The sequence below is a fragment of the Jaculus jaculus genome, chromosome 19 (assembly GCF_020740685.1).
Source record: "Jaculus jaculus isolate mJacJac1 chromosome 19, mJacJac1.mat.Y.cur, whole genome shotgun sequence".
In the NCBI taxonomy this organism is placed as follows: Eukaryota; Metazoa; Chordata; class Mammalia; order Rodentia; family Dipodidae; genus Jaculus; species Jaculus jaculus.
This window is the reverse complement of record NC_059120.1, coordinates 41484611-41626116: the sequence shown is the minus strand read 5'-3', so window position 1 is coordinate 41626116 and position 141506 is coordinate 41484611. Positions and strand designations below refer to the sequence as shown.

Below are 141506 nucleotides of genomic sequence, written 5' to 3'. Positions count from 1 at the left end.
AGCCCTGGTACATCCATTCTCTCTCTCTCTCTCTTTCCCTCTCCCTCTCCCTCTTTCCCTCTCTCAAATAAATACATAAAAATAAAATAAAATAAGTAAACAAAATAAAATCCACACACACCTATTCTTATTCTTAGGCCTCATAACAGAGCAAGTAGTTCAATAGGGTAATAATTGTTATGTTAATCTCACAGTCAGTCAAGTAAGAGAAGCAATGAGCAGTCTTATAAAGCTGTAGCAGTCTCTATAATCATTTGTATCTTCTTGATGATGTAACCAAATTTATAAGTATTTTTAATGAGAACTGCTGAACTCTTAAAGTTCTTATCAAAAGTACTCACAACAAATTGCCTACAAATTCCTCAGTACAAAGTAGTCATATGCATAGGTTCCTTTCTGAATGAGCATAATTAAAATATTGACTCCTTGGCATCCTTAGCATTACCTAAAATTCTGCATTAGCTCCCTAATTTTGCCATTGTACAGATATTATATGTAGCCTGTCTTTGATTGTATGGTATACAGGTTGGCTTTAATGAGCAGTTGATAAGTTGCAGGTCAGTCTCAATGTACACGGGCCCTGTGTGTATTATACTGGTAATAGAAGGTTGATAGGGAATTTCTCTATCCTTGAGTACAATGAATCTTTACTGGGTTTTGCTTTAGGATCTGATTTTTTCTCTTAGCCTCGTAACTTCAGAAGTCATGCTTTGGAGTCAGGTGTAGGGGTATACAACTATCATCCCAGTTCTATGGTAGCTGGGACAGGAAGGTTGTGAGTGAGTTCTATGCCAGCCTAGGAGACACAATGAGACCCTTTCTCAAAAATGAAAAAGAAAGGACAGGGAGAAAGAAAATGAAGGTCACATAATTCCTTGCTTATTTTTTGTGCTCCTTTTTGTTCACTTTGAAGTCCTGTTGCTTTCTCTAAAGTCTCAAGCCACGTACATTTACTGTATGGTAGGTGCTTGATGTACTGAATTTCCTTGGGCTCTGTTTCCACCCTTTTCTTCTTACATTAGTAGTTATTTTATATCAAAGTAAAAAAAAAAAAAGGAGTTGGACTGGAATCTTGTCTTCACAGATGACTGCATACAAAGAGGAGAAGAAACCAATGACCTCAGTGCAACTGGGGGTTGAGATGGTCAAAGCTGCCTTTAGAGCTTGAGTGCTAATCTGTTCCTTTGTATATGTGTACGTGTGGGCTCATGTATATGATCGTGGGGAGGGGGACATGTACGTGCCCTGGCACGTGTGTGAAGTTCAGAGGACAACTTAGGTCTGTTCTTACCTTTCCACATCATTTTGAGGCAGGGTTTCTCTCTCTGGATTCTCACTGTTTTAGTTCTTTGTTGATCCCACCAAGAGCTTCTGGGAAATTGTTCTAACTCTGACTCCCCACCATCTCAATATGTGTGTGTGTACATGAGTGTAGGGACCAGAGGAAAACCTTGGGTGTCACTTTCCAAGCACTTCTGCCTTTTTAAATAATATTTTTAAATGCTTTATTTACTTATTTGAGAGAGGAAGAAAGAGAGAGAGAGAGAACGGGTGCACCAGGACCTCCAGCCTCTGTAAACAAACTCCAGATGCATGCACCACCTTGTGCACCTGGCTTACATGGACACTGGGGATTTGAACCTGAGTCCTTAGGTGTCACCGGCAAATGCCTTAGCTGCTAAACCATCTCTCCAGCCCATTTACACCTTTTTTTAAGATGGAGTTTCTCATTGGCCTGGAGCTGCTCAAGTAGGTTACACTGGCTATACAGTGGGCCCTGGGAAGCCACCTGTCTCTGCCTCCTCAGCACTGGGATGACAAATGTGGGCTAACACATCCAAGGCTATCTGGGTTTGATTATTGTTGTTGGATTTTTTATTGTTCTGGTTTGGTTTGGTTTGGTTGTTGTTTTTCAAGGTAGGGTCTCACTCTAGCCCAGGCTGACCTGGAATTCATTATGTATTCTCAGGGTGGCCTTGAACTCACAGTGATCCTCCTACCTCTGCCTCCCGAGTGCTGAGTTTCTGGAAATTTGGATTCGGGTCTCATGCCTCTAAAGCAAGCCGGTGACCAAGCTGTCTCTCCCCAACAAAAGTAATTTCCAACAGGGAAAAGGCATCATGAAGTAGAATGTAGTCCCCCCCCCCCCCCCGCAACACACGTACACACCTGAACAACTCCTAAGGCTAACCTAAAATCTAGTGGGAACAGGTAACCGTCCAGGTCAAAGTGAAGACGTCAACAACAGACTCCCTGATGTTTGTCCCGGAGAGGATGGCATGCCTGGGGCTGTGTGCCTTGTCATTTTCGGTGTTGTTAACAGGCAAGTTAGCAGGCACTGTGTGGCCTTGTAACCTTAATCCTTTCAGCGACCCTACAAACAGGAATTAGAGGGAAACTGGAATTAGAAATTAACGGTCTTCTCGAGGCTTTTAAAAATATTAAGCATTTCCTTGCACTCACTACGCTCGTGCTGTTTCACTGAGAGCCTCAAAAAGCTCCACATTCCCGCCCTCGCGCCATTAGCCCTGCCAAGGAAGAGGGGGCGACGAGATTGCAAGGGCTGCAGAAAGGAGAAAAGAAAGAAAAGTAGGTTTAGAAGGGACCTCAGCCAGAGCCAGTCACCTCAGACCCCTCCCTCTCGGCCCCCGGGCAAGCCAAACCTGCACCCCGCCGCCGCATTCCGCACACCGCCCAACGCCAAACCCTAAACTCACGTAGAACACTGGCCTGTTTGTGACTGGACCGTGCCGTCCTCAAGCAGGAGCTTTGAAGATGGCAGTGGCGAGTCGCCCGCCGTATCAAAAAGTTGGACACCCTTGGCGCCATCAAAATGCTGCTCCTCTCTCCCCTTTTTTTCCTACTTCCCTGATTCCTGCAGTTCTGAACCCCCCGTGGCACTACCTCCGGCAGCAGAGCATCCCTCGGGGGCGTTTACCGCAGGGCTCTCGGCTCCCAGCTGTTGCTGGTTCCCTAGGCAACAGCGCTGCGCAGGCGCACTCGGGGCTCTCCGAGCTCCACCTCCCTAGCGGCCTCTGTTCCCTTGGCAACGCAGCACACAAATTGCAAACCCTAGCAGTCCGCAAGATGCTCGTGGATCTACTAGGTGAGGAGAGTTGCAGAGTTCAAAACAGACAGCAGGAGAAGGGCGGGGAGGCCAGGAAAGATGAAGGAGGGAGATGTGCAGCTCTCTCACCCTCTCCGTGGAGTTACGCCTGTTTTGTTTGTGTGTTTGTTGGTTTGTTTTTAAGAGCTCTGCAAAGCCCAGTCCGGTGATCCTTCTGCCCCTGAGCCCTTCCTTCTGCCGATCGCTGACCCGGAGTTTCTCCTGTCTTGCTCTTTAGGGGCGGTGGATAATTACTCCTTTGGGACATGTCAATCAAGGAAGCTCTTTCCTCTCTATCATCCTCCAACCCTGTTGGGAAACAAGTTTCTCCCTCTGAGGGGATCGCCCAACACAGGGCCTGGGCATTATGCAGCAACAGATGTGAGTATTAGCTCCCCTTAGGAGGGCCTTAACTTCCGAACTATGAACTATTGCCTGGAAGAAAAATTCTACTGTATTTGTATTTTTTTTCCCCTGGGTCCCAACAAACACACACACACACACACACACACACACACACACACACACACACACGAGTCCAGGTCAAGCAACCAGCTATCACAGCGAATGTGGAGGTTAAGGGACCATGGCTTCAGCTTCCAGCCTCCTCAAAACTCTTGTCTCCATATAGTCACCACCTCCAAAGACCTGTCTGTAAGCTGAGGCCAGTTTTCCTCCCCTTAGCGCAATCCTAAAGCTGAGTCTTCCATTAAAGCAACTTTAGCTATAGTGAGGCTGGGAAGACTGACGTCATAGGAATGCTTAAAATCATTTATTTTACTTGTCCTGGCCTGTCCCTTTGCAAAGCTACCTGGGTTGTTTATGTAATTGTGTGGTGTTGACCTTGAAGGGGTCAAGACAAAACATAATGAGTAATCTCTTGCAGAGAAGGTTCACATTGGGAGCACTCTATGTTCATTTCATGTTGAAGACTGTTTTCTGACTGTTATTTCTTTTCTTCCCCACCCTACTCGAAGTGGAATGGCTTGGCATACAACCTATCTAAAATTCCAACCAGTACAAAGGGCTATACTCTTGGAGCCAGAACAGCCTTGAGGTTTAAGCCAGTCAGTAAGGTAATGTATTGGGATTGTAGGGTAATCCATGCTGCTGCACGAATAATTTAGGTGTTAGCTTTCCAAATGTGTGAGAATGGAAAACAGGTCTCTAAAGAAATGGTCCCAAGGCATGCTGAGATGCCCAAAATTAAAATAATAGAAGCTATGTTTGTATGCAACATATTATCATTATTAAAAGACAAATTCTAACTTTCCCATGATATATGTGTGTGATTGGGTTTCAAGTCTAATGTTCAGTAAATATCTTTCTCTCTCTCCATATCTCCCCCTCCTTTCTCTCTTGCCTCTCCCCTCCCTCACCCCCAGGTCTTACTCTCTAGCCCTGCCTGGCTTCATAACAATCTTCCTACCTCGGCCTCCTGAGTGCTGGGATTACAAGTGTGAGCCACCTCATGTCACTTACTTCTCCCCTTCTCTGTCTCTCTTTTCTAATGCCATACTGGAAATTGAGCCACAAACTACACTGTACTAAGCAGATGTTTTATCATGAAGCTACATACTCTAAGGATCCTAATATTTTGTTGAGCTTCCTGACCATGGATAATCTGACTCTAAAAATGCTCAGGGTGGTTTTGACTGCAACAAATTGCCTTGGTTCTTTACCTAGCCTGTTTATTTCTGTGCATTATGTCTCACTGGATAACTGAACCATATCTATCATGGATTTCCTCCTACACTGGTCACTTTTCTACTTTTCTTGAAGTGGCCATAATTTATTATTTATTATTGGACTTGTGTGTTTCACATGCTAATCCACTGTTCTTTTTCATGATAACAGGATTTGACACCTTATCCAGGCATGTACCAAAATGTAAATACTTGGGAGGAAAAAACCGAACAAAGCTTTGCTCCATTTAATATCTTGATGCCTCGGTTTAGGAGCGATTCAAAAGACAATTCCTATCCTGGGTATGTTTTCACTTAACTTGTGCATTTCAGCAAAAAGCAATAGGAAAAGAAATTCATAAAACAGAGATTAAATCCAAACCTTCCCAGCTAAATCAGGAATTGCCCATCTTTAAAGGTTACCTTCTTGCTTCCCAGATCTCTGGTATGGTGTAATTGTACAATCAGTTATTCCAATAAATGTATAACTTAAAATTCCAGGAAGCTTTGTAGGTTCCAGAGATCTTTTGGTATGCTCGTTACACAAGGCTCCTGATCTTCTGAAGCTTGCATGTTGGAGTCCGTGCATCTAAAGAGAAAGCAGCAATGGTAATAAGGAGAGTAGCCATATAATTTATTAGTCAAACTGTCATTTATAAAAATGAAGGGGGGGGCTAGTCATAATTATGCCAGGACTGTATCCATAGCTTAGATTGTCATGGTCAAACTGGAAGCATAGTGAGCTGGTAACATTCCATGAAGAAAATACAAAAGGATGATGAAATGTCAGAGTGATGGGCTAGAGGTTCCTTTATCTAGGGAAGAACACTCGGCGAGTGCCCCTTGATCTTGAGGTCTGAATGACAAGATGAAGCCACTTCTGTGTAGATTTGGAGATAGGTCTTCAGTAAGAAAGCGCAGCAGCAAGCTGGGAAGGAGAAGGGGAAAGGAAAACGCTAGGATGGCTAGGTGTTGTGAGCAGAGAGGAGTTAAAGACACAGAAAGAGAGGCAGGCCTTGTATATAGGCTTATAGGTCAAGGGGCTCATTCTAGCAGCTTTAGAAACCCACTAAGAATGTATACAATTGTGGGGTAATCATCAGATATTTCTTTCACTGGTGAGAAATCCAAGGATCAGAGAGTGAGAGTAACTTTTTCAAGCTTACATTAAGAAAGTCTTGAGTCTTAGCCCCATAGCTCTTGTTATTTCTCCCATACTAAGAATCTATGCCAAAAGACACAGCATCGCAAACACAGGAAATTCTCAAGTAATTCATTGTGAGAAAATTTAACTGGTTCTGCTTTGCTGTCCTTACATTGCAGATTTTCTCTACACATTAATCATAGAGTTAAAAAACTGGGGGGTGGGTCAGTACTAATTCATCAGTGTAGTTGATTTATTTCATAACCCACCCTACCCCCGGGATTTTCTATCTTTTGGCTAAGGATACTGAATTCCAGAAATATTTTTTTTTAACTAGAGTTGATCTTTGACATTGAGATTGACTGTCATTAACACTAGCATCTAATTAGAAATATACCAACAGGGAAAGGAACCCAATATATGGCTAACATGATTCAGTCTATTGTCTTTTTCCCAGGGAGCTGGGGCTTTGCTCAGCGATAGATGTGTTATTAGTAGAAATCATGCACAGATCTTAGCTCACTAGTCATGATATATGTGTTTTTATTTCTAGTCCTGGCACATACAATCCAGAGAGGAAACCAGTCCCAAAAGTTACTTGGCCAATGAAATTTGGATCTCCAGACTGGGACCAAGTTCCATATCTAGAGAAAAGAACGCTAAAAGCTGAGGTAATAAGACAGGCCTTCTCCAGACCACCCTGTCTAATACTCCCGTGCATCACTAGTTCTTAAATAGGAGTCTGCAAATGAACCTCAGAAAACCTATAGGTCCCCCAAATTATATGCACAACTGTGTGTGTGTGGACATGAGGATATTTTGGAGAGATATAAAATTTATTAGCTTTTTCTAGGTATGACAACCTATTAGGGTGGTTAAAGGGAAATATGACAGAAGAGGAGTATAATGGGAAGGGTGGAATGACTGGCTTTGCAGCTGTAATCTGTACCTGTGACCTCAAACATGGTACTCTTTCTGACACACCACTTGTGTGTTGGATCACTGGTGAGCCAGAGAGCATTCTGAATAAGAGTATGGATTCTAGAGACAGTACTGCTTGGGTTCAAATAATAGCTTCAGTATGAACTTGCTGTGTGGTCTTAGGCAAGTTCTTTAATTTTTTTCTTAAACCTCAATTTTCTTATCTTTTTTGTTTTCTAATATTTTATTTATTTATTTATTTATTTAACAAGGAAAGAGGAAGGGAGAGAGAGAGAATGGGCACACCAGGGTTTCCAGCCACTACAAATGAACTCCAGATGCATGCGCCCCCTTGTGCATCTGGCTAACGGGGGTCCTGGGGAATCAAACCTATGTCCTTTGGCTTTGCAGGCAAATGCCTTAACCACTAAGCAATCCAGCCCAGGGTTTTTGTTTTGTTTTGTTTTGTTTTGAGGTTGGACCTCACTCTAGCTCAGGCTGACCTGGAATTCACTGTGTGGTCTCAGGGTGGCCTTGAACTCATGGCAGTCCTTCTACCTCTGCCTCCCAAGTGCTGGGATTAAAGTCATGTGCCACCACACCCAATTTAAATTTCTTATCTTTAAAATAAATATTATGGGCTGGAGAAATGGCTTAGCTGTTAAGCACTTGCCTGAGAAGCCTAAGGACCCTGGTTTGAGGCTCGATTCCCCAGGACCCACGTTAGCCAGATGCACAAGGGGGCGCATGCCTCTGGGTTTGTTTACAGTGGCTGGAGGCCCTGGCACTCCCACTCTTTCTGTCTCTCTCTCTCTATCTGCCTCTTTCTCTGTCTATTGCTCTCAAATAAATAAAAATAAACAATTTTTAAAAAAGACTTAAAAAAATAAAATAAATATTATTATATAATTGATCTGGTATAGCTATAAAGATCAATAATTGAAATAAGCAGCTGTGGAGGCGGCTCATCAGTTAAAGACACTTACTTACAACGCCTACCATCCTAGATTTAATTCCTAGCCACCCACATAAAGCCACTATTGGGCCAGACTAGTTTGAACTGTTAAGAGAGAGTGTCTCAAAGAAGGTAGAGCATAGACAACTCCTGTGGCCTCCAAACATGTGCACACACATACATAAATTTTATAATATTCTTAAGATAATATGAAAAAACATTTAACGTAGCATACAAAAGCATTACTCAGACTGTTATCAGGCTATCATAATTCTAATGGCACATTTTTCTTAGTGAAATTTCAGATAAAGTCCACAACTATTTGTTAAATGCCTAATATATTAATACTTTGCTTGGGCCTATGGGTATATAAGAATTAAACACATCCTCCTTGTCTTCAAGATGCTTACATCTACTTGAACATTTACCAAGTAGCAAATCATTCTAGCATTATCAACACCATGGAAAGGTGATGAAGTGTAGTTGGTACAAAGGTTGAGTCTGAAGGCTGTACCTCTGTTGGGCTGCCTTTCACTTGGGCCACAGGGATACTGCTGTGAAGTTCTATTTTGCATAGCCAGGAAGACAAGATTTTCATTAGGATGCTGAGCTAGACTATTCTTTTTTTTTCTTTTTTACAGCTGTCAACAGACAAAGACTTCAGAAAACGTCGGAACCGTGTGGCCTACTTTAGCCTGTTCTATGACTAAGAGGAAGTCATTAACGGTCAGGTGTAGCCCTCCTGGCCCCCAAATCTCCAGGACTGAGGGAAAAACTGATCTTGTACTTCTGTATTACTGTGGCCCTCTTGCCTGCCAGCCCAGCACACAGGGAGGGGAAAGGAGCTTATAACTACTACCATATGAAAGCATAAAGTCTGGTTCAGAATGCTCTAACTCTGCTGTTTGTGGTCTGGTAGTTCATGTTGGTGTTCAATGAGGTGATTTCATTTCTGTGAAATATTCAGGAGTATATATTCTACCACTAACCCTGTTACTAGGTATATGTTTGTCCATGTATATGTCTATGGATGAGAATATATAATGGGAATACATATACATGTATAGTTGTTGCTTATATGGTATCTGGATTTATTAGATACAGAAAATACTTTCACTTTTTTGTTGGCCTGAAATTCTCACAGTTGGCTAGACTGGCTGGCCAGAGAGCCCCAGAGATTCGCCCGTCTTCACATCCCCAGTGCGGGATTTACAAGTATGCACCACCATGCCTGACTTTTTTCTGTGAATACTTAGCCTAAATATTAAGGCAAAGAAATACAAATCAGAAATTAAGAAGTCAAATATCACTATTTGTTCGTGATACGATCCTATACTTAAAATGATTGTAAAGATACCATCAAAAACTCTTAGGGGCTGGAGAGATGGCTCAGTTCAGTTAAAAAGCATTTGCTTGCATAGCCTGACAGTCTGGGTTTGATTCCCCGGTGCCTACATAAAGCCAGCTATACAAAGTGATGCATGCATCTGGAGTTCATTGCAGTGTCAAGAGGCCCTGATGTGCCCATTCTTTCAATTAATCAATCTTTCTCTCTCCCTTCCTACTTACAAATGAGTAAATAAAATATTTTTAAAACTCTTAGATCTGCTAAACACTTTCAACAAATTAATAAGATAACAAGCCATAAAATGAATATAAACATATAAAACTCAATAACTTTTCTATTCCAATAATTAACATACTGAGAAAGAAATTGAAAAAAAATACCACTTGCAATGGCCTAACAAAATACGTAGGAATAAGCCAAACCAAGGAAGTTAAAGATTACAATAAAATTAGAGGACACTAAAGAAAGGCAGTGAGGTCATTAGTAAATAAAACAGTAAATAAAAGGATCTTCCATGTTCATGTTCATGAATCTGTTAACACAATTAATATTATTAAAATGATTCTATCGCCAATAGTAATCTCCAGATTCAATACAATATCCATTAAATTCAAATGATATTATTCACAAAAATAAAAGAGCAATCATCTTAAAATTCATATGGCAGCAACACAAAAACCCAGAATGACTAAAGCAATCCTCAGCAAAAACAGCAATGAGGATGACGGATGTTACACCAGGTTTCCAATTTACTATAGGATCACAGTAACATAAACAGTATAGGCTGTCACAATAGCAGAAACATAGAAGAACAAAATAGAATAGAAGACTCAGAAATAAACCAATGCAGCTATAGCACTTTATTCTTTTGATTTATTTATTTATTTTTGTTTGTTTTTTTGAGGTAGGGTTTCACTCTAGCTCAGGCTGACCTGGAATTCACTCTGTATTCTCAGGGTGGCCTCAAACTCATGGCGATCCTCCTACCTCTGCCTCCCTGAGTGCTGTCTTTTTATTTTTTTAATTAGTGTGGTGTGTGTGTGTGTGGCCAGACATACCAGTTGCTTGCGCCATTTTTCATATCTGTCTTATTATGGGCAAGTTGGAACTCAAACCTGGGCCATCAGGCTCTGCATGAAAGTTCCTCCAACTGCTGTGGCATCTTCCAGTCCCTTATTCTTTCTTTATTTTATTTATTTATTTATTATTTTCATAGAGAGAGAGAGAGAGAGAATAAGTATCGGGGCCTCCTGCCACTGTAAATAAACTCCAGATGCATGCACCACTTTGTACATCTGGCTTTACATGGGTACTGGGGAATCAAACCCAGATTGTTAGGCTTTGTAGGCAAGTACCTTAATGGCTGAACCTTCTCTTCAGTCCCCAGTCCCTTATTATTGCCGAGATAACAAAAAATATATATTGGAGACAAGACAGACCTTAACAATGATTCAATGGTGCTGGGAACACTTAATACATCCACATGTAGAAGACTAAAATTAGATCTGTATGTCTCACCCTGTTAGAACAGCAACTTAAATGGACCAGAGACTCAAAGAATTTGAAACTACTAAAGGCAACCAGGGAAGACATTTCAAATCATTGCATAGGCAATGACTTTCTGAATAGGACTTCAATAGCTCAGGAATTAATAGCGAGAACTGACAAAAACTGTGTAGAGGTAAAAGACTCTACCACATCAAAGGAATCAATGACGACAGTTAAAAAAAAATGGAATTAAGCTCCAAAGAGGCAGAGGTAGGAGGGTCACTGTGAATTTGAGGCCACCCTGAGACTAAATAGTGAATTCCAGGTCAGCCTGGGCCAGAGTGAAACCCTACCTCAACCTCCCCCCACAAAGAAATGCAAATTAAAACTATAATGAGATTCCAACTCCTACTCAGCTATTATAAAAAATATACTAATTATGATAAAGGAATATACTCTTGGTGGGAATGCAACTTAATGTAGCCACCATAGAAAACAATGTGGAGATTCCTTCAGAAACTAAAGTTAGAACTCCCATATGATCCAGTCATAATCTACTCTTAAGCATAACACTGTAAGTAAAATTGGCATACAAGAGAGAGGCCTACATAACCATGTTTGCTGTGGCATTATAACAGGCAAGTGTGTCAGTTAATTTCTCATTTCTAATACAAAATACTCAACCAGAAGCAGCTTATGGAAGGAAACTGTGTGTTTCAGCTGACAGTTTTCAAGTTAGTGGATATTTCAATATTCAAGGGAAGTGTTTATCATGGCAAGAAAAGCATAGCAGGAGCAGACACCAGTCACATTTCACATCAGCAGGGAGTAAACAAAGAGCCAGCAGATCTGGTTGTAACACGTCAGTCCACTCCCCATTGACACACTTCCTTCCAGCAAGGCTCCACCTCCTAAAAGCGCCACAACCTTCTAAAACAGTGCCAGCAACTGGGGATTAAGCATTCGTCTTTAAACACATGAGTATATGGGGAACATTTTACATTCAAACTACCACAGCTGGGCTGGAGGGATAGTGTTTGCCTGCAAAGCCAAGGGACCCAGGTTCAATTCCTCAGGACCCACATTAGCCAGATGCACAAGGGGGCGCACACATCTGGAGTTCGTTTGCAGAGGCTGGAAGCCCTGGAGCGCCCATTCTCTCTCTCTCCCTCTATCTGTCTTTCTCTCTGTGTCTGTCGCTCTCAAATAAATAAAAATTAAAAAAATTTTAAAAAATGTATTGTTAATAGCTAGGTGTGGTGATGCATGCCTTTAATCTTAGCACTCAGAAGGCAGAGGTAGGAGGATTGTTGTGAGTTCGAGTCCAGCCTGGGACTACAGAGTGAGTTCCAGGTCAGCCTGGGCTAGAAACCCTAGCTCAGAAAACCAACAAAAAAAAAAAAAAAAAAAAAAAATTTGGAGTCCAAAAAAAAGTAGTGGTAGTGCATGCCTTTGATCCCAGAACTTGAGAGGCAGAGGTAAGAAGATCACTGCGAATTCAAGGCCACCCTGAGACTATATAGTGAATTCCTAGTTAGCCCAGGCTAGAGTGAGACCCTACCTCAAAAAACCAAAACAAACAAACAAAAAAAGAAAAGAAAAGAAAAGAAAAGAAAAGAAAAGAAAAGAAAAGAAAAGAGAAGAAAGATAGAAAGCAAAAAGAACCAGGAGTGGTAGTGCATACACCTTTAATCCCAGAGGTAAGAGTCAAATCTGTTATCTTAAGATGTTACCCTTAAGATATATAACATCAGATTTACACATCTAAGAATACTACTGCAGATAATTAGAAAACCCAAGCATCAAATTAACCCAAAATGCAAAAATATCCACACTATAATATAAGAAATACAAAAATATTAAAACAATATAATTCCACCTAAAATTATAATCAGAAATGGCCTCCAAGGAGACTGATTTAGAGGAAATTCTTGAGAAATATTTCAAAAGAATGACTATAACTATGTTCAAAGAAATCAAAGAAGAAAACAAATTTCTAAAGAACACAGGAAAGCAACTTAATAAAATAAGGAGGTCAATACAAGACATGAGTAAGGAAGTAGAAATGCTGAAGAAAAATAAATCAGAAATACTACAAATAAAAACACAGTAAGTCAAAGAAAAACCTTTGCAGAAAACCTCACCAGTAGAAGAGAAAGACAAAGACAAGCTAATAGCAAGGTATGAATGGGAATTTCAAGATATTTGGGACACTATGAAAAGACCAAACATAAAAACTCATGATATAGTAGAAGGAGAATTTCACTACAAAGGCATAATAAATATTTTCAACAAAATCATAGAAGAAAATATTCCCCAAATTGGAAAAGAGATACCAATACAGATACAGTAAGCTTTTAGAACACCAAACAGATGTAACCTGGAAAGAAACTCTCCTTGCCACATTATAATTAAACTACCAAACATGTAACCCAAAGAAAATATATTGAAAGCAATTAGAGCAAAAAGCAAGTCATTTATAAAGGCAAGCCCATCAAGATATCAGCAGATTACTCAACAGAAACTTTAAAAGCAAGAAGGCTTAGAATGATGTATTCCAAGTTCTGAAAGATAATTGTCAACCAAGATTATTTATCCACTGAAGCTATTCATCCAAATTGATGGAGAAGTAAGGACATTCCCCAACAAAAGCAGGCTAAAGGAATATGTGCTAACTAAGCCAGTTCTACAGAAAATACTTGAAGGGATCCTCTCCTCTGAAGAGAAAGCACACACATGAGGAAACGGAAAAAACATACTAAAATATAGTTAATAGAAGGGAGTAAAGGCGGCCGGGCATGGTGGTGCACATCTTTAATCCCAGCACTCGGGAGGCAGAAGGAGGAGGATCACTGTGAGTTCGAGGCCACCCTGAGACACCATAGTGAATTCCAGGTCAGCCTGGGCTAGAGTGAGACCCTACCTTGAAAAACCAAAAAAAAAAAAAGGAGTAAAAGGAACACAGGAAGCACTACAAGATAAGAAGAATGGTGAGAATAAACACATACCTTTCAATAATAACTTAGTATCAATGGCCCCAGTGCTGCAAACAAAAGACACAGGCTTGCAGATTGGATTAAAAGGCAGAATCCTTGTGTTTGTTGCCTCCAAGAAACTCATCTCTCCATAAAAGTTAGATACTGCCTTAGGGTAAAAGGATGGAAAAGATTATTTTAAGCAAATGGGCCTAGTAAACAAGCAGGGACTGCTATCCTAATATTTGACAGGATAGACTTCAAACCAACACTAGTAAGGAAAGATAAAAAAAAGGTCACTTTATATTGCTTAAAGGAAAATTCAACAGGAAGACATTACAATTCTAAACGTATATGTACCTAGCATTGGTGCCCCCAATTTCATGAAATAAATTCTACTAGACTTAAGGTCACACATTACACAAAGCACAATTGTAGTAGGTGACTTCAATAACCCATTCTCATAATTCACAGGTCATCCCAGCAAAAAGAGAGAGAGAGATCTGGATTAAATGGTATCATAGAACAATTAGGCCTGACAGATACCTTTCAAACATTCCATCCATCTGAAAAATACATATTCTTTTCAGAAGAACATGGAACATGCTCTAATAGACCATATATTAGGACACAAAGCAAATCTTAACAAATATAGGAAAACTGAAATAATTTGTTGCACTCTATCTGATCACAATGGAATTAAGCTACAAATCAGCAACTAGAAAAACTACAGAGGAAACACAAAATCATGGAAACTAAACTGTATATGACTGAATTATGAATGGCTCATTGAGGAAATCAAAAAGGAAATAAAAAAATTATAGAATCAAATGGTAATGAGAACACAACATACCAAAACCTTTGGAACACAATGAGGGCAGTACGAAGAGGGAAATTTATAGCTTTAATTTCCTATATTAAGAAATTAGAAAGGTTGCAAGTAAACAACTTAACAATTCACCTTAAGGCCTTGGAAAAAGAAGAACAAGACCAACCAAAATTCAGTAGACAGGAAGGAATAATAAAGATTAGGACAGAAATTAATAAAATGACCCCCCCCCCAAAAAAAATCCAAAGAATCAATGAAACAAAGAAATGGTTCTTTGAAAGGATAAACAAGATTGATAAATCCTTAGCAAATCTGACCAGAAGAAAGAGAGAAGATACAAAAATTAACAAAATTAGAGATGAAAGAGACACAATTACAACAGATACCAAAGAAATTCAGAAAATCATAAGGACATACTTTGAGAACATCTACTCCACTAAATTTGAAAATGGGAAAGAAATGGATGATTTCTTTTATATGACCTATCAAAATTAAATCAAGATGAGATAAACCATTTAAATAGACCTATAACAAGTACAGAGATTCAAGCAGTTATATATTAAAAAAAAAAAAATCTCCCAACTAAAAAACAACCAGGCCCAGATGGATTCACTGGTGAATTTTACCAGACCTTTATATGTGTGTGTGTGTGTGTGTGTGTGTATGTATGTGTGTGTATGTGTGTATATATATATATATATATATATATATATATATATATATATATGTGTGTGTGTGTGTGTGTGTGTGTGTGTGTATGTATGTGTGTATGTGTGTATATATATGTGTGTGTGTGTGTGTGTGTATGTGTGTATATATATATATATTTGTATGTATGTATGTATTATGTATGTATATGTATAGCCTAGTTTTTAAAAAGCAAGACAGATCCACAAGCCAGCTCAGGGCATCCTAGGAAGCCATAGACCTGTTGAACTGCTGATAACAGTGACATCAGCTCCTACTGTTTCCACTTCACACATTGTGCCTAAGCCACCTCTGAAGAGGAGCTGGCCTGGAGCAGAGTCCTCTATCTCCCAGTAAGTGGTCAGCTTTGGAGATGATATGCCTGAAGCCTTCATCTTCCACTCCCAGCCCTTCTTACTTTATGCCTTGTTCTACCTCCTCTATCCTCAATTTGCCTACATGTAGACAAAAGTAGGGAGAAGAAAGCCTATTCCAAAAAGTTGTTGTGAGGACTAGAAGAAACAACTGAAGTGTCCATTCCTAACAGAGAGTCAGAACAGAATACATTAGTGTCAATGGTTTAACGATATTAGTGATTACTGGCCCATCTACTTGGAGTATGTCCACGACTTCAATAGACTGGATTATCACCTTCCAACTATTCCTTTCGGCCAAGATCTGACTTGCCTCATGGGATACTGAGTCAGGGCTGCCAGCTGCCTGGCTCTGTGCACTTGTCAAGGTCTAACAGGCTCAGGAGCCTATCACAGCAGCTGCTCACACCTGGCAGTGTTCAGAATCCTTTTGACTACTCTGAATCACAGCTCTCCAAGGCTCTTCAGAATTGCAGGGGAACCAGGTCTGGTTCTTCCTCCACAGACATTGGCACTGGGTGAAATATGAGTAGTGAAAGAGGTGATAGAAAAGGGAGAGGTTGTAAACAATGGGTCGTGTAGAAAGAGCATTGCAGAGAGGAGAGGCTGGTCTGCCAAGGCTGTGAGACTTAGCCAGGAATCTGCAGAGGCAGTGTCCCACTTATGTGCTCTCTCTGTGAGAGGCTGTTGTCTAGGCTCTACCTTTAGATAAGTACTCAGTACATTGATTTTTCCCACCTGGGCTCAGGCATCTGCTTCCTCATAAGAGATGGAATAATGGGGCTGTAGAGCTGGCTTAGCAGTTAAGGAGCTTGCCTGCGAAGCCCAAGGACCCAGGTTTGATTCTCCAGGTCCCACATCAGCCAGATGCACATGGTGGCACATGCATCTGGAGTTTGTTTGCAGTGGCTAAAGGCCCTGGTGTGCCCATTCTCTCTCCCCCCCCCCCATAAATAAATAAAAATAAATCTGTAACAAAAAGAGAGAGAGATGGAATAACAGTGTGATCTTGGTTCTTTGGAAGATGGGGGAAGGGTTATGCCATAAAATTGTGCAAGGAACCAAAAACCACAGGGGACAGACCAAGAATCTTATGCTATCTAGATTTGTTGGTGGAAAAAATAAAAACCACTTTGGTGCCTGTTCCATGGCACATTTTAAATAGTTTTATTCATTATTTACTTGCAAGAAGACAGAGAGAGAGAGAAACGGTCATGCCAGGACCTCCTGCCACTGCAGCTAAACTTGAGTTGAATGCACCACTCTGTGCACTTGGCTTTATACTGGGGAGTTGAACCCAGGCCACAGGCCTTGCAAGAAGGGACTCTTAACTGCTAGCTATCTCTCTAGCTCCTATAGCACTGTTTTTTGTTTGTTTGTTTGTTTGTTTGTTTGTTTGTTTGTTTGTTTTTTCAAGGTAGGGCCTTGCCCTAGCCCAGGCTGACCAGGAATTTACTATGTAAGACTCAGGATGGCCTTCAACTCATGATGATCCTCCAACCTCTGCCTCCCATCCCATAGCACTTTTTAATTTACTTATTTGAGAGAAAGAGGCAGATAGAAAGAGAATAGGCACACCAGTGCCTCCAGCCACTGCAAATTCCAGACACATGTGCCACCTTGTGCATCTGCTTCACGTGGGTCCTGAGAAATTGAACCTGGGTCCTTTGGCCTTGCAGGCAAGTACTTTAACCACTAAGCCATCTCTCCAGCCCCCATAGCTCTTTTTAATCAGTGCTCAATTGATTTGATAAATCATGTGTTGAGGATAGTGTTATAACTTTCCCTTGATCACATTTTCAAATCTTTTTTAGTTGTTTCTCTCTCTTTGTCCTCTCTCTCTCTCTCTCTCTTTCTCTCTTCTCTCTGAAGCCAATGATGACCTAGAACTTCTGATCCTCCTGCCTGCCTCCATTTCCTGAGTTCTAGGATTACAGGTGAGTAGCACCATTCTCAACATTCAGTGCTGGGAATTGAACTTGGGGCTCTGGGCATTCTAGAAAAGAGATCTACCTTAACTATGGCATTCCCAGACCCAGAGTTGTAGTCTCTCTTGATATTTGCAGCCTTGGTCAAAATATTCCATCACACTGCAGGGGAAAGTTTTGACGTTTGCTTGTAACTTGAAGGTGGTATGGAAAAATATCACTGTGGAACTCAGGAAAGAAGCAGAGATCTGATTGTATTGGGTTGGCTCTAGAGTGTAGGTTTAAAAGATAGATGGAAAGAGGCTTTTAGTTCTGCTTAGGTTTCCCAGGCCATGGTCATGAACTTGGGAAAATGACTGTAGTTGTGGAGTAAGGTCTACCAGGAATGAAGAGCGTGCCTCTGTCTGGAGTGAGTGAGTGTGTGTGTGTGTGTGTGTGTGTGTGTGTGTGTGTGTGTCTAGAGGACTTGAGGATATTGGGCAGCGGAGCAGCCCTGCCAGCAGAACTCTGATCCCAACAAAGATCCAGTCATGTCTCTCCCTTCTGTATTTTGGACCCCCTATGATAAAGTCCAGATGTCTACAGCCACCCAGACCACAGCATTGCCCATCTTCTCATCCAGGTGCAATGCACTCCAACTACATCAAATTTCCAACACTTTTTTAATCCCACAAATTATTTGAGCCTGTACCCATGCCATTATTCATAGCATTTCCCCGTCTTCATTTGATCGTAGCAACACCCTTATGGGGCTAACTTACCTTCCTCAAGGTCAGTAAAGTAAGTAGGGAAATTTCAAATCTTATTTGTCTAAACTCCAAAACTCCATCTAACCACAGCCTAATGTTCTCAAACTCTTTGTTTCAGCATACATGAAATAGTCACTTAAATAGTAATAGAAAGATTTATATATATATTTATTTTTATAGAAAATATTCGAATTGCTTTTCTTATGTTCTACTTTCCTGCTTACCTTTTAAAAAAATGTAATCCTGTATATTGCTGCCATCTGGTGGCAGTTTTCCTAACCTTCAAAAACATAATTTATGGAGCTGGAGAGATGGCTTAGTAGCTGAGGTACTTTCCTATGAAGCCTAAGGTTCCATGTTCCACTCCCAAGATCTCATGTAAGCCAGCACACAAGGTAACACATGCACAAGGTCATGCATTCACACAAGGTGGCACACACATCTGGAGTTCAATTTCAGTGGCTGGAAGACCTGATGCACCAATTCTCTCTCACTCACTCACTCTCTCATAAAAAAAAAAAAACACGTGTTTGTTTTGTTTTTGTTTTGTGTTTTGTGTATGGGTGTGTGTGTGTGTGTAGGTATGCCATGGCCTCTTTCCACCACTGCAAACGAAATCCAGATGCATGCACCATTTTGTGCATCTGGCTTTACTTGGGGACTGGGAAATTATGGAACTTGTACGACAAGATTTGTAGGCAAACTGCCTTTAACCACTGAGCCATATCCCCAGTCCCCCCAAAACATGTTCTTGAGAATGAAAATCCAAGCCAGAAAGTGACAGTAGTTCATAGCATCTTCCCCATGGCTCTTTCCTAGGCAGAGACAGCCCATGCACCCTGTGTCTACTCCTTGCTCACTCCTTTTGAGCCTGTGCCCTGTCTGCCCACTTTTCCTACCCACTCCAAACAGCCAAACCATTATTTTCCCAGAGGCTCTAGAGACTTTTCCCAGCTGTCAGCTGTGCCTTGGCCCTCTGTCCGTTGTAGGATGACAGGCTCTCTTCACACTCCTAGGGAGTCTTCTCTTCAGCATGATATTAATGCATAGCTTTCTAAGTCAGGTTCCTTGGCATAAGATGAAATGATGTTTGTAAATTACAGAACTGGGTTCTCTCAGGTCACCATTTGAGTACTTGTCTTATGGCTGACTACTTTTAAAAACATCTTCAATGAGCCCAGTTCCTGATGTCACCCATTGTACTTAGTAATGGATTCCATGTAATAGGTACACCCAAGTATATTAATATATGTAGTGAACCATAAAATTTGTATTTCTATGTCCATCTTTTTCATGTGGTAACTTTTCATAAGGTCTAGCCAACCATATAGGTAAGAGAGAGTAAACTCAAAATTGTTAAAAATAGCTGTGTGTGTGTGTGTGTGTGTGTGTGTGTGTGTGTGTTGAAATGGCTCAGAAGGTAAAGGTGCTTGCTTGCTGTGGAGTGTGGAGCTTGGAGAAAGGTGTTGGCCACATGAGAAAATTAATCTGGGTTCAATTCTCCAATATCCATGTAAAGCGAGATGCACAAAGTATTACATGTGTCTGGAGTTCATTTGCAGCAGCAAAAAGTCCTGGTGGGGCTGGAGAGATGGCTTAGCGGTTAAGCGCTTGCCTGTGAAACCTAAGGACCCCAGTTCGAGGCTTGATTCCCCAGGACCCACGTTAGCCAGATGCATTAGGGGGCGCACACATCTGGAGTTCCTTTGCAGTGGCTGGAAGCCCTGGTGCGCCCATTCTCTCCCTCTCTCTCTCTCTCTCTCTCTCTCTCTGCCTCCTTCTCTCTGTCTGTCATTCTCAAATAAATAAATTTTTAAAAATGTAAAAAAGAAAAAGAAGTCCATAGGAGATATTAAATTCTGGGCCTCCCTAATCTTTCATAGATCAGTGAGGGGAAAAAAACAAGTAAGTCTTACATATCGCTTATCTGTGCATTTGCTGAACATCAGTTCTTTGTTTGATTTGCTTATGTCAATTTTAAGCTGTGAAGATGATGTAGGGAAAGGCTTTCATTCTACCAACAATGGACTGTTTGATTATGACATTTAGTACCCTTTGAGTGGGTGTATTAGGCTATTTCTAGGAGTTTGTATACAAGGGAACTTTGCAGTTGTTAACTCATAGCTATCCATAATTAGTGTGATGCACTAACAGACACTTGGGTGAATGAAGTGCTTAGCAGCCACTGTTACTGGGCAGTAGAGGGTGAGGTCCAAAGGAGCTGTGACTTTATTCTCATGGCTAATCAGATTTTTAAAGTCTTTTCTCCGAAATCACAATCTTCCCTCCAGGGGCTATGGCTCCCCTTCTACAGTTATTTGAGAAAACCTGAAGGTAGGTAGAGCCACATTGCAGTAAAGGATTGTGGGTAAGCCACATAGGAAGTCAGCAGAAAATAGTCTTTCATCTCCCATAAAGAGTGTGTGATTAATGGCACTTAAACCTAGAGACTTAACTAAGTCACCTAGGGTCATTTTGAATAAACTCCCAGCTAAATTTTTCCCACTTGAGGTCTGCTTTAAATTTTGAACTGCTGCTGGCATGGTAAGGAAAGGGCTTCAGGAGGGTTTGTAGGCATTGGACCATACCCAAGGGAGACGCTCGGGAGGATGGCCTGCGGCATTAGCAACATGTGGAGAATCTGGGTTTGAGCTCAGATCTAACATGCTAAGCCTCTTCTAAATTGTTTTGTTTGTTTGTTTGTTTGTTTCTGTCAGTGTATATGTAAATGGTATGCATGTTTGTATGTAGGTAGCTGTGTGGAGGTCACAGGTTGACAATGGGTATCTTCTTTGATTACTCTGCCTTACTTATTTTGACACCTTTTTTGTTTGTTTGTTTGTTTTAGTTTTTCAAGGTAGGGTCTCGCTGTAGCCCAGGCTGACCTGAAATTCACTATGCAATCTCAGGCTGGCCTTGAACTCAAGGAAATCCTCCTACCTCTGCCCTGACAGCTTATCTATTAACCTTATTTATTCATTGAACCCAGAGTTCCAAATTTGGCTAGATAACCAGCCAATTTGCCTGGGGACTCCCTTCTTTTGCTTCCCAAGTGTTGGGATTACAGGTGGGCTGTCACACCCACCTGGCATTTTTATGGGTGCTGGAAATCTGAACTCAAGTCCTCACACTTACCCAGCAAGTGTTTTTGCTGACTACACCAGCTCCCTCTTCCAATCTTTAAGAAAGCCTCTCTATCCTTGTGAGCAGAGGGATATGGCACAGAATGAAATTTTTGGGCCGAAGCTTCTGCCCATTCAGCTGCAATTATATGTGATTACAACCTTTGAGACTGGGGCAACAGGAAGAATGTAGACTCTTTTGAAGGGGCCTGAGTGCTCAAGTAGAGTCCTGTTCTTCAAAGTCTGCTTTATTCCTTCCTGGATTAACAAATTGGCACCCTACCTGGTATTGTGAGGCAAAAGAAATGCAGGAAAGAGAGGGTCATTGAGTTTGCAACACGGTCTTGTGTTTTGGAAATGGCCATGGGCAGTGTGAAGCAGGTTTGCTGGATGCCTGCATGAAGACCCCATGGGGACATGAGGATGAACCGTGGATTGCAATAGAGACCCAATTGAGGTGCCAGGACCATGAGACAGCTGCTAAGGAGAGCTGCTGGCCCCGGATGAAGTTTTCCAGGACTGAGTAGCCTAACTGGAGGGGCGGAATAGGAATGCCAGAGACTTGTTGCTGATCAGAAGTATCAGACTTGGAGGTTTGTCACTGGCTTAAGTTATTGGACTTGGAGATAGAGTTTGCTGTTTGGCCTGGTTGTTTTAAATTGTGTATTGCTTGAATATTTCTTTTCTATGCCCAATGCCATCTTTTTCAGTGTGAATGTTTATTCTGTGCCATTACGGCTTTGGGGGGATATTTTTTGGTATTTTGGCTCAGTTAAAGGATCTTGGACTATGGGGATGTATGAATATCAGTGGAATTGATAAAAACTATGGGGACTTTTAAGGTTCAATGAATACATTGCATTTTACATCATGTATGTTTATCAGTTTATGGGGGCCAGGGGCAGAATGTGGTGGTTTGACTCAGGTGTCCCCCATAAACTTAAGTGTTCAGAATGCTAGGTTCCCAGCTGATGGAGATTTGGGAATTAATGCCTCCTGGAGGCAGTGTATTGTTAGGGGGCGGACTTATGGGTGTTATAGCAACTTTCCCCTTGCCAATGTTTGGCACACTCTCCTGTTGCTATGGCTCACCTTATGTTGCCCAGGGGGTGATGTCCACCCTCTGCTCATGTCGTCATTTTCCTGCCATCATGGAGCTTCCCCTCAAGCCTATAAGCCAAAATAACCCCCTTTCTTTCCCCACAAGCTGCAATGTGAACCTGACTGCAACACCCAGATAAGAGTATGGAAAGACACAATTGATGTCAACAATTGTACATGCACAAACCTGATTTGGTTTATTTTTAAACTTCTGTATATAAAAAAAATCATGCTAGCATAACTTTCAGGAGTCATAAGGGTTTCCTTAGTAATGTTCAAATTATATGGAGAGAAAATACCTATTATAAAGACATTTCAAGAAAACCAGAAAAAAATGGTGTTAAGCAGAAATTTTAGCTTGTTTTTTTCTTTATTCCTTCATATCAAATTAAGGAAAAACTACCATTTAGTGAAATTTTGATCAATATTTGAAATGAGAAGGTACAGATATACCTTTAGGTCATTCAAATTTATCAAACTATTTTTATATCTTTAAAAAGGTCTTAAACAATTTTAAAGTCACATAACCTGCAAATGGCAGAATTATGAAATCTTATTTCCTAAATTAGGACTCATTCAAAATTTTAAAGTTTTAACAAACTGCTTCCAGGAAACCAACTTTTCAAAGGTAACCCATTAACCCTGAAAATTTTACCAGAATTTGCTGCAGAGAAAATGTTAGCTGTCTTTTCATGTCCTTCAAATTTTCCATGTAAGACTGCTTCTTGGAAAAATCCAGAAGAACCTAGACTTCCTTTTTTGCTACTGTCTAGCCTTTGCCTTTTGGTATGTCTCCTGTTTTTTTCCCATCAAAATCATTTTCATTTCTTGCAGCCACAAGGGCAAGTTTGGGGTCAGCAGTCAGGTTATCTGTTTCATAACCATTAGTGTCCATATCTGCATGAAGTGGTTTCTCATTTCCACCTGCTGGTCCATTGACATGTAACCCTTCAGCTGTTACTTCCTCTCTGTCCACCATCTTGTGCATCTGGCTTATGTGGGTCCTGGGGAATCAAACCTGGGTCCTTTGGCTTTGCTTGCAAGAGCCTTAACCACTAAGTCATCTCTCCAGCACTGAGCTAAAATTTGAATCTAAATGGGCCTGACTCTACGGCTCATACTTTTCCTTACACCACATGCTTCCTCCACACCAGAAGCTAAGAAAACTGCCTTAATGAAAGGGGCCCAACCTGTTCCAGTTCCCCCTAGCTCTCAGATTACTAGTACTTATTGGTGTTTGCCAGACAGCTCCTTAGGAGGACATGAGGAAGGGAGAGCATGCTTATACATAGAACAATGTGTGCATTCTCCCACCTGGTGCTATCTTGCAGAATGCAAGAGCCATGGGGCCACGATGCTTCACCAGAGGCTAGGTAGAAGTTTACCACAGGGTCACAGTCCCTACAGAAATTCTCCACTAGCAGAGGCCCTACGTCTTAAGAGTAGAGCTGTGAGAGTGGAGTCCCCACAGGAACCCCAGAAAGGAAGTATCACACTGGTCTTTCATAAATACCAGCTGCAAAGCAGCTACATGGCCCATGATGGGGTAGGGCTACGGGGGGAGATGACTCAGTCCCCATCCCATTGCACAGGATGACAGACATGGGTCTTTAAGATTTGCTGCCTGCACTGTTGGGGCCTAGGCTGTTACTAATTGCTCCCTTTGGGGTGGAAATGCATACACTGGGCCCATTGCACCATTGTATACTGCAAGTAGAAGATTCATTTTGATTTTACAGGCTCATCACACCTGTAAAGTGGAATTTGCCTTGCTTCCCAGATGATACTTTTGGCTTACTGCTGGAATGAGTTAAGACTTTGGGACTATTTGGATGGAATGATCAATTATATGCTGTCTATGAGGACATGGGTAACTAGGGGGCAGGGATGGAATGCTGTTGTTTCAATATGTAATATGATCTGTCTCCTCTAAAATTCACGTTGGAATGTAAGCTATTAAAAAGAGTACAAACGTGGGGCTGGAGAGATTGCTCAGTGCTTAAGGTACTTGCATGAAAAGCCTAAGGACTTGGGTTCAATTCCTCAGTACCCACATAAAGCCAGATGCATAAGGTGGCACATGCATCTGGACTGGAGTTCATTTACAATGGCTTAAATGCCCTGGTGTGCCCATTCTCTCTTTCCCTCTTTTTGAAAATAAATAGATAAAATATTTTAACTGCTGCTCTCAAAACTCATACCCTACAACCCCATGGGGAGTAACAGCAATCTCACTGAGAAGGGCCCTCAGTGGAATGGGGACAGGGAGGAGGGAAGTGATGTTACTAACACATGATGTGTCCATAAAAAATATATACTCAATAAAAAAGAGTGGAAACTTAATTTGACTATGGTGTTTAGAAATAGGACCTTCAGAGGTAATGAGTGCATGATGCAGAGCAGAGACCTAATACTGCTGTCTCTCACTGAATGTGGCCCTGTGCCACCTTGCAACTCTCCCAGAAAGACTAGACGTGGCCTCTCAGCCAAAACTGTGATCCAAAATAACTGTCTTTTCTTGATACCTTACCCACTCTGAAGTACTGTGTTTTAGCAACACAAAATTGACTTACATACAGCATTAGTGATAGATATGTCACCTGCTCTGTACTGTTGGTTCTTAGCTATGGAAAGCTGGAGACTGGTCCTCTGTAGTCACTAATGAGAGTGAGTTATTCACAAGGAATCTAGTTCATAGGAACTGGTGTTTTAGGAGGAGGAGATCTCAAAGCATGTCAGCAATGCTATGAAAATTGTTTTAAATACAGTTTTGCTTTCTCAGCCTCTTCTTGAGAATAGGTAAGGGTTTTGTTTTGTTTTGTTTTGTTTTTTTCAGGGGCAGCTAAGATTTTGACCAAGATAAGAAGGTCATTGGAAGGCTCAACTTCTCCCTCCTCCTTGCAGGTCCCCTTGAGGACTATGGGAAAGTACTCTAGAATAGAGATGCTGGCTCTGACTCACAGTGGAGAGAGCAGATGCTAGTGTTAGAGCAGGGAGCCCATAATCCACACAACCCTGCAGGCTAGACACAACCTCTTTAAATAAACACACCAGTGGGGCAATGACCTTGAATGAAAGATGCTGGCAACTGGGTTGTTGCTTAACTCATTTTAAGAACAGAGTCTCGGGCTGGAGAGATGGCTTAGCGGTTAAGCGCTTGCCTGTGAAGCCTAAGGACCCCGGTTTGAGGCTCGGTTCCCCAGGTCCCATGTTAGCCAGATGCACAAGGGGGCGCACGCGTCTGGAGTTCGTTTGCAGAGGCTGGAAGCCCTGGTGCGCCCATTCTCTCTCTCTCCCTCTATCTGTCTTTCTCCCTGTGTCTGTCGCTCTCAAATAAATAAATAAAATGTTTAAAAAAAAAAAAAAAGAACAGAGTCTCGGAGGCCTCTGGAGGATTTCTGTGCTTCCAGTTTATTCAACAGAAAAGAGAGTGACCCAGAGTGGCTTTGGTGCCTGCCCCGCGAATGGCTTGTAAATGGTGGGATCAAGCAGCTGCTGTCATATTACACAGAAGGAAAAAAAGCGCTTTCCCCAGGGTCTGCCAGCAGCCGAACTCATGCTCCTTGATCCACAGTCCAACTTTCTGGCATTTTTGTTGTTGTTTTTGTTTTTGTCGTGTGTGTGTGTAAGTGATAGAGGATTCATTGGGATGGTCATTGAGCTGACAGAGAAATCATTTCCATCAGTAGGAATGGAGCAGTTTGTAAAAGCAAGAGGAGTCCTGGAAGTGGGGTGATGGAGCTGGAAGGCAGGACAGGACTGTCTTCTTCCATCTAAGGACCAGTTTCAACCATCATGGGGTCAGTTTCCCTCTCAGAAAGCAAATTCTCCCCTGTAAGCATCACATGCTGTCCCGTAGGGGTGACTGCATTCGTTCTGAAGAGGACCTTGACCTTCTTTGGGGCCACACCCTTATTTCCAGGAGCTTCCTTCTCACTGAGGGTCTTGGTCAGAAGGTGCGTAGGGGTCATGCCTATCTCCCCAGAGGTGACAGACTGACGACTCACTGTGGACATGGACTGTCCTTCAGTGATTTCTGTCATCCCAGTAGTGGCCACAGATGGAGAGTCTGCTGAGGTCATAATTTGGGTCTCAGTCTCCTCTTCTGCAATAAGAAATAGTGTTTCTCTTAAAGGGGTCACCAATCCACCTCTTGGAATTGTAGTCATATTTTCATATTTTCTGTGGACCTCAGTGACCACAGCCTCTCCTCCTGGGGGAAAATTCTTAATAATTCCAGTGGTCATTGCCTTTGTCACAGCCACCCTTTCGGAGTCAGACCTTGAAGCATTTGTAGCAGATGATAGCCAAAGTTGTGGTGGTGGAGTTGAGTTGAACTCTAGAGAAAAATCATTGGGAAAAAAGATGAGATTCCTAACGCTCCCTTCCTTTCTGACACTACTGGCAGGACTAGAACTGAAGTACCTGTCCAAAACATCTACCTTGGAGGGTTTCATGATGTCCCCACCAGAGGGCACAAGAGCCCACCACGCCCGCGCCCTGCTCTCCTACTCCCCGGCTTTGCCCCCTGCCCTATCATGTTACCATCATCCCAAGCTGTGGGCCCTCCGTGGATTTGATAGGTATCTGATGAAAAATTACAGGGGAGAGCTTATTTGTTCCCTGTGCCTAAGCCTCATTTTGACCTCTTATTACATCACCATCCACACCTCTGTTCACCCAGGCCTAATTCTTTAGTTGATGAATCCTCAGGAGAAGTGTTTTGCAGATCCACATTGTAGGAAGCCTTACAAACAAAGCTGAGGGCAGGACCTGTGGGACAGCATGTTGCAAGCAGCTAGACTGGAGTCCGCTAAAACCTGACCCAGCTAAGCTCCTGTCTTCTACATAAATAAGTCCCTAAGGAATTGCATCTCCTGGTGCAGCCTCTAATATCAAAAAGAAATTAATAATAGCAATTATTATTGTTGTTACTACATTCCTTTCTCTAGCCCTTGCCCATGAAAACAAAAGAACAGAAATAAATTCACATACATTGAGTGTTAATTATGAGTCAGTGAATTTCCATTCTATATCACATTTAGTTCCTATAATAATGTCCTGATCCTAAGGGTTATTTCCAGTAACACAGACAGTCAGGGAAGTTCAAGGAAGTCATATAGGGGCTTGGTATCTCAGCCAAAATTAGGAAACATTTTGAATGACTTTAAAGTTTATTATCCCTCTTAACTGTCATTCTGCCTTGTCAAAGAATTTAGACCAGAATGGACTCATCCAGTGCCTACTTATGCAAATTCAACCCTGCCAGGGCCCAGCTACTTACCAGGCTGTACCAGGAGTTCATTCAATACACAAACAAGGGGGAAAGGCCCAGTACCACAGAACGTGCCTCTGACATCATCCATGTCCAATGTCCATACCATGGCCCCTCCAAAATGCTCTCTCTTCACGAACATTGCCTATAAAAGTAATAGTCACCATACTGTATTAACCATTTCCAGTCTGGCTGTGGTGACAAAAGCAGAATATGAAGGAACCCTTGAGAGTCAATGCAGCAGGGTAGTCATGGACATCACCTGCATTGACTCTGGCTTTGCTGCTCATTAATGACAGGATCTTGCCATTTTGGTATAAATCTGGACTGTCTTGGTCATCTCGTTTATAAACAAAAAGGAATAACATTCCCAACATTTTAGGACCAAAGGAATTTCTGCACACTACAATATAAATGAAGTGTGAAAATATTATGCTAAGTGACAATAGACGATAGAAAAAATGGTGACTCCTGTTGACCCCATTTATATAAAATATTTTTTAAAAGTCATATCCATCGAGACAGAAAGTAGGGGCTGGAGAGATAGCTTAGTGGTTAAGTGCTTGCCTGCAAAGCCTAAGGACCTTGGTTCAAGGCTCGATTCCCCAAGACCCACGTTAGCCAGATCCACAAGGGAGCACATGCGTCTGCAGTTTGTTTGCAGTGTCTGGAGGCCCTGGCGTTCCTCTCTCTCTCTTTGCCTCCTTCTCTCTGTCTATTGCTCTCAAATAAATAAAAATAAACAAAAATATATATTAAGAAAAAGACAGAAAGTAGAATGGAAATTGCCAAGGGGCTAAGGGAGGAGGAAATAGGAAATTAGTGTTAAATGGGTACAAATTTCAATTTGAAAAGATGAGTAAGTTCTAAAGATGGGTAGTGGTGATAGCAAAGTAAACTGTCGTGGAATTATACACTTATAAATGGTTAAAATAAGGACTGGGTAGATTTCTCAGTGATTAAGGCGCTTGTCTGTAAAGCCTAAGGACCGAGGTTCAATTCCCCAGTATCCATGTAGGCCAGATGCACAAGGTGGTACATTTGTTTGGAGTTCATTTGCAGTAGCTAGAGGCCCTGTTGTACCCACTCTCTCCCTCTCTCCTTCTTCTTCCCTCCCCCTCTCTCAAATAAATAAATAAAAACAAATTTTGGGGGGGTTTCAAAGTAGGGTCTCACTCTGGTCCAGGCTGACCTGGGATTATGTAGTCTCAGGGTGGCCTCGAACTCTTGGTGATCCTTCCACCCCTGCCTCCCAAGTGCTGGATTAAAGGTGTGCGCCACCACGCCCAACATAAAAACAAAATTTTTTAAATGGTTAAAATGTCAAGTATGGTGGCACATGGTTATAATCTCAGCATGCAGGAGATAGTGGAGTTCAGGGATGATCAGGAGTTCAGGGATGTTCAGAAGTTCAGGGCCAGCACTGGCCGCATAGCATGTTGAGGTGAGCCTGGGCCACTCTCCGGGTTCACCAGGCTGCTAACTGCCGTTATCATCATACATAACTCTTGAGCTGGCTTCACTATTTTTGAATCACTTCCATATGCCTTGTATTACAGTGGGGCTAAAAAGCAAAATAAGTGATGGAGAAATGGCTTAGTGGTTAAGGTGCTGGCCTGAGAAGCCTAAGGACCCACCTTTGACTCTGCAGATCCACAGACTCACAAGGGTGAGGCAAGTGCAAGGTCGCACATGCACACTAGGTGGTGCAAGCATCTGGAGTTTGATTGCAGTGGCTGAGGCCCTGGCACAACAATGCTCTATCTCTCCTCTCTCAACCTCTCTCTCTCTCTCTCTCAACATAAAATAAAATAAAATGGAGTAAAAACAGAGCAGACAATTATGCAGTGTTTACTCCAAATTACTAAAGATGAGAAGATAAAGGCTTTACTCTAGATTTTTTGTTCGTTTGTTTTTTGAGGTAGGGCCTCACTCTAGCCTAGGCTGACCTGGAATTCACTCTGTAGTCTCAGGGTGGCCTTGAACTCATGGTGATCCTCCTACCTGTGCCCCCTGAGTGCTGGGAGTGAAGTCGTGCACCACCACAGCCAGCATTACTCCAGACTTTTAAACCTTACCTACAAGTAAATGGCAGAGTGTGCACTCAAATCCAGACCCTACGGTTACTCTGCTGCTACTCTCCGACAAAAGGTAAAACAAACAACAAAGACACACTACCATTTTCAAGTAGCTGTGTGACTTGGTGCCAAGTAATGTTGCTCCTTTATGAACTTTAATTTCTTCAAATATAAAAAAAAAAGGCCTTGTGGGTAAAACGCTTGCTATACAAGATTGACAACTGGAGTTGTGATCCCTAGAACCCACATAAAAGCATGTAATCTCAGTCCTCACTCCTTTGGCAAGATGGGAAGCAGAGACAGGAGAATTCTGGAAGCTCAAAGGCTGGCCAGACTGCCGTTTGCAGTGGTAAAGAGATCCTGCCTCAAAACAACGTGGAAGACAAGGACTTTTCCCTTGCGGTTGTCCTCTGACCTCCACACATACACGCTGTAACATGCTGTGAAACTCCCCCCCACACACACACACCACACACAGAGAATTTTTTAAAAGGGAGAGAAAGAAGAAAGCCAATTTATTTATTTATTTGAGAGCGACAGACACAGAGAGAAAGACAGATAGAGGGAGAGAGAATGGGCATGCCAGGGCTTCCAGCCTCTGCAGACGAACTCCAGACGCGTGCGCCCCCTTGTGCATCTGGCTAACATGGGACCTGGGGAACCGAACCTCCAACCGGGGTCCTTAGGCTTCACAGGCAAGCTCTTAACTGCTAAGCCATCTCTCCAGCCCGAAAGCCAAGTTTTATTGTCTGAAACTGCAAGGATCCTAAGAGTTTATCTGACTTGCAAGCTAACAAATCTAACTACCAGGTATACACACATACACACACACACACACACACACACACACACATCAGACTTTTGAATCAGAGAACAGACTATTATTCACAGCAAAATGAGCTACCGGAAGAGCACCTTGAGTTGGTTCCCATGCACCAGTTCGTTAAAGGGCAGTCTGAAGGACTGCTGCTCACCTGCATGTGCAGTGGGGTTTGCACCACAGAGCAGCCTTGGAACCATAAGACTTGGAGCTGCTACAGGCTGTCTGACTATCTGCCTTCCCCCCCATAGAGATAGCCACTCTTCACTGGAATGTATGTTTACATGCAAACATGACGTGTGGACAGGTAGCCCTAAGGGAAAGCAAGAAAGGTGGCTCTCGCTGCCTTTAGCATAATTTGTCTGCTCCCTTGGCTCAGAGGACCCATTCCATGTGGAAAAGCTGATATCCAGAGATAAGGTCCTAAGAGTGACCTCTATGATTTCTTTTAGCTCTGATGTATTCTAACAAAATCCCTTTATCATCCCCACATGAGGCTCATGTCCTCCATCTAGTTCTGTAAGGTCTACTAATGCCTCACCATGCAAATCCACCCTCTGCTGCTGGCCCTAGGGCTTCCTCACAACACATCCAGATCAATCCCCTCTGACTCTCTGTGGATCTCATTTGCTGTTTCCATCCAGTCATTGGCATTTTCTGTGTCTTTCATTCCCAAACTACACAATAAAGTCCTGCAGACTGGAAGCTCTAGTCCCTAGCAGGTCTCATCAAAGTTGTGCATTGGGGGAGGAGGGTGGTTGCACAGTGAGGCATCATGGATGCCCATATCTCCAGTGACTTCCATTTCAAACTGTCCCCAGTAGCCAGCACCTGCCACTTCTATATCACCTGTGGTAGAACTGTGGATTCTCTCTACTTGTAAGCCCCAATATTCAGGCACCCACAATCTGTCTCTCCTCTCAACCACCTGGCCCAAACCCTATCACCTAATGCTTGGACCCTTTCACATTCCTTAGGGTTTCCAAAATAACAAATTAGGCCTGGGGAAATGGCTCAGCTGTTAAAGGCACTTGATTGCAAAGCCTGAGGGCCCAGGTTCAATACCCCAGTACCCACATAAAGCCAGATGCACAAAGTGGTGCATGTGTCTGCAGTTTGTTTGCAATGGTTGGAGACCCTGGAATACCCATCCCCTCCCTCTCCCTCCCTCTCTCCCTTTTCTTCTCTCTCAAAAGAAGAAATGGTCATCAATAAGCTATATGAAGTGAGAAGAGTATTTATTCCCTCAGAACTGAGATTCTGTTTCTTCAAAGTTCAAAGTCTTTGGATTACCTGCTTGGGGACCCCTCTTGTTTTATAGGTGTTCTGTCTTCTTTCCTTCTCTTAAGCTCTATAATACTCTATGATAAAATATTTCTAAACTTTACCCTCAAAAAAAAAAAAAAACTTGCAAAAGTCAAGGATTTACCTGAACATGGTGGCACACACCTTTAGTCCCAATACATGGGAAGCAGAGGTAGGAGGATTTTGAGTTTGAGGATAGTCTAGGGCTCTAGAGTGAGTTCCAGGTCAGCCTGGGCTATAGTGGAACCCTATCTCAACAAAAACAGAATAAAAATAAAAAAATAGTCAAGGATTTGCTTGGATGGGATGACAAAGTTCATATACATGGGAACATGTGCACACATGTGCATGCACACGCACACATGCACACAGTATAGCCAAATGCTCCAAAGAAGCCAGTGAGAATCTAATTCTGGGATGAGAAAGAGGCAGTCTCACCTTGTAACTGAAGCTGGTGGCATCATCATAGCCAACCCACTCCTTCCCCTTGTAGGCATACGGGACGTACTGATAGTCGATCCAGTGCTTCCTCGCTCTTTGGACAAAGGAGCAAACCTGCCAAGAGGACCACATGTGAGTGCCATGAAGCACAGTCGGGAGAAGCACCAGGAGACACGGAGAATCTGGAAAACCCTCTGAGCAGGGCATGAAAAGAAGGCAAGCCAAAGAGGGAGTGAAGCTGTTCACTAGGGACTTCCTCTCTCTCCTGAATGTGTCCCTTTTGTTATAAGAGCTTTCTTCTAGTGTGCATGGTAGGAAAAGTGAGTGACATATGTCAGAACCAAGCCAGGATTTGGCAAATAATGCCAGCACCAAAGTACTAAGGGAAATAAACCTGACCCTGACCTACACCTGTTTCAGAATTTTCATAAACAAGTCTTTCCTCTGTTCATTCAGCTCAAAGCAAATTGATCCCACAAACGTAGCTGTCAAACTAGCACTTGAACTTCTAGTAGATTTAACAGTAATGGAAGCAGGGAGAACTAGGATGCTACAACCAGTCAATTATCTGTGTCCACTGGGCTCCCAGCATTGTACAGACACAATAAGCTACAAAGAAATAGAGGTGGCTGGGTGTGGTGGTGCACGCCTTTAATCCCAGCACTTGGGAGGCAGAGGTAGGAGGATCGCCATGAGTTCAAGGCCACCCTGAGACTACGTAGTGAATTCTAGGTCAGCCTGGGCTAGAGTAAGACCCTACCTCAAAAAACAAAAAACCAAAAAAAAAAAGAAAGAAAGAAAGAAAGAAAGAAAGAAAGAAAGAAAGAAAGAAAGAGCAGAAAAAAAGAAAGAAATAGAGGTGTTCAAAGCTGTGCTACAAAAAGTTAATGTCTCAGTCACTAATTTTTCATACTTTAAAGATTCTGGGTCTGGGGAAATAGCACAGTGGTTAAAGGTGCTTGCTTGCAAAGACTGATGGCCTGGGTTCAATTCCCCAGAACTCACATAAAGCCAGATACAAAAAGTGATGCAAGGGCTGGAGGGATTGCTTAGTGGTTAAGGTTCTTGTCTACATAGCCAAAGGACCCAGGTTTGATTCCCCAGGTCCCACAGAAGCCAGATGCACAAGGTGGCACATGCATCTGGAGTTCATCTGCAGCAGCTGAAGGTCCTTGCGCGCCCATTCTCTCTCTCTCTCTTTCTCGCTCCTCTCTCTCTCCCTCTCTAATAGATAATAAAATAAAATATAAAAAGATGATGCAAGCATCTGGCATTCACTTGCATTGGAAAAAGTCCCTGCCATGCGCACGCGCGCGCGCGCGCGCGCGCACACACACACACACACACACACACACACACACACACACGTAAAATAGTTTTTAAAAGCTTCTGTCAAAGTTCATTTAACTGGGTGTGGTAGTGCATGCCTTGAATCTCAGCACTTGGGAGGCTGAGATAGGAGGATTGCTGTGAGTTCAAAGCCACCCTGAGACTGCATAGTGAATTCCTGGGCTAGAGTGAGACCCTACCTTGAAAAAACAACAACAAAAGAACAGTATTTCAACTGTTCCATCACCCATAGTGTGCCTCATTAGATTAGCCAAAAAATACCTCCACCCAGCCAGCACAGAGCAGCGTTTGCAGAGACAGTTATCACCTCCACTCCTGCCCAGGGAAGGCTGCAATGCTCCATCCGACCTCCATACCCATCTAGTATGCTTGTGCCTGCTCTGCCGAATCTGCTCAGCGGATTCTCGCTTCCAAGCCTGCTCAGAGCCCTCCTGCTCCATAATGCTTTGCCAGGTCCCTCCAGCCCCATACTTGTACACCTTTTACTAGCTCCTCTTACCTTCCATTCCCTCGGGTACCTGTCTATTTCTTCTCCCCCATTCCACAGCTATAATCATGGCGGAGAAAAACTAACCTGTATGAAAGGATGTCTTCAGATTGCTTCTTAACAATGTAGTGCTAAAGAGGCAGGGAGTCAGTGTGCAGGGACGAAACAAGTACGACCATGGGCTCATGATGACACGAGGTGGTGGGGTGTTACTGCAGCATGTTTGAGATTAGGCAAATTGCAAAGGAGGAAGCCTGATTTTTATTTAAGTCATATGGCAAGTCATTATTACTTCTGTAACATTAAGATCCTCTGTCCCCTTTCCAATCATATTCTTCCTGCCCTCTCATCTCTTACAAAGGACTCTACTTTCCTCAAAGGAAAAAAAAAAATCCCAGATAGTGAATTCTCCTTGTCCCAACAGATTACCTCCTTTCCCTGTCTCCAGCTCTCACCCACCATTGCCCCACCTGCCTTGAGAGACCCCAACTGCTAGACAGAGGTCCCTAATAGCATCACCTCATAGTAAGCCAAGAAGCCAGCTTGCTTGGTGTACTTCCCCGGAGATGCTGGTCCCATCGCTGCAGCCTGCACTCCATTCTCAGAGGCCTTGAGGAGGCGAAAGGTGCGACCATAGGTGGGGAACCCCATGATGAGCTTCTGTGAGGGCGCCCCAAGCTTCCTCCAGTACTTCATAGCATAGGCCTGGGAGGAGAAAGAAGGCAACCTTGCCTTGTCACTAAGAACCGAAAGCCTGGGTTCAGGAGTGGGCTGCCTGGGGCTTTTCCTTTTCTTACCGAAGATTTGGAGTCTTCAGGAAGAGAGAATAAGGGACTATTGTGCCCTGTGAACTTTTCCCAGCTTCCATGTAAGTCGTAAGACAAGACATTAATGAAATCCAAGAGTCTATAAGGAAGGAACAGAAAAAATAAAAAATAAAAAAAAGACAAGGTCAGGCTAACCAGGTGCTCAAGTCAGGTCATCACAGCACCATGTAGGAAGCAGCTGTGACATGGTTCTTGAAGCATCTGGGCCCTTTCTGCCTGTAGGACCTACGCAGGCTGTGCTGCCCCTTTGAGCCAGAACAAGCTGCTGGCTAGGAATAACTGTACATCAAGCTCTGTGCATCCTGCTGCACAGAGCACGTTCAGTATGCTCAGGAAGAGGCCAGGTCCGTGACATTCTGTACTTGGGAGATCCAGTAATGGTCCATGCAGAAGATTCTGTTTGTGATAATAGCGCTGTGGATCTGCACAACAGCGTCGGGGTGTATCATGGAACTGGCTTGCTCCCACCCACCCTCCTCAGCTCGTCCAGAGCAGGCATAGGCAAGCACAGAGAAGGGGCTTGAGCCGCTCAGAGACTCTGAGCTCAAGATGCTTCCTTCCTGTGGATGCCCTGGGCTACCAGGACAGCATCCAACTCACCTTCCTAGACGACGTACATCATAAGATGTTTGGACAATGTATGGGATGCCAGAGACAGCGGCAGAGACCAGCAGCTTCGGGCGTTTGGTGAGCAGGGCCTCCTTCTGGAAAGCAAACTGGAGCTCCTGGGAGGAAAGAGAGCCAAGCACACAGTCAAGGAGAAAAGGTGTCATCTGGGAAACATTTCCTGAGCTCCTTTGAGCCAGGCCTGGGGGCAGAAAGCAGAGTCAGACACAGGTCCTGACCACAGGGTGCGAGAAAGGCAGACACAGGCCAACATGGTAAGTCACTTAGCAGAGGGGAAGCAAGGAGGCTGGGGCACATCCTGACCAGACCTAAGCAAGGCCCGGTCAAGATCTAGATGCAGACAAAGAACCAGCCCAGGACAGCAGCTCGAAGCACGCTGGTCTATCACTGCTGTCAAGTGTCAGTAAAGGAGAGTTCTGTTTCCTCTCTCCTGCCTCTTCCCCTAGCTTGTGCACCCCCTCTTTCATAAGCCCAATAATGATAAAATTAGAGCCATTTGCAGACTGGCCTTACTTTAATTAAGAAGAGGAAAGTCCAGCGGTCATGCAGGGGGCTGCCTCGTAGTCCAGGATACAAGAAAAATAGATCCAGACCATCAAAGCCATGAGTCCTCAGGAAGGACACAACGGAATCAATAAACTTTTCACGGTTGGCAAAGGTGGACAGCATAGTGGTGAACCTGCAGGGAGACCAGGGTGATGCAAGGGGCACTATCTTCACAACCTGACAAGGTTCCCCCACCTTGCCGCTTCAGCTGGCACAAGAGGCCCCTTCTCTGATAAGGAGTTCCTGCCTCTTGGTTCTTTTGTTCATTTGCTTGTTTTATATTTTGATATTTTAGTTTGTTTTCTTTTCCATAGTCAAGACCCTCTGGGGATGATTTTTACCTGTTGGAGCTGAGCTTGCAATTCTGGGCTAACCCCACAGATGCTGACTGGAAAATAATCACTCAGCATCAGATGGGCATGGGCTCCATAGTCTATCAACCACCTCCCAGCTGGGCGCTTTCAAATGAGGAGCACCATGGAGAAAGCCTTCATACATGTGGGGTTTTTCTTTCTTTCTTTTCCTGCTAGTTGGGAATACAGTCACTTGGTTAGCTTCTCGGGTTGTCATTAGGTGATATACGTACACAGCATTTTATTGGCCTTTGACCCACAGCAAGTATTTAGAGGAGTAAAACTGAGGCCTAGGGTTGTACAAAGCAGTTGGCACTGCATACATAGAAGTTTTCCTCCATCGTACCTCACAAAGCACTTCCTCACACTGAGGGCCACCAGATCTTTCTCTTAGGCAGGAAGACAGGCCTCTGCCCCAGACCTCAGCTATGAAGTAGAGGAAGTTTCTTCTGGGCATGTGACAGTATGGCATCTCCACACTGCATCAGGGAGGGAAAGCGCTAACGAGCAGCCACTATATGTGGCTGCATATTGGCACACTGGGTCTAGCCCTTTAAATTTGGTACTTCCTTTCCTTCAGCATCACTCTTGGAAATCACTGGCTCCATTTATCATAAAAAGGAGGAACCCAGACCTTGTAGACCCTCTTCAGAAACAAAATACCTGCCTCTTAGAGGTGGTAGAAAAAGTGTAAGAGACAAAGGAAGGATGAAACTCCTTACAATGCACTCTTCCAGATACAAAACGGCTTGGATATGCATGACCTCACAGTGGCTGGCACTCCCTACATAAGACCAGTATAATAGAAGGAAAGGATGATATCAAAATAAAATAAAAGAGAAACCAATTAGGAAGGGGGGTGGGATATGATGGTGAATAGGGTTGTGAAGGGGAAAGTGAGGGGGGAGAAATTTATCATTGTTTATTGTCTAAAATTATGGAAGTTGTCAATAATATAAAAAAAATAAAAGCTGGGCATGGTAGCACACACCTTTAATCCCAGCACTCAGGAGGCAAAGGTAGGAGGATCACTGTGAGTTCGAGGTGACCCTGAGACTATATAGTGAATTCCAGGTCAGCCTGGACCAGAGTGAAACACTACCTCAAAATAACCAAAGTAAATAAATAAATAAATTTTTAAAATGCCTGCCTCTTACAAAGGATTGTAGGTTCATTTTTGGGTGTCCCATTTTGTCTCTATTACTCATTTCTTATTCTTCTCATTCCACTATATTTTATAATGTAATATCAGAGTGCCTATTTTCCATGGTATTTTTTTTCTATAGGCTTGTATCTTTAAGTTGTTTTGTTGTTGTGTCTTTGTGTTGGGTTTTTTTTTTTTTTTGAGGGGGTGGTATTAAGGGTCAAATTCAGAGTGTTGGTCATGCTAAGGAAGTGATCCACCACTGAGCCATATCTTGTGGCCCATTTTGTCTCCCATTTCCCCTACCCCACTCACTCATCACCCTCTGGAGCCTCCCTGTCTTCTGTGACCCTCTGTGGTAGGACTCCTTTGAATGCAGGCCTATATCAGGACGTAGAGAAGTTCCTACATAAGTGTGTTATTCTCATGGCCAAGCTGGCTTCCCCCACCACTGTCCTCACTTCTAGCCCACCTGCTCCGCCTCCCAGAGAGCAAACACTGACAGCAAAGCTCACCTTGATGTGCCAAAGTTCCACCCTCCAATGGACAGCAGTGTTTTCAGTTCCCTATTCCTATAAAGAAGGAGAGAGGGGGCAGTAAGCAGCTGTTTTACTCCAGGGGCAGCTGCCGCCCCCATGCTTTTTGCTTTGCTCATTGGAAGAACAATGGCAAATAGGAAGGGGAGTAGAGAAGGTTGGAAGAGGGTAGATGGAGGGAAGGACAGAGGAGAACACAGGAGGAAAGAGGAAAAGAAATAAGGAAGAACAATTAGCCCACAGATCATCCCAGCCCCACACACCAAGACTGTATGAGTGCTCTACAATTATCTTCATGTAATGTTTCCAGAGAGTTTAAGATACTTCTCTTCACTCATTTTTCTTCCCCAACAATTATTTTTTTTTAAAAAATAACTATTGCCATTGGCTTTTGAAATGCAACAGAGAACCCCATGGACAAGCTCCCTACTCCAAGGGAACCTATGATCCAGAGAGGTGGAATTTATATCCTGTCCATCTATACCCATCGAAGTAGTGACAAACATTCCCTTGAGCAGGGAAAGAACCCAGGGGTTCTGGACAGGAGATACGTAAGCAATTCCTGAGCGCCGGCACTATGCAGGAACTGACCTAGCCACTGGGTGTGCAGAAAGCTCCCCTTAGAAGCTTGCAGCTTGAGGGTGGCACGTGATAAATGACACAGACGTTAGTTGGATGTTTGTGATGCTCAGGTTCTTTAAACACCTTAACAGCATTAGTACCCAAGATCCTCAAACCTGTCCTCAAAGGGTGAGTTTGGGTTTGCCAGAAAAGAGAATAAAGACATTCAGGAGCAAGGGCAACTACCAGGGCAAGGAAGAAGGGGGAGCTCAAGGGGCTGGCCAGCACCGAGTTCTCAAGTGCTCACAACACCCATGCAAAAGAAGGCTCAGTGTGGAAGGATCAATGCAGAGTTTAAGACTATCAAGAGAAATGGGCATGATTCTCCTATATATCTAAAACTAGAACACAGAACCTCATATTCAGTTTAAACATACCTCTCCTTGAGTTTGTTGAATTCTGGGTAGAGAACTTTCTCATCCTGGGCATCCTGGGCAATGATCTGATTGTTGCTCATGGAGGCAAAGGCAAATATCAGGTGGGTACAGAGGAAGGGGTCCAGGTCACGAGGCAAGACGGAGGCAGGGCCAGGTCGACTATATGCCCAGCTGGTGAAATAACACACCAGTTTGTAGGCAGCCCCTGGAAAGGACACCACGCAAGAGTTAGTAGACATCGAGGATAAGAGGCTCAGATGCTAGAGCACAGTGTGAACACAGCCCAAGAGACCAGTGTAACAGACCCCACAACACCCACAAAGCCCCACTGAGGTCCAGGCCCACGCTGCTTCTGAGGGAACAGAAAACAAGAAAGGATGCCTAATGAAACCTTGGTCAGTATGGATCCTGAAATCTAGATATCTTGGCACTCAGCTCTCCACCTAGCAGATGACCAAACATCCCCTGCTGAGCAGCATTGGATCAGTAACTCATGACTGAGGAGCCACAGCAACACAGGAATCCAGGGGACCCTCAGTGGGGAGCACTCCTTAGCCAGAGACTCTTCCTGGATCTGGAGGGGAGATGATAATTTCCTTACCATCCTGGTGTTGCAGCAGAAACAGCAGCCCTGTAAAAGAAGAAGAAAAGAATGAACCGTGTATGGACACACTCAGAGTGGCGGGCACACACACACGTTCCAGTCAGCAAGTGCCCTCCACCAGCTTGGCACCATTTCCAGATGCTGATGCACAAGTGGAGGCGCACCCTGTTCTCTGGTTTCCCACCCTCCAAAGCTGAGCCTGAACTCCTTTTCTCTCTACTAAATACCATGTGTGCATGCACATGCTTTTCACAGAGACGGTGACGCTAAGAAGTTTCAGCCAAAGTTCTCAGCCAGTGGGTCTCAAGGCTGGCTGCAAATTTAAAAATACTACCATCCTGGCTCTTTCCTTAGAGAATTTTTTTTCTTTTTAATTTTAGAGAGAGAGAGAAGGCCAGGGCCTCAGCTACTGTCATTGCATGCCAAACACTTGTGCCACCTAGTGGGCACATGTGAACTCACGCTTGCCTCACCTTTGTGCCTGTGGCTAACTGGAGAGTCAAACATGAATCCTTGGGCTTTACAGGCAAGTGCCTTGACTGCTAAGCCATCGCTCCAGCCCTCCTTAGAGATTTTGTTTAACTTGTCCCTGCTGGGTCTCTAATGTGCAACCAGGTTGGAAAACCATTGCTCTGAGCCTTCCTCCTCTACCTCTAACCATGAACTATGCCCTTGTCCCATCCGTACCCAGCCCAGGGCCCCTGAGTCCAAGGCTGCTCGACAAGCAGAGGGAACAAACTCAGGAAGCCTAGTGTCGCCTGGACTGACACCACAGGGATCTGCAACACTCACCAACCCATAGCAGCAGCCTCCCCATCTCGGTGGTCTGGCAGCTGTGGGGCTGGAGCTCAAGCCTGTTTAATAGGAGCGGGCCTGTGATAGCTCAGCTACACACACAAAGAAAAATGGGGGGGGGGGGGAAGCACTGGGGCCAGTGATTCAGGAGTCACAGTGACCTCAGAAATACCTGTCCTCCCTCTCCAGGATAGCTGTAGTTCTCAGGGCCAACACAGCCACATCATTAGGTTGATGCTGGCAGAGAGCAAGGGCTTGCCATGGGCCCTGGGGAGGTCAGGGCAGTGTTCCTGAGCCTTGCCTGGCACTCAGCCTCACTTCCTGGTATCCAGCCCTGTGTTTGAGTGGGGAGGGGGGTTGTGGGGAAAATACTGTATGATACAGAAAATCAGATTCAGGCTTTGAGTCCAAGATTGGAATCTCAGCCTCACCACGTAGAAGTTTCATAATCTTGGATAAGTTATTTTATGTCTGTGGGCTTCAATTTTCACACAAAGTAGAGGTAGTAAGTCATACTCTCCTCAAAAGGTTTAACTCACATGCTGACACTCACCTGGAAGATCATGTAAACAGGTGAAGTAAACACAAAAAAATAGTGCACTTTCTACACGGTTAGAGGAATTACAGTCCAAACCCAAGTTTAGTATGCAGCAGAGTTGGAAAGGCATTGCTCTGGCCTTCACTCCCTAGCTGCCTCTGAGCCTTCACTGTCAATGTGATGAAGCTTCTTGGTCAAAGAGCAATTGTTAAAATGAGGAACATCACAGCAGCTAGTGGTTGTCCTGCATGGGAAGTAGATCTGATTCTGGTATATCCCTGGGTTTCTCAAGACAAGACAAAAGCCTGAATCTTTTTTTCTTTTTTCTAATTTTTTTTTTTTTTTATTTGCAAGCAGAAAGGAGAGAGAGAAAAAGTGGGCATGCCAAGGCCTCCAGTCACTACAAACTCCAGATACAATATGTGGGTACTGGGGAATTGAACCTGGGCTGTGAGGATTTGCCGGCAAGTCCCTAAACCATTAAGCCATCTCTCCAGCCCCAAACCAGAATCTTTATAGGAAGCAATAATGTTTGAGCAAGTATTGTTCTGAGCCTTGGGAACATGAATATGATTCTGAACACCTGAGAGCCATTTAAAAAATTTAACGGCAATACAAAGCGTAAACAAAATGGGACTGTAAGTCAGGTGTTTTCATGATCCATGTTTTTTTTCTCTCTGACGCACTGCTTGAACCGTAAGCTCAACCTCTCGGAACAGAAACTGCTCACGTAACCCCCCTGTGCTAACGTGAGGGGCGAAGCAGACGTCAGAGTAATACAGGATTCTGGGAAGTAACAAGGACTGGTGGTCAAACCCAAGGATGCCTCTCCTTCATTTGTAGCATGAAATTGGTTGGAAAGTTATCGTTTTGAAATCAGTACTTTGTTTGGGTGTCAACGAATAAGCACAATAAATGGAATTGAATCCTTGGGACAGATTTTTTTTTTTCTGCAACTAAAAATCCAGATGAATACTCAAGAGGTGGAGTCTCATTTATTATTCCAACCTCACCTTCCTTTATACAGTCAACAAATCTCAGGAAATATTCATTGGGCATTGCAAGGTCCACTGAGCATTCCAGAGTTTCTGCTTTCAAGGGTCCTGTGGTGTAGTGAAGATTGGTCATCTCCCCAGAGCCAGTATGTGCACGTACGTGTCTGTCTTTCTTTGAGAACTAGTTTGATGGGTGTGGTGAGGAAAACATAGGCTTTATTAAATACACCTAAGAGCTAGCTGCTGTACTGTACCATCACTGGGGACCCTTGAGTCCCACTTGCATGCGGCACCCTCCATTCCTATTAACCTCAATCAGATCAGTAAGCCGCCTGAACCCACCAGAAATCAGGCTTGGCAACAAACTTGTACCACTGACTTAATGACTACTGGTGTACTTTATAATTCTAATACTTTTACTTGTTTCTCAGTTCCTATCCATATGCCCTAATTGTTAGTATTGGGTCTGACTTTCAACCTGTTCTGAAAACCACTGGCACTACAGTTGGCTCCTGGAGCCAGTCTTGCCAGGTTCCTTCTTCCTTATGCCCTTAGGCCCTTCTGTCTTTTAACACCTCCTTGGGCTAATGAGATGGCTAAGCAGCTAAATATGCCTTTTTTTTCAAGGTAGGGTCTCACTCTAGTTCAGTCTGACCTGGAACTCCCTCTGTAGTCCCAGGCTAGCCTCAACCTCACAGCAATACCTTTTTCTCTACCTCCCAAGTGCAGGGATTAAAGGCATTTTAGGGCCACAATACCTGGCCCTAAAAAATAATTTTTAAAAAACCTCGTTAGCATAGAACATGTCTCTACTGTTGAGCCTCCCTCCACTGCATCCCCTTCCTCCAAAGATTCTGCATGACAGAGCTGCCTCACAGGGTTTGAGCTGTCTGCTCTCACTGCTCCAGGGGCACTAGTCATCAGGACTATTTGAGACCTGACCTTCCCACATTGGCAGCAGTAGCTACCATGCTGAGAAAGCAAAGCCAGAACAGTGGATGCCAAGAATGACCTCTGCTTAATTCAGCGGCGACCATGCCAAAGAGCAGGCAGCTCTAATTCTGTACGCACAGGGATAATGAATAGCAAAAGGCTGAATGAGGAATATGTTGAAAATCAATGTGCCGTGTCAACCTGTTGGCTCACAATCCTTCCCCTTAAGTTCTTGCTTTCATAAAGAAAATGTGGGGGATATGACAAAGAGTGGAAGAGGGGAGGGGATTATCATGGTTTAAGTATAGAAGTTGTCAATAAAAAAATTTTAAGAAAAAGAAAATGTGGGGGGCTGGCGAGAAGGTTTAGCAGTTAAGGTATTTACCTATAAAGCCAAAGGATCCCGATTCAATTACCCAAGACCCATGTAAGCCAGATGTACAAGGAGGCACATGCATCTGGAGTTCCGTTTGCAGTGGTTGCAGGCCCTGGTCTGGCCATTCTCCCTCCTCCCCACCCCCTAGCCTGTTTCTCTCTCAAATAAACAAATAAAATAAAACTAAAAAAAAAAAAATATGTGGGGCTGGAGAGATGGCTTAGTGACTTGCCTGCAAAGCCAAAGTTCCATGGTTCAATTCCCCAGGACCCATGTAAGACAGATGCACAAGGGGTGCACACATCTGGAGTTTGTTTGCAGTGGCTTGAGGCCCTGGTGCACCCATTCCCTCTCTCCCTCTTTCTGACAAATAAATAAATATTTTTTATTTAAAAAAAGAATATGTGAAAATGGAGCCAATGCTTTGTATTTGACATACTCACCAGACATTTTAAAAAGATCCCTCCAGTGTTCAGCCTGTTCTGAAGTCAATGCATTTCACTACTGAGAAATTCCCCAGAGCACTGTGACTCTGCTCATACTCTAAGACTCTTCTAGAGGCAGGCAAGAACAGAAATGTAAAGTGCTTTGGTTTTATCAAAACACTTGACTAAAGTTTTTATGATATTCATGTGGATGAATTGGAGAAATATGCTTTAAAAAACTGGTCATTGAATAAAAAAAAAAAAAAAAGGATCCAGTATTGAAATAGCCTTTCCTAGTCAATTTCATCTTTTAAATGAAGGCAGTTTCCCAATACTTGGTGTAAGATTTAGGATGTGCATGGATTTATCTTAATGTGTTCCTTTTTAAATATTTTATTTTTATTTATTTGAGAGAGAGAGAGACAGAGACAGAGAGAGAGGCAGATACAGAGAGAGAATGAATGGGCATACCAGAGCCTGTAGCCACTGCAAAGAAACTCCAGATGCATACGCCACCTTGTGCATCTGGCTTATGTGGATACTGGGGAATCGAGCCTGGGTCCTTAGGCTTTGTAGGCAAGTGCTTTAACAGCTAAGCCATCTCTCCAGTCTCATAATGTAGTCATTTTAATGTGAATTAGAAAATGAGTATTAGCTGAGCATGGTGGCACATGCCTTTAATCCCAGCACTTGAGTGGCTGGGGTAGGAGGCTCATTGAGAGTTCGAAACCAGGTCAGCCTGTGCTAGAGTGAGTCTACCTCAAAACACCAAAAAAAAAAAAAAAAAAAAAAAGGATATTAATAAGCAGTGTTTTCACAGACCTCAGTTCTTTTAATTCTGACACTATAGAGAGCATGCTACTACTTAAGACTTTTATAATACTGGATTTAAAATTAAATGGTTTACTTTAATTTACTGATTGGAGACAGAGAGGGAGAGAATGGGCACACCAGGGCCTCTGCCCACTGCAAACTAACTCCAGATGCATGTGCCATCATGTGCATCTGGCTTACATGGGCCCTGGACAATTGAACCTGGATCCCTAGGTTTCACAGGCAAGGGCCTTACCTGCTAAAGTCATCTTTCCAGCACATTAAACGGTTTTCACTTGGGGGTGGGGGGTGGGGAGAGACAGGTTCTTATAGCCCAGGCTGACAAAGCTCCTTTACTGAGAGGTCCATGATTGAGGGATCTATGTTGCCAGGGAGCCAAGAGGTCTGCTTTGGGATGTGCTGGGACAATGCACAAGCAAAGTGAGCACACTCAGGTTTAGGGTTTCTAAGCTCACCCACCCCATGTCAGAAGACTAATTGTAGACAGTTTATACATGTGAAATGCATTCTCATCAAATCTTCCTTTTTGTTTTTTGAGGTGGGGCCTCACTCTAGCTCAGGCTGACCTGGAATTTACTATGTAGTCTTGGGGTGGGCTCAAATTCATGGTGATCCTACCTCTGCCTCCTGAGTGCTGGGATTAAAGGTGTGAACCACCATGCCTGGTTAGATCTTCATTATCTTGCTGAGACCTCAGGTAAGAATTACCACCAAAGTACAAAGCTTCAATTTGAACCTGAAACTCCCAATGCTTTGAGTCTTCCAGATGAAAAGTGTGACTGGAATCTGGTGCTCCACCATCACAAGGGATCTGTATCATGAAGGAATTTCCAACCAGAGATAGTGGCTGGTTTTCCCCAAAAACATTAAAGCTGAGAACTAAATTTTTAATTTCCTGAGCTTTTGAAGCTTGACAAGCTATTCCTTACACATGGAGGTTGTTCATTTAAAAAGAGGGTTTCCAGGGCTGGAGAGATGGCTGTCATTAAAGTGCTTGCTTGCATAATCCTGGGATTCCCCCAGTACCCATGTAAAACCATGTGCACAATATGGTACATGTGCCTGAAGCTCATTTGTAGTGGCAAGAGGCCTTGGTGTACCCATTCTTTCCCCTTTGCTTTTTTTCTGTTTCTCTCAAATTTTTAGAAAATTAAAAAAGAGGGTTTCCATAGTATGTGGAGGACCATTTTAAAGACATGACAAGACTATAGGATCACTTAATGTTTTGCCTCTACAGTTTAATCACCAGTTAACCTCCCCTCCAGCTCATTCCTTCCTTAGCCTCTTTGGATTATGCCAGTCCTATGACCATGTAATAAAAATGATAGTCCATAACTTCCCAATGTTTGCAGAAGCTAAAAAGACATGCTTGGAGGCTCAACAGTGGACTACTTTACCTTGCTTAACTTTTCAAAACATTATTAAGCTGTACATGAAGTTTGGGAACATTTTTATTTAACTCAAAACAGATTAAGCTTACTTAACCCAATTTTTCTTTCTTTCTTTCTTTCTTTCTCTTTTTTTAGCTCAGGCTGACCTGGAATTCACTATGTAGTATCAGGGTGGCCTCGAACTCTCAGTGATGCTCCTACCTCTGCCTCCTGAGTGCTGGGATTAAAGGCATGCACCACCACGCCCACCCTGTTTAACCCATTTTTCTATTGGCAATCAGCAGTTCACTGCACATGTTAACTGGATACAAATTCTCAAGCTCCTTCCACATGCTCTCTGCTTAGATGTCCTAAAGCTTTCAGAATGCACAAAGTCTTATTGAAAGACATTGTTCATGCTATCTAAATACAACTTCTTTTTTTTAATCATTCCTTAGGTGGGAGGGGGCAGGAAAAAAATCACCTTTACTTTCAGGCCTAGAAATGGCAAGAACATGGGCTAGGAGTGGTAGCACATGCTTTTAATGCCAGCACTTGGGAAGCAGAGGTAGGAGGATCACTTTGAGTTCAGGCCAGACTGGGTTAGAGACCCTACCTCAAAAATAGAAAAAAAGAGAGAGATGGCAAGTACATTTTAGAGCCCTCTGAAGTTGAGTATCATAAATACAAAACGCAAGGCCTCCTCCTCCATCTTCTGTCCTTGCTGTGATGTCCAGAGGAAACATGGCTAGAGGCCCAAAACAGTTAGTTTGGGTATTTTTTTATTAAAATATTTGAGATAGAAAAGGAGAATGGATGTGCCAGGGCCTTGTGCCACACTGCAGGCACAAACGCCAGATGCACATGCCATGTTGTGTCTGGCTTTACACGTGTATTGGGGAACTGAACCTGGGCTGCCAGGCTTTACAAACAAGCATCTTTACCTGCTGAACCATCTCTCCAGTCCACCGGAGGTATTTTTGAAGCTATAATATGACGGTGAGTTACCAAGTAATGTCCATATAGCCGTTTACTAAAGACCCAGGTTCCAACGGCTCTGTGCGACAGGTGAATCAGCCTATTGTCTGATGCCACCTGAAACTGTGTGTTCCTTGTGGTCACAAATGGTACTCAAGTGTAGCCTCAGTGGCCAGAGATCAGTGGTGGAGTACAGTGGATCAGGCTAATGGACTTCAAAGTAGGAATAGTGAGGCTAGGAGATGGATTTCCTCCAGTGTTCAGACATTTGACACTAAGTGCAAGGGAAACGTATGCTGTTCAACAAATGACCCCACTGCTTCCAGTCATCAGTAACTCTGCACTTGACTCTAATGGAATTATTCTCAACCCAAAGACCTAGTGAATACTCCCCACACTATTTTTCATTCCTGATCGAGTTCATATTTTATTTTAAACTTTCCTCGTTGCCTACCATAACATGCACTCATTTAAACTTGTGCCAGCAATTCCTCCTATAGCTCTAAATTTGTTCCATTTGTCTGTAGTTATGGCTCCTATTAGGAGGCCAACTAACATGTTTTAAATAACAAGATAATGTGGCACACTTCCTTGGAGCCCTATCTCTTTCACTTGTGCCCCCTTTTTCTACTAGGAAAAGGACTGTGTAAATTCCTACCAGTTCACCTCATGCCCTTCTTTCCTTATGTGATCACAAAATATAAGCTCTTCCCTCTGAGCAGAATGAGTGAAAGTACCTACTTATCTTATTCCCAATTACAGTTAAAAACAAAAGTTCTTACTCCCACCCAGCCCAAACCCCAGGAGTTACATGATAAATTCTCACCTGTTTCACTCAGAGTAATCACAAAGAGAGCCCTCATAACTGGCAAGCCCAGAGCTTGGAAGCCTGTATTCTTCCAAGCTGTCCATTTCATGTTTTTGTCTAAAGTAAACTTGCATGGCTCCAAAGTACATAAGTGATTTTCTTTATAGTTCCAATATAATCAGTAATTGACCCAAAGCTTTTGAATGGTAGCAGCTACTCCACCAACCCATACTATAAACAAAATTTACCTATGTTCCCACTCACTGAGAACCACAGAAAATTAGTGGGCTGTAAGACCAATACTTTGACAATTCACATTAAGCAGCTGATAATACACAGGCTTTAAAAACAAACCAACATGGATAACATCTTTATTTCACCAACCAGTTACTTCTGAGTCTCTCCTTGATGATGGATCTCAAAATCTTAGCAGTCCCCAGATATAGCATTCAACTATCCTATATCCAGAGAAAGGAGCCCAGGGGCAGGTCAGACCCCAGGCTATCTTTAGGTGAGAAGAGACCAAGATCTCTCTGTAACAGTCCATGTCAATTTTTTGACTTCATTAAAATGCCTTCAAGTTCTTCATCATCCCTGTTTTCTCTGTAAAATCTATGACAGAAAAACACTCGCATCTCACATACGCATACCATGAAGGAGGGGAGGGGCAGAGGGAACCAGGCGCTACATTGGCACTAACCAAATCCATTCATCCACGAAATGGGCTTGCTTCAGTTTAGTAAGAGTGATTAGCTCCAAACTGTGGTGTGTCCTGCAAGGCAGGCTCGGCTGGTTTCCGTGAAGGGAAGCACTTCCCATACTGATCAACCGAATTCCATTAAAAAATAATAGAGGTTGTCCCTCTCTCTTGAGTAGTCAGTAGCTCAGGGGTGCTAACACCCCATGGCCCACCCAGACAGCCAAGTCCTCAGACAAAGGAAGCATAAAAGCCTTTGGTCACTTTTGGGGGAAGTTGAAGGATTTTTATCCCCTACCCCAACCAAAAGCATCTACACACATATACTCAGGCAGACCTACTTGTCCATTTTCAAGAAAATTTCTCTTCCTAGTTGCTGTAGGATGCAGGATCCAGCCTCCCTGAAGCTGAGAGACAATGCCTATTAACCACACAGACTAGTGTCAACATGCTCTATTAGACTCCTGTGTTGTCTCAAACTGAAGGTAGGACAAAGGAGTGGCTCTCGTGGGTAGAGGGCTGCTTTGGCTCTGAAATCCAATCTATTCAGCAACACTCTCAGGTCCAGGAGTTGGAAGAGGCTCTAAGGGCACAATATGGTGAATGACTTGATGGTCCCAGCCCACTGTGGTAAGAAGGGAGTGATTGAGCGGGGACCAAGTAGCATCTCTCACAAAGTCTCTGTGGGCTCGGCTTCTAAACCTAGAACAAAAGAAAGGGATGGGGGCGTGGTAGAGATGAGAAGAAAATGCAAAGCCGGGAAAGTGAAAGAATCCAACACATGCAGAGCACACTCTTTTTAATGTTACTAACATTTTACTATCTGTATTACCTCACCACTAGGACAACAATGTAGCTACCCCAAATCCCAGTCTTCGATTTTCATAGATGAAGAAATGGTGGACAAAGAAAGATAATGGTGTGGCCTAGCAAGTCTTGGCAAAGAGGGACACAGAATCAGATCTCCTATCCAGTGCCTTTTACTCTACAGAAGGCTGCATTTCACAGAAGTAGTTCTCTATGTGAAAAGGGTAGCTGGCCCCTGTGGGAAAGGACTGGATTGCTATAGTTAAAAAATTCCAGGGCTAGCAGGGCGTGGTGACACACACCTTTAATTCCAGCACTCAGGAGGCAGAAGTAGGAGGATTGCCATGAGTTTGAGGCCACCCTGACACTACATAGTGAATTTCAGGCCAGCCTTAGCTAAAGTAAGACCCTACCTTGGAAAACCAAATAAATAAAGTAAAATACATCCCAGGTCAAAAGAAATGGCTCAGTGGTTATGGTACTTGCTTGCAAAGCCTAATGACCTGGATTTGATTCCCTAGTACCCACATAAAGCCAGATGCACAAAGTGGTGGGTGCATGCATCTGGAGTTTGTTTGCAGTGGCTGGAGGCCCTGGTGCACCACTTCTCTCTCTCTCTGCTTGCAAATAAATAAATAATATCTTTTTAAAAACAAAAAAAAAAATTCCACCCACAGCCCAGTCCTTTGCTACCATGGACACCAAAAGCTGTGCTATGAATCAGCTACAGGAACAAGAAGGCCTACAGTCAGTCAGGGTCAATCCCCTCAGCTATCGATGAAAAATACTCCCTCCAAAGAAGTCAGGTATTTTCTCCTAAAAAAGGATATTCTTGCCCACCGCTCCCCCTCCTCAATTCCTGACTCCAGGGTTCTACTTCAAACTTACACTTCAGAAAGGTCCGAGTCCAGTACAGCAAGTGAGCAGTCTTCACTGAGGGAGGCTAGGAAGGGAACACTAGAAAGCAGAGAAGGATGTGAAGGTGAGGCTCACAGATCCCACAACAAAGCAGACTGAGCCAGCCCCACCTGCACTGTAAACTGAGCAGGAGGACGAGGCAGCCCGATCTCCATTTTGGGTTAAGGTCTGGCTACCATTACAACCCCAAGGAAAGATAAAGGAAATGGAGCAGAGCCAGAGTTCAAGGAAATCATCCTGACCACTAAACACCTCACGGAGTCCTTCTATTGCTTCAGCTCTTACAACCACACAGTGCTAGAAGCCCACAGTGTTAACTGTTGGATACTGAGCAGAAATGAGATTGCGTTTGAGTCATTTTCAAACAAACTACATAACCCTAATGAGGACTAGTCATAGGATGGGAATGTGGCTCAGTTGACAGTGACTGCACAAACATGAATGGAACCCTGGGTTTGTTCCTTAGCACTGAATAAAGGTGCATATCTTTATTCCTAGCCCTTGGGAAATGGAGGTAGGAGGATCTGAAGGCTAAGATCATCCTTGACTATACAGTGAGTTTTGAGGCTAGGCTAAGCTACATGAGCTTTTCCTCAAAAAAAAAAAAAAAAAAAAAAAAAAGATGTAGAGAAGAATATAACCAGCTGTTTTGCCCAGGATACATCATCTCCACCTGCCACCACCCTGTCCCTACCTATCCTTGTCAGGATGCTGGTGACAAAGTACACTACCTGTGGGGGGAGAACACTAGCCCAGTGACACATTGGGAGTGTACAGTTGAGCTGAGGGTACAGCTTGCATTCTTGGTGTCCACAAGGGAAACAGTCCCATTCTCATCACCTGTAGAAGCCAGAAAACATGTCACAGTGGTTAAGAGCATGTGCTTTGAAATCATCCAGACCTGGATTTGAATCTTAGTTTCTCAAGGGTGGACAAGTTACCGCTCTGAGCATCAATCTCATCTTTAGCAAAGTACAAACAATAAACCACTGGGTGGTTGTGAAAATTAATGGATCCAGTTATGATTTTTACAACAAACAGCTTACATATGCATGTCCGCACCAACCCACAGAAGAACAGGAAGTTCTATATAGTAAACCCCCTACTTTGTGACCCATTCAGCTCTACCATGCAGAACAATCAGGAATCAGCTCCACTGGGGAAACCATCATTATGCTCTTCCAAGTTGAACAAAACTAGCACAATTGATGCAGCATCCAGGTGTGCTGAGAAGGCTAAGTAACAGGAGCATGAGTATCAAGGAAATAGCTCTCTCATCCTCCCCAGCGTGTGCACCAAGGAGAAAGCCAATTCTTCATCCTCCCATTCCCAGAGTCAGTACAGTCCGTCATGCCACCTTACCAAACACAAAGACTTCCCTCTGCTGAGGGTGCCAAGCCAGGGAGGTAGGAAGGTAGTCAGAGGCATTGCAGCCTGCAAAGAACAGAAGGGAGGCTTGGAACAAAACTCTCAACCTTTTTACGAAGTCACTATGAATTCTGGGAGCACCCTCCCTCCATTTCCCAGGTCCTGCCAAGGCATTCATGACCTCATTCTGAGCTTCCTAACCTGCACTTACCCATCAACATTCTGTCATTTGTGGGTACAAGTCACAGGCATAGCTTAAGCACAAAGTATAAAAATAGCAGTCCCTGTTCTTTTGTCCAGCTATCTAGAGACTAAGTATCTACTCAGAAGCCAGTCCCATCTTCTTGGTACTCATGACACAGAATGGGGTTAACATACTCTCCAAGAGAAAGGAGATGATGGACTGAACAGATGGCATAGCTGTTTAGGCACTTGCCTGTGAAGCCTAAGGACCAAGGTTCAATTCCCCAGTACCCATGTAAGCCAGATGCACATGGCGGCGCATGTATCTGGAGTTTGTGTGCAATGGCTAAAGGCCCTGATGCAACCATTTTCTCCCTCCCCCCATCTCATATAAATAAATACAATATTTTAGGAGATGATGTCAGGTTGTGTGACTGGACAGGCTACAAGTCTTTCAGGTGGGACCACCCTTCCACTACTTGTCTCAGACTCACCCATCTGTGATGCTGGCTTGGGACAGCGAGTATCCCACAGTAAAATTCTACTGTCCTAGGGGGAACAAAAAAGGTTTCACAATCCAAATGAACAGTCTGCATCAGGGATTCAAGATTCCTAAGGGTCGGCTGTAGTTGGGGAAAGGGGGCTAAATCTTACCTCACTGCATGAAAGAAATACAGAGTCCTGGTGGGGAGAGGCAGCAACACGGGTGACCTGTCCGGCATGTGCTATACAGAAAGAGAGAAATGTGGCATAGAGGAGGCAGGAAGCAGGCTGTAAGAAATATGTCTCAAGATACAATTTAAGAAATTTTGTGATAGATTATGGATTAGAATATCCTAAGAGGAAAGGATGGTTAAGAGCTGTGAAACCTAAAAAGCTTAGGAAAATGAACTGGTAAAGACAATGAAGGAACAATTAGATGAACAGTAAGAATGGTAAAGGAATGTGCTGGAAAGCTATCCTGAATGAAGGGGCGGGCTTAACTCTCAAGCAGTTTTCATACTAGAGTACACAGGCCCTTTAGGCAGTACACAAACACTAGAGGGAGGAGTCCTGGATGCTAAGAGCTTTAGACAAATCAATTTCTTCAATATTTTCTTTCCTAATATTGAACTGTCTGTGCCTGCACATCACCCTACACATACTCTCTCACCCAGCCCCATGATTCCCATGCCTCAGTTTAAGGGTCCTAAAGGAGGTGTCTACTATGAGCCAAAGAGCCCTGAGGTAGACCCTGTCTCAGATACACTACAACGCAAGCGTGTGGCTCCTATACTTCCATCTATCTGTTTCCAACAGTGAGAACCAAAACATGAGATGGTTGTCATAGGGACATAGCTAAACAGTTTATCTGAATTCACAAACTAAGTTATTCTTTGCTGAGTTAACTGTACAGGTTGTCCTGCAGGGTAACAGAGAACTAAGAATCAAGGGAGCCCTGTCAGAGTCCCACAAACTCCAGAATCGGGAAAGATACTCTGGCAAAAAACAAAACAAAATAAACACCAGGTAGAAAAGTAACAAACAGAGGGGGACACTTGATGTTCCTCTAGCCACAGACAAGCACACCCTGCTACAGAGAGCAGAGGGTGCACCTACACAAGGGGAAATGGGATCTTAAATCTGCAGAAGACTTAAGGCACAAAAAACCCATGAAGGACCAAAGAGCCAAAGATTACAGGTAAGAGATGAATGACATCCTCTTTTCACAGTAAAGCCTGAAGGTGAATACTATATAAGAAATAGGGAAATCCAGGATTGGAGAGATGGCTTAGCAGTTAAAGCACTTGCCTATGAAGCCTAAGGGATACAGGTTCAGTTCTCCAGTACCCACATAAGCCAGATGCATAAGGTGGTACAAGCACCTGGAATTCGTTTGCAGTGGCTGGAGGCCCTGGTGTGACCATATTCATATTCTCTGTCCCCCCTCTAATAAATAAAAATAAAATATATTTTTTAAAGTAGGGAAACCTAAACACAAAAGCACGAAGAAAGAAATGGGTAGGAAGAGGATTCACCAAGTGGATTAGGGAAAGACTCAAAAAAAAAAAAAAATGTGGTGACCAAAGGAAAATGAAGAGGCAGGAGGAGGACAGCAGACTGTGGGCATGAACCAAGTCTGATCACCAACATATCGGGAAGAAAAGGACAGGGATGGGTACTGGAGCCTGATTGTAGTTTAAAAGAAAACAAAATAAAACAAAACCTTCCAGACAAGAGACTATGAAATTGCTGCTACTGTTATCTAAACAAAGTGTGAAGGACCCAAGAGGAGAACAAGAAAAGATAACTAGGTCAGGTCTACAGAGAAAGAATACTCACCTCGGTATGAGCTCATCACCATCTGTTGGGCCAGGTCCCAAATCTTGATACTAAAAAGCAAAGGGAAACAGCAAACAATCTTGACCTATGTCATCAGCATAAAAATATGTTCAAGCAAGAACTTCCCTTTAACCAACAAGTCCCATATCTTTGCCTCCTGGGTTCCTGCTCCATTCTATTTACAATGAATTACCTAATCCCCTAAGGAATAGTTATAGACACATCACAGCTCCTAGGTTATTCTAACTGCCCAAACACTGTTTAATGGAAGTTAACAGGATAGTAAGGACACCCCCAGGGAGCCCAGAGGCAGAAGGGATGAGAGCAGAGACCCACCAGAAGTCTTTGCTGCCACTGACAGCTTGTGTGCCAGAGCTCAGGACACTGACGGTAGACACAATGTCATCATGCTCATACTTGCAGAACTTGCTAACAATAAGTGTCTCATTCTCATCTAGTTCCCACAATTCAACAGCACCTGTTGGGGACAGAGTGGAATGAGATGTGAAGGTGAGGAAAGCACAAGTCTGGATTATACCAAGACAGTAATCCACTTCTAAGATTCAAGCAGGCACTATCACTAAACTAACACAAGGGGGGAAGGGGAGGTTCCTATAAAAGCTAAGTTCCTATTACTTCTAGACCAGGTGATTTTTGGTATTTTTTATTTATTCATTTGCAAGCAGAGGGATAGAAGAAACAGAGAATGTCAGGGCCTGTAACAAACTCCAGATGCATGCACCATTGCGCATCTGGCTTTATATGGATATTGGGGAATCAAACCTGGGTCGTTAGACTTTGCCATCTCTCCATCCACTAGGCCACGTGATTTTATGTTGCCTTACTGCCTTCCTAATACAGTCCAGATAACTATGTGACAAAAGCACCTAGAAAAACATAGGCAAAGAAGAAACAGCCTTTAAAATCAAGTATTGTGCTTCCAGTGAGAGGATGATGGGAAATTGGTTGCCAGGAGACAAGGATATAAAATCTACAAATGTCACAGCCCTGTGATGTTAACCTTCCTCAATTCTTAGGGCATTAATAAATATCTGATCCCAGACTGGAGAGATGGCTCAGAGGTTAAAGCACTTGCAGGCAAAGCCTAATGACCTGGGTTCAATCCTCCAGTGTAAAGTCAGATGCACAAAGTGGCACATGCATCTGAAGTTCATTTGCAGCAGCTAGAAGCCCTGGAGCACCCAATCTCTCTGCTTGCAAATAAATAAACACTCTATCAACTACTTGAATAAATGTCTTGTAACTATCAGAAAGGCTGTCTTTAATGTTATATTTTTCATCTTCCATGCATTACCTGCCAACTTTGAAATTCTGATTTTCTTTCTTTCCTTTCCTCCTTTTCCCCCCACGCTTTTTTTTATATTAATACCATAGCCTAGAGTGACATTCAAAACAGAGAAAGCAGAAGGAAGGGCTGATGACACAGTCCAGTGGTACAGCACACACCTAGCTTGCATGAGGTCCTGGGTTCAACTCCCAGTCACCACCACCCTTCGTCCCTCCGCCCCCAAAACACACGAGAAAAATGGGAAGACAGATAGCACAGATTGTCTTTTGAATCATCTATGGTTTAGGATTGCTGAAGGTCAGGGAAAGGTTACAATCTCTTTCCTAATTTTGTTTCAGATTTTTCTGGGCCTCAAACCAGGCAATTTAGAATCTTGGGGGATGGGGCGACTATGCCTACGCTAGAGTTCACATTTGGTGCCAACAGAGTAATATAATAAGGTATTAACGGCTGAGCCCAGTCCAACCTGTATTCAAAGCTTCGATTCCACATGGTTCGGGGGTTGGCTCACCTGAATCAGAAGCCACTAGAATACCTTTGTCCCCTACCCAAGTGAGGTCAGCCACTCCGGCCTCAGTCTGGACTCCAGCGGAACAGAAGCCTTCGTTGGGGGCCGAACACGGGTCCTTGAAAAACCAGAGGGAGCCGGCCCAACAGCGACCACTGAGGCTGGAGGCCCCTAGCAGAAGTGACCCATCTATGGCAAAAGAGAAAAGGGGATGGATAGAAGTGGTCAGCGCGAGGGCGGATCAGCTCGTCTCCATGGTAACGTCCCGGAGCTGCCCGCGGGCCGGGCCGCGAACTTGAGCTCAGGGGCATCCCGGCGCCAGGAGGCTGGGGTCCAGAAGGCATCCGCGGACGGACAGGGCGGGCACGGAAGAGCGCCCTAGGCCCGGGATCTCGGCTTACCAGATCGGTACCGTGCAGCCTCCAACTGCCGTTCCATACAGGCGGGCGCATTTGGGGGAAGGTTCCACTCGCGGGCCGCCGGGGGCACGACCGGGGGTGGAGTTTCCTTCCGCATCTCCACGGTTCCAAACCCAACAGAGAGCCAAACTCCACGACACTCGAGCCCCACTCGGGAACCAACCCCCACGTGCTGCACCCTCTGGGCCTCCGCCCCCTCTCCGACGGATACTACGCGTCTACTTCTCGCGAGAGTTGTAAGACAAGTTCTCAGGGCCTGGGTTTCTTCTCGCGAGAAAAGCCGAAGAGAAAGTTTGATAATTCTTTTCTCGCGAGGTTTGCGCGCGGCCATCTTGTTCGTGTCCCTGACAAGTCTCCCTGTGGGGTCACAGGGACGCGAAGACCGTTTCGGGAACCTTGGCTGGTCATGCTGTCCCGGGTGGTCCTTTCTGCCGCCGCCACCGCGGGTGAGAGGCGTAGGCGGTGGGCTGAGCTGTCCGCGGGGTCTAGGGGAAAGCGGGTGAGGCCGGGCTCGGCGGGCTCGGGGCCTGAGTGCGGAGGATTCCGCCCGGGTGGGAAGGCAGGGTCGAGGGGAACGGGAAGGGAGGCGCCCGGCCGGCTTCCCCCTGACTCTGCTGACCGGCGCCTTGTGTGCTTTCAGCCCCGTGTCTGAAGACCGCGGCCGTCCTGGGACCTGGGTAAGTGTGAGGCGTGCCTTGTGTGTCTGTCCGTCACCTCGTGTCCTTTTCCGGCTTCTCCCTCGTAACTCGAGCAAGAAATTACCGTTCTGAAGGCTGTCAGGGTGCTCCGTCCTCACGCAGACGCCTGTTGGTGTAGCTGACTGCCTTAAACGGCAGGTCGCTTAATGACAAAGAGGAGAACAGGGTGTTCCAGTAAACTCGAAACGGCTTGCTTTCCCTCCCTTTGACCTTCAACCACACATAGCTCTGAAGCAGTTAACTAGACTTACATGCCCAAGAACACATTCTTGCTAACTAGAACTAAAGAAGCATGTTTTTTCAGTGTCTCGGGCCTGCCTACTGCTGCATTGAGTCAAAGACCGTCCATTCGTTGGGTAAATGTGCTACTTGCCACCAGATTCGCTAATGAGTGCAGCTGAGTGGGGGGCTGGCTTCCCGGTGCTTACTGCTATGGGCGCAGTGGCAGCTGTGCTTGGGAGCATAGAAGAGGCTACCACTGTCTCCTCCGCTTACTGATTATGGGACCTCACAATCACATGCATTATAGATGAGAAGATGATTCCCGTGTGCATAATGTGTGCTTAGTAAATGTTAGCAGCTATTACTGCTAAAGTGTTTTGTAGAATATGTCAGGGCTTTATTTTTTTTTAAGATTGCTTTTATCCACCCAAACTTAGTTTTAAAGCTTGCAAAATTTGATAACTACCTTGTGGCTAGGGGGGGGAAAGGCTCTATCTGTAATTATCTTGTATATTCAACAAATTTAAACTGTAATTGACTGCCTCTTAGTGGACTCTATTCAAAAATGTTGAAAAAGAGCTGGAGAGATGGCTTAGCGCGGTTAAGCGCTTGCCTGTGAAGCCCAAGGGCCCCGGCTTGAGCCTCGATTCCCCAGGACCCACGTTAGCCAAGATGCACAAGGGGCACACGCATCTGGACTTCGTTTGCAATGGCTGGAGGCCCTGGCGCACCCATTCTCTCCCTCCCTCCCTCCCTCTTTGTCGCTCTCAAATAAATAAATAAAAAACATTTTTGATGTTGAAAAAATAACTGCTAGGGATGTAGCCCAGTGTGCGATGCCCCTGGGGCTGATCCCCAACACTGCAACCAGGAAACATTTGGCAATAAGTAGAGGTGTTTGGGGATGGGGTGAGGGGGTTACTGGTGTCTAGTATATAAAAGCCACAGGGATACGGATAAACATTTAAACTGTATCTCACCAGTAAAGAATTATCCAGTCTAAAATGTTAATCATGCTGAAATTGAGAAACTTTGATTTGAATGAAGGAACCATAAGCAATTCTTCCATTGAAAGTTTGGTGGAGTACTAGTATTTGGGAGCATAAGTAATACTCAAAGGGTAAACATGGGGCTAAGGTTGTTGCTCACAGATAGAGTGCTTGCCTAGTGTCCACGAAATCATGGGCCAGTGCCCAGTGCTGCAAGATAGACGTGTGTGTGTGTAAGAGAGAGATGATAAGTCAATGAAATGACTTTTTTTATGATGATCATGTGTGCATGTGCAGATTCGTGTACATATACATACACAGGCCAGAGGAAGAAGTCCTACGTCCCCTGTCACTCTTCTCCCTTATTCCTCCAGGCTTGCTTAACATGCAAAAAGACACAGGCTCAATGTCTAGCACAAAATCTTTTATTGAACTTGGAACTCACACTGTGAACTATATCCCCAACCCCCTGAAATAATATATATTCTTGAAGTACAAGGAAATAAGAGAGTAAGGGAGTTTAATGATGTAGGACATGAGACAAAATCAAACTGAGAACTTGGCGGAGACTGAGTTTGGCAGCATATATGAATAAAGCTAAGTCAGTATGCTATAGATGGTAAAAAACGTGAACTTAGGCTGATTAATATAAGAATAGTTCGTAAACATAGTGATAGTAATATAATAGTTTAAGCATAATACCGACAATAGTAAGTTCCCAATATCTGTAGAATGAATTCATTGGTTAGGTTAAATTTTAAGACATGATACACTCATTAGATACTTCTTACTTCCCCACCAACAAAATGAGAGCTGTTTGTGTTAAGATAGGCAAAACTGTGTTATCTTACATGGACAAAAAGAAAATAGAACAAATGGACTGAGGTTCCAGTATGTAGCAGCTCGAAAATGAACATATTAAATCTCCCCCCCACCCCCCCCCCAAAAAAAACTGGAAAGACCTGAAGCACATAATGATCAACAGTCTGTCAAAGATAGCAATGAAGGTAAGATTCTAGGTGTCCAATTGCTTATGGCACCGCAGGCATATAGTAGGAACCTCTCACACAGAACCTTCCCTGTGCCAAGTACCATTGTAAGCATTTTAGAGCCATTAACTCAGTCCTCACAACAGCCTTATAAAGTAATATGCTTCATTTCCATTTCATACAGAGAAATCCGAGATTACCAAAGCTTGTATTCCTTGCTCAAAGTCAAATGACAGGTGTGGAATTTTAGCTCCCAAAGTCTGGCTGGAGAGTTTTGGGTTTCCTTGCTCATAACAGACATTCTAAGTCCTAGATGAGTCACTCATAAGACTTATAAAAGGGATTCTGGAGCTGGAGAGATGGCTTACAGTTACAGTGCTTGCCTGCGAAGCTAAAGAACCCAAATTCGATTCTCCAGGTCCTATATAAGCACATGTTAGTGTGTGCATCTGGAGTTCCTTTGCAGTGGCTAGAGGCCTGGCAAGCCCATTTCTTTCCCTCCCTCCCTCCCTCCCTCCCTCCCTCCCTCCCTTCCCCTCTCTCTCTCTCTCTCTCTCTCTCTCTCTCTCTCTCTCTCTAATAAATAATAAAATATTTTAAAAAATTTTAAAGAAGGGATTCTGACGCCAAGGATGGTGGCATACACCTTCAATCCCAGCTCTTGGGAGGCAGAGGTAGAGGATTGCCATGAGTTCGGTCGAGGCCACCCTGAGACTACATAGTGAATTCCAGGTCAGTCTGAACTAAAAAATAAAAAATAGTGAGACCCTACTTAAAAAAAGGGGGGGGGGCTGGATTCTGGTAGAAGGTTACATCTGGCTTTAAGTGTCTGAAATTACTGTTCCTGTTCTTAGTCTATTCTCTTTTTATGATGTTGGGAACATCCCAATCCTCATACCTTTTTTTTTTTTTTTTTTTTTTGAGAGAGATAGGCAGAGAAAGGGTGCCCCAGGGCCTCTAACCACTGCAGTGAACTTCAGGTGCATGTACCACCTTGTACATCTGGCTTACATAGGTCCTGGGGACTCAAACTTGGGTCCTTAACACTTTGCAGGCAAACGCCTTGACTGCTAAACCATCTCTCCAGCCTGCATTCATTATTTTAATTGTTCATACATTGTGTTTTCTTTGAAGAATTGATTATAAATGTATACCTTTGCCTACCTGTAGGGCATTGCAGGCAACAAGGATATTCCACACTGGGCAGCCACAACTTGCCCCTGTACCACCTCTTCCTGAATATGGAGGGAAAGTACGTCTTGGGCTGATCCCCGAGGAATTTTTCCAGTTTCTTTATCCTAAAACTGGTGTAACAGGTGAGCATTTGCCCAGTCTTTAGTAAATATTTGTATGGTACCACTAAAATCAAGTAAGCTGTTTTAACAGGAAATTGTGGAGGTGATTCAATATAATAGTTGAATGAGTTTGGGGATTTTTAAATTTTATAGCATTGTTTCCATTTGTTAATAGTATCAACTTCCTTGAGTTCATACTCAACGCCATGCATTCTTTATTCTATACGCACTGTCTTACTGTTCCCAAATATTGCTAGACAGGGAACCCCGGAAGCCAAAGACTTCTTTAAAGCCCGGTTGGCCTAAAATAACATTTCCTTAGCTGAAATTATAAGAAATATTCTCATATTTCCATAGATGATAAAAAATATTACATATTATAGGCCTTTTTTGCAGATGCATACTTCAAATGTGAGTACTAAAGGAAGTTTTAAAAACTTGAAATTGTTGGGTGTGGTGGCGCACACCTTTAATCCTAGCACTTGGGAGGCAGAGGTAGGAGAATCACCGTGAGTTTGAGGCCACACTGTGAATTCCAGGTCAGCCTGGGCTAGAGTGAGACCCTTCCTTGAAAAACTTAAAAAAAACAAACAAAAAAAAAAAACACTTGAAATTGCTAGGTAGTGTACCCCTTTAATCCCAGCACTCGGGAGACTGGGGTAGGTTTACTCATGAGGTTTGAGGCCAGCCTGGGACTACAGAGTGTGTTGCAGGTCAGCCAGGGGAAAAGTAAGACCCTGCCTTCCCCCTCACCCTCCCCAAAAAAAAACTTGGACCTTGAAATGTGGGCAAAATATGTTTGAGACTGTGAACTCTTACTCACTTAGTATATCATCACATTCTTTGTACGAGTGCCACTCAGAAATACTACAGTGCTGCCCTACAGGCTCACTGTGTCCCATCCTAACGTCTTGAGAGGTACCAAGGAAAATTCTAACGAAATACTTGTGTCTTGAACAGTCTAGCTTCAGAAGCCACTAAAATCACATATATGTTACTTTTGTTAAGGCACTTAACTAGGCACAGTGACACATGTTTCTAATCCCAATACTTTGAAAGCTAAGACAGAAGAATTTTCACAAGTTCAAGTCCAGCCCTGCCCCCTGCCAAAGCAACAGTACCACTCTTGAAAACACGACCCTCCCTCTAGAGCATGTATTACCATCCTCTTACATGTTGCTCTGCCCCTTTCTCAATGCTCATGCTTAAATCTATATTACAAATTCCAATTTGGCTTCATAAAAAGAGGAATACTTTTCCTAAATCCCAAATCACGATTTGTGTCCTTTCAGGACTCATGGCATGGTTAAATTAAAAAGTAATAATAATGGGGGGTGGGGAGGGAGGGAATTACCATGGGATTTTTTTTATAATCATGGAAAATGCTAATAAAAATTTTAAAAAAATTTTAAAAAGTAATAATAATAATAATTGTATATTTGAAGTATTATAATTAGGTGCTCCTGAAATGGAGTATAATAAATATCCTTTGTGTGTACATAGTACTTTATAGTTATCTATTGCTTGTTTCTTATACCAGGTTGCTGTTCAGTAAAAATAGTAAAGAGTGGATAGATTTTTGTCCTGTCCAGTGTTATCCATTGAAAAACAATGTATTTTGCTGGACACATGACTGTAGAAAATAACCTGGCATCCTTTAGCTCCTTTTGTGCTAAATACTTTATAGACATTGTTTTAAATTTCATCAGTCCTGACTGAAGTTGTTGTTCTCTTTTGAGGAAACTTGTTCAGATATTATTTTAATGGTAGTTTTGATAGGTTCTACTATAGATTTTCTTTGATCTATATCTTCTTTCCTCTTTACAGTACTGTTTCTTAGTCTGGTATTATGTCTTTGAACGTGGTTGTTGTGAAGCATATGTAACTTTGTTGTGAAGCATTATGTAACTTTGCCTTCAAATAATCGAATGCTGAAGTATCATTATATAATATTCATAAAATAATTTTTTTTCTTTTAGGACCCTACATGCTTGGAACTGGGCTTATCTTGTATTGTCTATCCAAAGAAATCTATGTGATTACCCCAGAGACCTTTTCTACCATATCAGTAGTAGGGTTACTTGTCTATGCAATTAAAAAATATGGTGCCTCTGTTGCAGAATTTATTGATAAACTCAATGAGGTAAGAGTCAAACTTGATTTCCCAGTCAACTAGTAATACTTTTATATGAGTATTAGAGGAAAGATACAGCAATGTAGTTATAGTAATTACAGTGTGGTGCTATTACTAATTTGAGGTAAAATTTAAATATGTGAACTTCAGATTTTCCTTAAGTGGTCTTTATTAAACATGATATATTTATAGATATATGATCAGTCATATTTGAGCATTTGTCCTTATGCATGTACCCTCCTGAGTTCAGTGTTTCCACTGACCCTTGTTGTTTCTATAATCATAGCAAAAAATTGCTCAGCTGGAAGAAGTAAAGCAGGCATCCATCAAACAAATCCAGGATGTGATTGAATTGGAGAAGTCACAGCAGGCACTCACTCAGAAGCGCCACTACCTTTTTGATGTTCAGAGGGTAGGTTTCGGTAGCTTGTAAGAGAATGAACTTTTTGCGGGGGAGAAAAAATCAGTCTGGGGATAGAGCTCAATAGCAGATCAGTTTTAGCATGTGTAAGAAAGTCTAATACCATAGAAAAGAGATGGCTTATGGTAACAGCACTTGCCTGCGAAGCCTAAGGACCCAGGTTTGATTTCCCAGTACAAACATAAGCCAGATGCACAAAGTAGCAAATGCATCTGGAGTTTATTTGCAATGGCTGGAGGCCCTGGTATGCCCATTCTGTCTCTAATTTGCCCCTCTCTCTCAAACAAACAAGCAAAAAAAGACAAGTTTTAGCCTTTGTAAAAGCCAGGCGTGGCAGCTTGCATCTGTAATCCCAGCACTGAAGAGTCAGACATAAGATCCCTGAGGCTGTCGGCTTTGGTAGTCAAGCTAAGTACATGGGCTCCAAATTCAATGAAAGACTGTCTCAGCAAGTAAAGAGTAGACTACTTCTGGCCTCCACATACATGTGCACACGCACAAGAGCACACATACAAAAGAGCATCTGATGCTTAACACTCAATTTATGAAGCAGATTCAGGTAGCAGTAGGGTTCTTTGCCATATTTGGAGCATAATCCTAAAATATTTATTTTCCAGTATTAGGAGCATGTTAAAGTATTTTGTGCCTAATATTTAATTTTACATTATAGAAGCACATATGCAGTGAAATGCTGAGATTTAGTAAGTATCTGGTTAGGGATCTAGGCCGGAGTTTCTCAGTGTGGTCTCAGTACCCCATGCATCAGTCACTGGTTCTTTGAACCCACTTCAGTACCAATAGAATCAGAGTCTACATTAGGTGCTGAGAATCTGTATTCATTTAAACAGGATCCTGAAAGAGTCTTAAGTACATGAATGTTTAAAAATCTCAGAAAGTGCTGGGCATGGTGACGCATGCTTTTAATCCCAGCACTCGGGAGGCAGAGAGAGGATGGCCTTGAGACTGGGAAAAAAAAAACCAGAAAAACAAATCTCAGAAAATGTTAAAGCCACAGTGGATGTGGTAGCAAAAGAAAGACAGAAGGAAAAGGAAAATGAACAGAAGAGAAACGGGCCTTAACCATTTCCATGCACAGTTGGGCAGTTCTTACTAGCTCTTGTACACTATACATAACAAAAGCTGCAGGTACTTTTTTTCTTCCAGGTGGAGTCACTCTAGCCCAGGCTTACCTTGAACTTATACTCTGTAGACCCTCACAGCACTCCTTCTACTTTTGCTTCCTGAGCACTGGAATTAAAGGCATGCACCACCACGCCTGACAAATTCTGCCCGTTTAAAAGTCAAACTAGAATATGTAGGTTTTCCAAGTCAAATGCTTATCATTTGAGTTTTGTACTATATTTATTGAGTTATTTTTTTCTTGTTGTTTTGTTTTGTGTTTTTGATTTTTCAAGGTATGGTTTCACTCTAGCTCAGGCTTTCCTGGTATTCATTGTGTAGGCTTAGGGTGGCCTTGAACTCATGGCAGTACTCCTATCTCTGCCTCCTGAGTGCTGGGATTAAAGGCATGCGCCAGCACGCCCAGCATTTGCTGAGTTTTTATTGTGTGGATTTTGTGAGCAAGGCAAGGTATTGGAAATGCAGCACAGAAAGAAAATTTCTTCCTTTGTGGAGTTTACTTTCTAGCTAATCATTGGGGGAAGATTAGGAAGTAGATGATTAAGTAGATATAAGTGTCAGTGGTGGTAAGTGCTAAGGACAGCAAACTGGTGGTAAGGCAAAAGACATCATGTGAACCAGGAGTTACACAGGGCAGCAGGAAAGCAGTTTTCTTCTATAGTTAGGTTAAATTAGAAGGTAGCATGAAATGGATGAGGGGTAGTACAGGAACCAGGAACATAGTTAAGTACTAGGATATGTAAGTCTTAAGTGCTTCTACAAACCCTTTACCTATGCTGAGTGAAAGCATTATTGGCAAGAGTGATGTGATTCATGTTTTGAGAGACCACCCTGGCTGCCTTGTTGTAAGTAGCCTTCATAGCACTTGGTTTAGCCAACAACAGATCCTTAAAATATGGGCTTTATAGTCTGACTACCTGTTTTCCAGTTTGGGCTTTAGAGTGTATTAATTCTATAACATTGGCAAGTTCCCTTTTCTTTCTGCAAAATAGATATGCTAATAACTAACCCCATGATATGGTTATATGGTACAAATGAGACAAAGCTCAAGAGTATTTACAACATAGTAGGTACTCAGTAAATACTAGCTATCATTTGAGAGTGTTCACACATAATTGTAAAGACAAATATGCAATATATAGTGCATTACTGTAGTAGGAAACAATGTCAATGATCTGTTAATAGAACTTGCCTGAATGATCATGAAGCATAATTATAGTGAAATCCAATGTAACTTAAAATTCAGGTGGTATGTGTATGCATGTATTTGTTGTGTTTAATATTTCTGTGAGAACATAAGGAATACAGGAAAATAAGCTATGGAGGCACTAGTAGAGACTTCTTATTACCTGTAATTATAAATATATTTTTGCCACGTTATTTTAATTTGTTACTGCATGCATGTCACAGCATATGAAAATGATTTTACACAAAATACAAGAGAAGTAGGTTATTATGACTGGTGAAATTATCAGAACAGACATACTCCATCATGTGTGCAAACAGTATTCCACTTGTTTGTTAACCATTTCTTAATTATTTTGCTCCAGAATAACATTGCTATGGCCCTGGAGGTCACTTACCGGGAACGGCTACATAAAGTGTACAAAGAAGTGAAGAATCGTCTGGACTATCATATTTCTGTGCAGGACATGATGCGCCGAAAGGAGCAAGAGCACATGATCAACTGGGTGGAGAAGAACGTGGTGCAGAGCATCTCTGCACAGCAGGTACACAATGTTGTGTGGGATCTGGAGTTGGACTCCAGAAGCAAGGGAGACAGTTGACAAGGAGTTTGATCTAGATGGTCATAATCTTAAGAGATGCTGCACAAATGCCATGGATGCATTCCCTTTCCAGGTTTTGTGACCAAAGGCTCTCTCATCTCAGGACAAAAACAGTATAAATCCCTTTCATTTCCCATTTCCTGCTGTTTATCTGTCTTGATGGAATAGAAATGTTTTATATTATTTGCTTATATTGTTTTTTTAATTTATATTCTTATGATTTGATTTTTTCCCCAAGTGCGTGTTGTAGGCATTTCCAGTCTCTTGTTTACATAATGTAGCAGAATTAAAACAAAACAGAGTCTATCAAAATTGATGGATTTTTATTTTTACTTAGTTTAACTGAGAGTGACAGAATCAAGCCTCGAACCAGGCTCCTTAGACTTCACAGGCAAGCACTTAGCCACTAAGCCATCTCTCCAGCCCAGATTTTTTTTTTTCAATAAGCTACCTTTACATAAAAGTAATTTGTATACTTTTGGGTTGGGTTTTTTGTTAAAGTTCTAAAAAATATTTAGAAAAGAAAATGATAGTTGTTTTGTTGTTTCAGTTCTTAGCATTTCTGTGTTAGTAATGTTTGTTGGTTTGTCCTTTTAAAGAATCTATTAACTATACAAACCAACATCAGACACTGGTTGTTGTAAGAGTTTCTGGCCTCAGATTCTTTTCAGAACTGTGAACCAGGAAATTTTAAGCAGCTACCAGGATTTGCTTTTATTTATTTTATTTTTTTTTAATTATGTATTCGCCAGAGAAGGAGGGAGGGGGGAAAGAGAGAGAGAATGGGCATGTCAGGGCCTCCAGCCACTGTAAATGAACTCCAGATGCATGTGCCCTCTTGTACATCTGGCTAACATGAGTCCTGGAGAATCAAACCTGGGTCCTTCGGCTGTAGGTAAACATCTTAACCACTAAGCCACTCTTTCAGCTCAGTATTTGCTTTTAAAATAAATTATATAATTCTAAACTTTTCTAGTAAGGTTACTATATTAAGCCAGTAATCTTGAGGTTCTGGTCTAGTTAAGAAAGTTTCTTTTAAAACTTGCTGTATTTATGTCCTTCCATGTTTTAGAGAGCTCTAACTAGATTATCTTTCCTTGTCGCAGGAGAAGGAGACAATTGCCAAGTGCATAGCAGATCTGAAGCTGCTCTCAAAGAAGGCTCAGGCCCAACCAGTTATGTAAACACAACATTCTCAGTTGAGACCACCAGAAACAGTGAACTAAATGGAAGCTAGTCTGCCTCACGGGCTCCTGTATTACTGTGGATTGAAATCACAGTGTTCCTAAGAATTCATTTCATGGGTTAGAAATCTACCGGCCAGTCAGATTTTCCTCATCTTTACTCTGCATCATGAAAACTTTGGTGATCACTTTTGAATAAGCAGTTTGCAACAACTTGTTGCCTGACTAAAATTAGCAATTTGTAACTAATGCTACCACCATCTTGCAATAAAGTGGCAATTGAAACAGTTCATTTTGTACTCTGAAATATCACTTTGTCATCTTAGTGAAAGTAAAAGATGTTATTGAGCTGTTTCCTATTAATGAGACGACCAATCAATGGTGAGCTGTTTCTCACTAACTTTAGATAGGTTGTAGGAAGCTTAAAACTTATAATTACCCACTCTTAAAGTAACTAAAGAAAATACTGTATAGCAACTCAGCAACTGATTTTATAGTTTTGGTAGTATGCCTATAAAATAGGGGCTCAATATATCCTAAAATCACTGTATAGTTGGGCTGGGGAGATGGTTTATATTAAATACTTGCTACACAAATGGGTGGACCAAAGTTTGAATTCCAAGTACCTCCATATATGCTGGGTGGATATGGTGGCTGGCCTGTTGTTGCAGTGCTTGGGAGGCAGAGATGGGATCTCTGGAGCAAACTGGCTACTATACCAGTAAAATGATGAGCTCTGGGTTCATGGAGACCATTCCTCAGTAAATAAAACAGAAGGCAACCAAGAAAGACACCCAATGTCAACCTCTGGCTTCCACACACAGATGCATCTCCCCTAAAAGAAAATTCTGTATAACTATCAGAAACTCAGAAGAGGGTTGGCTGTTAGCTTAGAAGTATAGCACTTACTGTGTATGCCAAAGTCCCAGGGTTTAATCCCCAGGGCCAAATAAATTTGACCACATCCACACTGCTTTGATTTACCCTCTTTTTTTTTTTTTTAATGCTTAAGAGGAAAAAAGAAAATGTTAAAAATAAAATTATCTGATTTAGCAACTTCACTGCTGGGTATATATCCTCCCGCAAAAAAAAAAAAAATTGAAAAGGTCACTGGGTATAATAGTGTGCACATGTATCCTAGCTTTTTCAAATGCTGAGGTAGAAGGGTCCCTTGTTGGACCCAACCTAGACTAAAGCAAGGCTCAGTGTCAAGCAAAAATTGAGCCCATTGTGGTAGCGCACACCCTTAATCCCAGTGCTCGGGAGGCAGAGGTAGGAGATTCACCATTACTTCAAGGCCACCCTAAGACTACATAATGAATTCCAGGTCAGCCTGGGCCAGAGCAAGACCCTACTTGGGATAGGGGGATGAAATATCTCTAACATTCTCCAGTGCTCAGGGTCCATTGCAGAAGAGATGGCAAAAAGAATGTAAGAGCCAGAGAAGGGTAGGACTGCTTACATTTCAGTCTTAAAGGCACAGTGGCCTGGTTATCCATGACCTCACAGTACCTGGTACTACCTACACAGGACCCTCAGTATAAGAGGAAAAAATGATGTAGCAGACAGATTTAGGTTCCCAGAGAAGGCACAGTTATGGAGGGAAGGGATTTATTGAAGCTTACAAATCCAGGGGAAGTTCCATAATGGCAGAAGAAGCTGGCCTGCTTTCACAGGACCAGAGAAGCACAAGCCTAAAAGCTAAAAAGCCACACAGCACAGCACACTGCTGGAACTCTATGCACACTTTGCATATCTTTACTTGAAGTCTGAAACCCACCACCACACCTTAAGATCTGCCCTCTGACACCTCCAGCCAGGTGGCTGCAGATGCAAACTACAATAAAACACTGAATATATTGGGGGCCATCTGTTCAAACTACCACAGATGATGACATCAAAATAATAGAGACTAATTGAGAGAGAGAGGATATGATGGAGAATAGATTTGTGAAGGGCAAAATGGGTAAGGGGAGGGAATTACATGGTTTATTGTCTATAATTATGGAAGTTGTTAAAAAATGGTTATTAAACTTGATGTATATTTTATCATAATAAAAACTTTGGGCAGGGCATGATTGCACACGCTTTTAATCCCAACACTCTTGGTAGGAGGATGATCACTGAGTTCAGGACTAGTCTGAGATGGCAAAGTGAGTTCCAAGTCAGCCTGTGGTAGAGTAAGACCCTACCTTGAAAAAGATTTTTTTTTAAATAATCCAGCAAAGGACTGGAGAGATGACTAACCAGCAAAGCCCAGCACCCCAAATTTGAATCCCTAGTACCCATGTAAAACCAGATAGATGGACAAAGTGGCTCATGCATCTGGAGTTCAATTGCAGTGGCAGGAGACCATGATGTGTCCATTTTCTCTCTACCTCGTTCTGTATCAAGTGATTTAAAAGACTCCAGTAATGGGTGGGGGGAGGGAAATACCATGGTTTATTGTCTGTAAGTATAGAAGGTGTCAATGCCTGGGCGTAGTGGCGCATGCCTTTAATCCCAGCACTCAGCCAGAGGTAGGAGGACCACTGTGAGTTCGAGGCTTCCCTGAGACTACATAGTGAATTCCAGGTCAGCCTGAGCAAGAGTGAAATCCTACCTCAAAACAAACAAACAAAAAGACTCCAGCAAAAAAAAGAAAAAAAAATCTACTTTCATAGGTTTGTATTTCAATCTTCCACATTTACACAGGATTTACTTGTACTTAATGGGAAATACATACTTAATTGATGTTTTTATTGATCTAAGATTTTAATGTATGTAACAGTCATTTGAATATTGATAGCTAGCGCACCAATCTAATAGAACTTAGTTTGATGGCTTGTTTAGGAGATGTTGATTAGGTGAGCAGGGGTGTTCCCAATTGTATTTATTTAATAGCTGGGTGTGGGCACAAAGCTGTAATCTTAATACTTTTGAGATGGAGGCAAGAGGATCAGAATTTAAGGCCTGTCTCAAAAAAATTATTGTTGCCGGGCGTGGTGGCACGCGCCTTTAATCCCAGCACTCAGGAGGCAGAGGTAGAAAGATTGCCTTGAGTCAAGGCCACCCTGAGACTACAAAGAAGCAAACAGGATGGAGATATATATATATATATATATATATATATACACACACATACATACATATACATATATACATACATACACATATATATAGGATATATATACACACATATATATGTATATATAAATATATTTTTTAAATTAGAGGCAGATAGAATGGGCATGCCAGAGCCTCTTAGTCATTGCAAATGAATTCTAGACACGTGCCACCTTATGCATCTGGTTTACATGGGTACTAGAGAAGCAGACCTGGGTCCTTAGGCTTTGCAGGCAAGCGCCTTAACTGCAAAATCAACTCTTCAGCCCACACTACAGGTTTTTATTTACACTATTGTGGGAGCTACTTACGTACTGTCTAAACTGTACGGTACTGAAGCTTGAAATCCAGTTAAGTGAAGATGCATGGAAAGTGAGACACAGTGGAGATCACAGCACATACTAAAAGCCGTGTCTGTCTTTTATCTGACCTCATTAATACAGATATTCAACACAAACACTTGGTCCAGAAGTTAGAGAAACTAAAGAATTACACAGAGGAAGGGTGGGAAGTTGCCTAGCTGCAACATTTGGTTAACACAATGCTGTGTACAAGCTGCAAGATGCTACTGCAGGGCTGGGGAGCTGGCTCCCATTAAAGGTGCCAGCTTGCTAAACCTTTCCACCTGGGTTCAATTCCCCAGCATCTGTGCAAAGCATCTGTAATCCCAGTGTGTCTAAGACGATGGGAGGTAGAGCCACGGGGATGGGAAGCCTCATGCAATACCTGGTCATCTTATCAAGTGTATGCTAATGTCTTCCTAGTCTGTGTCAGAATGGACAGGAAAGGTTGAGCAAGATAAGAAATTATCCCTAATCTCAGCAGTTTGACATAGAAGGATTTGGTTTTTGCTCAATGAGGATCTTCTGTAGATATAAGTGGTATTACAGAGAAACTCCTGCACATGATGATTTCTATCAGCCTCACCTCATCACATAATCCTCCCCAAAACCCTGTGGAAGGAGCAACCCAGTGAAGTCAGACATCAGCAATTACATCCATAAGTAAAAAGGTTCAATTCATTGGCCCGAACTTGTCATCTGGTGTTATCTGACCTCAAGGGTTGCCCCATGCCAAAAGGAGAGCCGTGGTAAAATAGTAGTCTTTGGGTTGGTTTGTTAGTAATGGTGGTTTTTTGTTTGTTGTTTGCTTTTATAGTGTTGCGGTTCAAGCCTTGCACATACTAGGCAGATGCTGTATCACTGAGCTGCATTCCCAGCCTCACAACTAAAACCTAAAATCTGGTTCACAGATTTGTGTCCTCAAATTAGTGACCAGATACAGTACAGGAAACGACCTTAGCATCTGACTAGATGCATCATCACCTGAAGCTCCACTTCTTGCTAATGGCCAGGACCTCCTTGTTTCTCACCTGGAGCTCTGCCATCCGAAAGATTATAGTGCTTCTCCTACCTCTGCTTCCCGAGTGCTCACATTCTTTTTAAACCCAAAAGTGACCATGTTGTTCCCCTCAGCGGTCTCCATTGCCTACAACATGAAGTTTGTTCTGAGTCCACCACTGATCTGGTCTCATCCTTCCTCTCCAACCTCTCCTCTTCTGACCCTCGTTGCTGATAGTACCACTGCAGTGGTTTGAATGTGAATGTATGCTCCCCCATTGCCTCAGGGATTCGTTCTCATTCCATGCCAGATTTTCACTAGAGGGTCCCAATGCTTCCAAATGAGTTGATGACCACAAGTAATGTACCGTAGTCCAAAGGGAGCTCCCCCACGATGTGCTGTGTGATCAAAAACTTTCCGGCCCAGGATCATTCCAGCAGCATCTATGACAATAATGGCTTTGAGGGCATTCCAAGCTCGCAAGGTGAACATAGGGAGGAAGATGACAGCGAACCTTCCTTCAGGGACCTTACTTCAGACTGCAGCAGGCACAGCCATGATTGCACCTAATGCACCAAGTGCAGGTCCATGTCTTGGGGGCAACTTTGCACACGTGGCTGACTGGAAATGACACTTGCAGAGAGGAGCGTGGCCATGGACCGCTCCTGACCCAGAGTGTTCACTGTCCTGGAGGAGATGCTTCAGAGGACATGTTCGCAGGCATGTGAAATGAGGAGAAATGACTGTTGACAGTAGCATTGGAGAACAAAGAACCTTTGAGGCTGGATTAGATGTAAAGTATTTGGTCACTGTCCACTGGAGTGACGGTACTCTTCATAAGCAGAATACCAAGACATTTGCAGCTGCGATCCCTGTCACAGTCCACAGGCCATCATATAGGTTAGTCCACCACTTGTTACTCTTTCTGAGGTCTCCTTTTTCAGTCTCATGCTGTCCAACTAGTCAGATTTAAGGCTAGCAAAATAATTCTGGTCCTGCCTCAAGGATTTCTGGTCAGGGTTAAAACTTAAGTATCCAGCAGCCCCCTGGAGGAGGCGTCACTTGGAGCACATCTTTTAATCCAGCCCTAAGGTGTTTTCAGAGTGAGTTGGCACTCTGGCTGTTTGTGCTCGCTGGTGTTGGTTGGTTCTCTTTTTAATCTCTCTCTTTCTCTTTCTCTGCTGTGGATGATGAAGTCAGCCAGCTTCTTCCGCCATGATGGAACTTCCCCTGCATTCTGTGAGCCTGAAGTAAACCCTTTCCTCCCATCAGCTGCTTCTGGTTGGGTGTTTGTCCCAGCAATGAAAGTAACTGCAACAGTAAAATTGGTACAGAGACATGGGGCCATTCCTACAATGAATCTGACCATATGGGTTTTGGTCTTTTGAAACTTCTTTATAAGTGAAATGTGGAAGGATTTGGTACTCAGGACTAGAGAAGCATTATAGTACTATAAGCAGAGCTTTATGGGCTATTCTTGAGAGAGTTTAAAAATTCTAAATGCAGGGCTGGAGAGATGGCTTAGTAGTTAAGGCACTTGCCTGCAAAACCAAAGGACCAAAGTTTGATTTCCCCAAGACTCACATAAGCCAGATACACAAGGTGGCACATGCATCTGGAGTTAGTTTGTAGCAGCTGGAGGCCCTGGCATGCCCATTTTCTCTCTCCCTCTCTCTCTCTCCTCTCTCTTTCTCTCTGTCTTTTTCTCTCTCCTCTCAAATGAGTAAAAATAAATAAATATTTTTTAACAATTTTGAATGCAAGGGCTAGAGTTCAGTGGTTAAGGCACTTGCTTGCCTGCAAAGTCTAAATGACCTGGGTTTGATTTCCTAGTACCCATGTAAAGCCATACAGTCAGATGCACAAGGTGGCACATGCATCTGGAGTTTGTTTGCAGTGGATAGAAGCCCTGATGTGCCCATTCTCTCTTTCTCTCCTCATAAATAAATAAATAAGGTTTGAATTTCTAAATGCAGAGAATTGTGGATTGTGAAGGTTTGGCTTACAAACTTTCTTTTTTATTTATTTGAGGAGAGAAAGCCTTAATCACTAAGCCATTTCTCTAGTACTGGCTTAAAAACTTTCAAAAAGGTAAGAACTTTGTTGTAAGTGGGCTACTGACATAAAGGCTGTCTGCATTCTTCTTTCCCTGCCCATAGAGTTTAATCAAGGTTGAATTTAAAAGTAATGGACTGGTGTGCTTGGCGGAAGGCGTAGAACAGAAAGGTAGGGAAAATGTATGGCTTATCACAGGAAAACTTCAGTCAAGTTTAAAGTTACTGGCACCGAGACTAGCTTTATGTTATTGAAGCTGAAGTTGTTAAACAGATAAGCAGTATTAAGTGTTGGCCAACTGCTTTGCATAGAAATAATGGTAATGATGTCCTAAGAGTGAGTCATTGAAAGGCGATGGCTTGAAAGAATTCCAAATGTGTATGTGTCTCTTCAAGGTCAAGATTTATCCCCCTTCCCACTAGATTAATAAATTTAGTAGCCCACCTTGTTAAAAAAAAAAAAACGGGGGGGGAGGGAAGGCGTTATTGGATGTGCAACACAGTTGTGACGGTTTTGGTTTTTGGAAATGGCCCCTGGGCAAAGTTGAGCAGGGTTGAAATCCCTGTATGGAGACCCAGTAAGGCCATTTTATGAAAATGAACCAGTTCTAGTCATTGCTGAGATGTGACAAGGGGAAACAGGGTTGAAATCACTATGTGGAGACCCAGTAAGGCACTGTATGGAGCTGTAAAGATGAACCATGTTTTGCAGTGTAAACCTGAAGATGTTTTTGATGTGTCAGGACCGTGGAATGGCTGCCATGAAGAGCTACTGGCTCTGAATGTTTCCCCGGGCTGTGACTAGCCCAGCTGGAAGGGTGGAATTGGAATCCAGAGACATTTGTCACTAGTTATGGATGTTGGACTTGAACTGCAGGTGTTTGCCTACTGGTTATTGATTGTTCATTAGTCTAGTCTCTCCTTGTTATGCCTTTTTGCAATGCAACAATTTACTCTGTGCCATTATATTTTGGAAATATATGATTTGTGTTTTGATATATACAGGGCTCACAGTTAAGAAACAGTCAAATCTCAAGTGAGACTGGACTTTTAAACAATGTTAAAATTGGTAAAGATTACAGAGACCTTTGAAGTTGGATTGAATTCAGTTTATATTGTAAGATGGTCATGCATCTGGGGGCAAGGGGAAGAATGTGGTAGTTTGAATGCAAATGTATATCTTTCATAGCATCAAAGATTTTTGGTTAAGGTTCCTACTTAATTCTCCAGCAGCCTGCTGGAAGAAGTGTCATTGGTGGTAGATCTTTTGGGTCTAGCCTTAAGGTGTGTCAAGAGCAGTTTGAGCTCTGGCTATTCATGTTGGCTTACTGTTGGTGGTATCTTTGCTATGAATCTGTGAAAATAAGCCAGCTTTTCTTCCACTATTGATGGTGTTTCCCATAGGTTCTGTAAACCTAAAATAAACCCATTCCTCCCACAAGGTGCTTCTGGTTTTTGTCCCAGCAACAAGAAAGTAACTGCAACTACAAACTATGATGAAATACTTGAGTTTCCCTACATATGGCCAATGTGACAAAATGTGTCTGTGCTCATGAGGTTCCTCAGCCTGGAATGGGCTCTTCCTCTTTCTACCTGGGACTGTTGTTTTATCTTTTAAGACATGACATTGTCTCCTCTATGAAGCTTTTCTTGACATGCACCCTCTCATATCATGTAGCATGATCCCATTCTCTTTTGAGTTTCACTTCATATTGTATAAATATCTACTAGAGCAGATATAACATTTCATTACATTTATGTATGTGCCTGCATAGTCTGGAATATGGTTTTGTAGATTAATAAAAATATTTCTCACCATAAGATTGCAAAATACCTCAAGCCAAAGGCTATGGCTTACTTACCATTATTTATCTACAACTTAATATAATGGCATACTAGGGGTTCAAGAAAGTCCTTGAACTCCAAATCCTAGGTTTGTGTCTAATTTTAATTAAAGAATTAAATACAATAGGCTGAAATCACAATTATTAAATTATTATATTTATTTAGGGAAGTACAGAACCAAGGAAAGACACCCATGTGGCTTGAGAGCCCATATGGTGGGTCTGGAAAAAAACAGAGAGGACTAAAAAGACAGTACAAAGAGCTCTTTCCATGTAGAGAAAGAACCCATGTGGAAAGTAAGGGCTAGAGGGCTCTTTAGCTGGGCTGAGCCAAGGAGCAACTCATAAGAAGCTGGAGGTTCAGGAGAGGTCAGGCAGCCCAGAGACCTTGATCTCCCCTCACAAATGTATTTATAACCTTATGGTGGTGTGTCCTACCTTCCGGCTCACGGGAGCCAGAGGAACAGCTTATTAGTTAGGACTAGGCTGTGTCAGGAAGAGGCCAACCAAGTTCTGGGGTCTAAGCTTGACCAGCCACAGTATTAGAATTAGATTTAAATCCTAGGAGAGACCTCTCTCAGAGGAGGGGCCCAGTTGTTTTTGGAAAAACAGACCTAGGGAAGAGAAAAGTAGTCAGATCAGGGCTGGAGAGATGGCTTAGCAGTTAAGCACTTGCCTGTGAAGCTTAAGGACCCCAGTTCAAGGCTTGATTCCCCAGGACCCACGTTAGCCAGATGCACAAGGGGGTGCACGCATCTGGAGATTGTTTGCAGTGACTGGAGGCCCTGGTACGCCTATCCTCCCTCTCTCTCTCTCTTTCTTTCTGCCTCTTTCTCTCTCTGTCTGTTGCTCTCAAATAAATAAATTAAAATAATAAAAATAAAAAAAGAAGTCAAATCATCCTTTGATCTCTAGCAAGTGCAGAACTTTCTGCTTTTTTTTTTTCAGAGACCACCCTGAAAATGCTACTGACCACAGCCCCTCTTATTAACAGAATATCAGGTCAATGTAGATGCTTAATAAACACCTGATTAATTAGTTAACCTTTGTTCTAACTCTTGAACTTTCTCGATTTCCTTCTTGGTATTTGGGATATCTTTTGTCACAATCTCTATTTTTATTTTCCTTGTTTCTATTTCTCGTAAATATCTCTCAAATCCCTTTACATCTCCTCTTCTTGCTACTCCATGTTCCTGTTGTCCCTCAAGTGGATGGCAGAGGGAATACCAACTGGCTTATTCGTGTCTGTTCTGGCACTTTCCAACCTGTTCTCCCTGCTCCAGTTTTCAAGATTGCTTCAGAATGCAAACCTGGCCCTGTTTAAACCTTTAGGGTACATACTCCACTTCTCATGGTACAGACGAAAGTTCCATGAAATTAGCCCCTTCTTGCCTCTTCGACTTGTTTTAGTTTTATTTTGGCTACTGTTGATTTGTTTGGCTCTGGTGCTTGGTGTTTCCGCTGTCCTTTCTGTCAATGGCTTTTGAATGCTCTGTTTCTCCCTGAACATCGCCTCCTTTCTAGTCTCGGGGAGCTCCAACTCCCACTTCAGGTTTCAGCTTAGTGTCTCCCTGTGTAATAGGCATATGTGACCTAGGGCTCTGCATCTTTGTGGCACATGAAGTCACTGCGATTAGCTTTTCCTCTGTGTGCCAACAGTCTCCGACAGTCTGAAAATTCTGTGGAGGCAGGAAAAAGCCATTTATGCCTACTCATCGCCTCAGAGTTTAGACTAGCATATAGCACTGAGTTGATGATCAATAAAAGCCCCATTTTTTAGGGAATAAAAATAAATCCTCAGTCACTGAGGTTGGAAAATTTGAAGTAATCCTTGGCTCATTCTGCTGTTTTATTCCTCACATCCAGGTTTTAAGTCTTTGTCCTCCAATCTTGTTATTTCCAGGGTTTTCTCCTATTCTCTTTCCTCACAGCCTTACTAAATGTGTATGGTATCACCCTGTCCCTTAGTTTATTTCTTTGTGCCCTTCTCTACCAATAACTTATATGACAAAATGTGTCATCTTAAAGACCATACTCATCATGTTATATCTCAGTCAAAAATCTTTCCTGTATTCTTTTTTTTAAAAAAATTTTTGTTCATTTTTTATTTATTTATTTGAGAGTGACAGACACAGGGAGAAAGACAGATAGAGGGAGAGAGAGAGGATGGGCGCTCCAGGGCTTCCAGCCACTGCAAACGAACTCCAGACGCGTGCGCCCCCTTGTGCATCTGGCTAACGTGGGACCTGGGGAACCGAGCCTCGAACCGGGGTCCTTAGGCTTCATAGGCAAGCACTTAACTGCTAAGCCATTTCTCCAGCCCTTTCATGTATTCTTCTTTTAACAATCTTAAATATAGTGAAACAACACATAAGTAGTGGCTTGATCAACAGTTGACTATATATATATACACACAAAAAAATCAGTGGATTCATAGATTATAATGGAGCTAAAAAATCTCTGTCACCTGGTAACATTTGGCTACTGTAATGTCACACTACCAAGCATCACTCATGTGTTTGTGGTGATGCCAGGTAAGCAGACTTACTATGCTAGAAGCTATATAAAAGTAGAACACGTGCAATTAGGTACAGTACATAAGACTTTATAATTATACTAATGGTTATGTTTCAGGTTGATGTCCTTAACTGGACTGCAGTTTTAATCACGATTTTAGAATGTAGTACTATTTATTGAAATGTTTTCTATAAAACCATGCTGAGATCCCAGAAATGCATTACTGAATCCCAGCCACCCATCTTCTGGAGAGACCATGGAGTCTATCTGATGAGTATATTCCATCATATTATTTTGCAAGCAAATGTTCATAAACAAGAATCTCTTTGCTCTTCTGAGAAAATCTCAGTACTATGCTTACCATCTACCCAGCCGGCAGCTCAATCTTAACATTGTTCACTCTTCATTTTTCTTCACCAGCTTCATCTGCCTAGCTGAACCAGATGCAATTATAAAGTCCTTGATAACAGTGACAATGTCATACTGCTGTGACCTCCACAATATTATCAAGTTGGTCAAAGCGAATGATAAACCCTTTCTATCACTGGAAAACTTGCTGTGCAACTCTATGTACCTTGTAGTCGGATCCCAGATCCACATAAAAGCATAAATCTGTGACAGGCTTTTGTAATCCCAGTGCACCTCTGGAGAGACAGGAGATGGACACAGGAGAATTTCCTGGGAGCTCACGAATAGAACCATGAACAAGAGACCCTGCCTCAAACGAGGTAAAAGGTGAGGACTGACCAGAGAAAAAATGTCCTCTGACCTCTACCCTTCCTCCCTCCCTACTTCCCTCTTTCCCACCTTCTCTCTTTCTCTCTCACACACACATAAATAAATAAATATTTTACAAACCCTTCCTTAGAAATAAACTTGTCTCCCTATGTGTGAAATTGTAGTCTTGCCTAGCATTCAAGAAGGCCTGGGTTAGTCCCCAGCACCACATAGATCAGTCATGGTGATACACGCCTGTCATCCTAGCACTTACGGAAGTTGAGACAGATCAGAAGTTCAAGGTCAGATTTGGCTACATAATGAGTTACAATCCAGGCTGGATTACATGAGACCTTATCTCAAAAAAAAAAAAAAAAACACAAAAAACACAAGTAGCATTGGCCTCAAAGAGGAAGTCCACCCTAGAGCTTAGACAAGATCTTTGCAACACACAGTGCGATGGTGACAGTGACAGTGGGGGTTATCTTTATTTCGTCATTTCTGAAAATTTGCACTGATAGCGGAAGCAAGCAAAAGTTCGGAAGTTCGATCTTAAGACAAGCACATCTTATGATCAGAGATTTTCTGGAAAGGTAAGCATCTTTATGATATACTTGTAATCTTGCTTATGTTATCTAACTGTTAGTGGTTTCTGTTATGTTTTTCCTCTTTCTTTGGTGGGAGAAATGTCAAATTTGAGGGGCTTCCTTTAGTGGACGGATTGTATGACAATGAGTGATAATTTCTAGGGATAATATGAAACACTGTCCCTATTTTTGTACTGTCAAACATTTGGATTATTGTGGGGGATTCGTTGTGCTTTTTGTGACAAGGTCTTACTATGTAGCTCAGGCTAGCCTTGAACTCATGACAATCCTCCTGCTTCAGCCTTTGGAATACTAGGATTACAGGTATTTAATACCACAACCAGCTGGATTCTTGATTTTTTTTTTTTGTTGTTGTTGTTGTTGTTTGAGGTAGGGTCTCACTCTAGCCCAGGCTGACCTGGAATTCACTATGTAGTCTCAGGGTGGCCTCGAACTCACGGCAATCCTACCTCTGCAGCCCGAGTGCTGGGATTAAAGGCATGAGCCACCACGTCTGGCTTGGATTATTGTTTTTGAAGAGAAATGCATTTTTAGCTTTTCTTCACCTGGATTTGTAATTGTTTCCCTGTGGCAACTTTTATTTTATGTGGTGACACCTCTTTCAGAAAGTTGTACATGAATAACACTGATTTGCTGATGTAATCGTAGAGGGTCTAGTATAAATTCACACTTGAGTAAAAACACATCAAATTGAGCCGGATGTGCAGAGGTAGGAGGATCACAGTGAGTTAGAGGCCATCCTGAGAACACAGAGTGAATTCCAGGTCAGCCTGGGCTAGAGTGAGACCCTACCTCAAAATCCCCCACCAAAAAAATATACATCATAATCTTTAAAATATATTTTATAAAACATATATGGTATAATATTATGATACAACAAAATATATTATACTAATTCTTTATGGTGTTCTGCACTGAGTACCACTGGCATACATTTAAAAAGCATAGAATGTTAGAAAAATTGTTTCCCTGCTGGTTCTGCTGTAGACTGTGGGCTTCCCATACTCACAGTTCAGACTTTTTGCTATCAGCACCTTTCTTTCTTTTTTAAAAAATATTTTTTAAAAAAAATTGTTTATTTTTATTTATTTATTAGAGAGTGACAGACAGAGAGAGAAAGAGACAGATATATATATAGAGAGAGAATGGGTGTGCCAGGGCCTCCAGCCACTGCAAACGAACTCCAGATGCATGCGCCCCCTTGTGCATCTGGCTAACATGGGTCCTAGGGAATCAATCCTCAAACCAGGATCCTTAGGCTTCACAGGCAAGCGCTTAACTGCTAAGCCATCTCTCCAGCCCTAGCACCTTTCTTTTTATTTGATAGTGAAAGATATGAAAATTTTTGGTGAGCTGTATGGTGTGTTATGCTGTCACCTTTGCTGCTATTGAAACTGATACTTGGCAATGAAGGATCCTCACACCTTTCCCTCATATCCAAAGACTATGACATTTCCTATTGAAAGATGAGTAACTGAAATACATAAACCATAAAATTCAGCAGAAATAGTACAGGCCCCCAAAATTTTATTATGTGATTGCCTAAGCATGAAGCAAAATAGTGACCACCAAAAACATATCCAGAGATATATCCAAATTTTTGTGTATAGAAACATGTTCCACTGTTACTTAAGTTGCAAATAATCTGTAGTAGTAAGTGAGAACTGGTTAAGCAATTTGCAGTACATATTGACTAAGGCGTATCAGTTTCAGTTCCATACGGTCAACTGTGCTACAAAATTCTAAGTGGGAAATTTCAGAAATAACACTGTTTTAAGTAACTTATTTCAGTATATTGTTGGGATTATCTTGTTTTATTTTTGTAATTGTTGTTGATCTTTTGCTGTGCCTAAGGTAGATAGTAACTTTGTCATAGGTATAAATGTATGGGGAAAAAACATGGTCCATACTGTGGGGAGTTCAGTACTATGCTTGGTCTCAGGACCTATACAGCATTTCGGAATGCATCCCCCCACAAACAAGAGGGACTGCTGAAATAGAAAGGCCTATTGCCACTAAAAATACTGTATGATGGGTTTTAGAAGCATCACAGAATGCTGAGCAGTAAAAGAATCTAACTTCTGCTGGGAAACAGAACCTCCAAACAGCTTTAGTAAAACACATGGCATGAGGTCAAAAGGAAAGACACTAACCTATTAACAGTGGGTAGTGGGAATGAGGGTGATGCTACTTTTCTGCTTTTAATACTTTATATTTTCTTTAAAAAAAAAAAAACCAAAAAGGGGTCTGGAGAGATGGCTTAGCAGTTGAGGCACTTGCACTCAAATAAATAAAAAAGAATATTACTTTATTTATTTATTTACAGAGAGACTGGGCAAGCCAGGGTCTCCAGCCACTGCAAACAAACTCCAGATGCATGTGCCATCTTGTGCATCTGGTTTACATGGGGCCTGGAGAATTGAACCAGGGTCCTTAGGCTTCACAGGCCTTAACCTTAACTGCTAAGCCATCTCTCCAGCCGAATACTTTATACTTTCTGATTAAAAAAAAACAGCCTCTGTCTGTAAACAGTTTGAGGTGACCTGTAAAAATGATTCGTTACTTTCCTCACCCAGAAAATCTCACAAAATTATCCAAATCAGGAAACTCAAATCTTCATGTTCACATTGTTTAGACACAATGTTTCTATACACATGTTCCTGAACCGCTGCATGTTTATGAACAGCGGAGAAATTACCCTGGCCATTAGTGACATGCATATCTGAAAGCCACCAAGTATCTGAGAGCTGTCACTTTATAGAAGCAGTGTGTGCCATTTTGGTCTTGCATTGATGGAGTTGGTAAATCAAACAGTGGGGCCGGACACAGGGTTGGTAACCTAGAAAGTGCCGAATTGTTTTTTGCTGCACTCTGGGTGTGTGTTCATGCAAATGGAGGCCAGAGGACAACTTGGGTGCCATTCCTCAGATTCCAGGGCTTGAGTGGCAAGTGCTTATCCACAGAGCTATCTCCCCAGCCCTGTGCCCAGCATTTTTCTTTTTTAATGTGAGTTCTGGGTTGGTTTCCCCATGCTCACAAGGGGGTGCTTTACTGACTGAGCTGTCTTCCTCACCCATTTTTGTTGTTACTGTAGAGACCAGGTATCATGTAAGCCAGACTGGCCTTGAATTCCTGATCCTCTAGCATCTCCCTGCCCCGTGCTGACATGACAGGGGTGCGGCGCTGCGCCCAGCTGCAGTACACCCCTCTGCAGAGACATGCTGCTGCGTGAAGGGTTCACATGTATTCTCTGGTCATCAGACATGTATGGAGGAGCAAAGCATTCAAGATGCACTACTGGTCTTACAGAGTTGGCAGTGGGACTAGCCCAGACCTGAGCTCCCCACCACAAGGATCAAACCTCACGCACTGTAAAGCTCCCAACTTTGTCTGAGCCAGAAGAGGAGGTTACACAGAAGGAAAAGATATCCCGAAGAAACTGAAGAAATAAAAACCCATGACATGAGCCTAATACAGTGGTGCACACCTTTAATCCCAGCACTCAGGAGGCTGAGGTAGGAGGATTGCCATGAGTTTGAGGCCAGCCTGGGCTACATAGTTAGTTCCAGGTCATTTGGGGCTAGAGTGAGACCTTGCTTCAAAACAAAACAACAACAAAAACCCTATGACATGGAAATAAATTTAATATAAGATACATGCAAATAAAATAAACTAGGCGTGGTGGCTCATGCCTATAACTCCAGCACTCTGGAGACTGGAAAATTAAGAGTTCAACTCATCCTCAGCTACACAGCAAGTTTGAAAGATATCAGGGATACATGAGACCTTGTCTCAAGGAAAAAAAAAAAGCTACCAGGTGTGGTGGTGCACACCTTTAATCCCAGAACTCAGGAGGCAGAGGTAGGAGGATCACTGTGCGTTCAAGGCCACCCTGAGACTCCATAGTGAATTCCAGATTCCAGGTCAGCCTGGGCTAGAATGAGAGACACTACCTTGAACCCCCCCCCCAAAAAAAAAAACTAACAAAAGTTTTAGGGCTAGAGGGATGGCTTAGTGGCTATGCATTTTCCTGCAAAGCCAAAGGACCCACGTTCGATTCCCCAGGACCCATGTTAGCCAGATGCACAAGGGGGCACATGTATCTGGAGTTCATCAGCAGTGGCTGGAGGCCCTGGTGTGCCCATTCTCTTTTTCTCTCTCCCTTTCTCTTCCCCTCTTTCTCTGTCAAATAAATAAATAAAAATAAATTATTTTTAAAAAGTTTTAAAAGAGGGGACTGGAAAGATGGCTTGGCAGTTAAAGCACTTGCCTGCAAAGCCTAAGGACCCATGTTCAACTCTCCAGATCCCAAGTTAGCCAGACACACAAAGCTCAAGGTTGCACATGCCCAAGGTGGCATAAGCATCTGGAGTTCAATTGCAGCTGTTGAGGCCCTGGTGTGCCAATTCTCACTCTCTCTCTCTAAAAAAGTTAAAAAAAAAAAAAAAAGAAGGGAGAGATATAGACATCTTAACCTAATAAATGGAATCATAGCCTGAACAAGGAATTGGCATAGTTGAGAAAATCGTATGTCACCAGAAGTGTACGACAGAGCCTAAAGGAAAGCCTTCCAAGAACAAGTTTGTCAGTTTATCTAGCACTGACACCAAATTGCAGCAACCCTCTTGCCTCTGTGTTCTGAGTGTTGGGATTACAGGAGTGGGCCACCTTGTCCAGCCTCCTTGTCAAGCTCCCTCACAAGTACCTGTTTTATTCTCAGGAGAAAAAGGCATGGGAGGAGGTCAGTCCAAAGCCAAACCCAGCACTGGTAAGTTCAGGACAGAAGTCACCACCTCCCTCGGTACTAAGTGATCATGATCTGGACCAACAAGGCCTTGTGCTGAAAGTGCCACAGCGGGACAGCTTGGGCTAGTGGACTTCTGAGTTGGAAGAATCCTGGTTTTCCACAATGCAAAACCCAATGCCACAAGAAATAGAAAAGGAGGGGCTGGAGAGATGGCTCAGCTGTGAAGGCACTTTCCTGCAGAGCCTAACGACTGGGGTTTAATTCCCCAGTACCAACGTAAAGCCAAATGAATGGAGTTGTTTGCGACGGCTGAAGGCTCTGGCATGTTGTCTCGCTCGCGCGCTCTCTCTCTCTCTCATTCTCTATATGTTTCTCTCTGCTTGTAAATTTAAAAAATATTTAAAAAATAGAAAAGGAATCAGAAAGAAATTCCTGGCCCCCTCAATCTGGGCAGACAGGTGGTAGTTTTAAATTTTTTTGTTTTATGCTTATTTATTTGAAAGTGGCAGAGAAAGAGGCAGATAGAGAGAGAGAGAGAGAGAGAGAGAATATGAATGGGCGCGCCAGGGCCTCCGGCCACTGCAAACGAACTCCAGACGCGTGCGCCCCCTTGTGCATCTGGCTAACGTGGGACCTGGGGAACCGAGCCCCGAACCGGGGTCCTTAGGCTTCACAGGCAAGCGCTTAACCACTAAGCCATCTCTCCAGCCCAAGGTGGTGGTTTATGAAAATCTAGTTCATGCCCCTTCTTGCTCCCCTGTCTGTGGGTTTTCACTTTCAAGGACCCAGTCAGGGCTGCGGACGTAGTTTAGCGGTGGGGCACTTGCCTATCATGCACAACTTCCTGGGTTCTAGTCCCTAGCATAGGCAGAAAGGATCCACCATTCTCCATTCCCCTTCTGTAGTCTAGCAGCCACACCGCAGGTCCTCACATGGGCAGCTGAGGTACCCCGGGCCTTATCCCAGAAGGCTGGCAGGATAAGGGTTGGATGCGCTTCCTTCTGGCTCTCATCCCTCCTGTGCTCTCTGCAGACACCGTCACCACCTCCGCCACCAGCACCGCCACCGCAGCTCCAAGCAGCGGCCCTGCACCCTGTCCCTACTGGCACGACAAGTAAAGCAGCGCGCTTCATCCTGGCCACGTGGCACTGCCTTCCGAGTTGGCTGCTTTGTTTTGGGGACCCAGGGAGGGAGGCCTTCGCGCTCACTCGCCGCAGAGCCCAGCCTGTCCTGCAGCCCCGGGCCCCGGCTCCCCCAGCGGGCGCAAGCGTCCCGAGCCCCGGCGCGCTGCCACGGCCAGCTCGCGCTCGTGGGGGGCGGCCGGGGAGTTTCCGCAGCGGTCCTCGGGGCCTCCTAGGCTTCGGGAACCCAAACCAAAGAGTTCCCTCCCGGGCGGCAGCTAGAGGAAGTGCCCCAGCTTCACCCGCAGGAAGTTACGCTGGGCCTTCAGCAAAGGCTTCTAAAGGTCCGGCCCAGCCGCTCACGGGCTCCGTTTCTTTGCTCAAACAGACAGCATTTAATCTTGGCCTTTTTCGCCGGGGTTCTGCTGACGCTGCTGCTCACCGCCTTCATCCTCCTCGTCGTGAAGAGCTGCAGGAAAGGTGAGTGCTCTCTGGGGAGTGGGCGAGCCTTCCGCCCGCCACCTACAGGACTGACCGGGGCAGGGGATCAAGCCTGCTCAGCTTGAGGCTTCTCTGCCCTGACCCCTGCTCTCCCACATCCCCAACGCCTTCACCCAGTGCACCTCCACCCAAGGCTAGAGGGAGCGCATCCCCACTCCTCGGGGTCCCCTTGGTGAAGCGTGCCCCCCTTCTTCCTGGCTCATGTCACAGGTCACTCCAGGCCTCAGGCTTTGGATCCTCTCGCAGGCCCTCCTGTCAAGGTGAGATGCCAGTGTTGTTTGGGGACTCCTGCAAGGAAATTTAGAGTGTGATGGAGATGGTGTATCAAATGATTTGGAGGAAATTCTTTTTTTTTGTTTGTTTGTTTGTTTTTCATTTTCCTTCTGTTTCCTACATTACCGACTGAAGTAGCTGGGTTGCTTTCTGGACTCTGGATAAGCGATTCTTCTAAGATTTCTGATACTTTCGAGTCCCTTTTGCCAACATTCTCAGGTCACTTTTAAACAGGTCACCTTTTGCTCATTTCTCACTATTTCTTCCCCGAAGCATTCATCTCTATCAAAAGAGTCGGTTACCTATGCCAGCGTGACTTTCCAAGCCTCAGAAGACAAGGGCGGGCACCTGAGTGGACGCTGCTCTGCAGACGTGGGCCCCGTGGTCTACACTGAGATCAAAGTGGCCAGCCAGCACCTGCCGCTGCCGTGAGGCTCGATCCAGTCCCTCAGCTCCCGACATCTGCACATTGCTTTCTGGACTTTTTGTTTGCTTGCTTGCTTGTTTTATTTTATTTTATTACAAATTTGGAATCAGGGCCAATGTGGTCAGAGCTGTTTAAGCCTGGCTGGACATGCTCTGAACAGTCTTGCAAACCAGTCTTGTTTCCTCTCCAGAGAAAAGACTGCTGGTGCTCCCCTTGAACCGACATGACAGCTCCGAGGGACTCCCCTGGGCCCATCCGAAGGGTGTGGGACAGACAGAACTCAGGATACAGAAACTCTCCGAATACTCCAGCTAACCCTGTGAACAGTCTCCCAAGACTTTAAAGTAAAGGCAAAGCCTGCACAAGTACAAGTGTGGACCCTTCATCAGTTCCTACTCCGTCCCCTCACCTCTCCAGAAGCCAGGACCAGAGTACCACACCAAAACAAAGTCCATATTCTCTAAAGCACTATCCAAATGTGGATTTCCATCTCCTTCACATGACATTAGAGTTGTGTATAGCAACTTTATGAGATTAACCATGGTTAATTATTAATCAGAGATAGATTAATCATATTAATTTATCCCATTAAAAAAAATCAAGGGCTGGAGAGATGGATTAGCAATTAAGGCACTTGCCCTGAGAGCTTAACAACCTGGGTTTGATTCCCCAGTACCCACCTAAGCCAGTTGCACTTGGAGTTTGTTTGTAGTGGCTATAGGCCCTGTTTTCTCCCTCTCTCTCACTTTCTCTCTCTCTGTCTTTCTGTGTGTCAAATAAATAAATAATAAAAATATTTTTTAAAAAAATCAAGATCACATCCAGCTCTATTATGCTTTCCCCCCACTCTCATGCAGCTTCCTCTCAAGACTCTAAGTCAGGGCTGGATGGATGGCTTAGTGGTTAAGGTGCTTGCCTGCAAAGCAAAAGGACCTCTGTTCGATTCCCCAGGACCCACTTAAGCCAGATGCACAAGGGGGCACACACATCTAGAGTTTGTTTGCAATGGCTATAGGCCCTGGTGCACCCATTCTCTGTCTTTCTCTCCTTCTTTTTCTCTCTCAAATAAATAAATTAAATTAAATGGATTTTTTTTAAAGACTGTAAGCCAAAGTAAAAACAAACAAACAAAAAAAAAATCAAAAGAAATCATTAGAATTCTTGTCAACTAGGCAAGTTTAGTCTAAAGTTTGTTGTTGCTATTGTTGTTTAGAGATAGAGTCGCAGTTAAATCAGAGGTCTAGAGTAAAAGTACCAGGGTTTGAGGGATGACTTAGCAGTTAAGGAATTTGCTTCCAAAGGCTAAGGACCCAGGTTCAGTTTCCTAAAACCCACATAAAGTCAGATACACAAGGTGGCTCATGCATCTGGGGTTCATTTGCAATGGCTGGAAGCCCTGATGCACCCTTTCTCTCTTTCTTTCAAATAAATAAATAAAATATTTTAAATTAAAACAAGAATTTAAAACGCCAAAATAAATAAGAAAATTTAAAGTATGATGGAAATGGCATAACAAATGATTTAGAGAAATTGATTTATTCACCAGTTGGAATGGCAGTGGCCTTACTGTTAAAACAAAAAGTTAGCCACGTACCTATCTTACTCCTTATGTTAAAATTATTTCCAGAGCCAGTGTGATGGTACACACCTGTCATCCCAGCACCCAGGAGGCTGAAGCAGAAGGATCAGACACAAATTTGAGGCTAGCCTTGGCTACAGAGTAAGACTCTGTCTCAAAAACGTATCTTAAAAATAATAAATTCTACATGTTGAATTAAATTATTTTACTTGGTGATTTAATTTAAATCTATTAAACTACTAAAGTAGTAAGAATTTAAAAAATAATTTCAGAGTGAACCATCCCTTTGATTGTACTGACATAAAACTGAGAAATAAATCAGAAAATATTAACTTGACATAGTATTTTTTTTTTTTTTTGAGGTAGGGTCTCCCAGGCTGACATGGAATTCACTACATAGTCTCAGGGTGACCTCAAACTCACAGCAACCCTCCTACTTCTGCCTCCCAAGTACTGGGATTAAATATGTGTATCACCATGCCCAGAACAGAGAGAGAGAGAGAGAATGGTTGCACCAGGGCCTGTAGCCACTGCAAACAAACTCCAGATGCATGTGCCTGTTTGTCATCTGGCTTTATGTGGGTACTGGGGAACTGAACTCACGTTGTTAAACTTTGTAGTCAAGCACCTTAACTGCTGAGCCATCTCTTCAGCCCAACAACATATATTGTTAAAAATCTATAAAATGGATAGGTTAAAGTAGAAAAACTTAGAATATGTTGGATAATTCATAGAAAAAGAAATATAAGTGTCTCTTAAATACATGAAAAACACTCAACTTGATAAGAGAAATAGTAAATTGAAATATAATTAAATATGATCTCCCATCAATAAGATTAGGGAAGCTTGAGCCAGGTGTGGCGGCACTCATCTTTAATCCCAGCATTTGGGAGGCAGAGATAAGGAGGGTCACCATAAAATTCCAGGCTACCTGGCAACTCAGTGAATTCCAGGTCAGCCTGAGCTAGAGTGAGACCCTCCCTTAAGAAACCAAACAACAACTACAAAAATGTTTAGCAAGATTTACGTTTGCTTACAAACTACATGGGCAAGACTATGGGGAACCAAGACACAGGCACCCCTGGGGAAGCAAGGGTGAGTTGGTTCAACATCTGTGGATGGCAATTGAGCAATAGCTAAGGGCATCTTCAATTCTACTTCCAAGAATTTCTAAGCAATCCTGACAATCTACCTTACTTAAACACATTGAAAACTTGTCTGTATACCTTCAATGGCAGCATCAAATTCATAAACTTGGCTGAAACTTATACTGTGGGCACTGGTCTAGACACTTGTCACATATTACAGGATCTTCAAGGAACAATATGAGGTTATAGTTCTATTTTAGATGCAGATATGAAGGCATAGAGAGGTTAATAACTTGCCCAATTTCCAACTGCTAACTCTATTCCAGGCAGGCTCATTTGCAGTTAGTTATTCATTATACTCAGCAAAAGATTGGCCAGCCCTCAATGTCCCTTGAGAAGGAGCCATTTCACGGAGTACAACACAGACACAAAAAAGCATGAAGACATTCTACGTGTTTAATTAAGCCTCCAAGGTACATGATTAAATAAAAAGTGCACGCTGCTAAGCAGGATTCTGAATATACTCTGTTCACATGCCATAGAGAATGTGTGTGCTTGTATGTACTTAAGCTATCTCTGGAAGAAATCTCAGTGAGCTTGTGTTAGTGATTGCCGCTGCTAGGGATTGAGATTCAGGAGTGGAAAGGAGACATACTTCCCCTCCAACGCCTGTTTCATAGCTTGAAGTTCATGGACAATCATGTTCAGGATCTTTAGGGAAACCCATGCCCAACTGCCTCCCACTACCTGCTTTAATCCTGATCCATCTGAGAAATAAGAAAGGGGGCATAGGGGATAGAAGTTAAAAATCGCATCTTTATGAAGAAGATAGTCAACGTTGGAGAATACAGCTCACAACAAAGCTGCAAAGACGTGGGCTTAGAACAGGCAGCCCCCCTGCAAGTGCGCTTCCTTCCTTCCACAGCTGTCCAAGGGCTCAGCCTGCACTGAGGGCTTGGAGATCAGGTGCTCTCTGCAAGCGCCACCCCAGACATTTAAAAAGGAAAAGGTCCTTCCTCCCAGTCTCACACTTCAGATAGGCCCCTCCTTGTCTCATGGTCACTGCAGGGTGTCACTGTAAAGAAATTCTGTTTTCCAGGAAGGAAGCTTCCACCACAAATCTCTTTTCAGACACTTTAGGGCTGGAGGTATCATTCGGTAGTAGAACACTTGCCTGCATTCGGTCTCCATCCCCACAACCACACACATATAACACAGAAGAAAATGCATTCAATAATTTTTGTTGTTGTTCTATCCCAGGCTGACCTAGAATTCACTATGTAGTCCCAGTCTAGCCTTGAACTCACACCGATCCTCCTACCTCTGCCTCCTCAGTGTTGGGATTAAAGGCGTGTGCCACCGTGCTTGGTCTTAAACAATAGTTTTAAAAGTCAAGGTAAGGAAGCTGTGACGATAGCTCAGTCAGTTAAGTGCCCGCTTCCTAAGCAAGAAAACCTGACTTTGATCCTAAATACCCAGGAAAATGCTAGGCATGGTGGTATGCACTTACAATCCCAGTGCCAGGAATCAGAGGATCCTTGGAGCTTACTGGCCAGTCAGTCTAGCCCAATTCATAGTTCAGGCCAATGAGAAATCCTGTTTCAAAGAAGGTGGATGGTGTTCCTAAGAATGACACCCTAGGTTGTCCTGTGGCCTCCATATGCATATGCACACACATGCAGCCACTCATGTACACATATGTACACACAACAACCAAAGTTCAAGAAGATAAAGTAACTTGCCCATTGTCACCCAGCAAGTAAATGGCAGAACTAATGTTTTATTTATTTATTTATTTGCAAGCAGAGAGAGAGAGAGCAGAGAGTGAGAGAGAGAGAGAGAGAATGGGTGCACCAGGATGTTTTGCGCCTACAAACAAACTCCAGATGCATGCACCACGTTGTGTATCTGGCTTTATGTGAGTACTGGGGAACTGAACCCAGATCATTAGGCTTTGCAGACAAGTGCCTTAACTGCTGAGCCATCTCTCCAGCCCCCAGAGCTAATTTTTAAAAATTATTTTATTTTTATAATTTTTTTTTTTTTGAGAGAGAGAGAGAGAATGGGCACTCCAAGGTTTCCAGCCACTGCAAACGACCTCCAGATGCATGTATCACATTGTGCATCTGGCTTACATGGGTCCTGGGTTATCAAACCAAGGTCCTTTGGCTTTGCAGGCAAGTGCCTTAACTGCTAAGCTGTCTTTCCAGCCCCCAGAGCTATATTTTAGTCAAGTTCTTTAAATTCAAATGCCTCACATCCTGCCTCCACACCATGTGACTCCATGACACGGTGGCAGGGAATCAGCCAGAGCCGCGGTACGATGGAGAGGGCATGCACACAGACAAAAGCCAGGCTTTCGGTGGTTGGGTTTCAGGGAGAAGTCAATTGCAGATGAGCTGGTAAAGGAATAAGCTTCTCAATGGGAAGGAACAGGTCTGAGTGGAAGACCAGTTTCCAGACATAATCCCAGGAAGCGGCCACAGCACAATGGGGCAGCCAGCCCCAGGAGGGCAGCAGAGTCCCAGGAATACTTTCTCCCACTGCTGACTCCAGGAAGAAGCACAGGCAGGAAGGTACTCTCAACTGTCCCCAGACTCTGGACTGACATCACCCAGTGCTGCCACCCCAAAGCTAGAGGCCACATCAGCTTCTACTCCACAGCCACTGTCTTATAAACATGCTTACAAGAACAGGAGCATGCACTGTCATATGCTTCTGCTTGGACATGTGCATCAAAGCAATTGCTTTTGTCTGTCTCCTTAAAGCTTCTCATTATCATTATTACTTCTTTTCCATGTGTGCCCATGTGTGGTGTGCTTCCATGTGTCTCCACACTCATATGTGTGTGGATGCACATGGTGCAGGTGTGTGTGTGTGCACATATATGAAGGCCAGAGGTCAACACTGGATGTCTTCCTCTATCACTTCTTGTTTGTAATTTAAAGAAAATTATTTACTTGAGTGTGTGAGAGAGAAAGAGAGAGAAAGAGGGAGAGAGAGAGAATGGACGCACCAGGGTTTCCAGCCTCTGCAAATGAACTCCAGATGTATTTGCCACCTTATACATCTGGCTTACATGGGTCCTAGGGAATCAAACCTGGGTCTTTTGGCTTTGCAGGCAGGTACCTTAACTGCTAAGCCATCTCTCCATCCACTCTATCACTTCTTCACTTTATTATTATATTTGCATGTGTGCATGTGTGTGTCTAGTGTGTGTGGCATGGTGTGTGATGTATGGTATATATGTGTGTGTGTGTGTGCACATGTGTGATGTACACATTTGTGTGGAGGCCAAAAGAGAACCGTGGACACACTTTTCTATTATGCAACAGCATATTTTTTTTTCCTTTTTTTATGTTTGTTTGTTTGTTTTCTGAGGTAAGGCCTCACTCTAGCTCAGGCTGACCTGGAATTCACTCTGTAGTCCCAGGGCCTCAAACTCACAGCAATCCTTTTACCTCTGCTGGGATTAAAGGTGTGCGCTGCCATGTCCAGCTTGCTTGTTTCTTTGAGAGGATGTCTCTCCCTCAACCCACAGCTGGCACTTCCTGCCATTGAGCTCTAGTGATTCTCTGGTCCCTGCCATCCTTGGACTAGTGTTACAGACATGAGAAGCCATGACTGGCTTTTTATGTGGGTACTGGAGAACTGAATTTGAACCATCGCTGGCCCTCCAGGGCCCTCATACTTATTTTTTTAGGTATTTTGTTTTAATTTATTTATTTGAGAAAGGGAGAGAGAGAGAGAGAGAGAGAGAGAGAGAGAGAGAGAGAGAGAGAGGGAGGGAGAGAAGGAGAATGGGCACGCCAGGACCTCCAGCTGCTGCAAATGAATTCTAGACACATGAGCCACTTTATGCAGCTGGCTGGCTTACATGGGTTCCGGAGAATTGAACCTGGGTCATTGGCTTTGCAGGCAAGGGTCTTAACCGCTAGGAAATATCTCCAGCCCAGGGCCCTCATACTTAAATGGCAAGCTTTCTTAACCATTGCGCTATCTCTCCAGTCTACTCACTTTATTTTATTACTTATTTATTTATTTTTAATGTGGAAGCCAGGTGTGGTAATGCACATCTTTTGTTTATTTATTTATTTTTAGAGACAGAGAGAGGGAGAGATAGAGATTGAGTGAGAATGGGCATGCCAGGGCCTCTAGCTACTGCAAACGAACTCCAGACGCATGCGCCACCATGTGCATCTGGCTTATGTGGGACCTGAAGAATCAAACCTGGGTCTTTAGGCTTCACAGGCATGCGCTTTAATGGCTAAGCCATCTCTCCAGTCCCACTTTATTTTTATTAAACAAGTTCTCTCAGTGAACTTGGAACTCACTGATTCAGCTAAATTAGCCAGCCAACAAGTCTCAGGGATCCCCTTGTCTCTGCCTCCCCAGTGCTGGGGTTACAGACATGCACCAGTACACCCAGCTTTTACATGGGTGCTGGGGGTCTGTCCTCAGGTTCTCGTGTTCGCACGGCAAGCACTTTACCCACTAAGCTGCCTCCCCAGGTTTGTAACGGTATATCCCTCCACAGTCTTTTCCTCTTGTCCTCTGTGAAGAATGATCACCACGAGAACAGCCATGGGAGCAGCATTGCTGGAGGAAAAAGCGAGGAAGTGATTAACCACAGATTCAAAGTCTTTGCTAGTAAAGGATGAAAATAGGCTGGCCCTCCTACCTCTGGGACTAAAGGCATGTGCCACCACTGTGCTGGCTTATCTTCTTTTAGTACTCATTCAGAAATGAGTAGGAATATCGTTCTTCTTAGGAACTTTATAAGACATACCTTTTCAGTAATAACCTAGCAGAAGCTAGACATACCCTGGAGTTGAACACTAGTCAAGATTTTATTAGCTAACAAAGAAAATACAAGTGATTTTCCCCTGATCCAGATTCTGCTCCTCTTCCTCACTTTCAGCCAATCAAGTGCATGAGAGCTAAGGTCTGGAGATGTTGCTTGATGGCAGCCTTGCTCAGAGTGGTTGGTCGTAGCTCTTCTGATTACATACGATGCTGGCAAGGTTAAAGAATCCCTTTGGAAGGCTGAGAGGTCAGAATCAGTCCCTGGAAATGGGCCGGTTGTTGTGGCGATTGTTTTATAACACTATCCCTTTATTTATGACCTAAATAAAAGAAAATAGTCACATGTGTTCACTTTGAACCATTTTCTTTGGAGTAAGAACACATAGAAGGGACTTCATATTTGTTGGGGAATATGAAAGAAAATCTGGGTTAAGTTTTCTTGCCTTCTTGGGTGTTTCTGCAGCAAAGGCTACAAACACTGTGGTGGGGACTTCTGCAAGCTCCTCTGTCAGCTGATAGGAAAGTGTGCTACACAGGGCTTTCAGTCACCACATTTTGGTGCTAGGAATGTAAATAGACTTCCTCAGGGCTCAAGAATGTCAAAGCTAGAAGGGACTTAAAAAAGCAGTGTTGGATTCCACTGTCACATCTTTCATGGAACTAGGTGGCCTTTTCATTACTATAGTTGACAATCTGACATTTGCATCTATGGGTAGTTGTGAGTCCCAATTCAACTACCACCTTGTTTTACTTTTTAGAGATAGGGTTTCACTATATAGCCCAGGCTGACCTCAAGCCTGAGATGCCCCTGTCTCAGTCCCCCAAGTGTTGGGATTATAGGCATGTGTCTCCATGCCTAGCTGTCTTCCTCCTATATTTCATCATAAGTTCAATGAAGACAGGTGCTATTTACTGTGCTTGTCTTTGTAGTCTCAGCATCTAGCATGGTCCTTGTTTGTTGAATGAATGAAGGATGGATGATGAATGGATAGATACATAGATACAAATAAATCAAATGCTGGGAAGTATGTGAATGGAGAGGGAAGTCTTCATTTTAGAGACAGGAAAATAGGCTCAGAAAATTGAGAAAGTTCCCAAGGCCATGCTTTAAAGAACTGATAATGGTTTTTGCAAAAACATTAATTGTAATTGTGTCCCTGGAAGAGTGCTGTCAGGCACAGCTGAGGAAGATGTTTCTTTGCCTTCTGTACCTCACAGTTCCCAATGCATCAAGAAAGCAGAAGGCCAGGGATGCGGTGGGAGCTGTTCCATAGCTATCCTAGGGCTCCTGCCCTATCTACAGAGGTAAACCCTCACAGGCACAGCTGAGACCTTGCAGCCATAACTTTGTGTTTTAGTTCCTTCTACCTGAGGTCTCTTGGGTTTCAAAAACATGTCCTTTTAAGTTAATGCTATTGGTTTTGTTTGCTTTCTGCTTTTTTTTTCTTTTTTCTCTGAAGCATTGTTTTTCTACACTTCCATACCCAGAGGAGATTGTAATCTATTTTGTAATTATGTCCACACCTTCATTGCCTATGGTGCTACTGCGCATAAAGACAAAGGCAAGCAGAGTGGCCTTGGCTGACCACTGGCTCTCATGCCTGACGTTCTTTCTATTCTACAAGTGTTTCAAAACTTAACAGAATCACTACGTGGTGACCCAGAGCACTTTCCAGACCACAGGACTGGCTCTTATGTCTCTGATACTGCTTCACAGGGAGAGGTGGATGATCACACAGACATTTTTCCACTTAAGAAGGGGGAGGCCTGAAGATCAGACTCTAGGGAATAAGACTTGGGACAGAAGAATCAAGGGGGAACTTACCAGAGGGGTGGGGATCACAGAAGAAGCTTGGCTGGTTTGGGGGCTTCTGGTGAGGTCTTTATCTGAAGCCACTCAAGAGAAAAAAGAGACACAAAGCTAGAAGGCCACTTCCTTGCATAGGGTAAGTCCAGGGCTAAGGCCCCTGGGCCTGTGCAGTCTCACATAATCCCTTTCCAAGGAGATACCTGCTAACCACAGACGCTCCTGCTTTTGACAGAAGCCTTGGCCCCAGGCCACCTCCCTCCCCAGGTGAACAAAACATTTCAGTTAAGGAATTAGACTACCTCCCAAAGCTCGTGCACTAAAGAAGCAAGTGGCCCTGCGGACATGGAACCTTCCGTGTGAGTGTCCCCAGTCTCCCTCCTCCCTGTCACACACAGCCCCACTGAAGAAGGCCACAGTGTTTCTTCTGTCACCTTGAATGATGCCTTTGCCATCATGAAGGAACATCTCTCCCAGCCCATGGGCTGGCTGTGACGGCCTCCAAGTGAACAGGCAATAGGAGGAGTGTCACCGTCGGTCATGTGAAAGATAATCCCTGGTCCCTTTCACTTCTCTACGTTCTGTCCCTCATATCTCCCATGGCCACTTACCTCTTCTGATCTTTTGACTTCTCTTTCTCATGGACAAATAACTGAATATAATGATGATCTCCAAAACAGTAATCAGTACACAAATGATCAGAATGGACATTCTAGAAGGAATTACAGCAGATTTCACAATCCTTGGAAGGAAACACCTTTTGGTTCTTTGCTCCAGATCCCCTTTCCTGAGACTAGCCCCCTGAGACTTCCACATCAGCTGCAGCAACGCCTGATAGCATGGTTCTTTGAGAATGACTGGGTCCTCTGGACAGCACTGCGTGGACCTGGTTGGATATCTGACCAAGCTAGGCTAGCAAACTACTTCCTCAGAAATTAACTGGGGGCTGGGAGTAGGAAAATACAGTCTCTGTAAATGGGTATCAACTGCTGTGACAGAGAGAAAAGAACTATAAAAAGTGGCCCAGAGAGAGAAGGAAGCAAGCACGTGAAGAGTGGCAGATGGAAATAGTGATAAAGTCCTGATGTCACCCCAGATGACCTCTGGGCACCCACATCCCTGTCCCTGCATTGCAAAAACTCACTCTCCTTATGATGATAAGTGCCCCCTTCTAATTAATGTAGCTAGAAACTTTTTTTTTTTTTTTTTTTTTTTTGCTGCTTTCAAACAAGAATATTCTTTGGAAAGAAACCACACACTGAGGATATTCAGTTCAGGTAGAAAAACAATACACAGCTAAAAAGTCAGAGGTGTCAATCAACCATCATATTGTACTGTGGCCCATCCCACCACCACCCTGCCAAGCCAGTTGTTTCCTAAGATCATGACTCACCTGGAGTTACCTGCCTTGCGGACAACTTTGGAAGCTCTGCAGCTGCTGTTCTTGCTGCCGGATGAGTCTAAGTCAGAAAGGACTTGGTGAGAGTAAGGACCATGCTCAGGCCCTTCCTTTGGTTCCAGCTGCATTTCTACCTGTCTTTCTCTCCAAAGAGTAAGTGTACCTTTGTTTGCCTTTTGCCAGGTAGAGTCTCACTCTAGCCCATGCTGATCTGAAACTCACCCCGTAGACCCAGGCTGGCCTTGAACTCACAGTGATCCTCTGACCTCTGCCTCCTGAGCTAGAGTTAAAGGTATGTGCCACTTCAGTGGGCGTGCTGTTGAATTTTTTGAGTTAGGTTGGAACCAAGCATAGGGAACAAGGCGGCAGGGGTGGGGGTGACAAGTAGCACTGGAATTGAAGCCACAGTGTACTTGCCAAGCCAGGCACCTTGATGCTAAGCACCCTGCATATAGAAGAAAGGGTGCACCTTTTCCAGATTTGCTCAAAGGCCCAGTGCAGAGATTGGAGTCCCAGATGGAGAGCCACTCCCATAAGAAGGAACACCTAATGCACCAAATAGCCAGCACATCCCTAGGGCATCTGGTAGCCATGGAAACCTCACGGGGAGGTCTTGCATTGCCTCTTCTGTGTCTCCTTAAAACAAAGGAGCAGATTTAGGTAGAACTCTGCTCTTCCTAAGCCTAAAGCTTAAGAAATGATATAAAACACAGAAGTAGATGAAATGGACATGTGGTGGGTGTGAATGAATGAGGCGCTCACTTGGTAAGGAACTTGCTGAATCAGTTACTTGTTGATTAAGTGTAAGCAAGACTTTCCAGAGCACAGGGCACTGGGGAAGTGGGGAAGAAGTGTGGGACCTCATACAGATCCCCGCACACCCTTCTGGCTTTTTTCTTATCATTGTGAGCTAGACTGTGACAGAAAAAAAAAAAAAAAAAGCACACTACTTCTGGACATGGAAACAATAAGACATCACAGGAGAAACAGAGAATGGCCAGTATCTGCCTTTGCTTTTTGCCTAAAAGACACTGACTCTCTTGTTAAAGGTGGGTTCAGCATTCAGTAGAAAGAACTTACGAGCATCCCACGACTTAGCTTCAGCTGAAAGTCATCATAGTTAGAAAAGGCTTAGACAGGTGCTGGGGAGATGCCTCAGTGGTTAAAGGCACTTGCTTGCAAAGCCTTCTGGCCTGGGTTCAGGTCCCCAGTACATAAAGATGATGCACAATGTGGCACATGCATCTGAAATTTATTTGCAGTGGCATGAGGCCCTCGTGCGCCCATTCATTCTTTCTCTTTCTCTCTCTCTCTCAAATAAACAAACATTAAAAAAAAAAAATAAGAAGGGCTGGAGGGATGGCTTAGTTAAGGTATTTGCCCACAAAGCCAAAGGACCCAGGTTTGATTCCCTAGGACCCACATTAGCCAGATGCACAAGGGGGTGCATGCTGGAGTTCGTTTGCAATGGTTGGAGGCCCTGGAGCACCCATTCATTCTCTCTCTCTCCCTCTCTTCCTCTTTCTCTGTCAAATGAATAAATAAATAAATAAAATAGAAAAGAAAGAAAAGGCTCAGATTGACTTCATTCCCCCTGTGAGCTCCAGGCGGCAGGCTCTCACTCCCCACCTCCAGTAGTGCTCCTAGGCGAGACTGCATTCCATGAATGTATAAATGGGGCAGAGGCGGGGGAGATGGTTCAGTGAGCAAAGCGCTGACTGCACAAGTGTGAGAACCTTAGTTCGTCACATAAAATGCCTGGCGTGGGGCTGGAGAGATGGCTCAGCAGTTAAGGCACTTGCCTGCAAAGCCAAAGGACTCAGGTTTGATTCCCTAGTACCTAAGTAAAGCCAGATGCACAAGATGGTACATGCAGTTCCTTTACAGTGTTTAGAGGCCCTGTGTGCCAATTCTCTCTCTCTCTCTCTCTCTGTCTTTCAAATAAATAAATTATATATACATATATATTTCCCCGTGATAGGGTCTCACTCTAGTTCAGGCTGACCTGGAATTCACTATGTAGTCTCAGGGTGGCCTTTTTGGTTTTTCAAAGTAGGGTCACTTTGGAGTCTCAGGGTGGCCTCGAACTCATGGCAATCCTCCTACCTCTGCCTCCTGAGTGCTGGGACTAAAGGTGTACGCCACCACACCTGGAAAAACATTAAATTCTTTTTAATTTTTAATTTAATTTAAGATGGCTGTCTGGCACCTTTTTGCAGCCTTGTCACTTCTCAGGAAGCCAAGCTCCAAGGTTCCAAACCTATAAAGTTCAGAATTCATGACAACCCCAAAGCCTTTCTGAACCATCCTCAAAAAGATCTCACACTGTGAGATCCCACCAATCTTTCCAAGGTCAATGACACAGACTGCTGTGAGGGAAGGGAGGGTCTAAGAGCACCCTAGGGTCCATATGCCCCTCCTTTCCTCTAAAATGCCTTCTTAGAAAGTAGGGACCACACTGCTTAGAAGGCGGAAGAGACCAGGTTACCTCAAAGAACTTAGGATGAGCCTGAGTTGTTGCTCACTGGTTTCAGAGCCTTTTTAACCATACCAAGAGGCACCCACTACCATGAGTCACCCTCCCCCCAGATCCCTGGGCAGCATCTTTACCTTTCCTAGATGAAAAGTCACTGTCTAGGCCTGCCCCGTTGTCATCCACAATCAGCTGTGTAAAATCCATGTCATCCCTGGCAAAGTCTCGCTGAATGCCACACCAGTACCAACCCGTGTCTTCCTTGACCAGGCAGGACACAGTGACAATGAGTTGACTTCCTGTGTCCCTCAGGACCACATGGTTGGTGCTGTTGGGGGTGAAGGCAATGATGTTGCAGTAGTCCCGGAAATAGCCTTGGCACCAGTATTTGGGGTGGTCTTTGTAGTAGGCATCATAGTTACAGACCACAGACGCTGTATCCAGCACAAAGCCTGTCTTCACCTTTTCATCCATGACCATGGCTTCTGTGAACACACACGTACACACACCATCAGTCTTTCAGACATGTTGAAGCTTCGAACCTCCTGAAGGATAGTTAATGGAGGCTGGTTTTTCCTGTTTGGAGTTGGACATTGTTATGGGCTGATCTATGTTCACTTTAAAATTTACTTCTTGAAAATCCTCATGCAGAATGTGACTGTATTTGCACACATGATCTTTAAGGTGATGCTTAAGTTAAAATCAGATCATTATGGTAGTTCTTATTCCAATATGGCTGGTTTCTTGACTTAATAAAAAAGTTGGGCTGGAGAGATGGCTTAGTGATTAAGATGCTGGCCTGCAAAGCCAAAGGAGCCAGGTTCAAATCCCCAGTACCCACATAAGTCAGATGCATGTGGTGCATGCGTCTGGAGTTCTCCCTCTATCTCTTTCTCTTTCTCTCTCTCTCTCAAAATAAAGTAAATAAATTTTAAGAGATTTTTTTTTTTAAAGTTAAGGACTGGAGAGATGGCTCCATAGTTAAGGTGCTTGCCTGCAAAGCCAAAGGACCAAGCTTCGATTGCCCAGTACCCAAGTGAAGACAGATGCACAAGGTGGTACATGAGTCTGGAGTTCATTTGCAGTAGCACCCATTTCTCCCTCTCTTTTTCTACCTCTTTCTTTTAAAAATATTTTTATTTATTTATTTTCAAGCAGAGAGAGACACAGAGAGAGAATGGGCACACTAGGGCCGCCAACCACAGAAGATAAACTACAGATGCATGTGCCACTTTGTGCATCTGGCTTTACTTGGGTAATGGGGAATTGAACCTGGGTCTTTAGGCTTTGCAGACAAGCACCTTAACTGCTGAGCCATTTCTCCAGCCCTCTATCTGTCTCTCTCTCTTAAATAAATAAATAAACAAAATATTTTTGAAAAGTTAAGACAGGCAAAACAGATCTTGAAAAGACACAACAAGAGCTGGGCATGGTGGCACAGGAGGTAGGATTGCCATGAGTTCTAGGCCAGTCTGGGCTACAATGTGAGTTCCAGGTCAGCCTGGCCTAGAATGAGACTCTGCTTTGAAACACACACACACACACACACACACACAGCAACAACAACAACCACAACAAAAAGACAGAGAGAAAGAGCAAGAAAGGTGTCTTAAAATGAAGCTAAATCAGAAGAAACCTTCATTTGGGGCTTTTTGGTAACAATCATGATTGTCAACTTGACTGGATTAAGAGATACCTAGGTTAGAAGGCATACCTCTGGGTATGTCCAAGAAAAATCACCTAAAAGCCAGGAAAGAACTTACCTGAATGTAGGTAATACCCACCATTGGCTAGGAGGGCCAGGTGGAATAAAGCAGGCAACAGAAAGGCCACAAGTCCCTGCCTCGGCCTCTGGGCTGCCATGAAGTGAGCAGCTCAGCTCCACCATGCCCTTTTACCAGGATGTCCTGCTCCATCATGGCCCGGGAACAGCAGAACCAGCCACCCATGGACTAGAACCTTGAAACCATGGGCCAAAAAAAAAAAAAAAAGCCTTCCTCCCTTTTGTTGCTTATATCATGTATTTGATGATTAAGGAAAAACTAACATGGACTTCGGAGCCTCCATAACTGCAAGGAAATAATTTTCATTGTTTCAGCCACCCAGATTGTGGTATTTTGTTATGGAAGCTCTAGAAAACTAGTTCAACAGCCCCGGAGAAGTCTTTTCCCCTGCCTGAGGATGTGAGGAACATGGAAAGAGGCTTGTAAAGCCCAAGGCTTGCTGTCATTAATCCTCTGCGGTAGCTCTTCACCAACCTTGGCAGTCTCTCCAAGGAAGTGAAAGGCTATGGGGCTCCTTCTGACTCCAGAGGATGAAAATACAGGGTTTGGGGTTCTGTCTTTAGGAACTAAGAACTTAACTATTTCTTCCATACGAGACCAAGATAGGCACCTCTATAGTGTTGGGACATTGAATAAAAGGTGAAGTCAAGTGTACTGTATCCAATTTGACCATGGTTGGAAAAACATCTGACCAAAGAGAAGAGATGGGACCTACAAAGCAGGCTCACACCCTAGGTGTCATTTTGCTCTCATCACATCCACAAGATCTTGTGACCCTCAGTCTGTAGGCATTGATTCTGACCCCCAGAGAAGTGCAGTGAGTGACTCTAAAGGCAACACACTGGTGGATGACAGAGTTAGGACAGATCCAGGTTTTGGAGTCCCATCTTTGGTGTCGGTCATGCCCAATCTAAATCTGCACCATCGTGTATGAGGGGGATAGATGAGAGAGGAGGAGATCTGGGGAAACTGAGAGAGAAATTGCTGAGCCTTCATTTTAGCCAAGGGTTTCAAGGCCTCCACAATCCATGTGTCAGAGGGGGAAACAAAAATTAATAGGACCAGGGCTGGAGAGATGGCATAGTGGTTAAGCGCTTGCCTGTGAAGCCTAAGGACCCCGGTTCGAGGCTCGGTTCCCCAGGTCCCACGTTAGCCAGATGCACAAGGGGGCGCACGCGTCTGGAGTTCGTTTACAGAGGCTGGAAGCCCTGGCGCACCCATTCTCTCTCTTTCCCTCTATCTGTCTTTCTCTCTGTGTCTGTCACTCTCAAATAAATAAATAAAATTAAAAAAAATTAATAGGACCTATTAATTAACAAGACCTATTTGCACCTCCTTTTATTTTTCCATCCAAACTGCTTAGGTGCTTTAAATTAAAAAGCAGGGACTCAAGTAAGGGAGGAGGAGAAAGCTCTTCAGAAAGGTTATGGCTTAGAGGGCAGAGATATTCACTGCAGACACCTTACCTGAGAAGAGAGCCAAGGAGAGCAGAATGAAGACCCTCATCAAGGAGAGGAAGCGAGCCTTCAACTGGAGTATAGGAACTTGAGGATCTCAGGAATCTTGGATCTGTTTAAGGGAAATACACATTTGAACTCATGGGGCTTTTATTCTGCATGGAGAGGCCTGTGAGAAAGGGAAACCACCAGTTAATCCAAGCAATACCAGGCGCTAGCTACCCAGGTTGTGTACTACATGAGAAAAACCCAACAGAAGATTATCATTTATGGGCATAAACTGCTTCATGGGAAAACTGTGAATATCTGAGCTACCAGAGGAGCCCCAAACAGCAATGGGAAGCCCTCTCTCTGATAAACCCACTGGGCACAAAAAGATTTAGAGATACTCACAGGGCGTGGTGGTGCACACATTTAATCCCAGTACTCAGGAGGCAGAGGCAGGAGGATCACCATGAGTTTGAAGCCACCCTGAGACTGCATAGTGAGTTCCAGGTCAGCCTGGGCTAGAGTAAGACCCTACCTTGAAAAACCAAAGGGGAAAAAAAAAGACTTAGAGACACTCCAAGGAAGCTGTACATACATCATTATTGGTATATATTCGTGTGAACAACTATTCCCTGTCTCTTTAGCCCTTGTATTACCAGCAGCCACTCCTGCTGTCCCTCAGTTGTTCTTAGGGGTCCAATTCCTATTTATTTTTATTTAGTTATTTATTTTGTTTTTTTGGGGGGTAGGGTCTCGCTCTAGCTCAAGCTGACCTCGAATGTGTTATGTAGTTTTAGGGTGGCCTCAAACTCACAGCAATCCACCTACCTCTGCCTCCTAAGTGCTGGGATTAAAGGTATGTACCACCACACCTGGCAGTTATAATTATTTTAAAGACGTTCCAAATTTTGTACTGATTTACTTACAAGCCGAGAGAGAGAAAGAGAGACAGACAAGGGTGGAAAGATTTCTTAGTGGTTAAGGTGCTTGCCTAAAAAGTCAAAGGATCAGGTTCAATTTCCCAGGACTCATGTAAGCCAGATGCACAAGATGGCTCATGTGTCTGGAGTTTGTTTGCAGTGGCTGGAGGCCCTAGTGAGCCCATTCTCTCCTTCCCTCTGTGTCTCTTTTTCTCTCTCCCTCCCTTCCTCAAATAAATAGAAAATAAAATGCTGTTAAAAAGAAAAACAGAGAACACCTTCTGCCTCAGAGTTCGCAGGTCTGCACCACAAGCCACTGAGCATCTTCCCATCTCTGAGCAGACATCAGCCTGGAAAATAAAACATCTACAGAAATGAACCCGTACATCACTGGAAACAACACTACTCAGCCTTCCATGCAGGGTGTGCTCCTGCAGAGTGGAGATGGAGTCCCCAGTCCCATTCTTATAGGGGCAGAGAAGTGCTTGCCGGGCACCCATGGAGCCTCAAGAGTGAAGGCGAAGGAGGACTGTGCAGGAACGTGTGGCACATGCCAGATGAAATCGACGGTGGTGATGAAGGGTGGCCTGGCATCCAGTTTTGAAAACAGAACTCCATGTGCCATGAGCTTTTCTGAGGATCCACCTCTGACAGAAAGTGAGCCTGATGGTTCTGATCTGGAGACTGATGAGGACCCTGAGTTGTACCCAGGGGAGGAGGATTCATGTGTATGGAGCAAGTCAGAACTGACACGTTCTGAAGGCCCGCTTGGATCACTTGAATGGTGCCCTGTGCCCCCTGAAGAGTTGACTAAGGCATTTGATTTCTGAAGAAAGAACTCAAGAAGAACCAAGAAGCAAAGGAAGAACTGGAGAACAGGTGGGCACAATGGCCCAGGCCTGTAAGCCGACCTTCCAGGAAGATTGAGGTGGAAATGTCACTTGCCTCCAGGACTTTGAGTCAAACCTGTCTTGAAGAACTAACCCTGTTTTATAAAAGAAAAGAAAATAAATTCTCAAATATAAAAAAAAAGAAAGAAAAACAGAGCAACAAAGAAAATAAGCAAGCCAGGACCTCCAGCTCCTGCAAATGCATGTGCCACTCTGTGCATCTGGCTTTATGTGGGTACTGAAAAATCAAACCTGGGTATTCAGGTGTTGTAAGCAAGTGCCCTTCAGCTTAAGATAGGTGCTTCTTATCACACCCCAGAGCTAGAGTACTTCCCATAAAGGGAAAGATGTGGATGGATTCTTCAGATTGTGCAATAATGGCCTCACTCGAGAAAAGGAAGCCTTCCTCTAATTCACAGGAATGCAGCACATGTGTGCATGCAAAGCAGGCATTGGGATAGGGGTTTTACCTACATTGCCTCATTTACTCCTTACTAAAAGCCTCTATTTCAATAAATGATAGACAAAGAAGAGGGATGGATATTTGAAACTATTGATACTGAAAAGAAAGAGTTGTTAATTTTGTTTTAGAGATGATAAATGTTTTAGATGTGATAAATGGTATTTTCATAGCCTGTTTCTACTATAAACATCATGTGGTTATTTCCAAAAATAAAAAAAGAGAAGTTCCAGGAATCATTATCACAAACCTTAGCGCAAAATGCAAGTGTTTTCTGTTATCTATGAAATGGGATGACCCCATCTGTACCTCTTTGTTTCTAAATATCTTTTGTTTTGTTTTGCTTCTTGTTTTTTAAAATTAATTTAGTTTTATTAACAACTTCCATGATTATAAACAATATCCCATGGTGACTACCTCCCTCCCCCCACTTTCCCCTTTGAAACTCCATTCTCAATCATATCCCCTCCCCCTCTCAATCAGTCTCTCTTTTATTTTGATGTCATGATCATTTCCTCCTATTATGATGGTCTTGTGTAGGTTTGATCCCCAGCACCCACATTCTTGTTGCTAAACCTAAATCTGATTTAAAGCAGGTTCTCTGATATCTCTTCTCCAGACAGTCTTCTATACCCATTGGTCCACACAGGAGGACTGTCAGCAACTCTTGCAGACCCTCTTCACCACAAAGGAACATGAAAGAATCCAAAGGGAAGCCAAGAAACTAGCGCTGGGAGCCGATGGCTGCCTCATGGAGAACCCTAATGTCATTGACGAGGTTTTTTCCTTCCACATGACCGGGATCCCAACACTGCTGAAGGTAGGGTGACCCTTAACCTCTTTCGCCAGACTCTGATGGGTGGTCTCTGAGCAGCAGCTTGCTCGGCACCCTACAAATTTGTCTAAGGTGAGTGAAGTGACCCAAGGATCCCTAGACTCTCCTGCTGCTTTCCTTTTGTGAGGAAACACCTGAGGCAACTCTCCTACAACACGTGGATGACCTCCTCCTAGCTGCAAAAATGGAGGAGGAATTCCTCTCACAGAGCATCTCCTGGAAGACTTACAACATCTGGGCTACAGCATATCAGCCAGGAAGGCTCAACTGTGTGTGTGTGTGAGGCAACCTACTTGGGATACAAACTCCAAGAAGGTAAGAGTATGTTGTCAGCCTCTAGGATTCAGGCCATCACTCAAATCCCCACAAAGAGATCTGAGATTATTGCAGAATTTGGATCCTAAGGTTTGCTGAATTAGGCAAGCCTCTATATGAGTCCAAGAGAGGACCAAAAAAAAGATTTTAACTGGACTGAAAATGAGAAACAAGCATTCCAAGAACTAAAATCAACTCTGACATCAGCCCCTGCTCTAAGGCTTCCAGACTTAACCAATCCCTTCCACCTGTTTGAAAAGAAGGGGACAGCCAGGGGCATCCTAACTCAAAGACTGAGGCCATGGCATTGCCCAGTGGCCTACTTGTCTAAGAAGCTAGACCCAGTAGCCACTGATGGCTTCCTTGTCTCTGGGCTATTGCAGCCTGATGCTATTTTGACCGAGAATGCTGACAAATTAACCTTGGGCCAGACTTTATCAATTATGGCCCCATATGTGAAAAAGACTCTTCAAGAGCCCCCGCCCCCCCCAAGACCAATGGCTCTACATTCTCACATAACCCATTATCAGGCCTTGCTCTAAATCAACCAAGGATACACTTTTACCAAACCAAGGCTTTGAATTCAGCCTCCCTGCTGCCAGAAACTGATGAGGCATCAAGCCCTCTGCATGGCTGCCTAGAGATCCCCTTCTCCTTCCATGGACTCCGCCAGGACCTGACCAATGTGGCTTGGCAGGAGCCTGATCTGGTGATGTATTCTGATGGCAGCAGCTTTGTTGTAGATGGAATCAATCATGGTGACTTTGGAAGAAACCCTGTGAGCTGAGGTCCTACCTTGGGGTACATCAGCTCCGAAAGCTGAACTGATAGCGCTGGCCGAGGCTCTGATACTGGGAAAAGACAAGAGAATGAATGTCTACGCAGACAGCCGTTATGCCTTTGCCATGGCACATGTACATGAATGGGGCCATCTACTAAGAGCGAGGGCTATGAACTGCAGAAGGTGAAGTCATCAAAAATAAAGATGAAATTCTGGACTTATTGGCTGCCATTCAGGCACCTGCTAAAGTAGCCATAATCCATTGTCAGGGTCATCAGAAAGGGGAGACCACAGAAGCGAGAGGGAACAGACTGGCAGACCTAGCAGCAAAGAGTGCTGCCTCTCAGCACCCGTCAGATTGTCTGGTCACCCTCCCAGCACCCACTCTTCCCGAGAGACCAACATACACAGAACAGGACCCACAGCTCACCTCTCACCTGATAAAGGAACAGACCCCACAAAGATGGTATCAGCTGGAGAATGGACGACTGTGGATGCCCCGAGCCCTGCAGCAAGACCGGCTAAGCAACTACACGAAGGAACTCACTTAGGAAGCAACAAGCTGGCCGAGCTAATGAAAAGTTTTTCTTCCCAGGTATGGACTCAGTCATCAGTGACACCACCACCCGCTGTCAGGCCTGCCAACAGACAAATGCCTCCTCTGGTAAGGTTCCACCAATGGAGGTGAGAGAGCCGGGAACAGAGCCAGGTAGGTATTGGGAAGTTGATTTCACAGAGGTAAAGCCAGGTCAGTATGGATATAGATATTTACTTGTTTATTTATTTACTTGTTTATTTTGATACTTTTCCAGGGTGGGTGGAAGCTTTCCCGACCAAGCCTGAGACAGCCCACATAGTAACTAAGAAATTGTTACAGGAGATAATCCCCCACTGTGTGTTGCCCCTCAGGAGAAGATCAGATAATCGGCCTGCCTTTGTGTCAAAAATCACTAGGGAATTGACTAAGACGCTGGGGATTAACTGGAAATTACATTGCACCTATCATCCCCAAAGTTCAGGACAGGTAGAAAGGATGAATATTGGACCTTGAAGGAGACGTTAACTAAATTAACCCTAGGGACCGGTGAAGGATAGATGGGACTCCCTCCCTTTGCCCTGTTAAGGACCAGGTGTACCCCTTATGTAAAAGGAATTACCCCATTAAAAATTATGGATGGAACCTCTCCCCCCATCCTTCCCAGGTTGGGTCTTGAACAGATAACTGACTTTACTAATGAAAGGCTTCTTTCTATCCAAGTCTTACAAAAAGTCCAGGAGTCTGTTGTTATGGTAGTCAAGGCTGCTTTTCAGCCTTGTTTGACACTATCCCTTTCAGCCCAGCAACAGAGTTCACATCAAGAGACACAATATTGGGACGTTGGAAGGGCCCCCACCAGGTTATATGACTGTAAAGTTTTAGAGCATTTTAGGGTTTATAGCCTGAACATGTGGCATTATTATCTGAGTGGGTGGGGCAAGATGAAGGGTTTTAAAATTTTAATTAATTTATTTATTTGTTTTTAAAAATTTATTTGTATGTGAGAGAGAAGCAAATACAGAAAGAGAGAATGGGCATGCCAGAGCCTCTTACCACTGCAAATGAACTCCAGAAATATGAGCCACTTTGTGCATCTGGCTTTACATGTGTACAAGGGAATTGAACCCAGGCTGTCAGAGTTTGCAAGCAAGCACCCTTAACTGCTAAGCGGTTAATCTCTCCAGACCTCGTTATATTTTTAATGTGGTTTGTTTATTTCTTTTTGAGGTATTGTTCTCTTGCCTGCACTGGCTTTGAACTCTCAGCCCTTCTGCTTCAGCCTACTGCGTAGCTATGATTTCAGGCGTGCTCCACTATATCTGCCTCCAAATTTATCTTTAATGCCACGATAAAGCTTTTCTATTCTTCTGCCTGCCTGCAAGCCTCTGTTATAGCAAGCTAAGAATAAACCTGGTTTGGTGGCTAACATCTGTAATTCCAGCACCTGGAAAGATTATACAGGAAGATCATCATGAGTGTAAGGCCAACCTAGGCTACATAGTGAATTCCATATCAGCCTCTGGTACAGAGAATGACCTTATCTCAACACACACACACACACACACACACACACACACACACACACAGAGAGAGAGAGAGAGAGAGAGAGAGAGAGAGAGAGAGAGAGAGAGAGAGAGGAGAGTATCAGGAGGAAGGAAGAGAGAGGAGTGATGTGGAGGAATAAGGGAAAGGAGGGAGGAAGATGAAGCTGAGGGAGGAAGAAGAGGAGGAGGAGACAGCCTTTGTTGATTTCTGAGTAGACTGGTCTCTATTTCCACTTGACAGTGAAAAATGACAATAATAAGCTAATCAACCCAACTACTTGACATCCACCTTTGTCCATCATCTTCATATGGAGATAGATGGAGTCACCCTTGGATTTGTCTGAGGGGTCTTCATACCTTATTTCATTAGAGAAGAAAATCTCTTACCCTTCCCTGTTGGCTAAAGGATGTTGTCAAGAAGCTCTAAACTCTGTAATCACTAAACAACTCAAAACCAGGGTGGATCTCCTTACTTATAGCCAAACTTCTCACCAATAATTTTGGTTCTCAATCTTTTTTTCCAGTTCACGCTAAAGGTATTTTAACTTTAAGGGTTTCCTTTGGGCTGGTGGAACTCCTTGTCTTAAGAGATTCCCAATGGCGAAACAAAACAAGCCAGGCCAGGCCACTCCCCTGACTTGAGAGAAGGGGTCACTTTAGAGTCAAATTTCAATTTTTTTTTTTTTTTTTTAAGAAAGGAAGCCAGGTGTGGTGGTGTATGTCTTTAATCCCAGAGGAGGAGTTTGAGGCCACTGTGAGACTACATAGTGAATTCCAGGCCAGCCTGGGCTAGAGCAAGAACCACCCCCCACCCCACCCTTGAAAAAAACAACAAAATAGGGAGCAGAAGTTGAGTGTTGCTATAGCAACTGAGGTCGAGATGGTAAATGAAGAGGCAAGCTTTGAGGGTTAGCAGGAAGCCAAGAGCTCACCAGCGCTTCCCCTTGGGCTCCAGCTGGGTGTTGGCTGTGAAGCCTAGAACATGCCCAGGGCCCCTTCCTGAGGTACCTGCTGACTAAATCGAAAACTCTGTAAGGGGAAGCCTTGAATTCCTGGTTCTTCCTGGGTTGACAGGGGGAGAAATAATCTTTGCTGAACTATTAATAAGAAAGATGTTATGATCAGGCTGGGATTTGGGATGAGGTTTAGGGTCCATTTTCAGAAATTGCTAAGAATTAATTTCACTTTCAGATATACTTACTGTATGTAACTGGAATATTTATCTTATTATTTTTGTTGTTGTTCTTGTTTGTTTGTTTTTTGAGGTAGGGTCTCATTACCCCCTCCCCCTGCCCAGGCTGACCTGGAATTAACTATGCAATCTCAGGGTGGCCTCAAACTCATGGTGATCCTTCTACCTCAGACTCCCAGGTGCTGGGATTAAAGGCATAAACCACCATGCCCAGCTATCTTACTATTTTTTTAATTATTATTTTTTTTACTGACAACTTCCATACTTGTAAACAATATCCCATGGTAATTCCCTGCCTTCCCCTCACTTTTCCCTCTGAAACTCCACTTTCCATCATATCCCCTCCCCTTATCAATCAGTCTCTCTTTTATTTTTGATGTCATCATCTTTTCCTTCTATTATTATGGTTTTATGTAGGTAGTGTCAGGCACTATGGGGTCATGGATATCCAGGTCATTTTATGTCTGGAGGAGCACGTTGTAAGAAGTCCTATCCTTTCTTTGGCTCTTACAATCTTTTTGCCACCTCTTCCACAATGGACCCTGAGCATGGGAAGATGTGATAGAGATATTTCAGTACTGAGCACTCCTCTGTTACTTCTCAGCACCATGGTGCCTTCTGAGTCATCCTAAGGTCACTGTTGTCTGAAAAGAGAAGCTTCTCTAACCAAAAGTGAGAGTAGCATTAATATATGGGTATGAACATTAAGAGAAGTGCTTACTGGCTTCTCTTAATATTTATACCCTTATATTAATGCTACTCTCACTTTGGGCAGAAAATTTTCTCTTTTCAGATAGCAATGACCTTGGGATGACTCAGAAGGTATCATAGTGCTGGAAAGAAGTGATTGGAGTACTGAGTAACATCTCAATCACACCTTCCAAGGCTCAGGGTCTAATGCAGAAGAGGTGGCAGAAAGAATGTAAGAGCCAAAGGAAGGATAGGACTCCTTACAACATGCTCCTCTAGACACAAAATGGTGGCCGGGCGTGGTGGCGCACGCCTTTAATCCCAGCACTCGGGAGGCAGAGGTAGGAGGATCGCCAAGAGTTCGAGGCCACCCTGAGATTACATAGTAAATTCCAGGTCAGCCTGAGCCAGAGTGAGACCTTACCTCGAAAAACCAAAAAAAAAAAAAAAAAAGGCCTGGATATCCATGACCTCACAGTGCCTGACACTACCTACACAAGACCATCATAAGAGGAGGAAAAGATCATGACATCAAAATAAAAGAGGGACTGATTGAGATGGGGAGGGGATATGATGGAAAATGGAATTTCAAAGGGGAAAATGGGGGTTGGAGGGAGGGTATTACCATGAGATATTTTTTATAATCATGGAAAATGTTAATAAAAATTGATTAAAAAATATAAGTGCTTAATGGGCAGTTTGGTGACCATAGTATATACATTTATCCAGATGCCAGCAGATATTACACCCCTAGGGTTCATGACTATTGTAGGTTTTCAGTATTATGCATGTATTCCTTCCCATGGAGCAGGCCTCCAGTTAAATTAGAGGGTAGTTGGTTTCCCCCATAACAGAAGTGCCACTATTGCACCCATTTGCTCATTTGGCCTGGCTGGCCAAATCTAAGGCTTGCAGTGTCCACTGTTGAGTATCTTCACTGGTGATTTCTCTCTCTCCCATTGAACCACACACAGCATAGATTTTTCCAGCTTTCTGTCCGCTGGTCTCCATGGAGGAGGTTTTGAGCTCAGTTCCAGCAGGATTTCTCAGTGACCTTACAGCCTAAGTATGTGGAGTCTTTAGCAATAGGGTCTTACCATCTATTCCTGGTGGGGAACCTAGGATCTTGGCAATAGCCTGTAATGTTTTGGGGTATCAGGGACCTTCCTGGCCAACAACTCACTGAAAGGTATCCCATCCCTGGGTACTGAAAATTTTCTAGTAACAATCTGTGGCTCCTGAGTGTTTTCCATTGTCCAAAAAAAGTAGGTTTCCATATGATTTATTTATATCCTCTTAGATTTTGCTTAGCCCTCCCTCCACCTTTCCTTTACTCAATCTCTTCCCCTGACCTCACTTAGGCCTTTTCACCCATTAATCTTTTCTTCTACTTACATATATACTATCTTACTATTTTTAATGAGTATCTTGGAAGTGAGAATCCACAGACAGTTGAAAATTTGAATAGGAAAAAAAACCCAGACATGGTACCAGAGAGTGTCCATTCTCAAATGGTGTGACCAACACTATGCCCTGTCCAGTATCCTGATTAATTAGGAAAAAAAATGATAGCCAAGGCAAAACCTCAAGTGCACTGTGGTGGTGTGGTGAACCTTCATTATCAAATCACTGGATTTGGAGATTTGGAGACATACCTCTGGCATGTCAATGAGGACATTATTATTATTATTTTTTTTTAGGTAGGGTCTTACTCTAGCTCATGCTGACCTGGAATTCATTAGGCAGTCTCAGGGTGGCCTTGAACTCTTGGCAATCCTCCTACCTCTGCCTCCCAAGTGCTGGGATTAAAGATGTGTGCCATGCCCGGCTGAGGGCATTCTTAAAGAGGTTTAACTGAAGAGGAAAGACCTACTCTGAATATGGGTGCCACCACCTGAAGGGCTGGTGTCTGGGACTAAATAAGAAAACTGGGAGAAAGTAACTTGAACACCAGCATTCCTCTGTTCTCTGCTTCCTAAGTGCCGACACAATGTAACCAGGCGCATCACATTCCAACAACAATGCATTCCCCACCCTAAGGGACTGTGCCCTAGGACTGTGAGCCAAAAGAAATCCTTCCTCTTAAAAATAATACGACAGTGATGACAGTACTGACAATCTGTGAGGTAGATGGCACAAATACTTTTTTATTTAAATTTTTATTTATTTGCAAGAGGAGAGATGATAGATGATGATAGATAGGTGATATAGATAGATAGATAGATAGATAGATAGATAGAGGGTGTGCCAGGGCTTCTAGGCACTGCAAATGAACTCCAGAAGTGCCCACCACTTTGTGCATCTGGCTTTCCGTGGGTACTGGGGAAATGAACCCAGTCATTAGGCATTTCTGGCAAGTGCCCTATCCACTGAACCATCTCTCCAGCCTAAATGTTTTTATGTTACTTCACAGAAGAAAATAAAAGCTGATGCATACAGAAGTTAAGGCTCTTGTCCATAGTTTGTATGACTAACAAGTAGTAAATTTAGGTTCAGCCTTGTGAGAATATCCAAGCTTCTGCAAGAAGGATGTTCTGGTGACTTGAAAGTCTGAAGTGTCAACCGCAATTGATGCACAATGAACCGACAGATGGGTTCAAACTGCACTGTACATATGTATTACTTTGTTCTTGTGACAAAATACCCAATAAAAGCAATTTTGGGTTATAGTTCAAAATAGGGTCTCACTCTAGCTCAAGCTGACCTGCAACTCACTCTGTAGCTCAGGCTGGCCTTGATCCTTCTCCTTCTGCCCCCTAAAGGCTAGAACTAAAGGTGCATGTCATCACTCCGGGCTTCAGCTGTCATTTTGCATTTGGTTCCTATACTTTCAGTCACCTGCTTACCTCCGCACACTCACCCAAGGAATATCTGTGTCAAATTCCAGTGATACTTAACCTATCTTATTCCCCTTTCAGGCTAAAGACACAAAGACAAGAGTGACATAGGGATGTTATTGTCAGCTTCGTGTGTGCACATGTGTGGCTGTCATGTGTTCACATGCATGTGGAGGTCAAAGGACAGCCTTGGGTATCACTCTTCCGGTGTCATCTTTTTTTTTTTTTTTTTTTTTTTTTTTTAGACAGGCCCAGAACTTACCAAGTAGTCTACACTGACTAGCTAGTGAGCTCCAGGGATCAGTCTATGTTTACCACCTCAGGGCTGGGTTATAAATGTGTACCACCTTGCCAAGATTTCTTCACATAGGTTTTGGGAATCAAACTCAGGTCTTCATGCTTGAAAGCCAAGCACTTTATTGACTGATTTCCCCAGTACCTCTTACTGTCAGCTTTTTTTCCCCCCAAGGTAAGCATGTGCCACCACACCCAGGCAATTTTTTGGGGGTGGGTTACCAGCAGCTTTTTCAAATATCCTTTTCCAGAGCTCCCAAAAGGTGCCTCACAATCTGCAATTGTTGTTCCAAACCTGCATTCGCCTTGGATTCAAGGAGCCTCAGAGGCTAGAGCAGCCCCTCGACGAGGGCAGTGATCTGTGGTGGGGAGGCTGTACCCTGGCACGGGGGGTCAGGTTCTAGGAAGCCTGAGCAAGAATGCCAACAGCAGCCAGCTGGGTCTTCAGGCCCCAACTGATCCCACACAACAGACAGACATCATCATTTATTTAAGCAAATACATCCACAAGTGAATTTGGCAACTAAAGTCCCCTTTAAATTCACTTCATTTCTTCTGTTACCAAGATCCTAGGCACCTTCAAGGGCAGGTTCTCTGCTGAAACAGTCACCACCACGTGCACATCCAGCACAGTTAAAGCCTTTTCTTCTTTCTTTCTGGTTTCTTTTCTTTTCTTTCTTTCTTTTTTTTTTGGAGGTAGGGTCTCACTCTAGCCCAGGCTGACCTGGAATTCACTATATAGTCTCAGAGTGGCCTTGAACTCACAGCAATCCTCCAACCTCTGCCTCCTGAGTGCTGGGATAAAAGGTGTGCGCCACCGCACCTGGTAAAGCCTTTTCTTGGTACGATTCTATGACTTCTTCTATTTGGAGAGGAGGAACACAGCCCATAATATCAAATCACTTTGTCAGGCCCCAGCCTTTTTTTTTGGGGGGGGGGGGTTCAAGGTAGAGTTTTGCTCTAGGCCAGGCTGACCTAAAAGTTACTCTGTATTCTCAGGATGGCCTTGAACTCACAGTGATCCTTATACTTCTGCCTCCTAAGTGTTGGGATTAAAGGCATGCACCAGTACGCCCAGCTCATTTTCTTTTTTACTGTTTTATTTATTTATTTGAAAGAGAGCGAAAGAGAGAATGGAGATGCCAGGACTTCCAGCCACTGCAAACAAATTCTTGATGCAAATGCCACCTTGTATGTCTGGCTTTACGTGGTACTGTGGAATTGAACCTGGGTCCTTTGGCTTTGCAGGCAAGTGCCTTAAAATTGAATTGTAGAATAAAGACAAGGAAGTAACTGAAATCGATGAAGAGAGTAATACTGAGGGCATATGCAGTCAGCCAAACACCCCCACTTCAGTGAAAGGAAGCAAAGATGCCTGGTAGGACCAGCCTTTGGCTGGTGCTAGATGGATGGTTCTCCTATTCTCGTGGACATCTAGTCAGAAATCTGCTCAATGTTTATGTTGAAGGAATCTGAGGCCTGGCAGACCCTACAAGGACTGAGGATCAAAAAATAGGTGTCCTTGAACTTCTTTATTTTGCAAGCGTAGATGATGGGGTTCATCATGGAGTTAGCGTGGGTCAGCAGGATGGCCAGGCAAATCATGACTTGTGGCACCACAACGCCAAAGTAATAAATCAGGTTGATGATGGACAAAGGCAGCCAGCACAGAGCAAACAGGGAGAGAACCAGAAACAGTGACCTGGCTGTCCTGAACTCCCGTCCATAAAATGCACCTGTCTCTCTGGACCCAGACAAGTTCTGACTGAGTTTTTTCCGGATGGTAATGAAGATGTTCAGGTAGAGCGCAGACATGATCACCAGAGGCAGGAAGATCCAGGTGGCGAAGCTGAAGAAGACCATGTAGTCTGGACTCATGACTCGACGGAAATAGCAGTGGAGCGTGGTGCCATTTTGGGGGTACCCTAAGGTCGTTTTCATATTCCAGCCAAACATGGGGGTCAATCCCACCAGGAAGGACACCAGCCAGCAAAGGCCCAGGGCTAACCATATTCTTCTTTGGGTAGTGACTCTCCTGTATCTGTTTGAATGGAAAAGAGCCCATGAGAAGTGGGGGGGGGGAGACTGGCTGGTAAAGAGAGAGGGCTGAAGAGATGGCTTAGCGGTTAATGCACCTGCCTGCAAAGCCTAAGGATTCAGATTCAGTTCCCCAAGACCCACATAAGATAGATGCACAAAGTGGCACACACATTTGGAGTTGATTTGCAGTGGCTGGAGGCCCTGGCATGCCCATTCTTTCTATATATCTGCCTTTTTCTGTCTCTTTCTCAAAACTAACTAACTAAATAAATAAAATATTTATTTAAAAAGAAGACAGAGCCAGCTTCCCCTTGCCAGTGTTTGGCACACTCTCCTGTTGCTGTTGCTGATCTGATGTTGGCCAGGAGGTGATGTCTACCCTCTGCTCATGCCATCATTTTCCCCTACTATCATGGAGCTTCCCCTTGAGGCTGTATGTCAAAATAAACCTTTTTTTCCCCCAAAAACAAAGGAGTTGGAGGAGGGGAAGGAGGAGGAGGAGGAGGAGGAGAGAGAGTTAAGGCATATATTCTGTCCATTCCCCCGTCTCCTGTGAGGAGAGGAGAACACCCGCAGTTGATGGTGATTTTGGCTAAACTCCATTGGATATGAAGACAAAATGAGAAGACAGTAATTACAGAAAAATCCAGAAGCTCCTTTGGGGTGTTTCTACAGAACAATTTAAGCTCACCATGGTGGCACATTCCTTTAATCCCAGCCCTTAGAAGGTAGAAAGATCACTGTGGGTTTGAGGCCAACCTGAAACTGCAGAGTGAGGTCTAGGTCAGCCAGGACTAGGGTGAGACACTACCTTGGAAAAAAAAAAAATAACACTCTCGAAAATATTGCTTTGAGTCAAGTGCATGCACGGCCCCATCCATGGCTCCAAGAATTCGTTAATTCCTGGCATGTTAGATTTAACTTAGTTACCTGGGATCATCAACGTGGTGAGCAAAAACTTCCCTCAAAGTCTGCTGTGCATTTTTTCAGTTGCCTGTTAACAAATGCTAATCAATTCTATTATTCCTGTCCCACATTTCCTTACTACCTGTGTCCACCCCAACTCCACTTTGTTTGTTTGTTTCAAGGTAGGGTCTCACTCCAGCCCAGGCTGACTTGAAACTCACTCTGTAGTCTCAGGCTGGTCTCAAACTCATGGCAATCTTACCTCTGCCTCCTGAGTGCTGAGATTAAAGATGTGTGCCACCGTGCCCAGCTTCCACTTACTTATTTATTTTTTTAAGAACTTTATTTTTGTTTACTTATTTGAGAGAGAAAGAGAGGCAGAGCAAGGCAGAGAGACAGAGAGAGAGAGATTTAGAGGGAGGGAGGGCAAGCCACTACAAATGAACTCCAGATGCACGTGGCTTACATGGGTTCTGGGGACCTGAACCTGGGTGCTTAGACTCCACAGGCAAATGCCTTAACCACTAAGTCATCTCTTCAGCTCCACTCATTTATTTATTTATTTTGCATGGGTACTTTGGTGTTTGAGTTTGTTGCTGCTAAGGTTGCATTGAAGGGTTTCAGAGCCTTTAAAGTACTCATTCACCTGGGCAGGAGGGGTGGGTATCAGTCTCCTTAAACCATCCTTTCTGATAACAAACTAAAGAGTCTATAAAAGAAGCCAACTAATATTAAGCACTACCAACTAGGAAGATTTATACAGACTAAATCTCACAGCCAGCTAGAGCTGTTTTGTGATCATCTCCATTTTTATTGATGGCAACAGTGAAAATCTTAGTAATTATAGAAACCATTTATTGAACACAGACTGGGTAGCCGACATTTTTCTAAGAACCTTACATTTATTGACTTCATTCACTTATTTCTTATGAGGAAGTTGCCATGATACTCCCCAGTTTACAGGTCCATTGATGTAATACAGAAAGTCACCTATGGGAGCTAGAAGTGGGGGTGTGCCAGGTGGCAGGAGCTAGGTCTGGTTGAGAGCATCACCCTAAGTCCATCAGCCTGACACCAACAGGAAAGCAGGAAAGCGAAGTGGAGAAAATCAGATATGATCACATCGCCAGAGCGCAGGCTTGTGTGAGCTTGTTGATGGTCTCCTCACCACACTCCTCGCCCAAGAAAGGCGAACAAATACGCAACCAGCGCGGTTTAGGACGCCTGCGGAATTCCATTTCTCCATCTGACAGTCTGTTCTCTGCATGTGGAAGCGTGTTACTACTTTGCACACACATTTTTTTTTCTCAGAAAAGCTGTCATGTTTCATTAAAAATAGGTGAAAAGGCCGGGCATGGTGGTGCACACTTTTAATCCCAGCACTTGGGAGGCAGAGGTAGGAGGATCGCTGTGAGTTCAAGGTCAGCCTGAGACTACCCAGTGCATTTCAGGTCAGCCTGGGCTACAGCGAGACTCTACCTTGAAACCACCACCACCACCCCCCCCCGGAAAAAAAAAGAGAGAGAGAGAGAGAGAAATAGATAAAAAAGAATTCTGAGCATTTCTTTCAACATCAGGCCAGGTACAGCATAGGAAGCCTTGTCACAATAGGGACATCTGCAAACCAACAGCCATCTGTTTATCTCCTCTTGGCCTTATCTTCCTACTTACTTCTCCTAAAATAGCTTATCTAGTTGGCTTCTATTATTTCTAAAACTAGAGAGCAGGGTCTGGTTTCAAATAAAGATGTATGGCGCTTGCATCATTTTCAGCTACCACAGGGTGTGGCTGGTGCTCCCCCGCAACCCCATCCGTGGAGAAGGGCCCGGAACGCTCCTGTTTCTTCTTCCTGAGTCTTAGCTCACCATGGCTAATCCCACTACAAACCACGTTGGGAAAAGGTCTGAACTTTGTAGCTGAGCACCTCTATCACAGCAGCACCACCCCGTTCCAGGCACGTTACCTGACCGTGAGCTTGACTCGCAGGTACCTGTCCACAGCGATGGCCAGCAAGGACATGATTGAGGCGTGGGTGAAGATTAGGAGCACACAGGAGATGAACAGGCAGCAGTACAAGTGCATTTCGAAGCCCATGCTGACAACAATGGCCAAAGGGATGACCAGCACACCGACCGCGATGTCGGCCAGGGCTAAGGAGATGATGAAATAAAAGGTGGTGGTCTGCAGACTGGGGTTCAGTTTCACCGCCCAGATGACCAGCACATTGCCCATGATGGCGCAGAGCCCGATGATGGCCTCCAGGCTGAGGTACATGATTTTCAACCACAGCGGGGTGGTGCTGTCGAGTATCATGCTGTCCCAGAGGAATGTCCCAGATGACAGGAGAGCCAGCAGGGTTTGCACGAGCCAGAAGACTTAGCTCTTGCCAGACATCTGCCCAGAGGTCTACATGTAGCAACAGTTGGAAACTTACACCTCACTCATTCCTCCTCTTCTCTGGGTGGTGATCTCTTCAAGATCCTTCTCCTCAGAAAAAGCCCATCACAGGGACATCACCTCCAGCTCCCTCGTGGACCACACATTCCTGTTCTCCCAGAACCCTGGGGGACACAGTCCCATGCAAGCTGAGTCTTAAAGCGGAGCCACTCTTAGTTCCCCTGATAGACACAGTCAAGACCTCTGCCTTCCCCTGGCCCCAGAGGGGTTTTCAAGCTCCATCGAGATAAGTACCCCCTTCAGAGTGTTTCAGGAAATGAGATAGACCAAGAGGAAGTAGAGTCAGGAGCCCTAGTATAGAGATGGACTCCAGGGAGGAGGCTGGCCAGCGTGGCATGGCGGAGGCTCAAGAGGAGATTATAGAGTGGAATGTGCAATCCCTGCTGCCAGGGAGACTGAGTCAGAGGGATAACAAATTAAAGGCTTGTCTGGGCTACACAGTGAGTTCAAGGCCAACCTGAGTAACTTAGTGAGACCCTGTATAAAATTCATTTTTTAAAATTTAAACATTTTTCTTTTTTTAAAAAAATGTATTTATTTAAGAGAGGGAAAGAGACAGCCACACACAGAGAGAGGGAGGGAGGGAGGGAGAGAGAGAGAATGGGCACCAGGGCCTACAGCCACTGCAAACGAACTCCAGCCACATGTGCCACCTTGTGCATCTGGCTTACGTGTGTCCTGGGGAATTGAACCAAGGTCCTTTGGCTTTGCAGGCCAATGCCTTAACCACTAAGCTATCTCCCCATCCCTCTGTATAAAATTCTTAAAAGGGGCCAGAGAGATGGCTTAGCCGTCAACTCCCCAGATCCCATGTAAGCCAGTTGCACAAGGTGACACGTGTGCAAGACTGTGCTTGTACACAAGGGGGCACACACGTCTGAGGTGAGAGTGCAGTGGCTGGAGACTCTGGCACACCAGTTCTCTCTCTCTCCATCCTTCTGTCGCTCTCATAAAAAGTATTTTAAAAATTCTTAAAAGGGGCCAGGTATGGTGGCGCACACCTTTATTCCCAGCACTTAGGAGGCAAAGCTAGGAGGATAGCTGTGAGTCTGAGGCCAGCCTGAGATGACAGAGTGAATTCCAGGTCAGCCTGGGATAGAACAAGACCCTACCTCAAAATAAAAAGTCCTTAAAAGGGGGCAGAGAGGTTAGGAATGTAGCTTAGCAGTAAAGCACCTACCTAGTGTGCAAAAAAAGGCCCTGGGCTGCACCCCAGCCACACACTGAGATTAGGCATCAGAAATTATTCATGCAGGGATTAGATGAGAATGTGGGCTGGGTGGAAAAGGACCTGGAAGCACTGACTATAGTGTTCTCATTCTTTGCTTGCTTAGCCCAAGGATCCTATGATACAAAGATAGATAGAGGGGCTGGAAAGATGGTTTAGCGGTTAAGGTGCTTGCCAGAAAAGCCAAAGGACCTAGGTTCAGTTCCCCAATACCCACATAAAGCCAGATGCACAAGGTGGCGCATACATCTAGCGTTCCATTTACAGGGGCTAGGAGGCCCTGGCTTGCCCGTTCTCTATCTGCCTCTCTCTCTCTTTCTCCCCCCACCATAAATAAATAAATAATAAGATAGAGACGCAGAGAAAGCAACGTTAAGACTTTGGTAGTAGTTCCTTCATCTTTGTAGAACTTACTCTCCCTAAATGCTTAGCAGCAAGCACGGAGAACTGAGCTGTGCACAGAGACTCTCCTGAGCGCAACCTGCACCCAACCTTTGAGTCAGAGATCCATTGTTCAGGGGACAAGCAAAGACCCCCTGCTCAGGAGAATAAGTTCAGCACCGCAGTAAGCATCACGTTTGTGGCCCATGCCAAGCATCAGCCATCCTCACAAAACAACAGCCTGTGTCAAACTTTCTTAAGGAAGAACAGGCCAGCAGGATGAGCGGACGTGCAGAGAGGAGAGGTGCTGTGCGCACACAGTCCTGCTTGCTCCCATGCCCTGAGGCCCAGCCCCCTTTCTACTGGAGTATTTTCTGTCTAGGAATCAGGCCCCTTGCCCCAAAATTGCTCAGCCGTCATCACTGAATGCAATTGGTATTTGGCTCTCAGCGTCACCTACAGAGGTGACATGCTGGACAGATAGCCGGGAGGAGCATGTGGACCTATGAAGCCGGCTGAATGGGCTGTCATTGTTACTTTCAGCACAATACTGACAGAAATACAATGCAGTTATAACAATAGTGTACATCTGGTGTTTTCTAGGCAAGGCTTTTATTTTTTTAAAAAAATATATTTATTTTGAGAGAGAAAGAGAGAGGCCTGTATAAACATGGGTTGAACCATGTACCACATAATCAAACTAGGCTCCTTAGGCTTCACAGGCAAATGTCTTAACTGCTAAGCCATCTCTCCGGCCCTCCAGCCATAGCTTTTCAATGGAGCATTTGAGACATGCCTGTGCCTGGAGCCTTGCTGGATCCCAAGTTGGTCCAAGTCTAACCAGACTCAGGCTCACCTGTCCCACACCTGCGGCTTCTCTCCCAGCACTCCTTGGACATGAGGAGCATCCCTCTCCTACCACATTTCCACTGTTCCAGCATCTTCTAATGGTAGCTACGCCCACGGTGCTTGGAAAAGCCTGCCACATGGCCTCTCATACATGTTACTATTGCAACTGCTTTGTCTCTGCTCGAGGAGGAGTCTCTGAGAGCAGTTGATAGCAGGCTGCATAAAAGTCTTTCTTATCAAAAAGCCATCTGAATCTTGGTTGATTACTGTAAAAATTCTCATCTTTCCCCAGTCACCCAATAGCACCAACTAAGTTCATGAGAGTAAAAGACCTTTCTGGGTTGTGTGGGTCACGCGGCCGGGATGTTATGGCTACTGTACAGCTGAAGGGAAGCTTCCTGGAGAAGTCCGACATCCGCAGGTCTATGGGACAAGCCTGGCCTGAGGGGCTGGGTATGGACAGAATGGGCCCGGCGACAGGGCGGTAGGCAGCACAGCGTTTGTCCTCTGTTCAGGGAGCTCTGGCTGGACCACGCGCAGCTCTTACGTTGACAAGGCGAAACGACAGAGGAGCCCATGCGTAGTGACAGCGGAAAGCTGAGGGGAAGGCGGGAGGGGAGCAGCGGGCCTACTCCACTGGACGTGCAGTAATGCGGTTAAGGACAAGCCTGGCATGTGGCTCTGCAAACATGGCTAGGTTGTGCTTTCAGATTCTTCCCCCTTTGTTCTCTTTTAGAATCTCAGTTCTTGCTTTCTTTTCATGTGCAGTATATATGGGACGGTGTGTGTATGTGTGTGTGTGTCATGTACACACCTGTGTGCAGACGTGCACCGATGTGTAAGCAGAGGCCAGAGGCGTGAGTTGAGTGTCTTTCCTCCACTGCTCATCCATATATCTCCTTGAGACTTAGCTCCTCTCTGAACACAGAGCTGTAGTTTTTAATTATTTATTATTATTATTATTATTATTATTATTATTATTATTATTATTATTTTAGGTAGGGTTTCACTCTAGCAGGCTGACCTGGAATTCCCTATATAGTTTCAGGGTGACCTCAAACTCAGGGTGATCCTCCTACCTCTGCCTCCTGAGTGCTGGGATTAAAGGCGTGCGTCACCATGCCCCGAAGAGCTGTAGTTTTTGTGAGCCCCAGCGATTCTCCAGTCTCTGTTCCCTACAGGACTGAAGTTTCAGATGTGTGTTGGGGCGTTGAGTCTCAGTAGAACTCTGCACCATCTAGAAAACCACTTGACCACTTGTAGGGCCAGAGAGATGGCTCAGTGGTTAAGGCACTTGCCTACAGAAAATCATTTGTGGGACCAGGGTGCAAAAATAAAATGTCCTCAATGAAAAAAATGGCAAGTGAGCAGTGGTTCAGAAGATTTGCCCCCCTAACAAGAGGGCCCTGGTGACTTTCAGTTATACTGGAGAAACATGACCCCTGCAGGGAGGCGAGCGTGTAGGAGGGGCAGCCTTAGCACGAACTGAACAGTGCCGGAGCCCTGGAAAAAGCCTTGCTTGTCCCACTTTTTTTTTTTTTTTGACTTGGAAACTCACTGAGCCAGTGCAACTGGGCAGAGTTCTGTCACAGGTTGTAACTGAGGGTACTACACAACATCCTGAGAGGCTGGCCAGAAGGAAGACTCACTCAGTCTTTTGCAACTTCTCAGAAAAGCCTAGAGAGAAATCTCAGCTGTCACTTCCCAATAACAGCAAGGCGCGGCGCTAGCAGGTGCTTAGGGAAGGGATCTCCAGAACCCAGCTGGTCCAAAGCCGCCAGCACCATCAGGAGTCAAAGCCGGAAGGCAGAGGCTGCCACCCAGGGCTCTCACTGGCTCTCCTGCTGCCTGCCCGCTGGTCACAATCACTCCACTCACTTCCTCCTGGCACTATCACCATTCCTCCAAAGCCCAAGAGTTTCACAGACCTTAATGCTTGCCACCCAACAGCAGACTCTTAGAAGGAACCAGCGCATGGAGTCACCTCTGAAGGTGACAGTTCTTGACCCCTTCCCACCACCCCCCATCCTCTACGTTCTTTCAAGCCAGAAAGAGGCTCCCTACCAGAGCTGATCTGCAGCCACTTCCCCCAGACTCTTCTGAGGCCTAGCCACCTAAGCCCCGCCAGCTGTGGCCAGGACGTGTTAGCCACAGGCTTTGAGTCTGAGTACATGCAGGCTCACTCAGGGCAGGAGGGAGGGAGACAGGTAGGCCAAGTGTGGAAAGCCAGGCCCAGCTTCCATCCTCCTGAGTTACAGAAACTCCTGCCCTGAGAAAGGGAACTTTCACTGGAGTCCACACCCCACCCACCAGACCCACATCCACACCAAGTGAGTCAGGCGTCCACACCCAGAGAATCCAGAGGAGGGTGTAGCCAGCACTATGGTCCTTCCAGATTCTAGGCACTCCGTAAGTAAGGCCTTCTTTCATCCGCCTTCAAGTTGTTTCAAAGGCATTTGCTGAGGAACTGTGCTCATCAGCGGCCACCAGATGGCAGCACATTTCCACCACCAAACAGAACAGAGGTTGTCACTAAGCAAACAAGAGGTTTGTGAAGCCTTGCTCAGCAGGCCACCTCTGGTACCCCGACAGTGCGAGAAGTGAGGGCTAGCAAGGGGATAAGGGTAGGCAAACATCTTACATCAATCCAATCCCACAGAATGTTCCAGAGTAGTACCAAATCCAGTCCTCTCCACTCACAGAGGTTGAGAAGCAGTGTCTCCTTTCAAACTCATGAACGTTCCAATGAAAATGGGAAAAAGTCGTCACGATTATTGGTACGATATAGAGCTGTTGGTCTAAAATTCTTAACTAAATCTCTTGAGTTAATAAGCCAGAAATTTGCTGGGGGAAAAATAGTATTTTGTGTTTTGCTTTATAGTGTGCAAGCCTCTTTATACTCGACCTCACTGTATGAATACCACAACCTTACAAAGTAGGTTCACTTCGTCTCACCTCACAGGAGGAAGCCAGGGCAGAAGGCAAGGGATCTGCTCAGGACCATTCTGCTAAGGAGAAGCTCCAGGAACTAGCCCTGGTCTCCCGGTTTTACAAGGAGGACAGGGAAGACCCAGGCCTCACTGAGATGGTTAGATATGGGTGTCCTTGGTCCTTCCTTTAGCATATCCCAAGCCCCCAAATACCTTCCCCTTCCCATTGGCGTGGGGCTCTCCAGTCATTCTGCTGGCCTTTCCCAGAGAGCGTCCTGTCTTTCAGAGCCCAGGGTTTGACTGGATGCCGCGTACCCCTTCATAGCCCAGCCTCTTCCTCGTCCCAGAATGAGGCTGCTAACCAGCCGCACTGTGCTCAGGACGTGCGTCCTCCCCTCCTGCTCCATGGGAAATCTTCCACAGTTTTGGTCTAAGCACTATCACTGGTGGACTGTGAACTGGCCCATGCCAGGCGCCTTTGCCGGGTGTTTTGCACACATCACTTACAGTTCTACACCAAGCCTGCTAGCGGGCGTATAGTTCAATGCATTCCACAGAGGAGGAAACTAAAAGGCTTGATGAGCATTGGGTAACTTTCAGCTAGAGCCAGGCTCTGAACCCAGACTCACACAGCTTCAAACCCAGGCTCTTTCCAGTGAATTACAGAAACACATGGTTCTACGCCGATTAGGCTCAACCCAAACTGCCACTAGGGGCAGAAACTCCTCTGTGTTGGTTTGGGGAGGTGGCCCAGTGCATAAAGCACTTGGGCAAGTGTGAGTACCCGAGTTTAGATCCCTAGGACCCACATTTAAAAAGAAGCCGGGCATGGTGGCGCATGCCTTTAATCCCAGCACTTGGGAGGCAGAGGTGGGAGAGTTGCTATGGGTTCGAGGACAACAGCCTAGAAGCACATAGTGAATTCCAGGTCAGTGTGGGGTAGAGTGAGACCCTACCTTGAAAAAACGAAGGAGGAGGAGGAAGAGGAGGCGGAGAAGCCGGGTGCTGTAGCTCCAGCACTGTAATCCAGCGACCCTGCACCGAGAAGGGAGGCGGAGAGAGGAGACTGTCACGGGCCGACTGGCCTAGTGAACTCAGTGGGAAATGAGAGCCCCGGCCTCAGACAAGGTGGAAGGCAAGGACTGACGTCCGAAGTTATCTTCTAAGCTCTACATGTGTGCCATGGCACACACATGCGCGCACTCACACACATGAAAAACACACACACACACACACACAGCTAAAAAGAAGAGGAACTCTTCAGTGTCTTAGTGGGTATGACTGTCTCCATAGGCTGGGCCAGCTAGGGACAGCATTGTATTTTGCCTCACTTTCTGCTGTCTGACACCTGCCAATGCTCGGCTGAGCTCGTCCTGCAAGGTGTGTGTGTGTGTGGGGGGGCAGTCAGCCAGCCCTTCCTCTACCCTCCCTGACCCACGATCAGACAACATCGTGAAACCACATTACTTTATTCCCTGCTGAAATGCTTTGCCAGATAACCCTGCTCCCTCTGCTTTTCGTTAAAGTGTCCTCAGTATTTCATGATAGTTCAAGACACTATCTGTTGCTACATCCCTTCGATTAGGCTTCATAGGACAGATTTCCCTGAGGAATTTAGTGCTTGAAAAGAGGTTCCTTTTATTTATTTATTTTTCTTCCAACGTAAGGTTTCACTCTAGCCCAGGCTGACCTGGAATTCACTATGTAGTCTCAGAGTGGCTTTGAACTCACGGCGATCCTCCTACCTCTGCCTCCCAAGTGATGGGATTAAAGGCGTGTGCCACCACGCCTGGCTAGAGGTTGATTTTCTTAATAAACTAGCCTGCTGTGTCCAACCAGTTAGTAGAAAAGCTTCAGTTTCATATAACTCACTTTTTCATCGGCATCCTGGAGGTGGGCTTCTGTCTTAGGAATCGCGCTGTGTCCTTAGGCTTTCTCCCAGAAAATCTGTGTACATCATCTCAACTATTGACTCTTGGCGTTCTAGCTTCATTGTTCCCTGTTCTTCTCTCATGCGCAGCTTCGCCTGCTTTTTGGAAGTACACCTCACGCGTCTCCAACACGTCTGCCGATTCGCTACTCCAGTCTGTCACACGGGGATTGGTGTCGCTCCCCCCCCCCCCCCCGCAAATCATTTAGAGGTAAGGATTTTTTTTCCTCTCACATGTGGTCTACTAGATGATCAGTCTGAGCAAAAAAAAAAAAAAGGGCGGATTGAAAATACTTCTCATTGTAAATCTTTGGGGAAAAACTCTCAATATAGCACTTGGAGTGTCAATGTTTTAGCATTATCTAGGATGATAGCACTTGAAGCACAAATGCTGTGACTCCCCAGCACCTTTTTTTTTCTGAGGTAGGGTCTTACTCTAGCCCAGGTGGACCTGGCCTTCACTATATAGTCTCAAGGTGGCTTTGAATTCATAGTGATCCCCCTACCTCTGCCTCCCAGTGCCCCACCCTGATCAAATTCATTCTTTCTAAAAAATATTTTTTGGGGGCTGGAGAGTTTTGGCTTAGTGGTTAAGGTGTTTGCCTGCAAAGCCAAAGGATCCTGGTTCAACTCTCTAGGATCCATGTAAGCCAGATGCACAAGGGGGAATATGTGTCTGGAGTTCATTTGCAGTGGCTGGAGGTGCTGGTGGGGCCATTCTCTCTCTCTCTCTCTCTCCCTCTCTCTCTGCCTCTTTCTCTTTCTCAAGTACATACATAAATAAAATATATTTTTAAAAACTAACCTTTAAAAATAAAATATGTATTTTTTTTTTATTTATGAGAGAGAGAATGGTCATGTCACAGCCTCTAGTCACTGTAAATGATATGCAGTAGCTTGTGCATCTGTCTTATGTGGAACCTAGAGGATTGAACCTGAGTCCTTAGGTTTTGCAGGCAAGTGCCTTTACTGCTAAGACATCTCTCCAGCCCCTGAATTAATTCTTAATTATGTACACCTGACTCACTCCCTTGAAGGGTCAAAGTCACTGCCAGGCACAGTCAATGTCTTCTTTTCCTCTGAGTGAGTATACACCGTATTTTGGAGCTATTAATTAACATGGCTTCTCCAGTGAGCTAGTAAACTTAGGAAATCATGCCTTATTCAGCTTTGTTTTGCCTCCCAGCATCCCCTTATCCTAAAAGCACAAGAAGCCTAAAATAGTACCTGGCATACGGGAGACCTGACATAAGATGTAGCTTAAGGTACTTGCTGCACTTTCCTCAGGTCTGTCTTCTCCCTGCCTGCAAGAAAGCTGTCCTTATTGCATCTCTGTGTTTAATGAGGAATTGGGAGGGATAAAAGAAGACCTCTTTCAAACACAATTAGTTTTTTTTTTTTTCACATCTTTTTCATTCAATCACAAACCAGAAACCGGTTACATAACAATCTGTGCTTCCCGCATCTACTCTTTCTCCCTTTTGCTCTCCCTCCCTCCGTCTTTTCTTCTCCCCTGCGATCTCTCGGCTGGGTTTCAAGTATCCTAGGCTGGCCACGAACTCATTATATAGCCAAGGGTGACTTTGAACTTCCAAACCTCCTACCTCCATCTCCCCAGTACTAGGATTACAAGTATGCAGCGTCACCCCTGGTTTCTGTGGTACTGGGAATTGCACTTAAGGCTCTTAAGGCATTTGCTAGGCAAGCACTCTACCAGTTGAGCCGCACCCCCAACACCTGTACTCCATCTCACTGTCTCATCTTCGACCTCAAATGCCTCCTTGCGCATGCCGTCACACACATTCGCCACCACGTTTCGCTGTTCGCCTCTTCCGGTACACACCTCCCTCCCTTCTTTCTGCTCTTGCTCTCCCTCCCGCACCTGCCCGGTCCCTTTCCTTGTCTTCTTCTTACTTCAGGACGCAAAGCTCCCTGTGGCCTTAGCTGGCAGCTTAGCCTGATCACTGAGCTTGCCCAGATCTGTGTTCACAATGGGTTTTTAGGACACAGTGGATTTGAAGTGGGGTGTAGAATGAGAGGAAACTGATGCCCAGAGTGGCTAGTTCAAGGTCAGAACTGGAACCCACAGCCAGGTCCCTCGCTGGCCTCATTCTCACTCTGGTCTCTATCTTTCTGAACCCCCAGCTCAACATCACAGGGCCCCCAACCAAGCACAGTTGGTGCTTCCTTCTGACCAGTCTACCTGACCACCAAGGCTTAAGTGCCAATCACTCACACCACAGCACGCAGGCAGCATCTTTCCAGACCTATGGCACCCAAAGCACGGTGATACACTTGCAGCCACCTATGGATCCTGCACAGTGTGCCCGTGGGTACCTCTGACTCTGGGTATCAGGCCCATCCCAGTCTACTTGCATGGCCTGAAGACAAGCCGCAGAGACAAAATGACCATCAAGACCCAGCCCTGTGATTCAGAAGGCGAACATGCCACATCTCTCTGGTTTTGAGCCTGGTTTCTAAGTGGATAACCTTGGCCACATTGCCTAACCTCTCCGTGTCTTCACTTCCTCTTTGGTAAAGGAGAGAGGTAGGTAGTTCTGTTAGGACCGAGTGAAGTAACAAAGACCAGGCAGCTGGAGCAAGACACTGTCTCCCCTACCAGGGCCTCGGCCGGTTACTTGGACTATGTGTCCACCTTTTACTGTCTGGGCCTCTCTGGCACCCAGCCAGGGGCTCCTCATGAGATGTTTGGTAAATGCCGAACAGAAAAATCCTTCCACGCCTACCATCCTTCCCAGAACCCTGAGCTACTGGCTCTCCCTGCGTGCTCAGAGAATGCACTGGCTAGATCTGGGTATCTTCAGGGTCCATCTCTAGTTTCTCGCTGGTGGAACTCTGTGTCCCAAATCCCCTAGCAGTGCCCCTGGCTGCAGACATTGGATGTGTCCAAAGACAGAAGAAAAAAAAAAAAAAAAAAAAAACCGAGGCCTTCCTCTCTCTACTACTTGCCAGGAAGTGAGTGGCCTGTCAGCCTGGCAAGGCAGGTTTCCTGAGCTCCTCAGCTGCCCCAACCTCCCTCGTGAGCCTGGGGGGAAAATCAACCTTGGGGTCTGACCCCAGGCTGTTTCCAGGCTTGGTGGTAGGCCCCCAGGGGCCACTTGCAGCCTTCCTTGGGCCAGATCTCAAAAGCTTGACTATTCAGAGCCATAATCATAGTTTCTGTTTCCCACTTGTCACTCATTCTGAAGAGGCGTGGCACATCACTCAGCACTCGTCATTGCTATAAAAGGCCACCTCCTGGGCAGGGTGTGAAGGCGGGTGAGCAGTGGCAGTCACCTGCCAAAACAGCTGCCTGACAAAACGTAGAGCACACGCGGCTTATGATTTCTTTTTCTTTTTTTCTTTTTTTGAGGTACAGTCTTGCTCTAGCCTAGGCTGACCTGGAATTCACTATGTAGTCTCAGGGTGGCCTCCAACTCACGGCTCTACCTCTGCCTCTGCCTCCTGAGGGCTGGGATAAAAGGCATGCGTCACCACACCTGGCTGTGACTCATAATTTCATTTGCATCATAATCACTCGAATTCGCTCTTGACCCAAAATACCAGACACCCTCTAATCTTGCACTAACCCCAGAATTAGTCTTGATTGTTGAAGAAGTGAAGAAACGGAATTTCCTCCAACTAGAGACTTTAGCCTCAGAGTCTGGCTCTCCAGTCACTCCCGGGCCTGGGCCTCCAAGATTGAACATTTTCCTGACCTTGTCCCTCCAAGATGACTCAACTGACTTCACTGGGCCTTCCCAGAGGGGAGGCAGGCAGACAGTGCATGCTCAGTAAGCATGACTTCAGCAGGGACAGAAGAAGCCAAGGTCACTGCAGATGGTCCAGCCTCTGCTCCCTCCCGGCCTCGACCTCACCCTCGCCCAGCGCCCATGACTGGGACGTTTTGTGTCATCCTGAAGTTGGCACTCTCATCTCCTGAAAACAATGCTGGCTGTTGTTTCTGAGCAAATGGAACAAATGACCAGCGTGAACTCCATGCGCTCTGCAAACTGGAAACATCTGCAGGGAGGCAAGGGCAGCCGCTGGCCGGGAGGGGCCACAGGGAAGCCACGGGGCGGACATCTCGGGGCGAGGCCGCTCCAGAAACCTCCAGCGAGGCAGCAGGTTTGGGTGGAGGGCCTATGAGGATCACCTCACATCCCTCTCCCACTCCTTTCACTGAGGGGACATCAACTTCTCACTGGGTCTTACCAAATCAAAGGGGCTAGGCACCCTTCTTAGAAATATCCCTTGCGATGCTAAAATCTGAGTGGTGGATCTGAAGCAGCTCTTAGAAAACAGAAAGTCCAACCCCCCTGTTTCACACACAGCAAGGACCCAAAGAGGAAGTAGATTTAGTAAGAAAGAAGCAAGTCTGAACTAGTATTAAACAGTCAAGCCCCACCCCACAAAGGTGCACGCGTGCACAGGCTTTTGGTGTCGGCACACAACACACACGCACACATACATCAACACACACTCTACCACATGCTCTCTCTTAAAGTTGTAGGGCAAGGCAAGCCTCCCCTTAAAGTCAGAAGCCCATGGGACACCCCTGTGCAGTAACTCCTGGCTCTTGCTGGGCCTGGCATAATGCTAGCCCATCATTCTCTCACTAACCCTGGAATGCTATCCTTGGTGCAAAGACTGTGATGGTGGCAATCATCTTCATCATATCTGGATGGTTTGTTCGTAGGGTCTTGCTGTAGCCCAGGCAGATCAGGAACTTCCTCTGTAGCCCTAGGCTAGTCTCAAACTCCTGACAACCCTCCCACCTCAGCTGAAATCAAAGGCGTGCATGTCACCACACCCAGCTTCGCATTTACTTTGACAGGTCAGAAAATAAGCAAATTTAAGTAGCGTGCACAAGGTGGCTCTGGAAGCACTAGGCACAGCCAGTCTGGACATGAGGCCCCACGCACCTAACCACTGTGAGGCACTGCCTCAAGCGGTTTAATGTAACCCAAGTGCAACTCTAAGAGTCGGATTTTCTAACCTGTCCTGGTGGTGTACACCTTTAACCCCAACACTCAGGAGGCTGAGGTAAGGGGGATTGTTGTAAGTCCATGGTCAGCTTGCGCTATAGTGGTAGAGTGAGACCAAGCCGAGAAAGAGAGAGAAATTGAGAGAGAGAGAGAGAGAGAGAGAGCTGGTTTTTTTTCATTTCTAGGAATGAGTCCAAATTCCGAAGACTGCAGAAAACGAGCTGACCCCCAGCTCTTTGCGTACAGAAGGAACCTCTAAGATGAGCCCTACTTCTTTTTTAAAAAATATATTTTATTTCTTTTATTTATTTGAGAGAGAGAGAGAGGCAGAGAGAAAGAGAGAATAGGTGAGCCAGGGCCTCCAGCCACTGCAAACGAACTCCAGATGCCTGCACCCCTTGTGCATCTGGCTTACGTGGGTCCTTGGGAATCGAACTGGAGTCCTTAGGCTTCGCAGGCAAACGCCTTAACCGCTAAGCCATTTCCCCAGCCCATAAGCCCTACTTCTTGACTGGGATTCTGGCCTGGAAAGAATGTTCTGATCAGTGCATACAGGTAGAGGGTACTGTGGAGGAACACAGACTGGCTTGTCCTCCGGGATTTTACAAATGCTACTCACCCAAAACTCCCACCTGCTCAGAACCACGCTGCGTTTCCTTAGGCCGTGGGAAAGCAGTACCAGTTCCCGCAACTGTTCACTGCAGGACCTCAGCCCTGTGGAGAGACATCTATGAGACTGAGAGAGGGCAGGGGCTCTGTGATCTCTGATGGGAGCTGGAGACACTGTAAATCTCTCAACAGATGACAGAGGAGGAGGAGGCCCCAGCCAGAACCTACTAACCCTTACTCCCAGAGGCTATAGACACATAGTGCTGGGCATCCATTGCACTGGGGGCTGTCCTCTATGGGAAAGCAAAGGTGGCACCAAGAGACTTCTGAGTAGTGGCTATGGCTCCGGCATCCTCCCTCGCCACCCAACCACCCAGGGGTCACAGTGGCATCAGCGCAGTTCTGCTCTACTGTGGTAGGTGGAGGGGACGGAGCTGTTTCTATGAGGCATAAGCCACCCAATTTGAGGATGCTGGTGGTGCACCCAGCCAGACATGCCCTCCGAGAACAGGGTGAGCCTGGTTATGCTGGAGGGAGGGGATGTGCACATACTGCCAAGGCAATGCCCTTCTCTCTCCTCCTCCAGGCCACTGCTCATGCACAGGCAGCCCTCACCTCCTGAAGCCTGGAAGGCTGCACCAGAGCTGGCCTACAAAGGGAGCTGCTCTCAGGGCATTTCAGAAAAGAGGAGGATGCAAGTCCAAAGGAAGTCACAAAACTCAGCTTAAAAAGAACCCTCTCCTTGTCAACCATATGGAGAAGCTTGCAGAGCAGCCAGGTTCCGAGAGTCCATAGCCCACAACAGCGTCAGCAAGGCCCACAGAGGATCAGCGGAGGTTGGGCTTTGAGCCCACGCCACACTCTTATCAGCCTGGGCAAGAATGGCCCAAACCCTTGCTCTCCTCAGAGACTTCCGCCTAGCCAGCATCTGTTTCCTCTCCTATATTTAAATGCCAGGTTAGTGAAATTTCAGAGCATTTCTGCCTATTCAGAACAGAGCCTCCCACAGAACACCCAGGCCACACTAACACAGAGCCAGGGGCCTCCACTTTTCAAACCTTTTGACCGGGCTTGTGTTCCTGCTAATGGACTACAAGTACCACTGAATTTTTCTGAATTTCACCCAGAAATGGGCTTTCCTTACTTTTCCTGAACCTGGTTTTCTTTTCTTTCTAATATTTTCTTTTTATTTATTTGAGAGAGAGGGTGACAGATAGATAGAGACAGAGAGAATAGGCACACCAGAGCCTCCGGCTGCTAAAAACAAACTCCAAACACATGTACCATCTTGTTCGTCTGGCTTAGGTGGGTCCTGCGGAATCAAACCTGGGTCCTTTGGCTTTGCAGGTAAGCTCCTTAACCACTAAGCCGTTTCTCCAGCCCCAGAGCCCAGTTTTCAATCAGCCACAGGGAAGTGATCATTTAGCAATAACTGCTATTCACTCAGTACCTAGCCTCCTCATGCCAGACGCTTTAAACACATTACCTCTACAGTCAGGGATCTTCGACTTTGGCCCCTTGCAATTGTGGACTGGGTAATTCTTTGCCACGAATGGGACCACTGCGCACCCACAGCATCTCCCCACCAAACACCAGTAGTGAGCCCCTCCTCCTGACCATGACAACAAAGAATGTACTCAGATATTATGGAATGTTCAGGAATGGGGGTGGGGCAACATCACTACCAGGTAGGAAGTCTGCTGCTCTACACAAGAAGTCTCAATTAGAGAGGTTCAGGCAACATCCCCAAGATCGTATGGTGGCAGGCATAGCAGAAACAGTACCTAAAACTGAAGTTTGGCTAATTTTTTGGGACCCTGCTTTTAGTTCCTACACAAAGAGAAACATGAGGGATGAAGGGATGGCTCAGCAGTTAGGGCGCTTGCCTGCAAAGCCTAAATACCCAGGTTCAGTTCCCCAGGACCCATGTGAACCTGATGCACAACGTGGCACATGCATCTGAAGTTCATTTCCAGCAGCTAAAGGCCCTGGAGCACCCCTGTTTTTTTTCTCTCTCTCCCTAGTAAATAAATGACATTTTTTTCTTCTAAGAAAAAGGAAGACATGAACTTGGTATTGAAATCTATTTGCCAGAAAGCAATAGTGTCAATACACTCTGATCCCCTTTGACCCCTAAATTACTCAGACTTTGATTTCACAAGCTCTTGCTAACTCATCATAGCTTGACTTACGTATGAGATCTTGGGAGCAAAGTCATATGAGAGCTAGGTCACCCACCAAGCCTAGGAATTTAAGCTGTCATTTACAACCATGTGTCCCTTAAGTGTGCCAAAGGGGCTGAAAAGATGGCTTAGTGGTTAAGGCGCCTGCCTGCAAAGCCAATGGACCTCCGTTAAATTCCCCAGGACCCACGTAAGCCAGATGCACAAGGGGGCGCACGCATCTGGAGTTCGTTTGCAGTGACTGGAGGCCCTGGTGCGCCCATTCTCCCTCTCTCTCTCCCAAATAATTATTTTTTCAAGTGTGCAGAAGGCATTGGCCTGAGCCACTACTGTGCTGCTCTCTCTGGGATCTTGTGACGGTTTGGTCTTGGGGAGCAGTGGCAGCTCTTCAGTGGCTCACCTCCCCGGAATTACCACTCACACTTCTCCTCGAGCTTCGTCTCTTTTTGGTTCTGCTTTAGTTCATGAAAGTCTTAACTGGCATAAAATATACCCTGGAACAGGGACGAGGAAGCTCTGGGACAGGGGCTCACTCTAGAACTCTCCATCCTTCCAGGTGCTACAATTGCAGGCTTGTGCCATAATGCCCAGCCACAATGTACCTACTTTGCAAATTACACCACTGCCCGTGACACAGAAGGTGTATAATTGAAGAGACCACTAGGCACATAATTATCAAGTCACAGGGACACGAATTTAAAGCATAACTGAGACCATCACAAGAGGAGGTTTCTCTCTGTCCCTTTTTCCTCTGCTGCCTTCCAATAACTTCGTGATGTTTCCTCTTCTTCGCTGCGCCCTGCTGTACACAGGCAACGTCAGCACAGCCAGTGGACTGCACATTAGCAGACAGAACCTTCCCGTTCACTTTCCTTTTGGTTGGTTTGTTTTCAAGGCAGGGTTTCCCTCTATCCCAGGCTGATCTGGAACTCACTCTGTAGTCCCAGGCTTGCCTTGAACTCACAGTGATCCTCCTGCCTCTGTACCCCAAGTACTGAGATCAAAGGCACGTGACACCACGCCGGGCTCAGTTTTCCATGGTGTGGGAAAAAGCAGCAAAATGTGAAAGTAAATTCTCCAGAAAATGATTAAGTTAATGCAAGGAGGAGTTTACTACTTTCTTTCCTTTATGGGGGAAGTGGTAGCTAACAGCAGCTGTTCCCAGATGGCTAGAGTCCAAAGGCCTTGGCCACCTTAGTAAGGGCTCAGTCACCAGTGAGATAGCTGTCATCCCGCTGTTCTCCAAAAGCACCCATAGTGCTCCTCTCGACTCATCATCACCAGAGAATCTTCATTACGAACTCATATAAAATCAACAATCTCCCGAATGAGTCAGCAAGTAGATGATGGCTAAAGGATGAGCTTAGATCTGTCTCCAATCCAAGGATTTGGAAGATGAGGACTTCTCAGTATACCAGGGTTCCAGAATTTCTCAACCACATGAAACGAAGGGAAGGTGAGGTTTAGCGCTAACGACAAAGAAACTGCCTCAGAGAAGCATGTAAAGATAATTAAGAGACTGTTTTGGGTGCAAACTGTTCACTTTTCAAATATATCTGAAAATAATCTTTCCAGAGGGCATGAGAAGTGCAAAGCCTGATGGCCCCAGGTTCAATTCCCCAGTACTCATGTAAACCAGATGCACAATGTAGGGCATCTGTCTGGAGTTCATTGCAGTAGCAGGAAGCCCTGGTGTGCATAATCTCTCTCCCTCCACCCCACCCTCTCTCAAATAAATATTTAAAATATGTTTCCAAATTACAGGCTTATAGGTATCAACCCATTAGTGAATTGTGAAGTCAACACAGTGGATCATGACCATGTTTTCAACTAAGTGAACTGGAAAAAAGTGGATATGTCAGACTACATTACACATAGAAATGGTATTTTCGTTTGGATAGTGTGGTTGTTCGTGGGTAGCAATCTACCATAAATTTCTCTTGCTTTGCTCCATTGGAGCTAACTGATATGCAATAAAGTACACACATTACATTTTGGCATGTATGTTTGTCTGTGAAACCATTACTACACTTACCATAATAAACATGTCCATGGCTCCCCAGAATCTTTCATAATCACTCCTTCTCTCCCCTCCCCAGTCTCTTTCTAACTACTGATTTTTTTGTTTGACACTGTGTATGAGCTTGGACTTTCTAGGAACTGATGGAAATGTAGTATAGACATGTGCTCTTTTTTCACATGGCTACTGTCACCCCACCGAACACAGGATTCATCCATTGGCTTCTGGGCATCCACAGCGCCTTGTTATTGGAGAGTAGACTCCACTTCCGAGGATCTATCACAGAGTGCTTGTGCTTTTACCTGCACATGCTCTTTCCACTATGGGGTCATTAGAAATGTAGTTGTCGTAAATATTCATGTGCAATATATATGGATTTGTTTTCCCCTTTGGGCAAATACCTAGTTAGGGAATCCCTGGATCATATGCTTAACTTATGGAACTCCAAATCTTATTGTAAAATGATTGTAACATGTTACAATCCCATAAGTAATGAATAATACCAGAAATAAATGAGAGTTCAAGTTTCTGTAAATAGATTGTTACCAGTGCTTAGACTGATTGATTTTAGTCATTCTGGTTGTTGTGTGTAACATCTCATTTAACTTTGTGTATATGGTCACATGTCAACTAATAAAGGAAATTTGTTAGGTAAATTTTACCTTGTATGGTCACTGAAATGACTTATACAAACCTAAATGGTATAGGTTAGTACCTCCCCATGGTCTGTTGGTACATTCTATTTTAATTTTTTATTTTTTTAATTTATTTATTTGAGAGTGACAGACATAGAGAGAAAGACAGATGGAGGGAGAGAGAGAGAATGGGCGCACCAAGGCTTCCAGCCACTGCAAACGAACTCCAGATGCGTGCGCCCCCTTGTGCATCTGGCTAACGTGGGACCTGGGGAACCGAGCCTCGAACCGGGGTCCTTCGGCTTCACAGGCAAGCGCTTAACCGCTAATCCATCTCTCCAGCCCTGTTGGTACATTCTAGATCCACAGGAAACACAGAAGATATGAGGCTGCTACCAGTGGAACACAGCACACTGTTTAAATAGAAGTAGTTCTCCACTTATAAAATAATGATAAAAGACATAGTAAAAATATAAACTAGCAATGGTTGTTTATCATCATTATCAAATCTCATGTACTACATGTAATTTATTGTATATGCTGCACTTTTTATGGTAGGTAGCACCACAAACACATGAGCATAGAGGTTAGCTAAGTTGTAGGATTCTTAAAAAGTATTTTATTTCTATTTATTTGGGAGAGAGAGAATGGGCATGCCAGGGCCTCTGGCCACTGCAAATGAATTCCAGATGTGTGTGCCCCCCTTATGGATCTGGCTTATGTGGGTCCTGGGGAGTCAAACCCGGGTCCTTTGGCTTTGCAGGCAAGTGTGGCAACTGCTAAGCAATCTCTCCAGCCCCAAGTTATAGAATTAAAAAAATTTTTTTTAATTATTTGAGAGAGAGAATGTGAACATTCTAGGACCTCTTGCTACTGTGAATGAACTCCAGATACAAGCGTCACTTTGTGTATCTAACTTTATGTGGGGTACTGGGGAATCACACCCAGGCTGTCAGGATTTACAAGCAAGCACATTTAGCCACTGAGCCATCTCTCCACCCACCTATAGGAACTTTTCAGGTCCATTATAGAATTTTTAGCACTGGATATTGAACCCAAAGCCTTGGGCATTCTAAGCCCACGCTATACCACTGAGCTGTACTCCTAGATCAGACCCATTATAGTCTTGTGAGGTCCATTGGATATGCTGGTCCATCACTGTGCAGCCCAGGCAGCCTCAGTCTCGAGTGCTGGGAATGCAGATATGTGCCACCATACCCAGTTTGTCTTTTAATATTGCCACTATCTCTCGCTGCCTAACGTTCTCAGTCATTGTCAGCTTGAGTTCCATGCCAGCCTCGATTATAGAGGGAGACCCTATCTTGAAAAAAACAACAACAAAAAAACCCACCACTTTATTAACTCTGTCAGGAGTATATGTTGATCTTTACTTTGTCTATTTTGATCATACTCATCATCACTCACATTCCCAATTCTTGCCACACCAGGGAAGCTTTAGATTGGATGCCAGGTCTTGTGGATTTTACCTTGTTAGTGCTAGATATTTTCCTATTCCCCTAACTACTCTTGATTTTGGGTGTGGAGCACAGTTAGGTTTGGAAATCATCTTATCTTTCCTGTGTTAGGAGAGACTAGAGCCACCTTAAGTCTAGGGATAATTCTGTTCGGCAGCTAAGGCAATCTCTAAGTGCTCCCACCCAAACCCCCGTTAATTACGAAGTCCTCTGCTCTGGCTGGGGCACAGGAACAAGCTTCGGTCTCTCTGCTCACATGCATGTGCTGGAGCTGTGGATCTCTGGGGGGGAAGGCTTCGGACCCCAGGCTTTCCCCCGGTGGGCTGTCCTAGCCCGCGCTCGCTCTGCCTTGGCAGTCTTCCAGGTCGGCCTGGCACGCTCGGTGCCCTGCAGGCAGCGGGAATCTCTCTAAGCGGGCTAGCTGCGACGCTCGCCCCCCGCCAACCTCCCGTTCTTAGGGCACAACGGCCTGATAAAATTACCATCAGAACGTTACTGTTTCATATACTGTGTCTACTTTGTTACTTGCTTCCGGTAGAAAGGTAACCCAGTTCCTCTTACTCCCTCTCTTGGTCAGAAGGAGAAGCCTCAGATTTGTGTTCTAGAGTCTTGTGTTTGGGGACAAGTACGAAGAACACGCTTTAATGACAGGCGTCCATGAGTAATACAATGTCCACCTACGGAAAGGCTCAGCTGGCTTTGGAGAACCACCTCTCGGGGAGGGAGTGTCCTGTTGCTCAGTGGTGTCACCACTAGCCAGTAGCCCATGCCCAATAATAACCACCCCAAACATGTCACCCATGCTCAAGCAAGCAGCCCTAATTAATCAGCGACACACACACACACACACACACACGCACGCACGCACACGCGATGTGAAAGTAGAGAGTAGACTACCTAGGAAGAGGAAGCGGCTTAGTGGAAACTGGAGAGGAGGTAAGAAGGGGTTGTGAAGGCGTTGTAGTCACCTTCTTCCAATCAAAAGCAGCTGATGGGAGCAAAGTTGTTTTATTTTGGCTTACAACCTCGGGGGAAGCTTCATGATGGCGGGGGAAAGTACGGCACAAGCAGAGGCTGGACATCACCTATGTCACAGCAGGTAGAAAACAGCAGCGGGAGTGAGCCCATCTCTGGCAAGAGGGCTGGCTATAAACCCCTGAGCCTGCCCCCAACAACACACCTCCTTCAACAAGGTTACACTTCCCAAACTGACACCAGCCAGGAACCAAGCATTCAGAACACATGAGTTTATGGGGGACATCTGATTCAAACCACCAGAGGGGTGACTATGTTCAAAATATATTATATACATGTATGAAATTGTCAAAGGAAAAATAAAAATTAAAAAAATTCTTTTATTATAGTACTTTCCTAACTTGTCCCTTTTTAAGGGGACTCAGCAGCTTACACAATGATTAGGCTTGAGGTCAAGTAGCTTAAATAAGATACCATGTCGTAGAATGAGAAGTGAGGCTCAGCCCTGGAAAACACACAGGTCAGCTTAACTGTGAGGAGATACCATCGCTGGGGAAGTGCTTCTTAGATGCCAATCAGCTCTGGTTGTCAATGATTCCTTCTCTGAGATCCGAGCCAAACACTTGGGACCGTGGTGTGTAGGCAGGAAGGAGCCAAGACAGCCAGCCATTTTCATTGAGGTGGGAGGGAGAAGGATCAACTGCCTCAGACCTTTAACACAGCCAGAGCAAACCCTTCTTGGTGTTAGCATTATAGTCTAGACATAAATGAGGAACTTAAGGGATCTAAGAGCCCTCTCCTCAGCTCTCATGACTGTTTAGCAGCTGAGTGGATGTAGCTCCTAGAGATTTGTTCAAGTGGCAGCCATCCAGAGCTGAATCCAAGACATTGGGTCCTTTAACATAACATAGCATAATGCTTATGCTACAGCCCTGTCCACCTACCTATTGCAATAGTACTTGATTAAAAAGTCTTCTTTATTTACATTTGAAAATACAATCTTGCATATCATAAATGTTTACCAAGTTTGGAGTTGAACAAACCTGGATTCAAACCCCATCTTGGCCACAAATGAGTGGCCCTGGAGCCTGGAGAACATACTTCTTAACATCTCTGAATCCATTTCGTCCATTTGATGACCCTTACTGTAGCATTCTACTGTGGAAAACGTCCACTACGATTCCTGGTACATAATATTCACTCAGAAAACAAAACTATCATCAGTGCTATGGTAGCCATGCTGGGAAAAAACAGAGAATGAGGTAGCATCCCTTTACTTGTCAAATGAAATCAAGATGTGCTTGAAAATGAAGCATATGTAAGTTTAGGGAAAAAAAAAACAGTGTTATTTATACTGAAGTCTTATTTTATATTGAAGAAAAATCAAAATGGTCAGATATATTCTAAATAAGCAGGGCAGCTCTGGGGTCTGGCTGACAGTCCTTTTAAGTCTACCTTTTCCAGAGACCCAGCATCTTTCATGGCGGTGCCCACCATACGGCTCCGGGGAGTAGGGTGGAGGTCACTGTGGCATACCATCCAGCTCTGCCTCACGCTGGGTGTGCTAGGGTTCCTTGTTTGGCACAGCCCTTAGCCAGGCTCAAGAGCGAAGGTGGATGAACTGATAGCAGACCTGGCATAAGAGCTACTGGGATCTGCTGGCATGGGACCAAGTCAGAACGGCTTGTCAGCAGGATAGCAATGTGTCCTAACAGCTGAAGCA

General features: G+C 44.3%; 7 protein-coding genes, 1 long non-coding RNA gene and 1 pseudogene across 8 annotated transcripts; 3 read left to right on the top strand and 6 right to left on the bottom strand.

Moving 5' to 3' along the window:
* Positions 1–2175: 2175 nt before the first annotated feature.
* LOC123456020 lies at positions 2176–2919 on the bottom strand. Its single transcript, XR_006634279.1, has 3 exons — positions 2718–2919; positions 2464–2563; positions 2176–2374 (listed from the first exon to the last, which is right to left on the bottom strand). It is a non-coding gene; the product is annotated as an uncharacterized LOC123456020 (long non-coding RNA).
* A 129-nt stretch (positions 2920–3048) lies between these two features.
* On the top strand, positions 3049–8787 carry Pifo (primary cilia formation). The gene is made up of 6 exons (XM_045138600.1): positions 3049–3106; positions 3345–3487; positions 4084–4182; positions 4964–5094; positions 6489–6606; positions 8453–8787. The coding sequence occupies exons 1-6, from the start codon at positions 3088–3090 to the stop codon at positions 8519–8521; spliced, it is 579 nt and encodes a 192-aa protein (XP_044994535.1). The 5' UTR covers positions 3049–3087; the 3' UTR covers positions 8522–8787.
* Positions 8788–26185: 17398 nt separating this feature from the next.
* Ovgp1 (oviductal glycoprotein 1) lies at positions 26186–40620 on the bottom strand. Its single transcript, XM_004658909.2, has 11 exons — positions 40596–40620; positions 39801–39830; positions 39200–39404; positions 38181–38237; positions 36136–36301; positions 35596–35720; positions 34966–35074; positions 34688–34873; positions 32329–32445; positions 27697–27832; positions 26186–26751 (listed from the first exon to the last, which is right to left on the bottom strand). The coding sequence occupies exons 1-11, from the start codon at positions 40618–40620 to the stop codon at positions 26186–26188; spliced, it is 1722 nt and encodes a 573-aa protein (XP_004658966.2).
* A 7576-nt stretch (positions 40621–48196) lies between these two features.
* Wdr77 (WD repeat domain 77) lies at positions 48197–56600 on the bottom strand. Its single transcript, XM_004658993.2, has 10 exons — positions 56369–56600; positions 55971–56156; positions 54487–54628; positions 54151–54200; positions 52483–52553; positions 52323–52377; positions 51640–51711; positions 51009–51117; positions 50248–50316; positions 48197–49254 (listed from the first exon to the last, which is right to left on the bottom strand). The coding sequence occupies exons 1-10, from the start codon at positions 56481–56483 to the stop codon at positions 49095–49097; spliced, it is 1029 nt and encodes a 342-aa protein (XP_004659050.1). The 5' UTR covers positions 56484–56600; the 3' UTR covers positions 48197–49094.
* An 89-nt stretch (positions 56601–56689) lies between these two features.
* Positions 56690–67535, top strand: Atp5pb (ATP synthase peripheral stalk-membrane subunit b). The gene is made up of 7 exons (XM_004658992.2): positions 56690–56832; positions 57027–57063; positions 60455–60600; positions 62559–62722; positions 63000–63125; positions 65825–66004; positions 67168–67535. Exons 1-7 carry the CDS (start codon positions 56793–56795, stop codon positions 67243–67245), a joined length of 771 nt encoding a protein of 256 aa, XP_004659049.1. The 5' UTR covers positions 56690–56792; the 3' UTR covers positions 67246–67535.
* A 4438-nt stretch (positions 67536–71973) lies between these two features.
* LOC101603100 lies at positions 71974–76942 on the bottom strand (annotated as a pseudogene).
* A 1874-nt stretch (positions 76943–78816) lies between these two features.
* On the top strand, positions 78817–87166 carry C19H1orf162 (chromosome 19 C1orf162 homolog). Its single transcript, XM_004658908.2, has 7 exons — positions 78817–78841; positions 84152–84199; positions 85211–85292; positions 85688–85779; positions 86011–86060; positions 86347–86501; positions 86691–87166. Exons 2-7 carry the CDS (start codon positions 84163–84165, stop codon positions 86725–86727), a joined length of 453 nt encoding a protein of 150 aa, XP_004658965.2. The 5' UTR covers positions 78817–78841; positions 84152–84162; the 3' UTR covers positions 86728–87166.
* Positions 87167–94073: 6907 nt separating this feature from the next.
* Tmigd3 (transmembrane and immunoglobulin domain containing 3) lies at positions 94074–126889 on the bottom strand. The gene is made up of 7 exons (XM_045138679.1): positions 126841–126889; positions 102903–103005; positions 99790–100137; positions 97174–97240; positions 96392–96492; positions 95799–95869; positions 94074–94293 (listed from the first exon to the last, which is right to left on the bottom strand). The coding sequence occupies exons 2-7, from the start codon at positions 102940–102942 to the stop codon at positions 94267–94269; spliced, it is 654 nt and encodes a 217-aa protein (XP_044994614.1). The 5' UTR covers positions 102943–103005; positions 126841–126889; the 3' UTR covers positions 94074–94266.
* Adora3 (adenosine A3 receptor) lies at positions 115612–119436 on the bottom strand. Its single transcript, XM_004658991.2, has 2 exons — positions 119087–119436; positions 115612–116218 (listed from the first exon to the last, which is right to left on the bottom strand). The coding sequence occupies exons 1-2, from the start codon at positions 119434–119436 to the stop codon at positions 115612–115614; spliced, it is 957 nt and encodes a 318-aa protein (XP_004659048.2).
* Positions 126890–141506: the final 14617 nt, after the last annotated feature.

What these genes read in the sequence shown, in the direction of transcription:
- Tmigd3 (XM_045138679.1), bottom strand. Translation starts at nt 102,942, where the DNA reads ATGAGGGTCTTCATTCTGCTCTCCTTGGCTCTCTTCTCAG. An exon ending in CTCCTTGGCTCTCTTCTCAG is followed by an intron (nt 100,138 to 102,902) that starts GTAAGGTGTCTG and finishes GTGTGTTCACAG; the next exon opens with AAGCCATGGTCATGGATGAA. An exon ending in AAGTCAAAAGATCAGAAGAG is followed by an intron (nt 95,870 to 96,391) that starts GTAAGTGGCCAT and finishes TTTTCTCTTGAG; the next exon opens with TGGCTTCAGATAAAGACCTC.
- C19H1orf162 (XM_004658908.2), top strand. Translation starts at nt 84,163, where the DNA reads ATGGGAGGAGGTCAGTCCAAAGCCAAACCCAGCACTG. An exon ending in CAAAGCCAAACCCAGCACTG is followed by an intron (nt 84,200 to 85,210) that starts GTAAGTTCAGGA and finishes TGCTCTCTGCAG; the next exon opens with ACACCGTCACCACCTCCGCC. An exon ending in TCGCAGGCCCTCCTGTCAAG is followed by an intron (nt 86,061 to 86,346) that starts GTGAGATGCCAG and finishes TCTTCCCCGAAG; the next exon opens with CATTCATCTCTATCAAAAGA.
- Atp5pb (XM_004658992.2), top strand. Translation starts at nt 56,793, where the DNA reads ATGCTGTCCCGGGTGGTCCTTTCTGCCGCCGCCACCGCGG. An exon ending in TTCTGCCGCCGCCACCGCGG is followed by an intron (nt 56,833 to 57,026) that starts GTGAGAGGCGTA and finishes GTGTGCTTTCAG; the next exon opens with CCCCGTGTCTGAAGACCGCG. An exon ending in TTATTGATAAACTCAATGAG is followed by an intron (nt 62,723 to 62,999) that starts GTAAGAGTCAAA and finishes CTATAATCATAG; the next exon opens with CAAAAAATTGCTCAGCTGGA.
- Wdr77 (XM_004658993.2), bottom strand. Translation starts at nt 56,483, where the DNA reads ATGCGGAAGGAAACTCCACCCCCGGTCGTGCCCCCGGCGGCCCGCGAG. An exon ending in CAAGCCAGCATCACAGATGG is followed by an intron (nt 51,712 to 52,322) that starts GTGAGTCTGAGA and finishes TGTTCTTTGCAG; the next exon opens with GCTGCAATGCCTCTGACTAC. An exon ending in GAGGGAAGTCTTTGTGTTTG is followed by an intron (nt 51,118 to 51,639) that starts GTAAGGTGGCAT and finishes TGGCTTCTACAG; the next exon opens with GTGATGAGAATGGGACTGTT.
- Ovgp1 (XM_004658909.2), bottom strand. Translation starts at nt 40,620, where the DNA reads ATGGGGAGGCTGCTGCTATGGGTTG. An exon ending in TGGAACTTTGGCACATCAAG is followed by an intron (nt 36,302 to 38,180) that starts GTGAGCTTTGCT and finishes GTCTCCCTGCAG; the next exon opens with GTTCACCACTATGCTGTCCA. An exon ending in CCACCAGCTTCAGTTACAAG is followed by an intron (nt 27,833 to 32,328) that starts GTGAGACTGCCT and finishes TTACTTTTATAG; the next exon opens with GCAATGTTCGTGAAGAGAGA.
- Pifo (XM_045138600.1), top strand. An exon ending in GGTTTAAGCCAGTCAGTAAG is followed by an intron (nt 4,183 to 4,963) that starts GTAATGTATTGG and finishes TCATGATAACAG; the next exon opens with GATTTGACACCTTATCCAGG. An exon ending in AAAGAACGCTAAAAGCTGAG is followed by an intron (nt 6,607 to 8,452) that starts GTAATAAGACAG and finishes TCTTTTTTACAG; the next exon opens with CTGTCAACAGACAAAGACTT.
- Adora3 (XM_004658991.2), bottom strand. Translation starts at nt 119,436, where the DNA reads ATGATACTCGACAGCACCACCCCGCTGTGGTTGAAAATCATGTACCTC. An exon ending in CGAGTCAAGCTCACGGTCAG is followed by an intron (nt 116,219 to 119,086) that starts GTAACGTGCCTG and finishes CCATTCAAACAG; the next exon opens with ATACAGGAGAGTCACTACCC.